Genomic DNA, 144,179 nt, shown 5'->3' with positions numbered 1-144,179 from the left:
GGTAGACTCAGAATAATGCTACACTCACTTTGCTCTGGTAGTACTGCTGGTGATTCGTGTCCGTTAGTGCACTTTGATTACTTGTAAGGATATGTTGACTCCTTGGGTTCTTGCTATCCTTTTATGTATTTTTGCGTGCGCTTATTATTTTTTGGGAGAAGCGTCCTTCTCGTCATTAGGCACAGTACTATTTTTGCAAGCGTTTTCTTTGAGACCCTTTTTGCAAGCGTCTTCGTTGAGACACTTTTTGGCAAACGCCTTCTTTGAGACCCTTTTTGCAAGCGTCTACTTTGAGATCCTTTTTGCGAGCGTCTACGTTGAGACCCTTTTTGCAAGCATCTACTTTGAGACCTTTTTAGCAAGCGTCGACTTTGAGACCCTTTTTGCAAGCGTCTACTTTGAGACCCTTTTACGATTTTTGAGGTGATCTCCCCTCGTGTCGGGACTTTTATGGCTAGATGGTCCTCCTCCAATTTTAAACTTGGTCAGCAACTGTAAAGAACGCCCTAGACTAATACTTACAAAACATTCGCATAACATAATTTATAAAAGAATACCATCCATTATTAAAGTCTCAGGGGGACTTATTTAAAATCATGCAAGTTGGCGCCATAAGTTTAAAATAAAACATAGGTTTTTATGCAAAGTTCAAAGAAAACCAAATAATTTAAATAACAGAGTCCCGCTGATAATTTAGGAAAGTCTCTTAAAAACAAAACATAATTTAAATGGCGTTCTACGTTGATCGTTTTATCGTCCATAGGATTGCCCCACGCCATACACCCCATGATGAAAGAACTCCTCACGTCACCACGCGTGCCATAGAGAAAACCTATTTGCTACCTAGAAGGAAAGTAAGGGGGTGAGCTAAAAGCCCAGTAAGGAAGTACAAGCAAATAAGCAAGTAAGAAAAACAACAAACAACCAAACACTAACGTTCATCTAAAACATCATGGTATATCATAACATAATCGTAACATTTCATCATATCATAACATAAATATGACATTTCATCATATCATAACATAAATGTAACATTTCATCATATCATAACATAAATGTGACATATCATCATACCATAACATAAATGTGACATATCATCATATCATAACATAAATGTGACATATCATCATATCACAAACATACAGCATACATGATGAGCATGGAACGCTAGTTGTCCATGTCACCCTATGAGATAAACAGGAGATCACTGGTCCTTGAATAACCTCGGCGCGTCCGCCCTAGGAGTTACGTCTCAATGCCCTTAGTAACTCGTTCGATGTATCTGACATCGTAATCTGTTTGATGTATCTAACATCGTAATCTGTTTGATGTATCTGACATCGTAACTGGTTTGATGTATCTAACATCCATACACATATCACATTCAACATATCATCACATTAAGGCATTCATAATTCATAACAAATCATTCATACAATAGTCTTACCATTCATAGCATAAAATCATAGAATCTATCTAACTTCCTTACCTCAGGTCCAAGCTAAGAATTTCACAATCTTTCAACGAGCCTATATCATAATCAAAATAACGTTTCTTAGGTTCGTAAAATTACTATTTTGCCCTTCCATACAACTCATGTGTGCATGGGCCATGCACTCATGATAACAGTTACACTAAACATGCAATTATCGCCAAAAAGAATAATGCTCGTTCTACCCATTTTACTAACATGATTGTTTTATAAAAATCACATAGTTGAATAATAATCATGATTTTGGACGTAAAAGTTGATTTGCATGTAACATGCATACGTGGGAGCGTTGCGTAATAAAGACGTTTTCAAAAACGATAATTCTACATTTCTTTTATTATTTTAAAATCAATAGACATATTACACGCTTTATTTTTCTTAAAATTTCTAAGTTGATTAAATTTCTCAAAACAATATTTTATTTTATAAAGTTATTTTATTTTAGCTTAAAAATAAAATATGTGACAATTTCATCCATTAATTTCTAATTAACAAGAATTAACCAAAAAGCTTGGATTTAATTAAAATGCCTATTTTTAATATGTCCCTTTAGAAAAGAAAAAAAAAATTTATCATTGTGTTACTTAAATGAGGTGAGAAAATATATTTTAAGTGTGGAAAAATACATTTTGATTTAATTTATTTAAGACTTAGTTTTTAAGTAGCAAAAATCCATATGTGACAATTTAATAACAATTTTTAACCTTTTTAAAACAAACTTTCAGCCACCATTTATTTTATTCAAAAATCACAAATAAATAGAGTCCAAATATTTTTCTCAATCAAAATAAATGAAAAATCATTACTTATCAAAATATGCATTCATACCATTAAAAATATCATTTTTCAATATTACCATAACTTAGGAAAAATAATTTATTCCAAAAACTCACCAAATTCATTTTAGTGAAACTTACTTCAATATTTTATTACAAAAATTCCAGCAACTATTTTTATCATTAAAATCACCATATTCAATTTTATAAACTCATATTTTCTCAAAATTCAATAAAAATTCTGTAGGTAATTATTTGAGTAAAATATCATAACATGAGACTTAAAATCCTCTTTTTAATTTCATAAAAATTAACATATTCATCAAGAACATTATTTATGCATGCAACTCATCTTCTTATCAACTTTTACCCAATTATTTACAAAAAAAACAGCAAGCTTAATTCCTCATAAAACTCAACTTTTGTCTCAAAATTACATAAAATCATACATGTTTAAAATCTCATTATACTCTTATAATATGCATGATTCTAATATTACTAACATATTCACATGAATCCTTTTAAAAACCATTTGTTGCAATTCCATGAAAACCAACAAAACACTATCAATAACAATAACATATAGTAATTTATAAGCACCATATTCACATATGCCTTATATTAACCTAACATGTTTCTATCATTATTTTCATGCATCTTATAATTTAATCATTCAAAATATAACATGCATCTATCAAAATTTCATGGATCAAAATATCAAGATTGCCAATTATCCTCTTACCCATATAACATAGGTCCTAAAACATGGATTTAATATATTGTAAATCACACAACATCACACAAAATATCAAGAACACCCTTGGGTAAGCCTAGGCCGAAATCACCATACATGCACTCATAGATTATCACAACTTTTATGCATAGCAAAATCAACATCACAACCCTTTTTAACACAAATCATACTCTCACAATATACAAATCCTATACACCAATCCTACCAAAATCAACCATAACATCATTAACAAAACCTCATAGACAACCCACCAAAAACAATATAAGGGCTAAGAAAAGACCATTACCTCTCTTGATTGTAAAATCAAGAACACAAAAGATCAATACCCAAACTCCACACCCTTGTTCAAGCCTAGGGTTTTTATTGGAAAACCACCATGAGGAGATGAAAGAACCCAAACACACACAAGAAAATAAAACAAGTCAATGACATATATCAATAAAAAGAGATTATACAAATGAGAATAACAAGAGGACATACTCTAAGAGGGGTTCCTCTTCACCTTCTTCTTCCTTCTTCCTTTCTTTCTTTCTTCCTCTCTCTCTCTCTCTCTCTACACGCCACTCTCTCTCTCTCTCTCTCTAGGTCACGGCAGCCACCCAAGAGCAATGGCTCTTCTCTCCTTTCTTATCCCCTTTATCAAAATCCTCCCATAAAGTCTCCCCTAACACAATAAGGTAAGTTTCCATTTCTCCTTTATTTTCTCTTAATTTCTCTTTATTTAAAAAGATATAAAGGAATAAAAATGATCATGCCTATCCCCAAAATAATTATTATCTTCAATTTTTGATTTTTATCACTTTAAGGAAATCATTCCTTTCCCACTAGGTCACACGCCCAAGCCCTCTTCTTCCCTTTCTTTTTTCTTTTTTTTTTTAAAATAAATTAACTCAAATAAAATCTAAAATAAGGAAACATAAAATGTGTAGAAAATCTACACATGTGCACCATGCTACCATGCACTAGCACACACTAAATCACTAGGGTGCATTACTATCTATCATGCACCTTAGTGCATTCCACCATAGCTCACATAATCACATCAATTGTCACACTTAATTAAAATGTAACACTAATAGTAAAATAACATGTTACACAATTATTCACTTATTAAATTAATTAACCAAACAATTCTAACAATTAAATAAAATAATAAACAATCAAATAAAACAAATAATCAACCCAATAAAATAACAACACTTAAATAAAACAATTCATCACACTTAACATTTAAATCAAGTAAATCACAAAAAAATTTAAATAATCTAAAAAAAAAATTGGTGCACTACAGCAACCCCTCTAGCATGACATCCCCTTCTATATGGACTCTTCAGACGTATTGGTAGTAGGGCGACTGGAGATCACCAGCAGATAGGAATAAGGCGAGGACACTTCAAAGACAATGGCTCGGTTTATTTTGGTCAATAGAATCTTGTATAGATGAGGATACTCAACGCCTTTACTACAGTGTGTCTCCAAGGAAAAATCTAAGAACTTGATGCAAGAAGTACATGAAGGTTTCTGCGGAGATCACGCTGGGGGAAAAGTTTGTCAAAGAAGATTCTACGACAAGGATATTTCTGGCCTACCATGATTGAAGACTCTATGGAATTTGTTAAAAAGTGTGATAAGTGCCAAAGATTTTCCAAGATACCATGAATAGCCCCAAATGAGCTTAAACATATGCAAAGCCCACGACCTTTCGCAGTCTGCGGAATTGACCTGATTGGGTCTTTGCCTATGGGAAAAGGGAATGTCAAGTATGCAGTAGTTGTTATTGACTACTTTACTAAGTGGGCCGAAGCTGAGCGACTCGCAACAATCATGACCAAGAAAGTATTGGATTTCGTCATCAAAAACATTATATGTCGATATGGGTTGCCAAGAAAAATTGTCTCAGATAATGGAACACAATTTGACAACGATCTATTCATTGATTTCTATGAGCGGCATGGTATTACAAAGAGTTTTTTCGTTAGTTGCTCATCCACAAGCCAACGGACAAGTTGAAGCCATTAACGAAACTCTGAAGGACACACTGAGGAAAAGGCACGAAGAAGCAAAATGAGCATGACCAGAACAATTTCCAGAAGTACTCTGGTCCTATAGGACATCTCACCGAACAGCAACAGGCCATATGCCATTTTCTTTGGCCTATGGGTATGAAGCTATGCTAACCGTTGAACTAAACCCACCATCGCATAGAAGGCTAACATACAACCAAAGCACGAATAACCAAATATTAATGGAGTCTTTGGACTTGGTCAACAAAAGACGCAAGTAGGCTCAACTTTGAGTTGCATCTTACCAACAAAACATTGCTTGATATTTTAACTCTAAAGTACGCGAAAGAAATTTTGACGTGGGAGATTTGGTACTTAGAAGAGTTTTTCTCAACACTCATGACCAGAATGTTGGAGTACTCGGTCTGAATTGGGAAGGTCCATATCAAATTGAAGAAATCCTTCAATCAGGAACATATAAACTTGCTCTCTTAAATGGAGATCTCGCTCCTCGCTATTGGAATGGAGAACACCTGGGCAATTATCATCAATAAATAATTCTTTTTAATGAGTTGGCTTGTATTAATTTTACTTTTTACAAGTTTGTGAACAAGGGCTGGTCAGTTAATGATTGGTCGCTTATAAGTGTTAGAACAATTTTGATCACTAGTACAGACACGATTTTGTCCATTCTATTATGAGAAATAAGAGGAACTGTGCGCAACCTGTTATTCTTGCCAATTAGTGTATTTATTACAAGTATTTGCTCATTACGTGTGTTGTTTCGCTATATTATAATTAATTGTTTATAAAGTACGCAAGCGGTAATGTTTGAACAAGACTTGGTCATGGCAAGTGACCGAGAACCTTGAGCTCCTCGATCACTTGGGGGCATATATGATACTAAGTGAGCAAAGCATATCAACAGAGATATGTATACACACGAACAAAATAAAGGAAAGCAAACTACGCCACTTAGAGTATTTTTCAAAAAATTTAGTTAATTTTGTGAAATCTTAACAAAGTGTTATGCTAAGTTTGGTCATATGAGCAGATGTTATAATAGCAATTAGTATATTATAATATCACAATGAAATGTCTTTACATCGCGAGCAATTGCTGCTCGGATGTAATTAAAATAATTAAAAGGAAAAAGCTGCCTTAGGCAATTGTCTTAACATTATGAAATGTTGTTCGTATGTTTTAATTACATGAATAAAAAAGTCACTGTGCAGCTGGAGGAGGGTCCTGCTAAGACTGCTGATCGGCTGATGTTCCAGCATCTTCTTCAACACCATCAATGCCTTTCACCAGAGAGATTTCAGGAGAATTCGAGGCATTCTGAGCATTCCTTTCCTCCTCTTGGCGAGCAGCACACTTTGCGAGTTCAACTTGTCTTATTTACTCAGGAAGATAGTCAAAATTTGCCTCCGGATTGTTCTTCGAAAACAAGTAGGAGGAGTTAAATGTAGCTCCTCAGAACCTCTCCATGTTTTGGGAATTTTTCTCCTCAAGCAGCTTAACTTGTTCCTCCAGACAAGTGGCCTCCTTCATCTTGGCCTCCAAATCTTCTTGAAGCTTAGCTACTTCCTTATAGTTAGTCTCCAAGCTTCTTTAAACTTCTCCTTGGTAGCAACAGCTTTGGCCAGCTCTTCTTGGCTCTTCTTCAGCTCATCGGTTAAACTAGTAACTTTGTCTTCAAGCGCCTTAACCTTCTTCTCACAGGCTTTGATCTCCTCGGCATGTTTTGCATCGACCTTCTCGACGCAACGCCAACCATTGTTCATGGTTAGGATACCCTGCGAGCAATAGAAGAAAGAATTTTTTAGAGCTAATCAAAGGAAATGTTGTTCAACTAGAACAAAATACAGAAGAAACTTACACTGAGCAGTTCGTTGAATCCATGAGCAAGGACCTAGCTGGGTTTCAATGCAGGAAGACAAGAAAAGGCCTCTTGGCTGCAACGGTGCTTAGACAATCTCTACAGGTTTTCATTTGTTGAGCTATAAGCATTGCTCAATAAATCTAGAGCTAGAGACCTTTCTGCCTGGTTGGTGGAAGGAACAGTGCAAGGAGGAGGAGGAGGAGGTGTAGTTGATTTAGACGGAGCTGAAGCTACAGGGTCCTCTGGTCGAGCTCTTTCTCTGGAGGGCTCTCCACTACCTTCTCTAGGGTGTTGTTTAGTTCAATTTCTTCCTACTCAGAGGAGCGTCTGCAGAGGTGTACATGTGGAAAGCATCGTCAGATGGCATGACTGCAAAACAAAAACAAACGAGCAGATATGTTAAGAAATCACTACTACAAAAAAGGTCTTTCTCTGCGGTTTTTTTACTTAATACACTGCGGTTTTCGAGAGTATTGAAAAGCGCAGTGTATTCGACCGCAGAGAAAAGTGGTACGAAAACCGCGGAGAAAAGCCACACTTTTCTCTACGGTTGTGTTGAAAAAAACCACGGAGAAAGGTACCCTTTTCTCTGCGGTTTATTCAACACAACCGCAGAGAAAAGGGTACCTTTCTCCGCGGTTTTGTTAATACAACCGCAGAGAAAGCCATTTTAATAAAAAAAATTATTTTTCAATTTCGATTATATATAATTATTTTCAATTCCGATTATATATATTTTTTCAATATTATAACCTAATTTGATAACTAATTTTCAATATTATATATATATCATAAAAAATATAAAAAATTATGTCAAATACAATACATTTTAAGGAGTAAACATAATTGATATTAACATTATCAAAATACATATAAACTAGATAAATAATATAAAAATAACAAAAAAAAAAGTTAAGTTTTAGTGATCAATACCTGATTTGAACAATAAAAATGTCTTTTAATCCTTCACAAACGTTAAAAAACGTTGGAAAAAAACTTGAAAATCACCCTATAAACATACATTCAAAACACATTATACTCAATTAATATATCTTCATTTTTTCCCTAAAACTTCAAAACAAATCAATATATATATATATGTATATTTACATGAGTTGTAGCCTAAATATGGAAGAAAGTGAAAAAAAACAAAAAAAACAAAAAGGTGAAAAGAGCACTAATCGTGGCTGGGGAAGAAGGGTTGCGTCGTTCCTCTCGGGTCTGCCAAAGTGGAAGAAATTAGAAGAATGAGTAAGGCTGTGAGTCAAGGGTTTTATGTAGGGTAAAGGTTTTCTCCGCAATTCCATAAAGAAAACTGCAGAGAAAAGTTTCTCCGCGGTTCCATAAACAAAACCGCAGAGAAAGGTACCCTTTTCTCTGGGGTTTTGTATAGAAAACTGCGGAGAAAAGTGGTACACTTTTCTCTGTGGTTTTCTTTATGGAACCGCGGAGAAAAGTCTATTTTTTCCCACTTCGTGTTTCAGACTCATTTTAACCTTTTCTCTGCGTTTTTAATTTAATGCTAGTAAAAAAGTGCAGAGAAATCTATACCATTCTTATCTAAGGATTCGAGTATAAGGCCGATGTATTCAGGTAGATTTTGTTTTCCCCTCCCATGTTAGGTAGGGGTATTAGCAGCTCTAGTGCTAGGAGTTGGCTCTCGGATGGTCACTCCCGTTGGTTGCCGCCTCTGGGTTTGTGACACATCTTGCTGCTGCTCGAGGATATTTGTTCCCTCACATCCTGGTGAGGTGCTAAAAGGCTGACCAACCTTAAATTGCTCTCCGTGACCAGCTCCTTGACGTTTTTTTCTATATTGGTCATCCTGGCCAAGGCTACGGCTCTTATCCCCATCTCTGCAATGGGGTTTGGTCGGTACCATGGACCTAGATGCAGCACAAGACAACTAAGGACAAGGAAAGACGAAAAAATGACTAGTTAAAGGTCGATCAGAGGTTAAAAGTTTACCTACTTGTGTGAATGCCAGGTTGTCAGCAACTATGTCGGTTGTAAGGAAGTACTCTTAGAAGTACCATCCTACATTAGACTTGTAGGCAATATCACTCAAGAATGTGCGAGCAGATTTCTAGTGGCAAAATTGGAAGAGCTCCGTGTTGATCTGGTTGGGGTTGGATTTGAGATCGAACAGATAGTTGATCTCATGTGGAGTATGCACAGGCCATTTTTTGTGGTTATATAGGATATAGAGTGCTGAAAGTACTCTATATCCGTTGGGTGTTATTTGGAAAGGGGCAACCTCGAAATAATTGGCCACCCCTCGGAAAAAGTCATGCAAGGGTAAGACTGCCCCTCCTTCAATGTGATACCTCGACCAGGCCTTGTAGGCACCTCCGAGTACGTTTGCCCTCCGGTCAGGTGTTGGTTTGTATAGGGTAATCCCATAAATCCCATACTTCTTGGGGTATTTTTCCACCATCCTGGTCGATATGATGCTAGGAGGGTCAATGTACCAGTCTACCTCTGCTCGAGGGCCATCACGAGGATGAGGGTTGTTTGAAGGACCCTCGGCGTTTGTTGCCGGCTAGATAGAAGGTGAATCTATTGTTTTCTTTCTCCTACAAGCAATATATTTGACACGACCTATGTTCGATTGGTTGTGTGGAGGACTGGTCGGAGGGTTTTATTGTAAAGCCAAAGGCTCAGGATAAGGCAAAGAAGGTTGTTCTTGATCCTCGAACAACAAAGCAATAAGATTGTCATCTATTGGTCTCTCACCTCCCCAGGGGTCATGCATGAATATCTGAGAAGAGCAAAGGGGAAGTTAGAATCTACGACCAATAGAAAGAAGAAAGAGAAAAGCAAGGATAATGTTGCTCGTGTATAAAAGTTAAGCTTTTATACGACCAGCAACATCCTGATAAAAACACAATAAACATGCTAATAGTTTGAAAAAACAGATCAAAAAGTGAATGTGAAAAGTTTTTTCGGAAAAACTTTTCAACTCCGAAAACAGGTAGGAAAAACCAAGTTTTTCCGAAATACTCAAAATTGAATTTTCGCTTCGATTTTGGACCCGGAATCAATATTCCTATACCCCACATTATTTTTTTAACATTGTCTAGTATTTTATTCTTCCTAAACTCCTTATTCTAGCATACTTATTCTATGTATGTTTGCTTAAACCCGATTACCCAAAAATTTCTCAGGAACAACAGATTACGAAAATCCATGAAACAAGACAAGAATACATAAAAAAATACTACAAAAATGAGAGGGTGGATTCAAAAAATTACTTAGAGTACGGATTGTAAAAGAAATCATGAAGGTTTTGCTCGGAGTTTCTCGAAGACGTCTCGAGTCAAAATGTATGAGTTCTTGAAGAGAGAGAAGGTTCGGGTAAAAAATGAAAAAGATGAAAAGGATTATATTTATACTGCGCGGGGCGTTAGTAAAAGGTAATGATGGGAATGGGATTTTGATGTACGGGGAATTGCAATAACCGTGAAAAAATTTATGGGAAACTGTAAAGGTCATAATTACTTGATTTTTTAAAAAAGTACTGACAGATGTGACGGGTCAGATTGATTGCTAGTCGAGTAAGTTTATTAAACGTTGATCGCATTAAAATAAACTTGGGGGGGAAATGTTTACCCTAAAACATAATTAATTGCTGACATGGCAAGATTAGTGTGCACGTGGGTTGCACGTGATTACTTAGGGAATATATCCAGGTCGACCAGCAACAAGAAGAGAAGTTGCTTGATGGATTTAAGAAAGATGTTGAAGAATACGGCAGAAAATGTGCTGACATATGCGACAAGGTCTGGTCCTGGTAACGAAGCCAGAGTTGTCAAATATTTCTAAGATATTTGACCCTTTTTTTATGTAAAGATTATGATTTATGTTATTATTTTAATATGCTTGTAACAAGTTACACAGCCCATTGGCCCATATGTATGTCCTTGAGTCTATAAATAGGACTGAAGGGACTCATTGAAAAAGGACGAGAATATTTAATTTAGAGAGAATCAGTGTTTTCTATACACAAACTTTTGTATCCTTTTTTGGGGCTTGTGAAACTCAGTAAACCCTAGTTTGATGATCGCATGTTTCATAATACATCAATAAAAACACTATGTGGAAATAGGTTATTACCAATATCTGGGGCCGAACCACTATAATTCCTAGTGTCGTTTAGTTCTTGCATTCAGCTTACAAATCTTTATCGTTTTGGTGACTCCATGTTGTTGACTAAATCATCAGTCAACAACAAACAAAAACCAAACTAAAACCCTAAAACAACCAACACAAATGAATCAAGCCAACGACAACAATTTAAGCCTCAAAATATTATGAATAACATGCTTATATAATATTCAGGAAAATCAACTTATAATCCAGAATTTCAATCAAAACATTCTTCCAATTCGAATCAACTTAAGTCGGAAAAAGATAATAAATGCTCTCAAAATCATGATTAATAAATAAAATGTATTCGAATCATTTCATTCTCACAATTTTTTTTTCATTACAATCAATTAATATCATTATCCCATAAGCTTGCAATACTTACTAATCTCCACTAATGAAGAAAACACATGCTAAAAAATCAATAGGATTTTCATGCCTTATAATTGAACGACTTAGGTAAAAGTAGATGAACATGTCATTTAGGCTCAAATATACCATAAGCATACAAACCAAACAAACCAATCTTATGACAAACTCATGAACCCAAAACAATCCCAAATTTCTCAATCTTTCTTGCTTTGAGAGAGAATTCATACACATGTTTTTTTTTCTCCTTTTTTTTCATTTCATTTTTTTTCTAATGATACTACACTCTCCCAAACTTATTTCTTTATATTTTCAATTGGATTGTAGTTTATTTTCAATTTTTGTTTCTTTCTCTCTGAATTTTTCTTCTTCTATTGACACAAATTTCCAAATATAAACCCCATTACAAACTATCCCCAATCACTTTTCATATGCTCATGGTATACATCAAAGGGAAGAAAAAAAATAATAACAAAGTTTCAAATAGGCTCGAAATAAGTGTCAAACAAAAAAAATCAAATTAGGCTCAAAATGGGGTAACTAGTGATTTAATAAATCAAGGTTGGCTTGAAAGGCTCAAACGGTCCAAAGAATTGCCTAAATCATCTTCCTAAACACGCATCATCTAGGATTTCATCTCAAAAAGAAAGCGAACAAGTTCTAGAATAATAACATTTCAATCTTATTTTTATTTTAAAAATTCAGCAAGCATAAATAAAATTCAATCACCCAAAATTGATCAAAAATCATGATTAAGCTCTTAATTATTTATGTGGACAAAGTAAAAATGAAAAGAACTATTCAACCAAGAACACAGATTTTTATAGTTTTATTCCCATTAAATTTATACAACACATCATTCAATCATATTATCATTGGCTAATCATTGTCAACTTGATTCAACTAACACTCTAAACAAAAACTAAACAAAACATAAAAATAAATATAAACCTAACAAAACTTAAACAAACTAAGATGTCTACAATGAGCAAAGCAATAAAAACCAAATCCCTTCCCCTAAACTTAATCTAAACATTGTCCCTAGTGTATATAAAAGAAAAGGAAAAGAAAAATGTAATGCCCCGACTAATTCTAGACCTCGGACCATTAAAAACTACTAAACATAACTACTATTTTGGAATACATTCAAGAAATAATAGAACTTTATTAAAAATAAAAAAATATGTCACGGAATACAAAATATTGTATGGGATCCCATTGTTAAAAAAAACATAAACATAAACTTTAATTAATTGTTCAAAAACTAAGTGCGGAAAGACATAAGAACATAAATTAAAAGACTTGAAACAACTTCATCCTCGATCTTTCAGCAGTCCATTCAATCAATCCATCCCCAATACACATGCCAAACTACCACAAATCCATCCCGCCTTCCAAGTTTATTTTCTTGCACCATATAAAATAAAAGGATTAGCCTAAAGCCCAGCATGGAAAATCTACTAAAAGCATATATCATAAATCATAAAACTATATCAAAAAACATATACTATAAACATATGACGTAAAAACGTATATTATATAGGACTACAATATTAATGGTCATTAACTCATTACTGTGGCGTGTGATAAACCATCTAGGTCCTCAGTCTACTAATCAAGGTAAGTTAGATCACAAAATAGTATATGATAATCCATCTAGGTCCTCAGTCTACTAATCGAAGTGGGGTAAATCATAACTCTTAACAACGATAATGATAAAAATCTTGGGGTTTGCTATCTAAGCAACTATAAGCCCCAAGTGACTACAAAACATAGTCATACATATATACATAGCACATAACATATCATAGCATATAAACATATCATAACACATATAATATAACCTATTTTCCTTACCAAAACTGGGATAATGAAGACAAGAACAAGATTGGAAAACTCCTAAAACCAACAATAAGAATCATGAGTTCTAAAGAAATGGAGATGGAAAAGAGATCTAAACCATCAAGATAGAAACTTACCAAAGAACCATACGTTTCAAGAACATAAACACCTAACCAAAAGCCATAATAATGAGTTAGAATCTGAAAGAAAATAAAAGAACTATGATGAACTAAATCTGAGGATAAGAATATCTTGATATACTAGAACTTCGATCTACACCTCTCTAGAGTAAACTTAGCAACTTGGAGGCTCTGAAGAATGCTTGAATGATGAATGAAATGGCTGAGTACTAGGTCCTATTTATAGAGTTCAAGGAGAGAAACTAATCCCTTTTAAAATGAATAAATAAATTAATATAAATTGAATAAATTTGAATTTTCGGTACAACAGATGCCCAGAACTCGGTCAAAAACGTTCAAGAGCAAGTCCAAGTGGTTAAGGGTTGTTTCTAGCTCGGATTCCACAAAGTTTCAAAAACCAACCCAAGGGTCGATATATCGCCCTACCCTAGGTGATATATCGCCTATGCCTATGCCCTGAACCTCCGTTGTTTCATTTGTGCGAAGTTGACATGTTATCCGTATCTTCCGTAGGTGATGTAACGACCATATAGCTGCGATATATCGTCATACGATGATATTTTAAACACGTTTTTGCACACTTTCAGCATATTTAAAGTTTGTTAAAACAACTTTGACTGAGTAAAACATGATCCTAATAGCTGCTGGAAGGTTCTAGAGCATCTAGATTCATCCATTATTAATTAATTCATCTAAAATCCTTAAATCCTTAAATAAACAAGCATGTGACAAGTGTCATACTCTTAATAATTCTATCTAAAACTTAGGTTATAATAAATAATATTTCTAGAACCAGCTGTATTAATCAAACCTTATGTTATAATTAATATTTCTAAACTATAGGTTAAACTTATAAAATCCATAATTATTTCTATGAGTTTCGAAATAAATCCCGGCTCAAACCAATATCCACGAAAAGTAAAATACTACAAGCTACAACTGCTACTACTATCTAGCTAAGTAAAATTTCAAAATGCTACAAAAACTTCCGTGTAATCCAATACATTGCTCCATTGTAGTGACTCTCATTGCTATCCTCCTTAGGTTGCAAATATAAAGTTATTCGTCGACGCGTCAATAAGTGGTTGACGCCCACAATATGCGTTATACAAGATAACTTGAAGGTTGTCATTTTGAATGCCCTCAAGCATGGCAAGAAATGAATCTAATTTGTACATCAATCCAACAACACAAGACTTTGAGTGATGAGCTTGGGGAGAAAACTTTGGTAGCCCATAAAGGATGTAGATTAGTGAAGGCGTCATCAATTTAAAATATGGATCCCTTGGAGGTATATATGATTGTACCATTGATGAACTCAAATCAATGATTGTAGGTGCTTCCTCATCCTCCAAAGTTATATTTTCCTCATCTTCATTTATGAATTCCTCATATAACCCTTCTGACTGTTTTTCACTCTTCACTCAGCTATCCATAAACATGTTTGTGATTTTCTCTTCAACAACTTCATGATCATGGATGGAATTTACTTCATTCACCACACCATAGTCATTATCTACAAAGCAAGTATCGAACTTAGTAAAGTTTTGAGTGAGTATAAGTTTAAGGGTGTCTTGTTCATCAACTTTACACTCAATCTCTTCTAATGACTCAACCATTGTTACTTCTATAGTATTCGAATAACTCTCACAACTTTGATTGTTTGAGTAATTATCCTTAAACCACTCCATATTCTACACCATTAAATTTAAAGTGTTCTTCAATTGAGCTTGTGCTTCTTCAATTTCTGGTTTATGCTCTTCATGCTCAAATGGTTGGGGTATAATATTATGATCTTGGAATGATGGAGGATATTGGTGACTCCAACCTTGCAGTGAAGGATCCCAATGCCAATGGTAATCAAAATCTGTCATATCATTCAGCAACACCATTATATTATCATGACATCTTCTTAATAAAGGTTCCCCAGTTACCTCTGCTCCATAGTTTACCCAACATCTTGTTGCATCATCTAATCCATTGTAAATGAAAAGTGTAAGACACCCCCTTGAGAAATTGTGATAACATCTCTCCACCAATTCATTAAATCTTGCCCAACCAGAGTAAAATGGCTCATTGTGTTGTTGGGAAATACCCACGATGTAATCTTGATGGAGCATTTTTTTTATTTACCTCCCAAATCAAACACAGAAAAAGAAACATAAATTAAATAATAAATAAATAAAAAAACCAAGTTAAAATAAAAAATCAATTATGTTGATATTAATAATATAAAATATAAAAACCAAATTAGAACAAAAAATAATTAATTTTGATATTGGAAATTTAGTCCCCAACAACAACGCAAAAAACTTGATCATGAAAATATGATACGCAAGTGCATGCAATCGATTCAAGTAATATAGATAGTAAAAAGAATATCGTTCCCACAAAGACTATTAACCAATTACCAATAATTGTTCTTTAATTTCTATTTGGCAAACAAACTTTAGATGAATAAATCTAATTATACAATTTTAAATAACTGTAAACCAAATAACTAATCAAAAGATGAAAATCAATAATAAAAACAAACTAAGGTATTAATTTCATCAACTTTTGATTCTACTAATTTTATTAATCAGTTCTAAATTTCCTTCTTCCTATTCTAATAGCAGGTTAACAAAAATCGATTCCTATTCTTTTTCAGGATATAAGATCTCAACCTATATCCAGGTTTTCTACATCTCTGTCATAAACTTAAACATATAGTAGGCATTAAGCATAGAAAACTATTTACTACACAAGTCATACAGGTACTTTCATCCAATATGTAACCTATGTCTATATAACGATAGCATATTCAATTCTCACCTTTCGAATTTTGAATCAAAATCATAAATCAAGCAAATATTGATCAGGTATTTACTAGCATTAAGCAAACATTATATATATTAGAATAAAGCTGAAGAATCAATAGAACGTCATAATAACATTAAATAGAAATCAAAGTGACTACATTAAACCCTAGATAAGAAAATTAGTTCATGGAAAAGAATAGAAAAAGAAGTAAGAGAAGAAAGAGAGGAAATAAAGAGAGGTCAAGAAGAAAAAGAGAGAGATAGGTCTAAAATAATCTAAAACATTCTTTTTATAGTGATAAGGCTGTGAAAAGAGTTTTCTAGTTGTTTCCATTTGTTACTTGATAATGCTCCAAAATATCTTTATTTGAATTTCAAATCCGGTAACTCTAGCTTGTGTAATCTTGTCGATCGAATATCATCATGTAAACGTCCGAATTTGACTTTTCTTGGGAAACGGGTTTTCGTAGGTCTTTGAATAATATTTCCAACACCACTAAGAACATGTAAATCGGATAAGTGAGACGGGAGATATGGTCAAAATACCGACACTGTCTCAGATTCAAAATATCTCAGATTTTTCCAACAATTTAAGTTTAAATTCTCCTTTACTTCTCCAAGCAATTCAAATAAATATATTTTTATTGTTTTTCTCTTGATTGAAGATAATATTTAAAATAAATTTTGAAATATTTCTCAAATATCAATTTAACAAATGACAACTTGAAAAATACAACAACCACACATAAAAAGAACTAAAAATATAAAATAATAATAAAAAAACTAAGACTAAAAACTATTAAAAATCTATCATATCACTTGTACATCCTTTTTGTTCATGGGAGGACTCATCTCTATCAAGGTCCTAATTTACTCGGGGTTGGTCGATACCCCTTGAAATAACCATGAAGCGTTGAAATTTTCTAGAAGAAAACCCAAATGTTCGTTTGAGCGGGTTTAGCTTAACCCTATACTATTGGAGTATGTCCAACATTTCTCCAAGATCCCAGATGACTTCCTGGGCTTTCCTGGTCTTCACCGACATATCATCTATATATACTTCCATATTTCTTCCGATTTGGTTAGCAAACAACCTATTCACCAACCTTTGTTAGGTGGCACCATCATTGTTTAACGTGAAGAGCATCACCTTATAGCAGTATAGCAAATTGTCTTTTATGAAGTAAGTGTGCTCTTAATCAGCCTGATTTATGGGTATTAAGTAACTCATGGCTGACTGTTGCATCAACCAACTGGTCTTTCTTCATGAGTAGGAAGCTGTCCTTTAGACATGCCTTGTTGAGGTTAGTGAAATCAATGCATGTTCTCCACTTCCCATTCGGTTTTCGGACAAACACGGGTTTCGAGACGCAGACTAGGTAGAATGTGCCACGGATTAATCCACTCATTTTCGATTTATCTACCTCTTCCTTCAAGGCTGCAGATCTTTCTAGATCACACCTGCTCTTGGATCTCGGATGTTGGGGAGGACCTTCCTCAATACCAAGTCTCCTCCCTAAATGTTCACTCTCGCACTCCGGATTTGTAGTATTCGGCGACTCGCTATTGGTATGTCATCAATCTCAGTTGTGCTCTCTCTCTCCTTTCCTGCAGCAGGTCAAAATTTTTGGCTATTGCTACTTGGTTAGCCTCGTCCTCATAGGCTTGTACTCTGAAGGAGTTGATCTTCTATCCACTGGAACCACCGCTGTGCATCCATAAGCTAGGGAGAAAGGTGTTTCTCCATTGGCAAAGAATGGCATGATCCTATAAGCCCAAAGTACATTAGCTAGTTAATCAACCAAAGCCCAGGCGAACAGCACAACACCCATTTGCAGTAAGCTGCCTACTAACATTATGGGAATAGGTATCTGATTGTGTAAAGATACAATGCATGTTTGTCCACGTTGTCGATTGTCAAGGGTACGAACTCGATACCACTAATCAAGGCTCACCAAAAGTTGTCAGATGATCTAGTAGGCCACAGCTGCTGCAACTGACACCTGGCAGCTACTCCAAGTCCCAGGACAAGAATCCTAAACTTAGTAGATTGGTGAATGAAGAGAGAGAGGATCTGTAACGACCCAAATTCGCTAATAAGGCTTAAGGGCCTTGATTAGCGTGCCAGGAGGGCATGATGGGACTTTTGTGTGATTTTATGAGTTAAATGCATGATTATGATTTAAAGCGTGTTATATGACTATTTGATTATTTGAGATGCATGACTATGTACATTAGTATGCATGTAGGCCTGGATTGTGTTAGAAGGGCATAATTGTAATTTTGGCCATGTTGGGCATAACTGTATTGATATGTGATGACTGTTGAGAACACACTGTGATGTTGATGTATCTGTGATTTGTGACTCGAGACGATCCCAGAGAGCGGATTAGCGGAAAGTCAAGGAGGAATATTTATACCCGGCTTGGGTTAAGCCTGGGGGTATAAGCACGGATTTAGAGAATATATTGAGGTTAATGTTGATATCGAGGAGTATTATTTGGTGACTTTCAGGTATTGGGGAGCAAGCAGGAAAATGTTAGAGACACTTGAGGATTAGCGGGAATTGGGTAAAATGACTAAAATGGCCCTACTTGGACAAAAGGGTTTAGAATTAATAGGGAGGGCATTTTGGTCATTTGGAAATTTTAGAGATTGATTTATGAGGCTTTACACTTAGTGGGATTTATAGAGAAAGTGTGTTGGCTGTGGAGAGAAAGAAAGAAAAGAAAGAAAAAGGAAAGAAAGAAAAGAGAGAAAACAGAGGGGTTTTTCTCAAGGATCGGTTTGTGCATTCTTGCACCATTTCTCTCCATTTTTCTTGGGGCAAAGCTCAGTGGAGAGCTAGGATAGGCTGAGCATCAAGGATCTTAAAGTTGGACATGAAGATTTGGCAAGGATTAGCAAGAACACATCAACTTTTGAGGTAAGTTTTTAGAGATTTCAGTTTTAAGGGTTTTGCTGGTTTGAGCTGTGTTTTGAGCCGAGTTGATGGGAACTTTAGGGAATTTCTGGGCAAGCTTTGAGGGAGAGAAAGCTAAGGAGGCCTAGGGTTGAATCAAGGTCGAAATTGCATCAATGGTATGATTTCTAAGTCCTTAACTTTGTTGTTTGACTGAATTTCTAGGTTTAGGGTTCATCTATGGTGAATCTTGAGATTTGGGATGTGTGTGCTTGGGTTTTGAGATTTAGGGATGCTTGGGATGAATGGAGAGTGTTCATATGCTTGGTTTTGAGTTTGGTAATGATTTGGACAAGTTTGGGGTTGAAATGGTAGAAGGAAATCGCAGGAGGCAATTTTGGGTAGTGCTGGTCTGCAACTAGCGCTACAGCGCTAGTCAGTGGGCACTGTAGCGCTAGCCCCTGTTCCTGGGGGTGTGGTTCTGCTTGTAGCGCTACAGCTCCCTCTTTAGAGCGCTGTAGCGCTGCACTGTTCATAGATGGGGTTTTTGGGCTATTTGAGAGGGATTTTGACCTAGGGTTCGGAGCTCGATTCCGCCACTTTGTTTTGGGGATCTAGGACTTCCTGGGGGCTCGGGAGTGGTCTCGAGGCTAGGTATTCGGACTTGGGGTTTGGTGTTGACTTTGACCTATGTTTGTGCCTAGGTGTGCGCTAAGGCTCGAGTGGGATCGTGCTCAAGGAGTCAAGTGTTGAAAGCTATCGAATTGACAGGTAAGAAAACTATAGCACCCGTAGGATAGGGCATGGGCCCATAGTGTGATTGTGGGGCACGGCCCTATATTGCATTACGTGTTAGGGTGCAGACTTAAATGAATTGATATTTGTTTGAATGATTTTTTGAGCTATGCTATATGTGATTATAGTGGAATGAAACGGCAACGGAGACGAGAACGGCAATGGAGCCGAGAACGGCGAAAGGCCGAGAACAGCAGTGGGGCCGGAAGTAACACTTAGCACATGGGGATGCTTATAGTTAGGGTAGGACCCAGTGGATACATGTGATATCCTTACGGTGGGGACCGAGACCCCAGGCTTTGGTAAGGCTTCTGGGGCGGCATGGCCGTGTTTGCTTAGTCTAATGGTTGACCTGTTTATCTGTGGACCATCTGATATGATTAACTGTATAATTTGCATATGTTATGTACTGCATGAGTTTTCTTGCTGGGCTTCGGCTCACGGGTGCTCTGTGTTGCAGGTAAGGGCATAGATTGAGTCAACCAACCATGAGTACGGAGAGTGTGAGGCGACGCGTACATGTTTGGCCTGCCCGACTGCTTTGGTTGGGGGTTTATTCGAGAAATGGCTGTAATAATCTATGATTTTTATAACTAATCAACTGTAAACTGATTTTAAGATGTAAATAGTTTTCAAACCTTATTTTGGGATCCCAAATGTTTAATACTAGAAGTTTTAATGAAACAACGCATTTTCAAAGATTACAGCCTTAAACTTTTGATTAGTCACACTTTCGTTTTAAAAACCTCGGTTAGCAAGTTCTTTGCACACTATTTTGTCTTAAAACTCACTTGGTAACGGCTCTAAGGAAGTAGGGCGTTACAGGATCATTTGAATGGTCTAGGGGTGTGCCTTCATTGGGATACATCCACACCTTAGAGATGACCCACGTAACGTGGCCTCGCCTTGAGACATCTGCGCCTCGAGGACAGACCTCGGGGCGTGGCCTAAATTGGAGACATTTGTCCTGGCCAGAACATAGTACGAAACCTCACTAGCCCCCAAGGAGCTTAATTACTCCTCTAATGAATGCCGCTTGTCCTCTGGTTGAAAACACGGACAACAATTACGATATATTTTCTTTCTCTTTTTCATATTCTTTAAATATTACACATCTCTTGTAAAACTAGATTTTTGATAGATTTATAAAAGAATTACTTAAATTCAAACTATAAATATATTATTAAATATATAAATAAAAGAAAAATATCAAGATCCGATCTTGATATTGTTATTATTGTACACGCCAACTATAGTCCCTAAATTTTGGATGGCGTGTAGCATCCTTATTTTTAGAGATGCGCTACAACCACTTTTCTTTTAAATATATTTAATAATTTATTTATTCAAAAATTTCTAAACTTGAAAACTTATATTATCATATTAACTAAAGAATAAATATTGATTCAAATTCAAAAATAATTTGAATTATCATAAATATATTTTCACAATATTTATATAATAAAACTAATTGATTCAAAATTAATTATGATAGATTATTTAAATGTTATTTTCTAATATACCATTTTATTTAAAAAATAATTTTCGAAAATTGCCTTGATTAAAAATGCCAATTGAAAAAATTGCCACGTTAATTAAATAATTTTTCTCAATTGCATATTTGACCTAGAAGAACAAATTTCTTCCAAATATGTCATTTTCTTGATTTTTCCCAATTTATTTCTTACCTTGAATAGTGTTGATAGAGTCATCTTGGGGACCTATGGACCTATAATTGAAGCTCCAATAAATTTAGATTATTAATTAAAATTCTTTAAATTAATAACCTTAATTTATTAATCTCAATATTATTCCACTAAAAACATGAGAGTACACTATTGTAATTATAGACATTTATTTATTGAGTACTTCTAAATATATAAAAAGTTTCAATCGATTTAATCACTACATATAATTCAATCCTCTATTAATGGTTCACAATTAAAGTGGGAATTAATCACCATTTAACCTCATTAATTATATGTTGTTTCCTTAAGTACCATTAACTTTACTAGTGAATGTTAATTCACAAACTGATTTATGAATTTTAGCTCAATAACCTTTTAGTTCAAAATCTCAACCCTTAACAGAACCATTATTCAATTCCTCTCAGAAAGGTATAGATTTCATATATGTATATTATGTCCCCAGCCATCTACATCAATGAGTTCCCAAAACAAAAGTTTTCAGACTGATCATTTTGACAAACCATAACGAGTGAATTAAATAACTCGTATGACATAAACAGAAGTTCATAATAACTTCAGGATTAAGATGAATTTGTATATGATCATCGTACTGATATGTTCAATTAATACTTTCAAAGTAAACGATAATATTAAGTATTAATAACATATATGGTCATGTTCATGAATAGCCACTTTATGCAAAATACCAGCACTAAGATGTCCTACTACAAGAGTAATCCAGATCTAGATTACATGTATTCATAATACTAGTAAATCGTACTTACAGTATTTATTCCAAAGATTCCATATAAAATTATTTTACTGCGAACTGCTTAAAGTCATTCCATACAATCTTAACCCTCTCGTACCAATACAAGAATGTTATCACAATATCAAATTTGGGAATTTTCTAATATTCATAAAATATTATTCTGATAATAATAAGAAACAAACAATATAGGCAAAAATTAATTTCAAAACATATGCTTTAAAGGGCACTAATCCCAACAACTCTGTACCTGCATATGATAGACTTCTTGCCAAAAGAGACTTATTGGGCAGTGATGTTGGTCATAGGCTCCCCTTCAACCCATTTCATGAAATAATCCACTGCTACTACTGCATACTTTGCACCACCTCTTCCCGTGGGTAGTTCACCAATTGGATCTATCCCCCATACCGCAACAGGCTAGGGGCAAGTCATGCTAACCAATTCACTTTGAAGATGCCTGGGATAGTTTGCATGACTTTGCCATTTGTCACATATTCGTGCAAAAGTCAGTAGCATCATTTTCCATGGTGGGCCAATAATACCCTTGTCTCATAGCCTTCCTGGCTGTCAGATGTGTGGTTCACACATTCTCTTTTTTGTATCTCATAGATAACATGTGTTGCTTCCTGTTCATTAACACGTCACAAGAGTGAGCCAGAGAATCCTTTCTTCTCCATCAACTTGGGTGTATTGAGAGGCTCTGTATGCTAGCCTCCGAACATCTTTTTCGTCAACGGGTAAACTCCCATCCTTCAGGTAAGCCATGATGGTTTTGATCCTTGAGTCTTCTAAGGTTTTGACTGTGTGACGCTCTTCTTCAGTAATACTAGGTTTAGGCATGTACTCTATAGGAATGGACTCAAGCACGTCTCTGTCTTTGGTGGCTGAAAGTTTCGCGACGGTGTCAACATTGATATTTTTCTCTTTGAAATTTTCTATATAGTATATCCCTTTAAGAAATCCAAGTAACCTTTAACCCTTGCTAGGTAGGCCGCCATCATGGGTCCCCTAGCTTGGTACTCGCCTTTCACTTGAAACACCACTAGTTGTGAGTTGCTAAAAAAATTTCAAGTGTGTCACCTTCAATTCCTTGGCTAAATGCAGGCCGGTTAGAAGTGCCTCATATTCTGACTCGTTGTTTGATGCTTCGAATCCGATCCATATTCCACAATACATCTTGTGCCCCATAGGTCTAGTCATCACTATCCCAGCTCTTGCACCACCCTCATTGGAAGCCCCGTCTACATGTAAGCTCCATTCCTTGAGTTCTTTGTCTTACTCTTTTTGAGCAGGCTCACTGCGTCCGTCCTCATTCTTTTCACTGGGCAGTAAGTGAACTCAACTTTAAAAATCGCAAGCACTTGGCCATTTATTGAATCCCTTTGATATAGATAATGTCAAAGTGATGTAACTTAATCGATCATTGTAAGAACCTTCCTGAAGTTTCAGGCTTGTGCAAGACATGCCTCAATGGGATATTGGTAAGTACCTCAATGACATGGGCATGGAAGTAGGGTCTCTGTTTCCTCGATGCCACAACTAGTACGTATGCAAATTCTATCTCCGAGTACCGAGCTTCAGCTCTGTCTAGAGTGGCGCTTATAGCATGTTGAGATATGGTCGGGTATAAATATAGCCTTTCACCATTTTCTTGCTTGGCCAGTTAGGGTGGTTGTCCGAGGTGCTCCTTCAGCTTGGTGAAGGCCTCTTCAAATTCTTTGTCCCAAGTGAACTTTTTGTTAGTTATCAGTGGACCTCAAGATTAACCTGTTGAGCGCCGCTACCCTTCCCATCAAGCCTTGTACATCCTTTATATTCTTGGGAGGACTCATCTCTATCAAGGCCCTAATTTTTTTGGGGTTCACCGTTGCCCCTGGAATTGACCATGAAGCATTGAAATTTTCCTGAAGAAAACCCAAAGGTGCATTTGAGCGCATTCAGCTTAACCATATACTTTTGGAGTGTGTCAAACATTTCTCCAAAATCCCAGGTGACTTCCTCATCTTTCTTGGTCTTCACCAACATATCATCTACATATACTTCCATATTTCATTCGATTTGGTTAGCAAACAACCTATTCACCAACCTTTGTTAGGGCATCACCTTATAACAGTATAGCCAATTGTCTGTTATGAAGGAAGTGTGCTCTTCATCACCCCAATTTATGGTTATTAAGTAACTCAAGGTTGGTTGTTGCATCAACCAACTGGTCTATCTTTAGGAGGGGGGAGCTGTCCTTTGGACATGCCTTGTTGAGGCTAGTGAAATCAATGCTTGTTATCCCCTTCTCGTTTGATTTTAGGACCAACAAGGGGTTCGAGACCCATGATGGGTAGAATGCGTCATGGATGAATCCACCCATTTTCAATTTATCTACTTGCTCCTTCAAAGCTGCGTATCTTTCTACATCAAGCGCTCTCCTTTGTTGCCTCACAGGCTTGGCCTTGGGGTCAATGTTCAAGTGGTTACACATGACAGATGGGTCTATCCCTATCATGTCATGTCTTCATGATTCCAAGCGAATACGTTGAGGTTCTCCCTTAAAAACTTCACTAACTTTCCTTTGACACTTTGTTGAAGATTCTTCCCAACCTTCAACTTTCTCAGTGGTTCTTCAGCCACATTGATCTCTTCTAATTCCTCCATAGGTTCAGCCTTGATCCCCATGTACCACCATTTCCATGGGCTTCCGTGGTTTGACACCTATCCTACGGAGGTGTTGTAGAACTCCCTTGCCTATTTTTGTTCCCCTTTCAAACTCGACACTCCTCCTGGCATAGGAAATTTAATTGACAAGTGATAAAATGAGGATATTGATTTAAATTCTCCCAAGGAAGATCTCCCTAATACCTTATTGAAAGACAAGGCATAATGAACTACAAAGAAATTTGACCTAACGATGGTTTGCCTGGGTTTCTCTCCTATGGTAAGGGCTAGCTCGATTGTCCCTAAAGGGTTTACTAAGTCCTTAGTAAACTCATACAGGGAGATGTTACATGGTCTCAGGTTCCTGGTGCCCTGGCCCATCTTTTCTAAAGGGAGGCGATACAAGATATTTATAAAGCTTCCATTGTCTACCAGGACCTGATGTACTCTCATGTCGTCGAGTTGGATTGTCAATACCAGGGGGTCACTTTAAGGGAAGTGCATGACCCTTGCATCTTCTTCCATGAAAGTTATCAAGTAATTTTCCACTTTAAAGCTCTTCAAGGGTTGCTGCTCTAGGCTCATTGTGCAAGGCGGTGGGCTTCGTCTGACTTCTTGGGCGTATCAGTCTCTTCTCTTCTTGCAATCTCCTCAGAAACCAAGGCTCCCGAATATTGTCCTCACTTTACCTTGAAATTTTGGGGCTCTTTCTGGGGCTCGTGGTGAGGCTCGTGGGTTCTCCCTCCTAATGTACCGACCAAGGTGCCCCCTGTGTATGTCTTCCTCGATTTCTACTTTTAAATGGGGGCACTCTACTTTGGTATGACCTATATCCTCATGGTATTTGTAATATTTGTTGGGGTCCCTTTTGGGTCAATCCTTCCTCATTAGTGGAGGTCTTTTGAATGGGACCTGGTTTTCATTAGTGTAGAAGGTATAAGGCATGTGCTTGGAGCCACCATCTCATTTAGGCTTCTTTCGTTGGTCATCTGTTTACCCTTCGTCTGCCTTTTTCGTCTTGTCCTCGCTATGGTCGTCATGGGCGGAGGTTTTGGACGGAGGTTCATTGTCCCTGCATTGATGTTTTCATGACCATCTTCAACTCTGATATTTATTGTGTGCCCTTTTGTAGAAGTCATCTTAATTCAAGACCTCTCTTTTGATCATGTTGTCCAACAAATTGCTTCCTGAACGCACTCTAACCATGATTGCGATTTTGTGTTCTCCCTTATTCAGGCTCCCTACCTTCGCTGCTTCCATGTTGAATTTATGGATGTAACTCTTTAGGCTCTCATATTCGCCTTATTTTTATGTTGGTGAGCCTGGTACCTAGCATAGCATAGTCGCAAACAACATGGTGTTGCTGAAGAAACTCATCCAAGAACTACTATCATGACATGATGGACCCTGAACTTAGCCTTTTAAACCATTAGTAGGTGGCCCTTTTAGGGTAACGATGAAACATTGGCACACTTCCCTATTGTTGACCCTTCTTAGTTTTATCATTTCGTTGAATGCTTCTAAATGGAACTTAGGGTCTATAGTACCCTTGTACGGGGTTATGTGAGTTTCTTCAACTTGAATTTTTCTTGTGAAAGGTGACTCGTAGTTGAACTCGTCATCGACAATGTGACCCGCAGACGCAGTGACTATTTGCTCAATGGCTTCTAATCTCAGTGTCCAACTCCTTTCTCCTTCTATTTAAGGAATGCCCTAAGTCAGAAGGGTTGGCCTTCCCTTTCCTCGTGTCCTTCGGAGGATCCATAGAGGTTGTTGCCCTTAAATATGATCTTCTCCTATAGATCTTTTCTCTTAGGTCAGATGGCACTTCCTTAGAGGTGACTCCAACATTGTTTCTATGACCAGCGTCGTCCCTCCGTCTTTTCTTCTGGGGGTACCTCGCTGGTCCAGGGTCTTCATTATGCTTTTTTCGGGGAGTGTTGCTAGTGGATAGTCGAATCCTCACATCGTCTATTGGGATGGTGGTTTCCCCTCACTCATGCTTCTTCTCCCTATGCTTGGGAAGGGGCATGCTTGACTTCCCTTGCAGCAGACCATTCAGCACCTCTTGCATGTGTTTCAAGCGTAGTCTCCAGCCTTTGATTCCTCTTGTGCACTCGATATCTCATCCTGATAAAATGGTTTGGGAGCTGGAGCTGGAGCTCAAGGAATGTCTTGAGGACTCTTGTCGGGCTGCACGTAGAGGAACATGGATCCTGGTGGCCAGAACACAATGTAGTTGGTGGTCGAGGAGGAGGGTGCATTGCCAGGCCACTCACAGGGGTGACTGATGGTACTGATGGATCTCCATTGGGCTGGACAGCTAGGGATGATGCCTCCCTTTCCTCGCCAGGGGCTGAATGTTCCTCCGACGCACCTCCATTCTTCAGCGGTGGAGGGTTCCTTCTGAAGGGTTTTAGTTGGTCTCCATCCAGGTGGATCTCGACATCTTGTCATTCCGTAGGCATCTTGAGAACCTTGGCATTTTCCTTTGTCGGAATTGATGGAAGAATAGTGGATTGATACTTTTTCTTCCCACAGACGTCGCCAAACTGTTGACTGTAAGAACTCGTCAATGGTGTTAAATTAGAAAATTTGTAAGTTTCCATTAAGATTAATAACTTAAGAAAAAATCTTAAAGTAAAGTGTAGAAGAAGAATATCAAAAAACATTTGTATTGCTCTGCAATCTCAGTTTACAAGTGAATTTTCAAACCCCGCTCAATCATAAGAGGATGCCCTATTTATAGGAGAGTTCTAATGGCTCTTTGTACAAAAATGGTCTCAACAGGACAAATAAGTGGTGGTACTATGAAGCACCTCTGAGGATCATGGATTAGGTGTTAGTGGTTTCAGGTTTCAAGCCTGTCAGGCCTGAAAGTAGTCAGAGGCGTGGGAGGAGGTGTTCCTCCTCCTAGTACATTGTACGACACTAATCTTTTGATGTAGCACGACCACTACTCTTCTGATGGTCTTGTCTAGTTCATACTCCATACTACTCAGGCCTTTTGCAGACCTCTATTTTGTCTATATCTTAACAAGCCCTCTACTATGCCTTCAGGTTATAAGGACTTTTTGAGCTTATTCCCTCTTAAGCTCAATGGTAGTCCTAATCTGGTATTCCAAGGTTGTTTTTGAATCATCACCTTAGCATCTAGGGAGTCTAACATGCGTCCCATGGTCTTGGGTAGGATCAAACTGACGTTTGGGGTTCATGGGGGGCTTGAGCTCGCCCCCATGGTGAGTTCACCCCCACTTCGCCCCTAGCAGAGCTCACCCCCGAGGTCGCCCCTGGGGTCATGATGGGTGTGGGCTTGGTCATCATATCTTCCTATCTTCTAAAAGCACCTCTTGGACACTTGCTTCTTGTTTGGCTTCTCTTGTCATTTTTCAAGGCTTACAAAATCCTTTATTATACTTAGAATATTTTTATTGCAAATAATAATTTATTCTTAATCTATGTCTGAAATTTCATTTTTAAACTCCAATTGTATCTCATGTTATGAATTCTCGAGCTAGTAGCCCAAATCTCGCGTTCCTAGCCCAATTCGCAAGCCCTTACGTAAAATCGATTTCCAAACATAAATATCTTCATAGCTTAATCATTATAGTATAATCTAGTCATTTAAAATACTTTCTAAGTCCTCGATTTGAAAACCCAAACCTTAATTATCATTTCTCCAGCTTCGAGCCAAATTCCCAACCCGCATCTTAAATCTTGTGCCTTAGACTCCTCTTGGGTATTATTCTTAACTTTAATTATTTTCTATCCATTGATAATATTATCTCGAACCTCAATTTCTAAATGTCGAGCTTGATAATAAACTCCCAAGTTCTTGACCACTTCGAACCTTGAACCAAAAACCTACTTTCATGTTCATGGCCCATGCATGTGCACGGCAGCAAGGCCATTCCTATGACACGCCATTTACATCATCACCTACAGTCGTTGCCGCTTGAATTTGGGATTCTCAACAACTGCCACCATCTTTGTGGCTCACGGCCCCTCCATCATCCTTGCCACTCACGGTAACCACCACATTCTTTATAACCATAACCACCACTGACGGTAGCAGTTTCCCCATTACATGAGCCTACATCATGCCCAAAAAGGGTTGATGTCCCCTACCCATTACCATGCACAGACCTGAAACCGAAACCATAACAACACCACTGTTAGCCACCCTCCATTAATGTTGGCGATGTGGTTTCCAAATTTTGGTAACCACCGCTATAATATCCGCTTCCATGAGTTTGGTGTATATTGGTAATCGGGCTTAGGTCCAGTGTATTATTTTAAATTGTATGTTTTTATGTGCTAAATAATATGAGTTATGATATGCATGATTGTTATGTTTGTGTTATTTCATGAATTTGTCAGTTCGATAAAACATGTGTGCTTTCAAGTATTAGGGGGCTAAAAGTTAGGATAGTTGAGTTTGGGGGGTCAAATTATAATTATAAACTTTATGGTAGAAAGTGTAAATAGGGAAATTCAAAACTATTAGTTTAAGGAAAAGTACAAAAATGGGTTCAAGTGAATATGTTAGAAATTAGAGATTTAAGGATATTACAGTAATTAGGCTTTACAGAATTATTATGAGAATTAAATAAAGACATTGAGAATAAAGTTAGGTTTCACGATTGTTAGATGACTCATTTCATGATAACTCACTCGGTAATAGATGTTACATGTCTCGCTCTTGATCCAAAATATTTTGAGGCTTAAGAATTGGAGCAAAAACTTTGGTTTATAGGATTTCATGATCTAGTAATTAGCAAAAGGAGCAGAGACTTGGGGATTTGTTGCTTAGTTATTGTTAGGGATCTCTTCAAATTTTGTTATTTAAATTTGATGTTAGATTTTGGTTTTGATGATGTAAGGGGTTTTTTATTGTGCTTTTGATTAATGGATGTTTATTAGATTTTATTTGTTATAGAACTTTTAGAAACATGTTAGGTTGTTTGATTGAGGGATATGTGTAACACCCCAAGTTGCTAATAAGGTTTAGGACCTTGATTAGCATGCCTGGAGGGCAATAAGTGAATTAACATGGTAATATATGAATTTGAATGAATATGTGATTAGAATGCATGTTTAGGTGGTATAAATATTCATGTGGGCCCTGTTTGCATGTTAGGGGTAAATTGGTAATTTTAGCCCGTTGAGGGCATAAATGTGATAATTGTATTATGTGATTGGTACCACGTGAGAGTGGTGATATTAATGTGATGCAAGTGCCAAGACAGTCCTAGAGAGCTAGTCAACTTAAGAGTCACAACGGGATTTTATACCCGGCTTGGGAGGAGCCTAGGGGTACTTTGGGGAATTTCGTAAGTTGAATTGAGAATTAGTGGTTAATGGTTATTGGTGATTGAGTAACCTGAGTAACCATTAGTAACTGCTGAGAGTAACAAGTTGTGATGGGAAAGTGGTAGAATAGTAATAGAAATGAAATGACAAAAAGGGCCTTGAGGTTTAGTTAGGAAAGGATTTCTATGAGGGGTAAAATGGGCTTTCGGCAAAGGTTTAGATAAACTTCAGCTGTGGGAAAAGGGGATTCACGTATAACACTTAGCTAGAAATTGGTTTATGTTGAAATTGGGGGAAAAGCTAGAGGAAAAGAGGACAAGAAGAGGGGAACTGAATTCTTGAAACCTAGGAGAGAATTAAGGGAGTTTGAGGCAACCAAATTCGAATTTGAGCAAGGATTGATCAAAGGTAAGAATTTGTGCTCTGTTTTTGTTGAAATTGAGCTTGAATTTACAGAGATTAAGTGTGGGAACCTAAAGGAAATATGGCTGGTTTACTTGGAAATTCAGTTAGGATAATTAAAAGGAAAGAGGCTTGAAGCTAGAGTTGAGAAGAGTTCAAGCTGAGTTTTGATTGAGGTATGAATTCTTAGCATGTTTAAATTTCATACCTAGTGTGGCTTAAGATTTTAGAAGTTTGGTTTGCAGTTTTTAGGCTTTGGATTATGTTTTAAAAGCCATGGTTTGAACTTCTGAAATTTGAAACTCAAGAGTGGATTTTGAGTGTGATTGTGTAATTGAGTTTGTTTTTTATGTTCAAAGGTTGTTAGATGGTTTATTTGGGGTTTTAAATTGGTTTTGGGGTTTAGGTATGTGTTTGGGTTGAGTTGGAGGTGTTTTGGTTCGGGAAAAACGCAGGGGAAAACCCATATTTCTGGGTTCGCGAAGGGGAGTCGTGGCCCTATTCTTTGGCGCCGCGGCACGAGGTTGCTTCAGGGTTGGGGGATACTCTTTGATTTGCTGGGCGCCGCGGCGCTAGGCTATTTTTAGGATAGGAAATTTTGCATTTTTTGGCATTTGCTTTGGGGGCTCGAGGGATGTTTCTGATACATTGTTTTAGGAATTTGGGGATTCCAAGAGTATGAGATTAGCCCCGAGGGGTGGTTTTGGATTGGTTAGTACTAAAGAGTACTTCCTATATGTTGTGACTAGGTTTTCGGAGAGGCTCGGGATAGAGGACCGTGCTTGTGACCTTGGTGCATTGTGAAGCTCAGGATACAGGTAAGAAACCTGTAACACCCGTAGAGCAGGGCATGGGCCCATAGTGTTGTTGCAGGGCACGGCCCTAAATTGTATTATTGTTCGGGTGTAGCCTTAAATGAATTATTATATGTTTGATTGTTGTTTGAGAATGCTATATGTGGTTATAGCAGAATGAACAGCAAAGGAGCCGGGAACGGCGAAGGGCCGAGAACGGCAATGGGGCCGGGAATATCATTTAGCACATGGAGTGCTTATGGTTAGGGTGAGACCCCAATGGATACATGGGATATCCTTACGGTGTGGACCGAGAACCCAGGCTTTGGTAACGCTTCTGGGATGGCATGGCCGTATATGTGCTTAAGTCTTATGGACTATCTGTTTGTTTGTGGATTATCTGACATAATGGTTATATGTTATGCGTATGTTATTTGATGTATGAGTTTTCTTGCTGGGCTTTGGCTCACGGGTGCTCTGTGTTGCAGGTAAGGGCAAGGAGAAAGTCAACCAGCCATGAGTACAAAGAGCGTGGGGGCGGCGCGTACATGTTTGGCCTACCCGACCACTTTAGTTGGGGGTATTTTTGAGAAATGGCTGTATAAACCCTAATTTTGATGGTTAATTACTTATAAACTTGTTTTGAGTTGTAAATATTTTATAAACCAAGTTCTGGGATCCCAAATGTAAGACACTGGATATTTTCAATGAATTAAGGGATTTTCAAAGATTACAGCCTAGATTTCTATTTAATCACACTTTTATTACCAAAACCTCATTTAGCGAGCTAATTGCACATTTTAAACTCACTTAGTAACGGCTCTAAGGTAGTAGGGCGTTACAATATGTGTAGAAAATTTGTGATTCGAAGTTGAAATTTATGGTTGGCATTGCACTTGTGATTGAAGAAATCTTGATGATCTCGACTGCACCCATGCCCTAGATTGACCACGCTGCATATTTGGAAAGTGAGAACTCACTGTGGGCACAAACGCGCTAGATGCCTAGAAATGGGAATTTTTGGTTTTTGTTTCCTTTTATTTTTCAATTGATACCGTTTGTTAGGGTTTTTGTGTAATAGGGATTTAGGACTTTCTTAAGGATGTATTTGGTATTAATTAACCTTAGAAACAACATTTGTATATTTTAATATGGTTTTGGTTGGGCTTGTGTTTAATTCCTTTGACATTGTATAACATGTTTAGGCTCGCTAAGGATACTTGAAGGAACAGGTTAGTGTGTGTGGATCGCTACTGCTATTGAGAAAGTGGCCACCTGCACGCAGGTTGTATGCAAAACATACTCACTTATGGTAGAATTTATCTATTTTATGTACTATTACTTCTCAATTATGAATAGATTAATTGCATGACTATGTTTTAAGTAGCTTGTGTTTCAACGTTTGTTTGTGTATGTTATAAATATGTATGTGTGGTATGTTTGCATGACATGATTACATTATTAAATGCATGCCTATGTTCCGAAATTGCATACTTACAATAGGTTGGAAATTGCATGCTCACATTATTTTTGTGTTCATTACACTTTTGTTCAATTTAACTTGGACTACAATGTTTTGCTGATGAATATGTCTATGATTTAGTATTTTACAGTTATGCTTTAATGTTATTATATGTGTTACCCAGTTAAGATTAAGGGGTTGGGTCCTACACAACTCTTCTTGTAGGGCTTTGGCTCACGAGTACTTTGTGCTGCAGGTAAAGACAAGGATGTGATTACAATGCAATGAGTTGGCGAGCTTTGGCGGAGGGTGTACATGTCCATGACTCAATGACCGTTAAGGATCAGGCCAATCTGGGAATTTATTTACAATTTAATTTTTATTTAAAAATGTGTTTCAGTTCGATTCTATGAGGTTAAGCTATGGTTTAAGTTGTATTATTCAGATAAATATGTTTTCTTTTATTTATTTCTAAACACGAAACTCCATAGTTTCTTTTCTTTTAACCATAAAGGTTGTCAATCACTTTTATTTCCTTTTTTTCAAATGGTGTTTTATTTCAAATTTATTTGTTATATGAGTCAGTTAATGCCTCATGGAATTAGGGCATTACAGCCGCCTAAGTGGGAACTATCACCATCATGTTCTAGACCTACTCCCCTAAAACCGTAGATTACCAAACTCTTAAACATAAACAAGATCACGACTTAATTCCCAACACCACAAGCATAAAAATTCATAAGAATCATTTTGGAAGTCAAAAATCACAATCTTACCTTTATGGCCGACATTATCACTTCTCTTGCCCAAGTGTCTAAGACACACTCTATAACCAAACTTAAGTGAAATAACATTGTAAAAACTCACCCTTATCTAAACCTTGCCCATGTGGAAACTTTGGAGCCTCCCTTTGCTTGTTTCTAGTTGTTACTCTACAAAAATTACATAGGGTGTCTAAGAATCCAACCATAAGAATTAAAATCATGAGAAGAACCAAAGGAAATTCACCCTTAATGTTAAATCCACCAAGTTGAAGCCTTATGGTACCCTATGTTCTCTTATCTCAAGTTCTCTGTTTCACTATAGCCTTCTGTTTACCCAAAAAAGATTCACCTAATGACATGGCAAGACTAACGTGCACGTGGGATGCGCGTGACTATTTAAGCAGTTACGTTCTGGTCGACCATCGACCAGAAGAGAATTCACTCGGCAGAAAACATATGTCGTAGTCGACTAGGGCTAGTCGTAGTATATCAGATATTTTCTAAAGATATTTAATCTTGCATTTATGTAATAATTGTAATTTCAATTATGATTGAGATACACTTGTATTAATTGTAATCAAGGCCCATCAACCCATAAGGAGATCCTTGAGCCTATAAATAAGACTCAAAGGGTTCATGAGAAGGATCTTTTGGATCTTTGGAGAGAGAATTATTGTTTTTACGCAATACTTTGTATCTTTTGTTGAGCTTGTGAAACTCGGTAAACCCTAGTTTACTGATCGCTGGTTTTCATTACATTAATAAGAACACTAGGTGGACGTAGGTCATTACCATCACTCGGGGCCGAACCATTATAAATCTTTGTGTCATTTATCTTTTTGGCTTGAATTCATCTTACTTTTCTCATTTTACTTGACTCCGTGTTGTTGACCCAATCGAGGGTCAACATTTTGGTACTTTCGTTGAGTGCTTGAACTCAAGACCTCCATGAAGAGAAAATGGTGAAAACAACTAGGAAAACGGGGCAAACCTCTAGTAATGTGCAAACCCAACCTTGACCACAAGGTGTGGCTGAGGATGAGCCATAAGTGGAATTGGAAGAGGAGGAGATGGTCAAAATATGCCAAAAGGAAGGAGAAACCCTAAAGGGGTATGTTCAACGATTCATGCAAGCAGCTGTTGTGGCCAAGGCAGTTGGGGAGGAAGGAAAGATGATGGCTCTTACTGCTGGGGTACGACGCCACTCATCCCTTTGGAACAGTTTGCGGAAGAATGGAGTCAAGAGTACTCAAGAATTTTCGGATCGAGCAAACAAGTATATCAAGCTCGAGGAGGCCATTGCCAATGAAGGAAAGTCTCCCACAGACAACCAGGGCCTGAAAGAATCTCCCACCAAAGCCGCCAATGGATCTGGGAAAACCAATGGCAACAGCAGAAATAATGGGAAGAATGGGGGAAAAGGGGGAACCACGAGCCGACGACATCTGATAACAAGCGCCCAAAACAAAATAGATATGAGCCAATGGTCACCAATTATACGACCCTAGTCGATAGCAGAGCAGAGGTGTACCAAGCCACTCACACTACTGTTCCCTTTAGGCTACCAGCCCCAATCAGGCACGTGATCATGAAGTTCCCAACCGACGCAGAAGTGGGATGCATGTTGGGAAACCAACGAGAAGCGCGGGAATGTTATAATTCCTCAATCACCAAGCCAAAAAGAGGTGGATCGGGGGAAAAAGCTGAGAAAAGGTTGTTGTTGGCTATTGAAGTACAAGCCCAATCAGGTGAACAGGTCACCAAATAAGGTGTTGCCCAAAGTGAGGATAGAGACTTAGATCCTCGCTTTGGGGATTTTGAAGAAAATGTTGGACCCATGGAGGACCTCGAGGAGGTCCAATTAGAAGAATCAAATCCGACCGGGGTTGTGAAAGTAGGTAAAACATAGAGACAACAACAAAAAACAAGCTGGTGGAATTTTTGAAGAAGAACCAGGAGGTGTTTGCCTTGTCGCATAAAGATATGTTTGGGATAGACCCAGCGGTGATTAGCCATGTCTTAAATATAGAAAAAAAATTTCCACTTGTACAACAAAAGAGAAGGCTGCTCGATAAAGACGGATCAAAGGCCCTAAAAGATGAAGTCGAGAAGCTGAAGGAATCAAATTTCTCTAGGTAGCATTTTATCCATCTTGGGTCTCCAATCTTGTACTAGTTCCCAAGCCGAATGGCAAGTGGAGGACGTGCGTGGATTTCACAGACCTTAATAAAGCCTGCCTGAAGGATTGTTTCCCACTTCCAAGGATCGACCAGTTGGTCGATGCTACTTTAGGGAATGAAATTTTATCATTCATGGACGCATACTCTGGCCTGATGAAGAACACACTAACTTTTGAACAGATATAGGACTTTTTAGTTATAAAGTAATGCCCTTCAGTTTGAAAAATGCTGGTGCAACTTACCAGTGACTGTTCAACCATATGTTCAAAGAGTTGATCGGCGTTAGCATGGAAGTATATGTCGATGACATGTTGGTTAAGTCAAAGAAAGTTGAAGAACACATCAAGGACCTGCGAGAATGCTTCAACATCTTGAACAAATATCAGATGAAGCTAAACCCCCTCAAGTGTTCCTTTGGCGTTGGATCAGGAAATTTTTTGGGATTCATAGTAAACTCACAAGGAATCGAAGCTAATCCCAAAAAGATTCAGGCACTGATCGAGATGCAGTCTCCTGCCGAGATTAAAGATGTTCAAAGCCTAACTAGGAGGATCGTCGCCCTGAGTAGATTCATATCCAAGTCAACGGACAAGTGTGTTCCATTTTTTAATCTACTCAGGGGCAACAAGAAGTTTGAATGGACAGAAGAGTGTGAGCAAGCTTTTCAGGCGCTAAAGTCCCACATGTCACAACCACCAATCTTGTCAAAACCAGTTGAAAAGGGAACTCTGTTCATCTATTTGGCAGTCACGGAGTATGCTGCTAGTGCTGTTTTAATCAGAGAAGAAGACCACATACAAAAACCAATGTATTATGTGAGCAAGAGGTTAGTGGGAGCAGAGTTGCGGTATCCACCCATTGAAAAGTTGGCCTATTGCTTGATTCTGGCCTCTAGAAAGTTACGACTCTACTTTCAACTGACCCCATCATGGCACTCACCGACCATTACGGGAAATCTTGCAGAAACCAGAAGCCACTGGTCGGTTATTAAAATGGGCAGTCGAACTTGGGCAGTTTGACATTTCTTTTTCTCCACGAGCAGCTGTGAAAGGTCAACCTCTAGCAGACTTTGTCGTCGAATTCACCGGGATCCCAATTAGCACACTGATGGAAGAAGCGGAAAGTCGAAATCAAACTCCTTCCTGGAAATTGTACGTAGATGGCTCATCCTACGAGCACAATGCAGGAGCATGTTTGATCTTAATCACACCCGAAGGACATCGGTTCCATTGTGCAGTCAGATTTGACTCTACAACGTCCAACAATGAAGCCGAGTACGAAGCCCTGCTCGTAGGATTAAGACTAGCTAAGGGCATGGATATAAAGTCACTAGAAATTTATAGAGATTCCCAACTAGGAGTTAATCAAATTATGGGAGAGTATCAGGCTAGGGGTCTCAAGATGGTTGCTTATTTGAATAAAGCAAAGGACTTATTGGTACAGTTTGAAAAGTATACTCTCCAACAAGTGCCTCAAAATCAGAATTCAAATGTTGATGCCTTGGGCAAGTTAGCAAGCACAAAAGATGTTGACGCCTTGAACATAGTACCAGTTGAATGTTTGTCGGCACCGAGCATTCAAATGGAAGAGTCTTCACTAGTGATTCAAGCGACAGACATATGGATGACGCCATGGTTGAATATCTCGAACAAGGGTTGCTACCAGTGGAAAGAAACAAAGCGAGGATGCTTTAGAGACAATCGACTCGATTTATTCTGGTCGACAGAATTTTGTATAGAAAAGGATACACGATGCCTTTGTTACGGTGTGTTTCTCAGGAGAAAGCTAAGGAACTAATGCAAGAGGTCAACGAAGGCTTTTGTGGAGATCACGCTGGGGGGCAGAGTTTGTTGAAAAAGATCTTAAGGCAAGGGTATTTCTGGCCTACCATGAATGAGGAGTCAATGGATTTCATTCGAAAATGTGACAAGTGTCAAAGATTCTCCAAGATACCGTGAGCAACCCCAAATGAGCTCAGACAGATGCAAAGCCCATGGCCATTCCCAGTATGGGGGATTGATTTGATCAGGTCTTTACCCGCAGGAAAAGGTAATGTCAAGTATGCAGTAGTCGTTGTTGACTACTTTACTAAGTGGGCCAAAGCTGAGCCACTTGCAACAATATCGACCAAGAAAGTATTGGACTTTGTTGTCAAAAATATCATATGCTGGTATGGGTTGCCCAGGAAAATTGTCTCAGATAATGGGACACAATTTGACAGCGATCTTTTCACTGATTTTTGCGAAAGGCATGGAATTATAAAGAGTTTTTCAACGGTAGCTCATCCACAAGAAAATGGACAAGTTGAGGCTGTCAACAAGACTCTAAAGGACACACTGAAGAAAATGCTCGAAGAAGCAAAAGGGGCATGGCCATAACAGTTACCAGAAGTACTTTGGTCGTATAGAACATCCCATCGAACAACAATAGGCCACACACCATTTTTCTTGGCCTATGGGTATGAAGCCATGTTGCCTGTTGAGCTCAACCGACCATCACATAGAAGGTTGACATACGATCAAAGCACTAATGATCAATTATTGATGGAGTCCTTGGACTTGGTCGATGAAAGGCGCGAGCAAGCTCAACTTCTAATAGATGCTTACTAGAAAAAGATTGCTCGATATTTTAACTCTAAAGTATGTGAAAGAAAGTTTATCGTGTGAGATTTGGTAATTAGAAGAGTTTTTCTCAACACTCATGATCAGGCTGCCGGAGTGCTCGACCAAACTGGGAGGGTCCGTATAAGATTGAAGAAATTCTTCAACCAGGTACATATAAACTTGCTCGGTTAAATGGAGATCTCATTCCTCGTTATTGGAATGCAGAACACTTGCACAAGTATTATCAATAAACAGTTCTTCACATTTTATAAGTTTATGAATAAGGGCTAGTCAATTATATGACTGGTCGCTTACAAGTGTAAGATCAATTTTTGATCACTCGTACATACATGATTTTGTCCATTTATTACGATAAATAAAAGGAACTGTGCATAGCCAGTTATTCTTTCCAATTATTTTATTTATTACAAGTATTTGCTCATTACGTGTGTTGTTTTGCTATATTATCAATAATTGTTTATAAGTGCACGACCAATAATGTTCGAACATGATTTGGTCATGGCAAGTGACTGAGAACCTTAAGCTCCTCAATCACTTGGGGGGCATATAAGATACAAAGAAGGCAAAGCATATCAACAGATATATGTAAACACACGAGCAAAATAAAGGAAAGCATACTACGGCACTTAGAGTATTTTTCAAAATTTTAATTTTTGGTTTAAATTTTGTCAAATCAAAACAAAGTGTTATGCTAAGTTCGGTCATTCGAACAAATGTTATAGTAATAAGCAAATATTATAATATCATAAAGAAATGTTTTTACACCACGAGCAGTTACTACTCGGATGTAAATTAATAAATTAATAGAAAATCTGCATTACGTAGCAAAATTGTCTCAACATTACAAACCGTAGTTCGTATGTTACAGTTACATATATATATAAGAAAATTTGAAATCACTAAGCAACAAGAGGATCTTCTGTGATTGTTGGTCGACTGTGGTCCCCGCATCCTCTTCAACGCCATCAGTGCAAGTCGCCAAGAGATTTCAGGAGATTCCTGAGCTTTCTTCTTCTCTTCTAGGCGAGCGGCACACTTCGCCAGTTCAGCTTGCCTCATCTACTCGGGAAGATAGTCAAAGTTCAACCCAGGGTTATTCTTCTAGAAGAGGTAGAAGCAATTGAAAGTTGCCCCTCTGAACTTCTCTAGTTTCCGAGCATTGGTTTCCTAGAGCAGTTTAACTCGCCCCTCTTGCTCAGTGGTTTCCTTCTGGCTGGCCACCAGGTCATCTTGAAGTTTGGGTGCTTCTTTGAAGTTAATCTCTGAAGCCTCCTTAAACTTTTCTTTGATGGCAGTAACTTTGGCCACCGTCTCATGGCACTTCTTCAACTCCTAACTCAAGTTAGCAACTTTAGTCTCGACCGCCTTAATCTCCTCGGCATGTTTGGTCTCAGTCTCCTCAGCACGACGCCAGCTATTTCCAATGGTCAGGATACCCTGCGAACTGAAAAAGAAAAGTAAACCAGCCAGGGGTACATTGAGAAAATGTTGCTCGATTAAAGAAAAAAGAAGAAACACACTTACACTGAGAACTTCAGACAGCCCACGGCTTATAACCTGGTTGTTCATTTGCGGAGGGAGATGGGACAAGGCTTCCTGGCTACAACGGTGCATGGATAGCCTTTGCAGCTTCTCGTGAGTAACGTTGTAGGCGCTACTCAGTAGGTCGATGGCCAGGGGTCTCCCCGCCTGCTTGGGGGGAGGGCAATTGCGAGGAGGAGGAGGAGGTGTCGTGGTCCTGGATTGAGTGGACGCTGGAGGGTCCTTTGTTGGAGCCCTTTTCTTGGAGGGATCACTACTGCTCTCCCCCAGGGCTCCTTTTGCTTGCTTTCTTTTTGCTCGCGGGAGCTTCGACGTTTGCGTACATATCGAAAGCGTCTTCGGAAGGCATGACTGCAAAACAAAAACAAACAATCAGACAATGTAATTTAAAGGAGTAATTGGATAATGAAAATGCAAATTCTAAGTAATATACCCAAGCTATTATTAGTGGTCGATATATTATCTATAGAACTACAACTATACTCACTCTCTGCCTCGAAGTTATACCTACAACGTGTAACGTCCTACGTTTTTGGGTACCTTTAAACGACTCGGGTCGGGATTTTTCCCCCGGGTTAAGAATATTATTTTAAATAATATTATATTTTGTTTGTAAGTATTCCATGAGTTATTGCTAGCCAAAATAGGAATTTTGTGATTTTAAAAGTCAAGATAAGACTTTCGGTCCTAGACCGACACAAAAACCCTGATCGGGTAAAAATCTCGGAAAATAAAATGAAAAATCATGGCAATTATATTTTGGGCATAAAATACATTCATAAAAGTTAAAGTTTGGTCAAAAATAATAAACCTAAAAGAAAATGGAAATTTTAAGGCATTTTGTGGTAAATGCCTAATTTTGCCGAAATGGGGAATTTTATTCCATGAATGGACCTTAGGTTAAATTTTATTTTGTGGTTAATTAAATTAAATATGAGAGACATTTAATTTAATTAATTAATAGTAAGTTTGGTGATTAAAACTTAATGAGAGTGAAAAAGGTGTAAGAAGTCAAGTGGGCAAGTGGGTAGAAAAGCACTCAAGTGTTTTGTGATATTTTGAAGAGTTGTGTGAGCCATTCTAACCCCCAAATCCGACCACTCTCCCTCCCTCATTCACTCTCATCTGATTTTTGAAGACTCTCTCAAGTGTTCTCTCCATTTGCAACCCCAAGAACACCAAAGAAACTTGGAAGCTAAGTCTTGGTCTAGGAAGGGTTTTCCCTAAGGTAAAGTTTCATTAATCTAGACTTTTGTAAAGTTTTAAGCATAGAGTTTCAAATAGCTAATTGACTATGTTGTTGGGGGAAGTTTGTTAGGGTTTTTGAAAGGTTTTGAAGGAGTCAAAGCTTATAGGAAGGTCCAAACCTTAAGCAAGAACACCAAAGAGGTAAAAAGTTTACTTTTGATGATTTTGTTGTAGGGTTTTTAGTTTTAAGCATTATTTTGTATATCTAATGCTTAGAGTTTCTTGTTGATGATGTAATAAGGTTATGGTAGTTGTTTAATAATTTTTATGATGCATGAGTATTGATTTTTGAAAATGGGAACCAAAACCCCCAAGGGTTTTGTAGGATACCCTAAAACAAAACATGTTTTGAGCTGTGACTTCCAAGGGGTCAAGCAGCCACTGTATATTGTTTTTGTAAAATTAAATTGTACTGTGATGTTTTTGAGATTGAGTACATAAAATTGAGCTTTTGAAACACAAAAAAATGTTTAGAAATGAGTAAGTTATGCTATTTCAAAGATTAGGTAAAAAACTGTTTTTTCGTATTCTTATTTTTGGAACCAAGTTTGGACAGCCACTGTATAGGTCAAATGAACCCAGTTTTTTCTAAAATTTTGTGGACATATTACTTGCATAACCTATTATTCCACTGTAAAATTTGGTAAGAAAATATTGAATGGTTTGAAATTTATTAACTGTCAAAGTTTGGAAAAAATAAGGTCTTGAAAATAATGTCATTTTTACCTCATTGTTGGAAAATGATTTCACCAATCAAAAATGCTCATTTTGACCTAAGATTTTTCAAAGACCTAAATGGCATAACAAAAATGGAATTGGGAAATTTTGGTAACAATTGGGTAAGTAAATTTCAAGTTATGAACTAACGAAGTATGTAGTTAAAAATGTGAAAAATAAGTTTTTCACACTTAGTGTAAAAATGAGATTTTGGAACATAAGGTAAAAAGTAAAATTTTGTTTATTTCAAGATATAAAATGGTAAGTCTTGAAATCATATTTTCACTAAAATTTACCCTTTGAGTTTAAATGAATTATTTTTATTAAAGAGTTTTTATTCTTTCTAAAAATAAGAGATTTAATTTATTAATAGTTAATAAATTAAAAGAGGGATTAAAACCCTATATTTTGAGAAAAATAATTAAATAAATTATTTTCCTAGTAAGTAAAATTGATTAATTGCTTTTGGAAAATTAATTAGTCAAGATGAGAAATTTATAACGGTTTTCCTAATTAAGACAAATTAGGCAATTTTCTTAAAACGGTTTTTAGATATTAAAACCTTAAGAAAAATAAAAGGAAAATTTAAAGAGTTTATTTTCTTTAAAAATAATTAAGGAATTTATTTGTATTTTCTGGATATAATAACGGCTAAAATCTTACATATTTTAACCGACTAGTCGAAAGTGCGGATTAATAGCGATACCTGGAAAGAATAAGATTTTTAGCGGATTGTGGGAAATACCATTGTGATACCCGAGCCTAGGTATCGAGACCTTAGGATAGGTCTCCCCGAGACTTAAGGTTTAGTCTCGAATATTTTGTATAACTTTCCTTAATAAGTTTAAAACCAAATAAGGATTGTAAATCCTTACAAATGACTTTTATTAAAATGACCAAACTGCCCAAAATAATAATAATGAATTATGAGTGCCATAATTAATCCGAGTATACTGTATGGATAACTACAGTATTGGCTAAGCGTAACTGGACTGAACGTTGGAGGGTGAAAACTTGCTGAGCGCTAAGGACTCCAAGTAAGTCAACTTATATTGTATGGCTGCAACATGAAATGATTATTGTCTTGTATGTTAGTATAGGGATACATGCATATACATAGGCTGTCATAGAAAGTTGCTTAGAGACGTTAGTCTAGTGAGTGCTGATTTAGAAAATATGAACGGTAGAAGTCCGTCATATCCTAGACGGTTGATCCCCGTCACACTGCTTGATTTTATTTATGTCCGGTTCATTACCGAGACGAGTGGCCATGAGATGAGGATAAGCTGGTTAAACCTAGGGGCGCCAAGATAAATGGGACCTAGGGGCCCTCATGCTTACTTAATCATTGGACGGTTAGAATCCGAGCAAGTGCTCTGATAAGTTATTACCGGATAGCAGCCGTGAATATTGGCCATTCCGTGAGAGTGCCTAGAGATACTAGGGGTTGCCAAGATAGAGTGAGGTTGAACACCCTAGGGGCAGCTGCTCACCAGCACCACTGATTAACATAGAAGTCTCCATAAAACCGTGTAAATTGGATTACACTCTTGAATATGTAGCGATGCCCTAAGTAACACGATAGTTACCCTTGATGAGAATATTTATTGGCTAGATCTTAGTGTGGGGACTCAGTTCTCTTTTACAGATTAGCAATTATGTTGGAGGGCGCGTTACGCATGAATTGTTGGAAATTGTCGAGCGTTGGTCTCGAATTATTTGGTGATATAATATATCTGCTTGCTCTGGGATTTTCTGAGTGCAGGGATATAATTGTTGATAAGATATAGTTGTGATATAATATATCTGCTTGCTCTGGGATTTTCTGAGTGCAGGGATATAATTGTTGATAAGATATAGTTGTGATATAATATATCTGCTTGTTCTGGGATTTTTCTGAGTGCAGGATTTTTATCTAGTTACGAATTAATTTATCATTGGTTATCAGGCATGACCATAAGTTTGCCAGGACGCTTTAGCGTTCTTGAAATTGATTGTTTAGGGTCCGGATGGGTCCGGAACCCTAATTCTCTACATGCTTTGTTTGAAAGTTGATCTTACTAAGCGTTTTCGCTTACCTAGTTGTTTCATGTTGTAGGTAAGAGCACGGGCAAGGCAGAGCAGTGAGCGCTGGAGTCTTCCTTGCAAATGTACATGTGGACCGACCTTTTGGGAAGCCGTTTTATTTTTGGAAATGTTGTGTAATTTTCCTAAACTAGGCTCACTCTACTCTTTATAAAATATGTTGAAACTAAATGTTAAGTATGGCCATACGACTTTTTAAAAAGTTTTTTTTTTATACGGGTTTTTGAGACATTTTGTTAAATGAAAACATTTATATTTCCGCATTATCGAGTCTTGAAAATCCGGGTCGTTACACAACGGATGGGAAAATTATTTAAGAGAAAAAGATCAATACCATTCTCGTCAGAGGTTTTAGACATAGGGCCGGTGTATTCCAGCAGTTTTTGTTTTCCCCTCCCATGGTTGGCAGGGGCAGCAACAGCCTGAGGGTTGCTAGACGGTTCTCGGATGGTCACTCCCATTGCCCGTTGTCTTTGGGGTTGTGGCACATCTTACTGCTGCTAGGGGATTTCTTGTCCGGTACCCTCTCTAGTGCCACTCCCCGCGATGGATTCCCTCACTTCCTGGTGAGGTTCCAAAAGGCCGACCAACCTTAGATTGCTCTCAGTGACCAGCTCCTTGACGCTCTTTTCAATGTTTGTCATGCTGGCGAGGGCTACGACCCTCATCTCCATCTCTGGAGTGGGGACTTGTCAGTACCATGGACCTAGACACAACACTAATTTGCTAAGGACAATGAAGGAAAAACCGACAGAAAATAAATGACCATAGATTGAGAGATTTACCTCCTTGTGTGAAGGCCAAGTTGTTGGCGACCAGGTCCGTCGTAAGGAAATACTCCTGGAAGTACTTTTTTACGTTGGATTTGTAGGTAACATCACTCAAGTATATGCGAGCAGATTCCTGGTGGCAGAAATGGAAAAACCCCGTGTTGTTTTGGTTGGGGTTGGACTTGAGATCGAACAGATAGTTGATCTCATGTGGTGTAGGCACATGCCATTTTTTGTGGTTGTAAAGGATATAGAGTGTTGATAGCACTCTATATCCCACTACAACAATTTTGACTATATATTATGTTAAAAAATGACATATATTAAGAAGTGTTATTAATGGGAAAATTAAGAAAAACACACGGTTTTTTTTTCAGAGATAATTTAGGCGCCAACTATTTCATTTACCGCCTAATGAAAATTCTATCTATCCCATTTGCCTCCTCTGCCCTCTCTTTCACACTCACTCCATCGACTCTCTTCTCCCTCACGGCATCTCTCTTGCTAGAAGTAAGAACCCAAGAGTCTCCTGCCTAGGAAAGAACCCCTTCATTCCATCTGAACCTCTTTCCCCTTTCCCTCTTTCTCTCTTCAATTCCGAATGTGTGCTCCTCTCAGAAATTAGGGTTTTTTCTTTCCCTCTTTCCTCTTCAAAACCTCACAACCGAAACTAAAGATGTTATATTCCCTAAAAATTTCCCACATGCTGCTGCTCCGTAAACCCCCATGCACTAGCACCAACTTTCGACATCTTCTTTGGATGGGTAAGTTTCTACACTTTTAGTTTCAGATTTTTGGCGATTTCTCCCTTACGTTGTTATGTATCTATATCATATATATATATAAACTGACTCCGTAGCCTCCACCACTTCGACAACGGCGACAACAGAACCCCTAGAAGAGGCCGAAGAGACACCGCAGACAAAGATTGAGTCCGAGAAGCCTGCTCTGATTTCTTCCAGGGTATCTTTTTTCTTCGTTATCTATTATCTATATTCAGCAGTATTTTTGTAAGTATCTATTTCAAGAATTTTGTTTTTTTTGTGTTGCTTGAATGGAATTATGGACTTAGCAAAACCAATTTCTCTCGTCACTCTCTTCCGTTGAGTCACTGAAGCATTATTGACGATGCCCCTGCTGAAGCAAGAACCCAAGCAACCCAGCTGCTCAAGAAGCCGTACTTCTCTGTGAGTTTTCTTTTCCTTTTACTTTTTTAGATTTTAGTTTAATATCAAGAAAACATTTGAATATATCAATACATATATTTGTTTGTGTTGGAATTGTCTACCTCTTTTATTGTTTGAATCTTATAATCGATCCCTATGTGTCAGAGCAACTTAACATTTTGATTTTGGGATTGGGGTCGTGAGTTATTCTCTCTGCTGTCTGTTGTTGTTTTCTGGTTTGCTGGTGTAGTTTTCCTTTTAACAGGGGTATGCATTGTTGTAGGCATTGTGAACACCAATATAGAAAATTATTGAGATGGGGTCTTCTTAATGTTTGTTTTCCAATTGAACAGTTCAATCTTCATATGTTTAATTTTGTTTGAGTTATGTGATTGTTGAAAAAAAAAAGTTTTGAGTTATGTGTTGCATATTTAGAGTGCTTTTCTAGTAAAATGAACTGTACTGAACTTAGAGACAAAACATTTGGTATAGGTGCTACTTAGAGATCCATTCGATGACAATGTAATCCCCATTGTAGAGGAACTTCAAAGATGTTTACCTTTAACAAGCACCAGTCCTAATGGCCATGGTGAAGAAGAAGAGAAAGCCTCAGGGGTACGAGATGAAACTGAAACTAGCGAAGAAAATGGTATGCCAATCCCTAACGAAATTATGGTTTTATGCTTAGTTTCCTTGTCTAGTTCTTGTGCTTACATTGAACCTTGAATGTGGCATTGCTAGAACAAATGTTAGAATACTTATATAGTGCTTTCTTTTTATATTAAGCTATTTGTGCTTTCTTGTTATCATTTTAGATTATCGCTTGAGCTTAATATTTCTGATGGTTTTGGATACCTTGAGTCATGCAATGCAGTTAAATATAAGTGACCATAATTTATGTGCCATTTTGAAAGGTTTTTAGCCTAAGCTCTTTCTGTCCTATTAGTGTATTCCATTGCCAGAGCCAAACCGATTGTTTTATTAAGTTATGAACAATAGAGTTGTCTAAGATGATAGTGCGAGTTGTAAAAAATTGTAATCCATGATTCTGATTTCATAGCATGATTATAATATAAACTGCAAAGATGCTCTGTTTGTTCAAATAGATTTGAATGATTAATCTTAAAGAAATTTTATTTGCTTAATTGGTTGACCATTAGACTTGTTCAACACAACTGTAGGCCATCTTTTTCATGATTTTTGTTGAAGTATCTAATTTGCTATATGGTTTGAGCAATTCTTATAAAAAATAAGCATAAACATATCTGGAGACAAATCGAACATTACAAGAAGCACAACATCAGTATTTTTAGGTATTAACATAAAAAAACATAAAAGAATGAATAAAATAATCATTTCTGAATGATAAATTAGAAGGAAACAAGTTGGGTATTAACAAGAAAACAATTGAAAAAAAGTAAGGGCTTGAATTCTGGCCATGACCTATAAAAATGCAAATGCCTCCATTAGATCTTATTTGAAGTACACTCATAATGCTTGAAAATGTCTCATGAAAGACCATAACTCACCTTGTGCTCAAGAAGATTTTCAGTGACAGAGAAGTTTTCATCCATTTTTTCAACCTCGTTCTTGAGCTGGAAAGGAAATAACAACACAAAAAAACTAACTTCAGACACAATTTAAGTGTTATAATACTGAATTTATTGTATGTGAAACTCAAGTGAATATAGTAGACTGGCAGAAATTTCTTCGGTACCTCTTCTACTGCCTTATCTTTAAGAGTTTCAGTTGCTCTCAGCTAGAGAGTTGGTTTGTACGGTCGGTTGTCTGTTAAAGTTAGCTTATAGTTTGACATATCTATTTATTTCAGGCTCTAATATCTTCTTGGGTTTGTTATATTTACATGATTTTGTCTTCCTAATGTGTAAATTTGCAGGTTTAATGGTGCATTATCACTTGATCTCTCAAATGATCATCCAAATATGCGTATCATCCATCAGAAAGTCACAATTATATTGGGACAATGGGTTTCTGAGGTGATATATTTATTTAGTTTGAGATTGAGTTTGAAGAAAAATAATACAGTTTTGGTTTTTTCTTCTGTTTATCTGGATTTATGGCTTGATAGAGATGATAATGGGTTTTAAGTCTCAAATACAGTAGTTTTAAGGAAAAACTGAAGTTTAGGTTTATATTTTTGCATTGAATAGTATTTTTATTTTTTTTCTATGAAGTTTCAGGAAAGATAAATACAACATTTAAATTTGTGATTAACTTATTTAGTTCTAGTTGGCCAAATTCTTAGACAATTCGCAGTTAATGTAATAGGGTGTTCATGTAAGATGTTAATGATGTTGGGTATTATGGTCTTGCAGCTAAGCTTCTATGGAGGGGTGCTGAGTGTTGGAATGAGTGTTTAAAGCTTTTGGGCGTTGCTGAAGCAGCAGAAGCATAAATGGATTCTGACCAGTTAAGCTCTGGAATTTCAGATTTTGATACTCACTTTCAAGGCCTCATAGTTCAGAAAAGGTCTCTTTCTCTCTCTCTATATATATTTATATAACTGCAGCTGTCTCAACTTATTTCTATATTCTATTCCATATTTGTCATTTGTGAAATGTTATGTATTAACTAGTGTGAAGTATATGGTTGTTGTTGATGAATGGAATGCACTAGTACATAATGGAAAACTAGGCGAATAATGCATTTACAATAATGAAAAATATTAATTTAATATATTTTAAATTCTTTTGAAGTTTTATAAGGTGTTTATATCATTGAGCTGAATAATGAACAAATTATAGACAGATTATGTGTGCATAAATATATTCTATGCAGTGATTATCATTTCTGTTGAGCTTTGATCCTGGTGGTTTTTAAATTTTAATGCTCTGTAGGGCTACTATTTTTCCATTATCATTATTTTTAGTTTCTCGACCCCAAGTTTTTATCTTTCTGTTTTCATTCTGTGTTTTAGAACTACCACAAAAAACAATATTTTATTAAGTTTGAAATATTTTTGTTTTATTCCTAGGGCAGGACCTTTTTGGAAAGATAAGTTATATTTTTGAGTATTGGACAATCCATAATTTTTTCTATAACTTACTTTGTTTCATTCATTTGCCTTGAGACTGTTTGATTAATTTACTACAAGAAATTTTTTGGGTGATATTTCTACTAAAGACCATAAGAATGCCCAATCGTAGTGTGAACAGAATTGAAATGTCCTTGAAGTAACCATAAGTATGCATCATTTAGAAATAGTTTTAAAGGTGTTTTGTGTCTGTATTTTGAGATATTCTTGTCATTTTTTTTTGTGTTAATGCCTCCCATCTTTTGTCTTTAATAACGAGTTTTTTTTTCTTCTAATTAACTTACAAATTTTTCTGGTTTGGGTATTTTATTTTTCTATTTCTTTTTTATTTCCTTAGGATACTACATATTTTAGTAGTCATGACTTAAGAGTTTATCATGATATTGGTCTCTTCATTTGATGTTTTCTTTGTTGATGTGGTCATATTTATGCTTTGATATATCTTTTTCCTAGTAATTCTTTATGTTTTCATATAATTACTATTTCCACTTGCAACTTTATGCTTTGATATTTCATTATAAGTCTGTAAAAATTATAGTATCGCATTCATTTATTGCCTTGTGAAAGTAGATGCCACAGGATCTCAACTTGTCTCATATTATAATCTGTAAAAATTATAAGTCTTTATGTTTTCATATTATAAGTCTTTATGTTTCCTTAAGGACAGAAAAAAAATTGTTGTTTATAAGCTTCTCATTGCGACATAGTAGCAAACTTGCTCGCTTATTTAAATCTACTGAGTTTCATTATTTGAGATTGCTACTTTTAAAAGAACTCTCACATATCTTCTACTAATGGAGGATTGAATTTTGATTGCTGACTGTTGATGGGTTGATAATGCTAGTCCACTTAAAACTTTAGATGATCATATTTTTCCTGAATTTAGCTGTAGTTTTTTGTTTATGCTTCTACGCCATGTTGTTGTTTCGGCTGTTGTGGTATTGTTCTTGACAGTCAATTTTAGTTGGTAGTGAAAGTCATTTCAATATTTTCATTTATGGTCAATAAATTAGTTGAAGAGGTATATATATGTGGTTCTTATATATTTTTCTAGAAGTCCTTTTTTTGTCCCAGTTTCCTTGATTTCTTGAGTCATTGGTGTTTAGTGTGACACTGTTGCTTTTGTTACTCCTTATTTAGGATTTATTTATTTTTTAAATGTTAAGGAACCTACACCAATATGTGTCCGGTGTTACATTTTCAATATCACACAAATACTTTCTATAATTTTTCACGTCTTAAGGGCATAGCTGAAAGTGCATTACAGAAATATATTTTTACTGCTGCTATAAACAGAATGAATACACATTTACTGGTAGATAACTTATGTTGTAAGCTTATAACTAATCTAACTCATGAAACTCAGAAAGTAGAAGTTGGTATGGAGATTAAGAAAGTGTTCTTTACAGAATAACTGCTCTTGGCTCTCATATTTTTGTGTGTATGTGTGTGTGTGCATATAATTTAAATAAATGAAGAAAAAAAGAGGAAGATAAAACTGTATCTTGTAAGGTATATGCTGTAACAGGGCTGTGTTATCTATTTGGAGAAATATAACTAGGAAATTTCTCTAACTTGGGCTAAATACATGTTAGTTTGGATTCCAAGTGGGTTAATGAAATCTTTTACAGATCTTTGATAATTTTTAAGCATCTCTATTTTTTTTTTGTCTTTAGCACATATAATCATTAAGCTGTGCAAAATAGCTAGTGGTATGAGGTTCATCTCATCTGATGTTCATGAATATCTATGTAATAATCTATTTGGTTTTAAGGGAAATTTAATTTAAAATTTTTACAACCAAAATAGCTTATAAATGAATGATTGTTTGTCTTTTGGTTTAAAAATCAAATCCTAGGCTACATAAGAAATGTCTTCCAAGGTTCAGTAAAAAAAGAACATGATTATTGATCAAGTAGAGAGAAAAAGGGAGGAATTATAGATTTGTCTTGTTATAACTTATCAATGAGAAGTGGAAAAGAAACATGAAGAGGGTAGGAAAAGTTGATTTTGGTTGCTATTTGGTAACTAGAAACTAGTATTTTTGTTTGGGATTTTCTTGCAGCATTCTTATAGAGTTTAATTGTTTAAGTATATTAAGCTTTAGTTTATCTTGAAAGGGGGTTTCTACTGGTGTGAAAAAGTTATTGAGGGAATCGTCTGGCCAGTACAGCGACTTCAATATTCTTTCCTCTTTAAATTCTCAGGTAAATCATGTAAATTACTGTTTGTTTAGTAGGATATATGTTTTTATATATATATATATCTATAATATTTTAGGTGAAAATTTAAGATCTTTAAGAAAGTGTTAGATGGCACTAGATGCATTAGATCAATCCATATGTGTTGTTTTAGGTTCAGATCACTTCCAGGACTTGTCAACCAGACCCAAAGTGATATCATAGAATGTGAGAACTCTGTCTTCCTAAGAGTTTGTGGCTGTTTAACTAGTGAAATCAGAATTGAAATTTCTTATCATTGATACATTCTATCTCTAGATGGAAACCAATCAAACCACACTTGCATAAATGAGATCACTTGAATGTGTGTCATTTCTCCGTCGAGGGTTCTATATTTCTCTACTGAGAGTGTGGATGCATGTGTTGGGTCTTTAAAGATTATTTTGCATGTTTTAGAGGTAAACTTATATTACTAACTTTTTAAAGTTAGCCTTTTATTAGCCTATAAATGTAATGTCTGCTTTTATTAGCCTTTTCATTCTTCCTTTTTATACACATTACTGTATTGAAGTCATAGGTTGTCTATGATTTTTCATGCTTACGTTTGACACTTCTATAAGATAATAGTACATATTCTTTGATTGCTTGATTGATGCTTTTGAAAGTATAATACAGATATATTTAATAAGAGCTAATAATTTCATTAATGCAACATGGATGACTATAGCTGCCACTTTAATAAGTTCTAATCTTCCAGTTTTATCAGATACTATATTGTGCAGTGACATAATATATCAAGTGACCGATTACACATATGCATAGGCACACACTGACACCTATACTTGGATTGACTGATAAAATCTTATAATTTCATTACTTCCAACATAGAAACCTAGAATTACAACTTTCATGCATTTTTAATTAATACAAGGCAATTCGGTTCTGTTTTTTTTATAAAAGCCCTAGAATTACCACTTTAAGTAATTGCTGGTGTGATTCCATTATTACACTCGAATATTACAGGTGTGTAGATGTGACTGGAGCTTACAGTGCTCTAAAGACGGAGCTTAACATAAGCTTGACAGCAATAGGCCTTTTGTGGACTACAACTGACTTTATTGCAAAGGGGATTACACATGGACCTGTGGAAGAAAGGGAAACAGGTATATGACAAGTGCACAACAAATGGACTCACAACAAAGACAAGTGCACAAAGGATGATGAATTGAAGGATGGAGCAAGTTTCATGCATGGTTTACTTTTGTGTATCTTGTAATTTTTTGTTTTTCATTTTTGAAGTAAAAAATGTTCAAGATTATAAAACTTTATTATGTTATGCTTTCAAACTTAAGTTAGAACTAAGATCTCATGAAATAGACACATTCATAGTTTGAATTAGTTATTGTTTAATGTAATTCTTATGGTTTATCAATCTATTGAGAATTACATTTCATGATAAATTTTTGTTTTTTTTATCAAAATACAATAATGAAAATCTTTTAATTAAAAAAAAAAACTTATAAGTACCCTTATCATAATAAAAAACCTTAATATGTTATGATTTAGAAACATATTATAAGCGTAATAAATTGTTATGATTTATATAATATAACAAACTAAAAATGCTATCAAAATAATCAAATGTAACAGTTGAAAAGTGTTATGCAAAAAGTATAAGATTAAACTTCAAATTTATAACCAAATACTCTAACTAAATGTTATTATTTGAATATTATAGCAACTAAAAATGTGTTATTGAATAGTTTAAGATAACATCGAACATAACATTCGAATACTGTTATAAAAAAGACAGGACTTTTAATAACAGGGGCTATGTTAGCGTTTTCAGAAGCGTTATCAATACTACCGGTTAGCAGTTTTTAAGTGTTATGAATACTGTTTTTTCTTGTAGTGTCCATTGGGTGTTATTTGAAAATGGGCGACATTGAAGTAATTGGCCACCCCTTGAAAAAATTCGTGCAAGGGCAAGATTGCCCCTGCCTAAATGTGAAACCTCGACCAGGCACTGAAGGCGACTCGAGGCACGTTTGCCCTTTGGTTGGATGTAGGTTTGACTAAGGTAATCCCAGGAAGACCGTACTTCTTGGGATATTTTGCCACAATCCTAGCCAATATGACATTAGGAGGCACGACGTACCTGTCAACTTCTGCTCGAGGGCCATCGTGAGGCCGGGCTTTGGGTTGAATATCTGGTGGTGCAAAGTTTATAGGTTTAGGATCATTTGAAAGACCCTCGGTACGAGAAGCAGGGTGGTTAGAAGGAGAATCGATGGTTTTCTTTTTCTTATGAGCTGTGTATTTAACACGACCCATGTGTGGCTGATTGTCTGAAGGACTGGTCGTGGGATTTTGGCGCAAAAATGAAGGCTTAGAGAAAGGAAATGACAATTGTTCTTGATCCTCGAACAGCAACGCGAGAAGAACGTCGTCTATTGGCCACTCACCTCCCCATGGATCGTGCATGAAAATTTGAGAAGAGTATAGGGGAAGTGAGAATCTACGACCAATAGATAGAAGAAGAAGAAATATAAGGATAACATTGCTCATGTATAAAAGTTAAGCTTTTATACGACCAGCAGCATCCTAATATAAACACTACAAATATGCGAGCAGTTTGAAAAAACAGTTCGACTCCAAAACACAGGCGGGAAAAACCTAGTTTTTGCGAAAATGGTAAAATCGAATTTTCACTTCAATTTCAGGCCTTAAAACAGTGCTCCTATGCCCCACAATTAATTTCTAAACCTCACCTATTATTTTTTACAACCTAAAATCCCTATTCTAACATGTTTTTGTACATCTTTGTGTGAATCCGATTACCTGAGAAACTTTTTATCAAGAACATTGGAGGCTCAAATAAGAAAATCTATGAAATTTATTCTAGATTGCATAAAAGAGATGGTGGGTTCAAAACCTACTTGAATTACGATTTGCAGAAGAGACATGAAGGTTGTTGCTTGAAGCTAGTCGAACGTGTCTCGGATCACCAAAGTTTTCTGGGTTTTTCTTGAGAATTTTCTTCTGAGGTCTTGAGGAGAGAGAAGGATTCGGTAAAAAGTGAAAAGTGGCAAAGGTAATATATTTATAATGATTGTGGTGCAGTTGAAAAGGTAATGATGGGAGTAAGATTTTGAAGTATGGGAAACCGCAATAGCCGTCGAAATAGTTTTGGGAAACTGTAAAGGTCATGATTACATACTTTTTAAAAAATGTGCTGACAGATGTGATGGGTCAGATGAATCTCTGGTCGAGTAAGTTTATTAAATGCTGGTTGCATTAAAATTAACTTGGGGGCAAATGTTTACCCAAAAAAGATTCACCTGATGATGTGGCAAGACTAGTGTGCACGTGGGATGCGCGTGACTATTTAAGCAGTTACGTTCTGGTCGACCATTAACCAGAAGAGAATTCACTCAGCAGAAAGCATATTTTGTAGTCGACCAGGGCTGCTCGTAGTATATCAGATATTTTCTAACGATATTTGATCTTGCATTTATGTAATAATTGTAATATCCATTATGATTGAGATACGCTTGTATTAAATGTAATCAAGGCCCATCGGCCCATAAGGAGATCACTGAGCCTATAAATAAGACTCAAATGGTTAATGAGAAGGATCTTTTGGATCTTTGGAGAGAGAATTATTGTTTTTACGCAATACTTTGTATCTTTTGTTGAACTTGTAAAACTTGGTAAACATTTGTTTACTGATCGCATGTTTTCATTACATTAATAAGAACACTAAGTGGACGTAGGTCATTACCATCATTTCAGGCGGAACCACTATGAATCTTTGTGTCATTTATCTTTTTGGTTTGAATTCATCTTACTTTTGTCGCTTTACTTGACTCCGTGTCGTTGACCAAATCGAGAGTCAACACCTTCTTTCTAACTCTTCTCTATAAATTAAAAAAATTATTGGCATATTACGTGTAGTACTTGCCCTTAGACAGCTTAAAACACTTGGTAACCACCCATTTATTTTTTTTAAAACAAATAAATAAATAATTCATTTCCCTCCAATATTAGTATTGGCAGAACACTCTATATCATTCTTTGGAATTTTGTGTGCAAAATGTACTCTTGATCCATTTACACACTTAAACACTTCAACTAATCTTCAAATTTCATTTCATGCATTTTGGCCACAACATGGCCTATAGTGAAAAATAACTTATGTGGTCTATGTGTATCTCCAATACATAAAATCATAAGCTAAGGTTAAATAATTCTAGGGTAGCCCAAAAATTATTCCATGGCTATAGAAATAATTCTCATCATGATCATTTTCTTATAAAAATAAATATTCTCCTTAATATTTATTTTTAGACTAAAGTCTCCAAAGACTCCAACCAAGTGATCCACTTGTCTTATCATACAATTAAAATAGTTTTGATCATAATTATTTTAATTACAATGTATAGCATATAAAATAATTCTAAACCTAATTAAAATAATAAAAAAATTTACACCAGCTATTACAATTGATCACTTTATTACTTTTTTATGATTGCGTGCATTTGCGTACATAATCATTACTAGGGGCGGAGGCATTAACTTCGCATTTTAGGCCTGATAGACATCAATTTTTACACCAATTTAATCTAAAGTCTATCCATGCAATGTTAAAAGTCACAAAAAAGTGAAGTTAAAAGGGAACATTTAACTTCGGTTATTTGAAAAAAAGAAAGAAAGTTAATAATGGACTTTTAACTGTGGTTATTTTGACAGACTAAAGTTATTTGAAAACTTCTCCCAAAAATTAAAATATACTATTTCCTGTGATATATTTCAAGTTTTTTCATAAGAAATCTAGATGAAAATGATGAAAAAAATGAAAAAATGGTAGAAAATGGGGAAACACTCATCCCGCATACAGTGGAAATGGAAGATGGGAAAATCCTCATCTTATGCACTTTATCCTTCAAAGTAAACTTCACTTCTTATAACCTATCATAGCAACTTCTATTACAATAGTTCTCAAATTTTACTAGATTTGGTTAAAGACTATGAAACATATCTTTAATTGCCTTTGCAAACCTCTAATATCGATCATACGCATAGGCCGTGTCAAACGTATGATTTGTCGCTACAACCGTTAGTTGTAGTGCTACTTTTGGGTAATTTCTATCACTATGGATGGTTAGCATTATGATCGTAAATGGTCTCATGAGCTTCGGATCAAAACTCATATTTTGATATGTGTCCCAAAATAAGATCTCACCTCCACTTCCTCTGTCTATAGGAACTTGTCCAAGCTAGCAATTGGCAAGAATATACAATCAGAGGGGTAGGAAAGAATCTATCAGCGGGAAAGATAAAGTTCACTTTGTACTACATTGATTGGTACCTATCACTCCTACAAAACTGGGTTTTCCCGACAGTTAAAAACTGTAGGCATAGAAACAAACGCCGACTATTAATAACTGTCACCGTTGCTTTTGACTGTCGCTATTGACCCCAATGTCGACAGTTAATTCGAGACCAATGTCGACAGTTAAAAACTTTTGTAGTTGACCCCCACGCCGACAGTTAATTCGAGACCAATGCCAACAGTTAATTCGAGACCAATACCGACAGTTTGTGTAAAGCCAATTCCAACAGTTATAAACTGTGGTCAAAATCCAAATAAAACAAACCTAAAAAATATATTTATAAAAATATAATTAATCAAATATATTTTAAAATTAAACTAAATTATGCAAATATATTTTATAAAAATATGTATTAATCCATTTTTAAAATTAGATTTTTTTTCCCTAAATTCTCTCTCAATCTCTTTCAGAATCACTCTCTCATTTCTAATAATTATTTAAGAACTCTATAAGTTTAATAGTGTAATTTTTTATTATATTGTAATTTTTAAATTAAATGTATTTCAAATAGTAAAAAAACTTTTAAAAAATAAACTTATAATAATATATTTTTTCATAGTTAATTAAGATATTATACTGCTTGTAAAAAAATACTATAATAAACTAATTTTTAAATATTTCATTCGAGACTTATAATAAAAAAGCACAGCTTTGTAAAATAAAAATAAAAAAACAAAGCACTACTGAATTTTAAAAGGGAAATTTCATATTTTATGCATAATAACTTTGTAAATTTTTTTAATATGTCACCATAATTTGCTATTCCAAACATATGACAATTTCAAATTTTTAGACAAAAATACCCCTAATATCGAAATGCATCGAAATTGCATCGAAAAAGCATCGTTTGGGATAATAATCAAGTTTTCATGATTGCATCGAAATAGCATCGATGTAGCATCGATTTGGCATCGATGTAGCATCGAAACACCATCGGCATCGATGTAGTATCGATGTAGCATCGAAATGGCATCGAAAAAGCATCGTTTGGAATAATAATCAAGTTTTCATGATTGCATCGAAATAGCATCGATATAACATCGATTTGGCATCGAAACACCATCGGCATCGATGTAGCATCGAAATGGCATCGAAAAAGTATGGTTTGGGATAATAATCAAGTTTTCATTATTGAATCGAAATAGCATCGATGTGTCATCGATTTTGAATCGAAATTGCATCAAAAAAACATCGTTTGAGATAATAATCAAGTTTTCATGATAGCATCGATGTAGCATCGATTTGGCATCGAAACACCATCGGCATCGATGCCAAATCGATGCTACATCGATGCCGATGGTGTTTTGATGCCAAATCAATGCTACATCGATGCTATTTCGATGCAATCATGAAAACTTGATTATTATCCCAAACGATGCTTTTTCGATGCTATTTCGATGCTACATCGATGCTACATCGATGCCGATGGTGCTTCGATGCCAAATCAATGCTACATCGATGCAATCATGAAAACTTGATTATTATCCCAAACGATGCTTTTTCGATGCCATTTCGATGCTACATCGATACTACATCGATGCCGATGGTGTTTCGATGCTACATCGATGCCAAATCGATGCTACATCGATGCTATTTCGATACAATCATGAAAACTTGATTATTATCTCAAACGATACTTTTTCGATGCAATTGCGATGCAATTTCGATGTTAGGGGTATTTTTGTCTAAAAAATTGAAATTGTCATATATTTGGGATAGTAAGTTATGGTGGCATTTAAAAAAAATTAAGTATGTTATTACACATACTGTCTAAAATTTCCCTTTTAAAAGGGCCACCCGACTCCTTCAAAAAGAAAAAAAAAAAAAACACCCGACAAAAAAAAAAAAGAATTTTAAAAGCCCGAAAACCCTAATTACAACATATTCTCACCCACTCTCTCTCTCTCTTTCTCCCATATACCAGCCGCATATCCCCCCTCCCTTCTCTTCTCACCATTGCCCTCTCTTTTCTCGTCTCTCTGCCTATTCTTCTCCTTCTATGTGCACGGAGGTGCTTCTCCTCGGTGCACAACAGAGGCACTCGGCCTCTTCTCCTCGGCGCACAGGTAGCTTCGACGGCGTCCAACAGAAGCGCTCGGCACACAAACACACCCAGTTTCTCCTCTGTCACAAATGGTAGATATACTTTAGATCTTTGGGTGGGAGTCTTCTCCACTTTTAGTTCAGATATATATATATATATATATATTTATATATGTGTGTATGTCTACCCTGAAATCTTGTTGGCTTGTTCTCAATGCTTTTTGACTCTAAATTTTACAGATCTTATGCTAGGCAGAGTTTTCGTTCGTAGGTCTCGATGGAGACGGGGGTGCTCGATAAAGATGTCGTCTGTGGGGTTCAACAGTGGGGTGGTGGCCATGGGGTTCAAAGGTGAGGCTGGTGGTTGTGGGATTCTTGTTTAAAATTAATTCATTTGACTTTGTTTTTCTGTTTTAGGTTACTTAATTTTTATGTTCACAAATGCAACTTTTGGATATATTTGTATTTTATATCATGTGAGTATATGTATATATATATATATAAATACATGTATATCTGGTCAAGAAAGTATGTGTGTATATATATATATATAAATATATGTATTTATTCATAAGGTTCAGGACCACTGCTCTTGGAGTAATTTTACAGAATATTGAAACCGTTATAAATGTTTCGTATGTGTCTCAGTTTACAAGTTAGTTTATTTCTTTATTATACAATGTGATGTTAGTTATCCCCTGTCCTGTGGTCTGTATATTTATTATGTTTTTACACACACTTTCTATTTATATATTATATATTATATATCTATATTGAGACATATCACAATATTTTAGTCTGTAATATCATCTATAATCTCGGCATATACATATTTTTATACAGATATGAGATTTGAAAGATTTACCGTTTAATTCATAAATTTGGCTATATTTATCTAGGTGTTTTTGGAATTGGTAGAGCATTATATATAATTTGTTTCTCTATATGTTGTACTCTTATTTTTCTGTAGTGTTTCATTATATTTCTCATGGAGTATATCGCTGACTAAAACTTAAGTTCTAGATTCTGGGCAATGAGCTTACAAACCAATAATGACTATTCTCAAACAATATATTCAGCTCATTAGGCACACAAGACTCATTCCTTGTTCTGTTAATGAGTTTTTTTAATTATTAGTTTGTTTATATATATATATTTATAATTGAATTGTTGTTAATATGCGGCTAGATTCTGTTCATTAATATGCTCTGCCACCAATGAGATATTTGATTTTGCACTAGCAAAATGGTTGCTATCTCAATGCACTCATCATATAATTGTTCCTATAGATGCAATAGCTCCAAGCATGGTTTCTTTGCCAATAGTTCTGTAAAAAAAATGCAGTTTTAATCTCCAAACCATTTTTTTCATTGCCTAACTTGTATTCCATGCCCTGTTGTTGCTGCTGCCTGTTAAAAAAATGTTGCATGATTGTGTGCATTGATTGTGTGCAAATATATTATCTGATTGTTGAAGTATGTTGCACGATCCAAGCATTGGGAAGCCTAGTATCTCGTCATTTGCTTAATTTAGAGGCCTAATGTATGGTCAATAAGAGAATCCGCGAATCATCTCTTTAATTTAGACTTTGTTATTTATTTAGTTTTTGTAATTATTAGTTTAAAATTCGCTAGACTTATGTTTAGGGGCTTAGTTATTATTCAAATGTAATGCAAGTGAGGTTCACTTCATATGTTTTTTCAAGAGACCAAAAGGCTGTCAAAGTTCAAAGAGAAAACTCAGTAGATCTATCTACAATTATTTGACATAAAAAAGGTCTCACTTTTGTAAAAGTATGAAAAATGACTTGTGCTCATTTCTTATTAGTTATTTTGGAATATAGTACTGAATTCATGTAGAATGTTCAATTTTTGCAAGAGTTGGCGAGTGATGTTGCACACTAAGTTCATGATGCTAAATTTCCACAAGAACTTGTGTATTTGAGATCTTTTGTGAAGTTGTACTATTTTTTTTCATACTTGTTACACTTTTATTTTAGGGGATGCATTCATTATCTTTTACTCATGATATATGATTAAGTATTTCTATGTTTACACAATTTGTTTTTTAATATAAGTGGTTGAGTATAAGGATTGCCTTTGTTGTATTGTTTTTTTGCATTTCTGCTATGCTATTGAAGCTTAAGGATTACTGAATGGTGTGGAGGCTTTTTAAGCAATTTTTTATTTATTTTTGGTATGATTCTTGACGGTTAAAAACTGTAGCCATAGAGAGCCAACCACGACAGTTATTAATTGTTTGCATTGCCAGCAATGGTGATAGTTAAAAACTGTCGGTGTTGCCAGAAATGGTGACAATTAATAACTGTTGGCGTTGTCAGTAACGGCGACAACTAATAACTGTCGACGTTGCTAGCAATAGCGACAGTTTTTAACTGTCGGCGTTGCCAGCAGCAGCGACAATTTTTAACCGTCGGAGTTGCTACACCTACGCAAGCATAGGAAAATACGACAGTTAGTCGATTGTTGTCGTTGCTCAATACTGATAGTTAAAATCTGTTGAAAAAGCCCATTTTTGTGGTAGTGTATTCACTAGCTCTATCAAACACGTTTCTTCAGAAATAGTTGCATCTGGTTATCCATTAATCATGCCAACTAATTTTGAAGTTGATCATACTTCCCTTGATCCATCTTTTTTAGGCATCTAGCTCTTCTTAGCATAATTCATTACATCCACCACCATATCTACCATTAATTTATTACACATGTTGGCATAATACCTTATTGAACTTTTCATTTTCCTTCCTTAATATTCTTCATTTAAGTGCCTCCAATATATATGTAGTGCTTCATTTTACCTTGAACTTTGATATCTTTCTAAACATATATTTCATCTTGTGCCGAATCAGAATCATATAACCATTAGAATTTGGTAACTCGTCCTCCCACATATAGTGCACCGTTGCATCCTCTCTTTCCCTTTGCTCATCCAATTCTTCTTCCATCACATTAGCACATCCCCTCGTTTGCTCGTATCATTTTTCCTTTGAACTTTTCATCTAAAAAGACAATGAAAACTACAAAGAAAAGGGACTAAGTCTTTGTAACCTCCCAAAAATAGTAACACAACATTTTTGTAAATTTAAACGATTTTCATATATTAGAAGTCTCAAAAATCCGTATAATTTTTTTTTTAAAAGAAATGCGTGTACACACTAAAAATATTTACACCTATGCTTTAAAGTCTTGAAGTGAGCTAAAAGAGTTTAAGACATAATTTAAAAAGTATTTCAAAAGTACAATTCTCCAAAAGCTGGGGCCACATATACATGAATGCAAGAAGACTTCGATGCTAACAGAATAATAATCATTCAAACTAACTCAGAAGGCGCCAAAGATATCCCCTTATAATACTTTTTAAACAACAGTAAATCCAAACAATAAGCATTGTTATCTCAACAATAAATCCCTCTCGAGGGTAACCAACGGTTACAAAGGGCATTAATACGGGGTAGGTGAATTCACACTAGCCCATTGAGACTCCTAAGTTTATCAATTATACTTATCTCATGGTCAAATGTCACGATAACTAACCGTGCCAATAATAAATAGTATCACAGAATTGAACTGTACTAAATAACATATCGGAATGAAGCATAACCACCCCTAGGATTGTTAAGACTCCTAAGAGTATACTTATCTCCTTGCAAATTGTCACGGTCGCAAATTGAACCTCGTATCTCTCACGTGGAGCATAAGCACACCTAGTCATTGTCTCTAAATGAGCCTTCTTTCACTAGTGTATAAATCCTTCTTCTAGTTAACACTGCAATTGTTATTTAATGTTGTAGATACGTAAATCACTGATTGACTTACAAGTCATCTGTTGTTGAGTGGGGGCAATCCTCCCATGGAAAGTCCCGTCTCGTTAGCTAGTAGTGTAGTCAACATATAGCATACTCGGATTAAATGTCATTTATAGTAGATTAAACTACCTTGGGCATTAAGGTAATAATTGAATACTTAGTGTAATAACGTCATCACATGATTTAAATCGTAAAACGATACTCAAGGTTCCTAGAAAAATTCCCACAACAGGTCTAGTTATCTAAAAGTCAGATTTTATGCAATTTTTATGCTCCACTTTCTTTATCAGAACTAGCCGAAAAAAGAATTTTGGAAGCTGTTGACTTGGTTTTTTGCCAACAGTAGATTAAGAAATCCAATAAGAAAGATATTAATGCTATTTTCTAAACCGTAGTGAACTATATGAACAACTTCTCACACTCACAATTTTACATGGTTCAGTGGTTAAAATTCACTTAGTCCACGAAACAATATTATAACCTCATAATTTCTGCAGAGTTTATTTATTACAAAAGGCGGTCCTCTTTCCTATCCATTATCCCTGATATTTATAGTTGAAATTTTGGGACAAGTTTGGGTAACCGTGTCCATAAATATGGTAAACAATCAACCAAGATAATTCCCATTTACATAGTGCTACGATTTCCTATGGAAATTACTCCCGTTATCTCAGGAAATAAATGTATACTACAACCTGGGCATTAATGAGCGTATAAAGAGCCTCCAAGTCTTTCGGGATCCTTCACTGTGCGTCATGACTAGGTTTCCACGAGGTGAACATCCTCATCAAGCTGGTGATTGAAAAATGTCCGAACTTTAGTTTTGGATTAAGTTAAGAGCATCCTAAAGGCGATCTAACCATTACATGTCTCGAACTAGATTATTGGCCTACGAGGTGATCTGCCAAGTCCTAACTCGAGTCGCTCACATCAATGTTAGCTAGATGTTCTACTTTCTTGCTTTTTCCATGTGATTGAACCCACACTTATTTTTAGGGTACAACATTTGCCCCTTAGCTCTTGCTCGTGCATGACGTCATTTTGTGACACACACAATATGGGCTTTTAGGCATCCGTCGTGCGAAGTCGTTCCCATACACTACTCAATTCTTAAACACGTGGCCATCTATAACTGCCATTTGTTTGGATTTCGAGGACTGCGACATCTGTCCTGCAAACTTTTTGCCGCCGCATGGGTTATTTAATCTTGGCCTTTAGATCTCGAGCCGACCCGAACAAATGGCCCAGATTGATTCTCGAAACTTATGTACAAATAGGAAGACCATGCCTAAACTTCACCACCTTTGCATTCAAAAAATTTCCTTTTAGAACAAAACTTCCCTTTTTCTTTGACAAACTTCAGAACCCTTCGCTCTCCTTCCACTCTTTAGAAGTTCTCAGGCGACTCTCATCGGAGCTATCACTATTTCCCTCAACCATTGGAATTGTAAGTAGTTCTATACTTGGTTTAGATTTCTCACTCTTATTTTCACTAAGTTCCTTTTACTTCGTAAATTTTTTCAGTACAATCTCTTACTTTGGGTATGTTTGAATTTAGTAGAGTTTAGTGTTAGGCCAAGAACACAATATTAGGCGTGGTTAGGCATAATGTACGTAAGAAATGGGTAGATTGTTTGGTTTTGAAAGGGCATGGCATATGATTTAGCATCTGCGTTGCTTATTTATGCGTAGTAAGTTTAAGGGTTTTTAGTTTCAAAACTGGGGAGCATAAGGGCTACGTGTCCTTGAGTAGTTTTACATTAAACCGCCTTCGAAAAAAAAGTAGTTAGTCTGACACGCGAATCTCGAATTATCAGAGAATTTCTCGAGTTTATAGCCCGTGGCCTAGGACTGTGCGTGGAAACATGCGTGGGTGCTAGGACATAGCTTAGCTCACGTAGAATTTGGATTAAATAATCCGCACTCAAATCCTTGGGTCACCGTAACTTTATCGCCATATCTAGGCATTATTTAGGTCGACACGAATAGGAAACTTTGTCTTCAAACAGGCTAGATCATGGCCTAACAAAAGAAAAACATCTGAATCTCCTAATCTTCACTTCATCCCAGTGGTGGAAAGGGAGATTGTTGTTGACCTTGATGCCTTTTTTGAGGCCGAGCACATTGTGTCCCGAATAACAACTCAAGGGAAGGTGAACAAGACACTTCTTAGCCATGGGATCGAGATGGAGACTGAGGGTCTTATCGCCCGTCCTCTATTGGAAGGAGAGCATAGATGCGTGCCACATTAAGGTGAATTTACGACCTAGAGTGATGAGCACCTGAAAGGAGGTGCTTTTCTTCCCCTAGACCAGTTCTTCGTAGATTTCTTAAACTACGTCGAATTGGCTCCATTCCAGCTCCCCCAAACTTGTATTGACTTTTGGCGGGGTTAAAATATTTATTTTTGAGGCACGATTGGGAGGTCCCCACCCCGACTGATATAATGTACTTCTTCTTCCTGAAAGCCAGCCCTAATCAGAAAGGATGAGGTGACAACTTCTACTAGCTTACTCGTTTCCCCAACACAGCCTCCGTCATTCACCTCCCCAACCACCCAAAAGACTATAAAGATCAGTTCTTTATGTTGAATGGGTTCAAGAACTGCACTCACTGATACTTCAACCGCCCTTGTAAGTTTTCTAACTTTCTGAACTACAAATGTGAATACCATTATTTTTTATTAAGTTTTATCCTCCTAACAGAGTTCGTTCTTTGTGCAGCTATATTCAAGAGGAAAGGGAAATCTAAGACCCTTGAAGGAGTTCAGAAATGTAGTGAACGATGCTACCATGGTGGCCTGTAATATGATCCGTAAAGATCAGACTTTGGCTATCAGAACCCGAGGTCCACCTCTCGTGTTTCCCGAGCTTCCCCCTCCTTAAGAAGTCATGTCTGTCGTTGAAGATGTCGAGGAGGAAGAACAGGCGGTGCTGCTGGTGTGCAAGAGAAGAGCTCCTAAGGATGGGCAGCATCTTGACCCAGACTGAGATGAGTTTGAGGCAGCAGCTAGTACTTCTGGCCAAGGTAACCCTTATAGAGAATTAGATTGGGCTGCTTCCAGTTTTAGGCTAATCCAGTCCAACCAACATCAACTCGTGTGTCAACATCCTATTGACCTGGACCTGGACACAACCCTCCTCCAATGTGTGGATCATCTCATGGTACACTATGACAATAGCTACCCTAGATGCACTATTGTCGTCGACAATACCCTCCATTTTAGGCCTACCGTTTTTTAGGAATATGGTACGAATCATAGGACATTGCCTTCCTTACGTCAGGGTGTATTCTCCCATGGTTTTATGCAATCCGAAGATGATTCTAGCCCAGAAGAAGAGCCTGAACCTCCTAGGACAAAGGGTGTAATAATTCTAGAGTCCCCCACCTCTAGTAGTCCAGGAGTTAGAGGTTTCATCCAATCAAGTTCATAACCCCGAACCGATCGTAATTGATTCCTCCTCTAGCTCAGAGGGTAGGGTTCTTGCTCTGTTATTTTCTTTGCATTACTTTGACTAATTGTTTCTTGTATCTGAGTCCTCTGCGCATTCCTTTGCAGGCGAAGATATGGATTTGCCGAATGCCTCAGGTTTTGTAACGCCCTGAATAACCAAGACCGTTACACTGTGTAGTAAAAATAGTGCAGGACTTGCTAATAAAGTCATTTTATTAAAAATGTGATCCTAAGGTCAATAAATTCATTAGAGTTAAAAGATTTTGAGGAGGGTCAACTTGGTTCTCCGATCCATCTGATTCCTAGGCTGACCAATCAAAGTTTCTTGTTCTAGACGAGAATTCTGCTTAGCTGATTGATTGGGAGCGACTCGATTTCAGGCATATTGGGCTAACGGTCCAGCCCGAATGAGAGTTTTGATTTCGTCCTTCAATTGTTGGCAGTCATTAGTGTTATGGCCGATGTCATTGTGATATCGACAAACCTTATTGGGATCCTTCTTCACCCTCTGGTGCCTTAATGGCTCTGGTTTCTTCCACGGAAAGCGATTAGAATTCGCTAGGAAAATATACTCCCGTGTATTCATCAAGTTAGTGTAGGTGGCATAAATTGGCTTGAATTTTTCCCCAGGCTTGTTCTTCTTTGTGTCATTCTGGTCGCCCTCACCATTCCCTTTGGGTAATAGAATGAGCCGAAGTTGCAACATCTGTCACCGCTCCAGTTGGATGAATAGAGACCTGGCTAGTTCCTGCGACAGAAAATTGCGCCTCCTCCAAATTTATCAATTCCTAAGCCTGGGACAAGAACTTATCTACACTTTTAACTCCTTTTCGTTGGAGCTCTTGCCATAAATCATCTCCTATCGTGATTCCTGTCCTCATTTCCATGAGCTTGGAGATATCATCAGCATCTCTAGCTCATGCTGGAACGTTGGTGAACCTGCTCAGATATGCTTTCAAGGACTCACCAGGTTGTTGTTTTATGTTGTCCTATGAGTCGACCTCTATGTGAGTTTCCTTTGAAGCTCGAAACACTCTCTTAAACTTGGAAGACAATTTCTTCCATGAGTTGATCGAATGTTTTTTGTGTTTTTTGAACCACTGTTTGGCAAGTCCGATCAGAGTTGTGGGGAACAAAATACATCTTAGCTCAAACCCAACATTGTGGGCCATCATCAGCGTATTGAACATCCTGAAGTAGTCGGATGGATATGAATTTCCATCAAACATAGGCATGGTCGGCATCCTGAAGCCTATAAGATACGAAGTTGTTGCAATGTTTGGGGCGAATGGCTCGAGCTCCTCATCAGAATCACAAACATCAATTCATTTTCCAAATAAAAGCTTCTTCATCTACTCCTCCATCAAGGCCAGTTGCTCGAGGGTTGGATCTTTGACCTCAAGGTTAGGTGGGGGCTATTCGCCAGCCCCCATCTAATTGTACGTGTTTGATGGGTTATTTTCCCTCCAAGTTCAAGCTTGGTTAGGTGGGAAATTTCCATTGTCACGCACGATAGACGAACCTCCCCCATGTTGAATATAACTCTGTCATCATTGCAAGCTGGATACCTCCTTTGTGAATTTAGATGGTACCACAGGTTAGGATGTGGATTGGAATGAGGACTTTGTGCGGAACACAGATGATTCCTCAGGTCGCTTTTAGACCTACCTCCACGCTGGCTCCCCAACCAGTAACTTCCATTAGCAAAATTTACGACCCGTGGCTGAGATCGAGGACCTAGATTATCAGCGTGAGCTCATGGGATGTAGGTGTCTACAAACGGGAGAGGATTTTTCCTACTATTTCAATGAACTGGAGCATCCCTCTGTGGGTGTGGTGGTGTTGGATGTCTAACCGGTGATGGCGGGTGTCTTATTGGAAAGGCTATCCTCGTCCCGTCAGGTCAGACTAAACAAGCCCATCTCAGTTCTACCCCGATCTCCTGAGTCATCTGTGCCTGTGGTTCTGATCGCCGGGCAGGTGGATTCACTAGGGCATTTTGTCTCCATGAACTTGTCCCAGCTTGCCATGTTGGGTTGTTGTGATAATTCCTTGGAATCTGTGCGGAAGGCACGGAGCTAGGGGTCGCAATGTTGACCTATTGACTAACATGGGGATGATGGTTCCTGTGATGATTAGCAGGCTGAGCAGTCTGCTGACTTTTCTCTATAGATATAGAACTTGAAGTTGCAATTCTGACACAACGACTTGGATTGGGTAAGTTATTCCTGTGGGACTTATGGGACCCACTTTGCCTTTTTTCGACGTTAGCATCGATTGCAAGAGCGGGTAACCGAGCCAGGACCTCCTTGATTTGCCTGTTATCCCGAGCGAGATGACTTCTTAATTGGGCATTCTACATCTCGATGTTTGTTAGATAATCTCAATTAGGATTTGGTGGGAGTGACACTGAACTCGAAACATCGTCTTGGCCCACCTGTTGCTTTCCAGAACATTGCTAAAAGTTTGGGCCATTTTCAATTGGAACGGTCGTATGATGCGCCTCTTGCCCACCAGACTGCTTCATTTCGTTGTCATGCATTGATCGAGTAACCACCATAGTAAATGTTTGAATGATAAATGTAAAGGATTAACCACTAATGAACTATCAATGAAAGCACCAAACTGTTGACGGTGTATTTCGCCAATAGTAGATTAAGAAATCTAATAAGAAAAATATTAGTGCTATTTTCTAAGCCGTAATGAACTATATGAACAACTTCTCACAATCACAATTTTATGTGGTTCAGTGATTAAAATCCACCTAGTCAACGAGACAATATTATTCTCTCACAATATTTGAAAAGTTTCTATATTACAAAAAGTGTTCCCTTTTCCTGTTCATTATCCCTCATATTTATAGTGGACATTCCGGGATAGATTTGGGTAACCGTGTTCATAAATATGGTAAAAATCAACCAAGATAATTCCCATTTACATAGGGATACGATTGCCTATGGAAATTTCCCCCATTATCTCGGCCAATAAATGTATAATACAACATGGGCATTAATGAGCATATAAAGAGCTTCCAAGTCTTTCGTGATCCTTCACTATGCATCATGACTAGGTTTCCACGAGCTGAACATCTTCATCGAGTTTGTGATCAAAGAGTGTCCAAACTTTAGTTCAAATAAATTCAGAGCATCCTAAAGGCGATCTGACCATTACATGTCTCAAACTGGATTATTGTCCTTCAAGGCAATCTGCCAAGTCCTAACTCCAGCTACTCACATCAATGTTTGCTAGATGGTCTACTTTCCTGCTTTTTCCATGTGTTTTTCTAACAGCTATACTTGTAGTTGAGTGATTTAATCCATGCTTATTTTTAGGGAAGCACTTTAGCTTTCCTAAATTTACTCTTTCTTTAATAAATTATTAAAATCCTATATTTTTTTTGTAATATCATTAAATTATAAACTTTTGATAAACTAAGTTAATTTTATTTTATTAAGAAAATATATTATGAAGATGGTGATAAAAATTTAGTTTTTTTGAGAAAAATCTATGAGAAAGCTAATTGATTTTAGAAGGTAATTAATCCTATTTTCTTAAAAGTTAGCTCCTTGGACCATTTTTATTTTCTTTAAAAAAATTGATTAATTTATAAAATTATTAATTCTAATATCCCAATTAACCCAAATAATTATTTGGTGTACTAAACTTAAGTCCATAACTATTAAGATCAAAGTAGATTAAAAATCTAATCTTTCTAGAAAAATTCCCATTTTTCTACTAAGTGTAAAAGTGGTCAGTTTCATTTGTAAATTGCTAACTTTAGAAAATTATATTTTAAGAACCTTGACACAAAATATTCTCAAATTTTGTAGAATCAATATCGTCGATACTGAAAAGTCCCTTGTCCATTTTAAGGGATCATAACATCCAATTGATTCATTATTTAGGAATAAATTTTCTTAGCTCTATAATAAGGTATGTGAACAATATCCATACGAAAATTTAGGTCAAAAGGATAATTTTTACTTGCTGAAAAAAACTTTCACAAATGCGACTGTCTAGAGAGCATATTTTGAAAATTCTAAATTTTTACACAATTTTGAAAAATTATTACTCCTAGCATTTTAAGTATTTTTCTTTAAAACTTTACCAGTTTTATTATCAATATCTCAAGCGTGTTCAGTCCAAAAATCAACAAAAAATACAGTAATTTACTTATGAAATTTGTTGTACAAATTTGGCTGTGTACAAATTTTAACCATCATTTTCTCCAAACAACACATCAATTTTGTAAAACTCATTACTTTGTCAATACAAAACATTTTTTAACGTTTCCACACATTATGAATATCTACTCTTCCTAAACTATACAATAAAACCAAGAAAATCCATAAACAATTGTATTTAGGATTCGCTTGACCCTTTGGAAATCAAGAATTAAACATTTTGGATATAAAATCATACAAACATATTGGAATGTTGGATTCTTCTTCTATCCATTCAACCAAAAATCCATGCATGCATGATCAGCCATTAAATATACCATTTACAGTCCCAATAATGTATTTCAACACATAAAAAATACACATTCAAGGCAGATTACATAAAATTTGAACATAAACACTACAAGTGTAACCATACACCTCTTAAAGACTCTTGGTTGATGGTTTTGGTTGGATCTAACCTCTTGAACTCTTGCTCAAGTCTCCAACCAAATAATAAGATTTACACAAACTAGCAAGTGGAAAACTAAAGACACAAAGCTGACAAAACAAACAAAACAAGAATTAGAACTTTACCTCTGGTTTTCTCTTTTTGTGTCTTCTTCTGGCATATAAAACTTACAAGGGAATAGGTGACTGTTTAGAGGTAAGATGGGAGATAAGAGTTTAGGAGAGATTTGTGTGAATTTTTTAAAGAAAATCAGAGAGAGAAAGGAAGTGGGTATCGACGAAGGGTAGAGAGAAGGAGGACATAATTATAATGAGAGAAAAATTTCAAGACACAAATGAATCTTGATGCCCAAGTTTTGATCTTTTACCCTTTTTCCTTCCCTTGGCTGCTCACTAAAGTTCCTTAATCCCCTACTTAACTTCTTAATTAAACACTTAATTAGATACTTAATCTTTTCTTAATCATTTACCTAAAAAATAATTACCAAGTGGTATTATTTTCTTACCTCACCAAATTGAATTCTTAAATTAGAATGATCAAATTAAATATGTCTTGCCATTTAATTTAAGTGGTCACACTCCTATGTTTATAACTCATGAAATTTAATTATCAAAAATTCATTTTTGGCTAAATAAGCATTTTTCACAAAAATTCATTTTTTTTTTGGCTAAATAAGCATTTTTCACAAAAATGCATTTTTAAAGATTTTACACACAAAAATCACACTTTTTAGACCTTATAATAATACCAATCTATAATTTTATGCCCATTATTATTTTTCCATAATTATACATTTCCAATAATATTTTGTCTTAGAATTTACCTGGTTAGGGTTTTCATTTCTGTCCGAGAATGAAATGCTCGGTTTGCCACAAAACCGCACATTTCACACATTCATGAAATTCGCTTCTCAAGCATATAATATTATTCAAAATAATTTTCATACATATCTCACCACCCCGTTTTAGATAATAGTTGTTCCCGAAATGCGAGGCTTTACAATACCTACAATTTATAGAAGTTTTGTCTCAAAACATAAAGTTGTTGGGATATAACTCTTTCATTTTGGCCTCTTTCTCCCAAGTGGTGTCCTGAATGTTGTGATTACACCTCTAAAATTTAACTACTGGTACTGACTTTTTCCTCAACACTTTGTCTTTTTGGTTTAGAATCGCCAATGGAATTCTTCGAAATGTAATTGAGGATCAACACTTATCTGCTCATAACTGATCACATGTGCGGGTTCATTGACATATTTTCTCCGCATCGATACGTGAAACAAAATGTGAACCCGAGATAACTATGGCAGAGGGGCTAACCAGAATCCAACATAACACTGCCAATGACATCCCCCTATAATACAGTTCAAGCCACAATAGAGACCACTGTCTCAGCACTAGTATCCAATCCATAAATCCCTCTCAAGGGTAGCAATCAAGTTACCATAGACATTAATACTAACACAACTGTAGCTAACTTCACACCGGCTCATTGAGACTCTTAGGTTTACCCAGTGTACTAATCTCCTAGCCAAATGTCACAATAGCTAACTAGACCAATAATAAATAGTGTCACTGAATTGAGCTAGACGAAATAGCATATGACAATGGAGTATAAGCACCCCTAGGATCATTAAAACACCTAAGTTTAGCCAGTATACTTATCTCCTAGCCAATTGTCACAGTCGCGAATCAGACTACATACCTCTTACATGGAGCATAGGCACCCTAGTTATTTTCTCGAACCCTTTCTGACTAGTTTCTAGGTCCTGCTTCTATCTAACAATACAGTAGTTATTTCCTATAGTAGACACGTAAATCAAAGATTGACTTACAAGTCGTCATTTGCTGCAACTGGGCAATCCTCCCATGTAGAGTCCTGTCTTGTTAGCCAATACTGTAGTCAACATACAGTATACACAGATTAATTATGGCATTTATAGTAGATTAAACTACATTGGGAATTAAGGTCATACTTGAATACATACTAATGGTATTAATGTCCTCACACGATTTGAACCGTAAAACGATACTCAAGGTTTCTGGAAAAATTCCCACATCGGGTGTAGTCCTTTAAAAGTCTTCTTTTATGAATTTTTCCCTCTGATTTTTCTATCGGACCTAGCAAAAAAATAATTATTTATGAACTTTAGCTTTGCCTAATTTACTCTTTCCTTGATAAATTATTATGAATCTATAATGTTTTGGTAAAATCATTAAATTTTAAACTTTTGATATAATAAGATAACTTTATTTGATTAAGAAAATAATTATAAAGATTGTGATAAAAATTAAGTTTGTTTTCAAGAAAAATCTAAGAGAAGGCTAATTTAATATGAAAATGTAATTAATCCCATTTTATTGAAAATTAAGGCTTTGGACCTTTTTTATTATCTTTAAACGAAATTCATTAATTTATAAAACTATTAATTCTAATATCCAAATTACCCCTAATAATTATTTAGAGTACTAAACTTAAGTCCATAGCTATAAAGATTAAAGTAAATTAAAAATTTAATCTTTCTAGAAAAATTCCCATTTTTCTTATTAGTGTAAAACCTCAACACTAATTTCCTGCTTTCGAAGTTCTAATGGACAAATCATGATAAGACTTCCTTAAACTCTAACAGTCTATTTTGTTTATAAATAACATTTCATGGGACCAGAAATGGGATATTCGACTCAATTCACACTTACATACGTTTTTCTTATGAGATAGAAAAGGAATGTTCGTTGACTTCATCGTAGAGTGCGTTTGTGCAGGTATCCATAGGAGATTTCTTTTTTAAATGTTGCAATACTTAGGGGATTTTCCAAGGAGAAATTACTTGATCTATCCATGTCTTGGTTCTATAATCAACCCTTATTTGAAAACACACACCTGGATCACTTTCCATTATTATGATCTCACAATTGGCGCCATAAGTTAGAGTACTTAGTAATTTTTCTTTGTTGTTTTCTTGATCTTTGTGCAGGAAGATTTCATAAAAAAAGTGTTATATTATTTTATAATATAATATTATATTATATTATTTTATAATATAATATTTTATTATTTTATAATATAATATTTTAGATTAAATAAATATGACATAGAGTGTCACACATTGTAACATATAATAGAGAGTTACATTATTTGAATATATGTGAAATATCCAAACATGTAACATATTTGGTGTTAGAAATTCATCACAAATTTGTAACTCTTAAATATCACCCATTATTGTGTAGATTTGTTGTTACACAATATTGAGATGAATTTCTTAAAGCCATATGAGAAATGACTGATAGAGAATGTGATTTTAACTCTCATATTGTGTATGAAAGTTACAAAATCAAGTGGGAATAAATTGGAATGTTTTGGAAAAAAACTTAAAAAATTGGTTGCTGAAACTGACCAAGGGCCGCGGCGCTTGAAACAAGCTCCGCGGCGCTAGTGGCTTTGTTAATCTTATGTATATGCTATAAGTGAGATAGTAGTACATACATTTGACATGAAAATTATGTTTTGAGAATTTATAAAGCATGATAATTAGGTTGTTTTTGACATGCCTATATATTGATTTTGTGAATCAATAGATATGTGAATTATTGTATGATATTTGTGATATACTTACAATATAATTATGAGATTCAAAATGCATGCTAATATGATTGATATATGTTGACAAATTATGTGAAATTTCTTTGAGACATAATTATGTTAATATATAAAAGTATATTGATATATACATGAGAATTGTCATGATTATTATGGTGTGCCATATAATATGATTATTAAGGTGATAATAATATAAATATGTTTTATCCTATATTATTGCAATGTGATGAGTTACCATTTATTTGGTAAATAAAGAGAATTATTTGAGAAATTAAAATTTCTCATTTAAGTGTTGACCATCTCAACTTATGAGATAAGAAAAGATGAGCCTAAAAAGGTTACATCTTTTGACCAAGGGCCGCGGCGCTTGAAACAAGCGCCGCGGCGCTAGTGGCTGACAGATTCATACTAATTCGGTTTTTATCCAATTTTGAACGTTTCCAACAGCCAAGTAACTCCCAAATCTCTATTTTAATTCCATAAAACACCCAATTAATCATTGGTAACAATCATGGGGGTTGGTGGAATTTGAAATTCAAAGGGTGTCTCTAAACTCTATAAATAGGAGCCTAATGCTCACTTGTAAGACACACCATTTTCTATCCACTAGAGCACTTGGCTAGAAACACCTTGAGGCTTGATTATTCCAGAAAGCATTTCCAAAATCTGTGAGAGATCCCTTAGTGCTTGAGTTAGGGGGAAATAAGCTTTTGGACAAAGGTTTCAAACCTTATTCAAGTTGGTGATCCGCAATACTCTTCACTTTAGTTGTGTGAGTGAGAGTTCTTTGTTCATTGTTCTTATTCTTGTTCTTTTATTCTATTGCTTTTCTTTTCTTCTATTATTCACTATTTTACATGTATCTTTTGTTTTAGAGTTGTAATCTCATCTATATCTTTTCATTATACTACTTCTAGTTTATTTGTATATTTTGTCTTAGAGTTGTATTTTCTATTTCTATCATCTTCTACCTCTTTCTTTATATTTACATGTATCTTTTGTCATAGAGTTGTAACACTTTTTAATCAATCTATATTTACTTGTAATATTATTGCATAGAGTTGTAATATTATAATCATTTCCATTGAGGCAAAACAATATTTTCCTAACATTCAAAAGCTTATTTCCATTGCTTGTTTCAATGGAAGGTGAGACTATCAAAATCATGAACCAATACCTAGTAGGGTGGAATAGGTTTCATGGATTCAATTGAACTTGGTGGTAAGACAAGGTAAGTGTAAATTTTAGATAATAGTGATGAAATTTTATTTTATGTATTAGCATGTTTTCCATATGTTGATATATGAATAAATTGTGTAAATGTTAACATGTTAATATAATATGAGATACATTGTAACATAGGTTACATATCTATTTGTGAAAGTTAAATCCTTAGAAGTGAACTTTTGAGAAGCTCTACATAATCTAGTAGATAATATCAACGTGGGTGGGGAATGGGATTGAGGCAGAAGAAATACATAATATCAACGTGGGTGGGGACCTCCCACTCATGCTTCAAGAATAAATACTTCAACCCCCCAGAAGTCAATACAAGTTAGTTTAAAAAGTCCACAAAGTACTAGTCTAGGGGAACGAAGGCACCTGCCTTCAGGTGCCCATTACTCAAAGCCCCTAAGTCGTCCGGAGAAGGGTGCAGCTCTGCACTCCATCAAACAAAGGACTGGCAACGAGTACTTTAGAACATATCTCTATCCCGTGACTCAGTAAGATTTTGTTCACCTTGCCATGAGTCTTTATCCGAGACTCAATGTGCTCGGCCTCGAAGAAGGCGTCAGGGCCAACCTCGACTTGCCTGTCCACAACTAGGCAAAGTGGGGAATGGGTGTCTCGGATGCGAGCTACTTATCTCTATTTTTATTTTGAGTGGAGAAGCTCACTACTGATTTCTTCTTCTGACTAGTCATATTTTAATTTGTCTGGTGACAAAGAGGCCTGTTAGATGTGACTTAAGATATAACCTGGCCTTGATAATAGAAGTGAGGACAACCTAGGGTTTTGGATTCGGTCTACTTGACCTAAGTTATCCACGACCTAAGCTCCCACTTGATGTTATTACATGAGTGCACGTGCGGTCAAAGATCACGTGCCATAACCTCGGGAGACCTCGATACTTCAGGATTTGCGCATTAGACTCAGTACCTCTCTGGAAAGCGGTTTATTGCAAAACCACTCTAAGATACTGTGAGCCTTAAGCTACCTAGAGCTGAACTTCAAAGCCCTCAAATCTTCCAGTTCAAATATTCAAATATTCCTCTGTCAACATCAGAATACCCAGACACTAACCCATTAAGCTACCTAGTCGTTCCTAATGCTATTAGTTATGGCCATATATAAATTCGAAAATAAAATTGTACCAGACCGAAACAGGTAAACAAAATACTGGAAAATTTCCTTAAACTTATTGAAAAAAAAAAGAAAATGAAATTTAAACTAGGTATACAAATACTTATAGATTGGTTTCTTGGTCGAGGAAATGATTGTAGAATTAGAAGTGATAGTCTGAAAATTCCTGGAGAACAAGGGAATGAAGTGAGACTTGAGTGTTTTGAAAAAGAAGAAAGAGGAGAGGAAAATTCTGTATGCAAAGGTGGTAAGGCTCAGGCTTGGTTCTTCTATTTATTGGAAAACTTCAGGAATCAATCTACGCCACACAATTAGTTCAATTCGAGATCCCAGGGCATGAATTAAGTAAACCAAACAGCGAAAAAATGTTGACAAGACAACTATCACAGTACTCGAAACCCAAACATGCACCTATAAAAGAAAGACACGTGTCCCATACTCGAGTTAGTGGGAGGGCGTGTTTTCTAATAACAAAAGTAAAAAATCCCCTACTTTTCATGTCAGAAGTAACGTCATGCACGAGCAGGAGATTGGGGGGGGGGGGGGGGGGCAAATGTTATACCCAAAACTACGAGTTGAATTACTCAGCACGGGGTACAACTAGTAGACAAAAATATGAAGAAAAACATACATAGAGTAACTTGTTAATTCAATAGTGAGCAACTCAAGTCAACTTGACATCATATGACAACCAGATAATCTCAAGATCACCTCTTATGACAGCAATTTAGTTCGAGGTACGCATCGCCCAGATCATCTTTTTGAAACTATGAGCGTTACCCTTGTGAGTTTGGATTAGTACTACAACACCCAACTCAAATAATGTGTTCAAATCGCGGTATCCTAGCCATGATGCACAGTGAAGGATCTCAAAAAACTCGGAGATTCTTTATACGCCTCATAAAGGAACATATTTCATTATGTATTTATTACTCGATATAATGAATATCAAATTGATAGGCAATCATGTATTAGTAAGTAGGAAGTTACCCAAATTTTTAAGCTACCATATTAACATACGGTTACCCAAAATTGTCCATGGTAATCTCATATAAATAAAAGGGGAATGGACAGAAAAAGGGATCGACTCTCTATATGCAAAAACTCTGTTGAAATGACTAGGTGGATTTTAACCATTGAACCACGTAAAATCGTGTGAGTTCTTTGTGTTGTTACTTTTTTTTTATTTCTTATCTATGTAGTTTACAAAAAGCATAATCTATCTATTGTCGTATTTCTAAATCCCTTGTTGCTAGAAAACCACGTCAACACAAGCTCATTATATTGGGAAGATGCTTAAAAAGTTTGGTCATCTTAATATCAAAGGAAAACACACCGTTCAATTCAAGTCTAAATCTTTAAAAGAATGAAGATAGAGTGGTGGCTCAACTAGAGTATGCAAGTGAAATTGGAAGTTTGACGTATGTCGTACATTGTACTAGAACGGATATTGCATTTGCGGTTAGTAAACTAAGTAGATTTACTAGAAATCCAAGTATCAAACATTGGAATGTAGTAGAAAGTGTTTTTGGATACCTTAAAAGGACCAAAGAATGGTGCCCCCAATATTCTATGTTTCCTAAGACACTTGAAGGATATTCGACGCAAGTTGGATATTTGGTGTAGGAGATAATCTCTCCATAATCGATTGGGTGCTCACCCTTGCTAGTGGTGCCATTTCTTGGGGATGCGACAACCGATAAAGTGGTCGAAGGGCTAAGAGATCTCATGATGAAGATACCAAAAGCCACAGTTGATGTATCAACGATCTCGATTCTTTGTTAATCAAGCCACTTTGATTAGAGTTTACCAAATGATATATAATGGGATGCCTAGACATATAACTCTAAGACATGACTACATGAGAGAAATGATTCATAAGAGTATCATATCAATTTTGTATGTCATATCACCTGAGAACTTAGCGCATCCATTTACCAAACCTTTAGGGAGAGATTTGGCGAGTTCTACAAATAGATGGATGAGACTAAAACTCATTGACCAATAGATTCCCCAATGATGGCGGTGTCTCCTTTTAAGAGTGTAGGAGTTTTCTCTTTGGATGGTTCATGAATGGATAAATGCATGGCCATATAAGTCCTAAGAGAAAAAAGTGGAAAATACACGAGTAATTAGGTACAGGTGTGTGAGACATTACCGGTTTTTTTTCACTACGAATGTTGTTTTCAATCGTTTATGAATACCTTTGCATTTCGAAAGAAGTTTTGTAGTGTTTTCACTAAGATAAAGTTCATATTCAAAAGGTATTTTATTTTATGCACTAAAGTATTTAGGATGTAATTAACCATGTGGGGATTGTTATGATTGGTTAAATACATAGTGAAATTGGTTATGCACAAAGAGGTGCAAAAACCATAATGGTTTCACTAAAGTCAACATGTGAGAGTTGATCTTTTGTATATGCATCTATAATCATCTTTTTGTGTCCAAAGTTTTTCTCTGGAGTATATAAGCATACCCAAAATGTAAGAGAGACCTATGTTGCATCGCCTCTAAGAGGCGACATGTGCTGGTCCCTACAAACACAACACAGGGGACGCATCGCATGCATGGTGGTGATGTGTCGGCTAGATGCAGGCGACGTGTCTCTTGGGTGGTATGTATAAGACCGTTGAGTGACGTTTTTTTGGTTCCAAAATTAAAATTAAATGTTGTACTCTCAATTGTTGAGACTAATGAGGGTTCCTATACTATTTATAGGGTCATTTGAGATTGTTGGAGTACTAATCACTCTGCTCTCTCTCTCTAAAACCTCTCTCTAGCTCTCAAGATTACTAGTTTTTCTCCAAGATCTTCATCAAGAAAGCTTGACTTGCATGAAGATTCAAAGCTTGTAAATCCCAATCTCATTCCAAAGTAGTAGATTTAAGTAATCGCAAGGAGGTGGCTGAGAATAGAGATTTTTGGATAACAAATCTCAATTCATGTGAAGCCTTTGTTGTATTTTTCTTATTTACATAAAATCATAGCCTTGTGATTTTATGTAACCAAAGTTCGACAATTCAAAGGTCCATTCTACCACTATTTTTATTTGATTTATATTATTTGCATTATTCTTCCATTATAGATTATATTATCCTAGGTTTATTCTTTTGAATTGTAATATACAAAGCTTTGTGTATGGCCTTATCCCCATATGACTTTTCGTCAATGCTTTTTGTTAGGAAAATATTGTTTTTCCTCAATGGAAATGATTATAATATTACATCTCTATGCAATAATATTACAAGTAAATATAGATTGATTAAAAAGTGTTACAACTCTATGACAAAAGATACATGTAAATATAAAGAAAGAGGTAGAAGATGATAGAAATAGAAAATACAACTCTAAGACAAAATATACAAATAAACTAGAAGTAGTATAATGAAAAGATATAGATGAGATTACAACTAAAAAAAAAGATACATGTAAAAGAGTGAATAATAGAAGAAAAGAAAAGCAATAGAATAAAAGAACAAGAATAAGAACAATGAACAAAGAACTCTCACTCACACAACTAAAGTGAAGAGTATTGCGGATCACCAACTTGAACAAGGTTTGAAACCTTTGTCCAAAAGCTTATTTCCACCTAACTCAAGCACTAAGGGATCTCTCACAGATTTTGGAAATGCTTTCTGGAATAATCAAGCCTCAAGGTGTTTCTAGCCAAGTGCTCTAGTGGATAGAAAATGGTGTGTCTTACAAGTGAGCATTAGACTCCTATTTATAGAGTTTAGAGACACCCTTTGAATTTCAAATTCCACCAACCCCCATGGCTGTTAACAATGATTAATTGGGTGTTTTATGGAATTAAAATAGAGATTTGGGAGTTACTTGGCTATTGGAAACATTCAAAATTGGATAAAAACTGAATTAGTATGAATCTGTCAGCCACTAGCGCCGCGGCTCTTGTTTCAAGCGCCGCGGCCCTTGGTCAGTTTCAGCAACCAATTTTTTAAGTTTTTTTCCAAAACGTTCCAATTTATTCCCACTTGATTTTGTAACTTCCATACACAATATGGGAGTTAAAATCACATCTCTATCAGCCATTTCTCATATGGCTTTAAGAAATTCATCTCAATATTGTGTAACAACAAATCTACACAATAATGGGTGATATTTAGGAGTTACAAATTTGTGATGAATTTGTAACACCAAATATGTTACATGTTTGGATATTTCACATATATCCAAATAATGTAACTCTCTATTATATGTTACAATGTGTGACACTCTATGTCACATTTATTTAATCTAAAACATTATATTATAAAATAATATAACATTCCCCCACTAGATTAAATAGTCATCTATTGTAACACTTATTTAATCAATCATTATATTTAAAATATAACATATCCCCCACTTGATTAAATAAGAACTCTCTCTTATAGGAGTCATTGCATTGATGCATAAAGTAAAGTGTTTTTCAACTTAAACTTTACTATAGTGTAATTATCACAAAATTTGTCAAAAATTTGGTTGCACTAGGCATTGAACCATCTTTTCATGATGAAAAATCGGTGATAACACACACACCTTTGCGATGTTCACTTGAGACCTCTATGTCTCGCTTTGCACCGTTAATGGCCATGTGCACTTTCCATTCATGGACGTTCTTGAGAATACTCCCAATTCTCATGAGAGGCGGCACCACCCCTAGGTCCATATAGGTAGAATTCTTATAGTATTTTGTTACCAAAAATACTTGTCTTTACAAGACTGAACTCTATTAAAAACCTTTCAGTTTTTACCCTCCACTTGGTAACACACAAGTACTCAATATCTCAGATGGGACTTGTTTTGAGTACAACTAATATTCACTTGATTGACTTGTTATTACCTATTGAACCTAACACTAGTTGAATAACTAGTGTTAAGATAGGTTACCATCAATCGTGAATCTCTTTAGGGAGTTTAAGTCCCACCCCTCGAGATGATGCGGCCACTAAATCCCTCGTTAGTGGCTTAGTGAAAGGATCCGCCATATTTTCACTTGTTCTCACATAGGATATTGAGATGACTCATCTTTGAATCAATTCTCTTACATATCCATGTCTTAGACTAATGTGTCTAGACTTCCCATTATACACTCCGCTGTATGCTCTAGCCAATGTCGCTTGGCTATCACAATGTATCGATATAGTACATACATTCTCTTTGATTAGGGAAATCTCTATCAACAGATCCCTTAACCATCCGGCCTCTTTGCCGGTAGCAGCTAGAGCTATGAACTCTGATTCCATAGTGGAATGAGATATACAGGTTTGTTTCTTGGAACCCCAAGAAATTGCACCTCCACCAAGTGTAAATACCCAACCAGTTGTGGACAAGTTGTCCCCAAGATTGGATATCCAACTTGCATCTGTATATCCTTCTAATATAGAAGGAAATTTGGAGTAGTGAAGGCTTAGTCCTTTGGTTTTCTTGAGATAACCTAGGACTCTTCCAATTGCCTTCCAGTGATCCACACTTGGATTACTTGTAAACCTACTAAGTTTACTTACCGCAGATGCTATATCAGGTCTAGTACACTGGGCAGCGTACATTAGACTCCCTATAGCATTAGCGTACTCTAATTGAGCCACCGCTCTTCCTTCATTCTTCTCTAGTTTTACACTATGATCGAATGGAGTATTGGCATCTTTAACCTTGAGATGGTTAAATTTTTTCAATACTTTCTCAACGTAGTGGGCTTGCCCTAGCGCAAAACCCCCACTATATTTCTTTACTTTGATACCGAGTATGGTATCAACTTCTCCAAGATCTTTCATCATGAAGGTTGATGATAGAAACCTCTTCATTTCTTCTATCCATTTCATGCTATTACTTAGAATAAGCATGTCATCCACATATAAGCAAACAATGATCACATATCCCTTACAAGTTTTGGAATACAAACACTTGTCTCCATTGTTTTGTCTAAACCCATTAGACATGATGGCTTGATCAAATTTCTCATGCCATTGCTTAGGAGCTTGTTTCAATCCATATAAGGATTTTACAAGTCTACAAACTTTATGTTCATATTTTGGTAGGACAAACCCTTCGGGTTGTTCCATATAGACCTCCTCATTGAGGTCACCATTAAGGAATGCCGTTTTGACATCCATTTGATGAACATACAAGTTGTGTATAGAAGCTAAAGCGAACAAAATTCTTATAGAAGTTGTTCTTGCAAGAGGCGCATAGGTATCGAAATAATCGATACCCTCTTTTTGCCTAAACCCTTTAGCTACTAATCTAGCTTTAAAGGTTTGGATAGTGCCGTCAGTGTGGTATTTTCTCCTAAATACCCACTTACACCCAATTAGATTAGACCCCGGTGGGAGGTCTACCAATTCCCAAGTGTTATTGGAAAGAATGGAATCCATCTCATCATTGATGGCTTCTTTCCAAAATGCACTGTCTCTCGATTGCATAGCTTCTCTATAAGTCTTAGGATCATCCTCAACGAGAAGTACAATAGGAATTTTTCTAATGACTTCCTCTCTATTTCCTTCTACCATGTAGAATGAAATTCGTTGAGAATCTATCTCATCCACTACTAGACTTTTATGATTTTTAAGCCTTTGACTTCTTCTAGGTTCAAAGGGTTGCTTTACATCCTTTTGAGAATTCTCCTCTTGAGAATCAACTTTGGATGTAGAAGCTTGAGAATTGTTCTCATATAACAAATTCTCCTTTAGAGATGTTGAAGCTTGAGAATTGTTGTCACATAACATATTCTCAAAGAATTCAACTTCTCTAGATTAAATCACAATATTAGACTCTTAAGTCTAATAGCCTATAAGCTTTACTATTGTTGGCATAACCAACAAAAGCACACTTTATGGCTCTTGAACCTAACTTTGTTCTATTAGGTTCGTTTTTCTTGCAATATGCAAGACACCCCCACACTTTGAAGTACCCTATGTATGGTTTTCTTCCTTTCCATAACTCATATGGAGATATCTCATTTTTCTTCATCGGTATTCGATTAAGAATGTGACAAGCGGTTAAAAGCGCTTCACCCCATAAGTTGAAGTTCAACTTAGAAAACACCAACATAGAATTTATCATCTCTAGATAAGTCCTATTTTTCCTTTCGGCAACACCATTGTGTTGTGGTGTATAAGGTGCAGTGCACTCATGAATTATACCATTTTCTTCACAAAATGTATTGAATTCATTAGAGAAGTACTCTTCTCCTCTATCACTTCTTAGCACATTAATCTTTTTATTTAGTTGACTAAATAATCTCAAAGTCACTTAACCAACTTTTGTGCGTTTTCTAAGAGTCTCTTTGAGATTCTTTTGAAAACATCATTTTGACATCCATTGATTTTCTCGTCAAAATCAATTTGAAGATGTCAATTTTAAACACTTAAATCAAAGAAAATAAACCCTCAATGATTTATTTAAACACTTTGATTTCTAATGCTTTGGTTTAACATTATCTCCTCATTGGGATTAATTTTAAACATATCACCATTTTTAACAAGAATGAATAAAATTCTCTTCAACCTTATTCATTATTGGTATAAAGATTCAAAATTGCTTCTCCAATTTTGTAATGTCACCTCATCAAGACATTGAATATTTGAGAATTATTGTCACTAAATAATTCTCAAATATTTTCTCTTTTGACCACACTTTAGACTCCAAGCCTATAGGTCAATATGTCATCCCATAATTTGGATCCACCTTGATCAATTTTTCTTGCAATAGCAAGATACTTATCAAAAGATGTAACCTTTTTAGGCTCATCTTTTCTTATCTCATAAGTTGAGATGGTCAACACTTAAATGAGAAATTTTAATTTCTCAAATAATTCTCTTTATTTACCACGTTGATATTATGTATTTCTTCTGCCTCAATCCCAATCAAGAGTCAAAGGGCCAAGGTGATGGTTTTGACTACCTCACCAGATTCCCCACACACAACCTCCATCATCGACCTCCCCAACCACTCGAATGACTATAAGAACCAATTCTTTATGTCAAATGGGTTCAAGAACTGCACCCATCGATTCTTTATCTTAACAAAGTGAAAAATTATTCTAATCAAGTTGTTACCTTGTGCCTCTTTGCCTGCTCCTCGCAACCCATCTTTGATACCTCAAGTTGTGCAAAGTGAGGCCCCATCTGTGCAGCTTCCAGCTATGCCGCTCAAGGTTGGAAGGGTTCTAGAGGCAATTCATGGGTCCCTCCATGAGATGACAAATCACCTGGTGGGCCATGCCAATTAGATTAACATCAATGACCTGAGAGCCATAAAGGGGCATTCTGAAGGGAACGTCCTGGAGTCGGCCTTGGGAATGACTCTGACTTTAAGTTATGCCCCTTATTTTTTGCACACTTTTTTTTCTCTCTCCTTTTCTCGAGCTAAACCTGTTATATATATTTTTTGTCTTGTTTAGCCTGAATCTGCGGCATTGCCAGAATTCGTGCAAAAAGGGATGAGGCTTGGGCCGCCTTGGTGGCACCCCAGAACAACGAGAAAATCGCCAAGAGACAGGTCATCGAGGTGAGCCAGCGTCGAGATCAGATGCAGGTCGAGTTCAACAACCTCGACAAGAAACTTGAGGAAGTCGATGTGCCTAAAAATAGGATGTTCGGGGTCAAGGAGGGAGCCAAACGGGACGTTGAGAAGGAGAAACAGGAGCTTGGAGAGGCAACAAGCTCTCTGGAGGAAATGATTTATTGGTGTTGGGCATACAACCAGGAAGGAGACTTCTTATTCATAGACACAACACTCTAGGAGCGATATCTTGCCAAGTTCCATAATTGATTATTGGAAGAGCCCTCTAAGATTGTAGAGGCTTCTTAGGCTGCTGAACGGGGTGATTAAGAGGTGACGTCACATGGGAAAGATGTCAGAGCTCATTGATGTCTAGGGCATCCTCTTCTTTTTTCTATGTTTCATGTTGGGTTCTCTGAACCCTCTGTAATTTTGCTTTCAAAAGCCAAGACACTTGCCTTGGGGCTCAGTTCGAGGTTATTTTTCCTCGTGTTATTTGCATACCAACATTTGTACATGAATATTAATTTCTGATCTATTTTTTGTTCCTCTTATTTTATTATCTAGCAATGTTTATGAACTTTAGAAAGAGTCCTTGTACATTTGGATAGTCATCGGGTTAATTTTAGATCGAGATAAATGCATGATGGCTTGACCAAAGTATTCAGATCGATGACCTAGTTATATCTAGGAGTTAATTCACCTATTATAGTTACACCTGTTAAGAATCAGGCCTTTGACTTGGTTATACTTCAAAGACTATTTGAGGGTTATATGCCCCCAAGCGATCATAATTTACTGAATATTCTAGATAGCTTTTACAAAATGAGCTTGTGATACATTATAAGAAAAAGATAAAATATTGGTTATACGTTAAAATTATGTAGCAATCATGTGTTTAAAATATTGGTTCCACATGAATAAAATGACTTTTATAAAAAGCCTTACATGGAAGAAAGAATGCTTAAAATATTAAAATCTAACAAAGTCGTCCTATTACTGATAGAACTTTTGAGATGTGCTGCATTCCAGGTCCGCGAAACAAATTCTCAATTCAATCGAGCTAGTTTGGAGGTTCCTTCACGCAAGATTTCCACAATCTGGTAAGCTTATTCCCAGTTTGGTCCCAATACACCATCTTTAGGATCTTTGTTCGCCATACCTTTCGGAGAACTAAATCACCCAGTTCGATTCTACGTCCTTTGAATTTTGAGTTAAAGTACCGAGTAACCCTTGGCTGGTAATGTGTGAACTGTAATTGAGACTCCTCTGGCCTCTCTTCAATGAAATCCAAGGATGCATTAAGCAGGTCGCGATTTCGATCTTGGTTGTAGGTTCTTTGCCTATGTGATGTCACTAGAGCCTTTATTGGGAGCATAGCCTTGCTTCTAAAGGTAAGAGAGACGGGTATATGCCCAGTAGATGTGCGTTGTGAGGTCTTGTAGGGCCAAGTCTCTTGCAGGAAGTGTTTTGGCCATAGCCCTTTAGCAACTTCTAGTCGCCTCTTTAAGCTCACCTTTAGGGTTTTTTTTTACTACCTCAACCTTCCCATTATCACGAGGGTATCCTACTGAGGAGAAACTCTTCATTATGTTGTATTTCTCACAAAAGGTTGTGAATTGGTCGTTGTCAATTGAGTCTCGTTATTAGACACAATCTTCTTTGGGAGTCCAAATTGCCTATGATGTTTTTCAAAACAAAATTGAAGACTCTCTTCGAGGTTATAGTCGACAGGGGCTCGACCACAACTCACTTAGTAAAGTAGTCGATGGCAACAACCACATAGAAAACTCCTCCCTTTCCAGTTGCCAAGGAGCCGATTAAGTCAATCTACCATATAGCAAATTGCCAGCGTGACAAAATCATGGTCATCTCCAAGGGTGCTGCTCAAGCAACGAATGCAAAACATCGACACTTGTCACACTTTAAGACATACAAGGCCGAGTCCTTATTCAAAGTAGGCTAGAAGTATCCTTGCCTTAATACCTTTAGAGCCAAGTTTCACCCCCATGCATGGTCTCCACAAAACCCTTTATTTATTTCTTGAAGGATGGTTTGTGCTTACTTGGGTAGAGCACAATTAAGAGGGGCAATGAATGGCCTCATCTATAGAGAATTCCTTCGACCATAACGTACCATGGGACTTGATACAATAATTTTCTCGCAACCTTTAGATCTTCTGCCAATTTACCGATCATAAAGTACTCGACAATAGGAGTCATCCAAGTCGGTTCAGTGAAAATTACTCTGACTTCCACTGACTCTTTCTTGATACTTGGTTGTTCCAAGAACTCTATAGGGACCACATTTAATGTGTCCACTTCCTTGGTGGTGGCAAGTTGATCTAGAGAATCTACATTAGTGTTCTGTTTGTGGGGAACCTGCTTGACAGAATAGAACAAAAATTTCGGCAGTTCACCTTTGACCTTAGCTAGATATGCTGCCATTTTGATTCCTCAAGCTTGGAACTCCCATAATACTTAATTAAGCACGAGCTGAGAATCACGAAAGCATTGAATGGCTCTTGCTTTCAGTTCCTTTGGTATCTGAACTGCAGTCAATAATGCCTCGTACTCTGCTTCATTGTTGGAGCGTCGAAACCAATTCTGAGAGCCGTATGGCTTAGGCTCAGGAATGTATAAATCTTGAGGAGGTGCGATCTATTGTCATAGGAACAAGCCAGACCCCTGTTCAACCTGCTAGAGCAGTTGCAGATGTTGCAGCTATAGCTCAACCCGCTAACCAGAATAACCAAGCGACGAACATTATGCGTAAGGGGATTGGTGAGGGCGACCAGAATGGAACCAAAAAGAACAAGTCCGGAGAAAATTTCAAGCCCATCTACACTACCTACATCAACCTGATCGAGGCGCGATAGCATATTTTCCTAGAAAACTCTAATCACCTTCCATGGAAGATGTCGGAGCCTTTGAGGCACATGAGGAAGAAGAGAGACCCTGCTAAGTTCTGTTGATATCACAACCACATCTCCCATAATACTGATGATTGCCGTAAGCTAAAGGAAGAGATCAAAACTCTCATCCGAGTAGGACCATTAGCCAAGTATGACAAAAACCAAGTAGTTCCCAATCAGCTAGCCAGGAAAAATACTCATCCATTTCAAGAAAATCCGATCGGTCAACCCCGGTCTCAAACAGATTAGGGGAACCAAATTGTCCCCCTCCCATAGTAGAAGGGGATATAACCACTATCGCCAGTGGACTCTATTTGGCGAGCATGAGTAAAGGGGCCCAAAAAAGGTACATAAAGAAGCTAAGAACCCACAACGGTACTGAATTTATTTCAGAACAAAGATTATCAAAACAACAACGGTTGGAGAAACCACCAATCACTTTCACTGAAGAGGACACTAGCCACGTCTAGTTCCTGCATAATAATTCATTGGTGATAACCCTTCAGCTCGCAATTCAAAGAGTACGGAGGATATTGGTTGATAATGGGAGCTCGTCAAGTGTGTTATTCAAGTCCACCCCAGAAAAGATGGGGTTGTCTATAACTGATCTTAAGGGGCCCTCGATGATCCTATATGGATTCTCAAGAGAAGGAACAACTGCCATAGGGACGATTGGACATATAGTTATGCTGGGGGAAGAAACGCAAACTATTTCTAAAATACTTGAGTTCGTCGTAATCGATTGTCCAGCCGCATACAACGTAATTTTGGGACTACTCGCGCTGATGACTTTTGAGGCTATCACCTCGATTCGACATCTAGCGACGAAGTTCTCCTCGACCTCAAGAATATGAATTGTAAGAGGAGATCAACTCTCGGCCAGAGAATTATACATCATTTCCATGAAGGAAAAATTACAACCTGGACAGCAAGCAATGGTCATCATTGAGGGAGGAGAGGAGCCTCGGATAATGAAAATTTCCCACGGGGAGGAAGAGCCTCAGGGAGGTAATGAGGCCGCCCACGAAGAAGAAATTGTTCCAACAATAGGTGAAGACAGTTCTGAGCTCCAAGCATTGGGAGAGCTTAAGGAAATTAGTATCAACCTAGAAGTACCTCCAAGTGTAGTAAAAGTTGGCAAAATTCTTAAAATCGAAAGGAAGGAGGTGGTCGACTTTTTTAGAAATAACCTGGACGTCTTCGTCTGGTCACATGAAGATATGGTGGGAACCAGTCCAAATGTAATATTGCATAGTTTGAATCTGGACAGGAATGTGCCTGCAAAGGTACAGAAACAAAGGCTTTTGGGGAAAGAGCGATCAGAAGCTTTAGAAGAAGAAGTAGCTCGCCTACTTTAGTGTGGACTCATCAAGGATGAAAAATATTCAACCTGGGTTGCTAACCCTATTTTGGTCCCAAAACCCAATGGAATGTGGAGAACTTGCATTGACTTCTTCGACCTCAATAGGGTTTGTCCTAAGGATTCTTTTCCACTACCTTGAATCGATCAGTTGGTAGATGGAACAGCCAGTCACAAGCTCATGTATTTCATGGACACATATTCTGGATATAACCATATCCTAATAAATCCTCAAGACCTAGAGCACACTAGCTTCATGACCGAGCAAAGCCTATACTGTTACAACGCTATTCTATTCGGGATGAAGAATGCTAGTGCAACGTACGAACGACTAGTCAACAAAATGTTAGTTAACTAGATCAGAAATAACATGGAAGTGTACATCGATGATATTCTCGTTAAATCAAAGACTGCTGGTAACCATGTATCTAACCTAGAACTTAGCAAGATCACATCCCCAAAGCTCCACATTGAGAAAGGATAAATCTCTTCCTGGTTGTATCCCAGCACTGGTAAAGCATCTCCTCCAGGGCATTCGTTCCTTCAACAACATCCAAATTTGCCTACTTAGCATCTTGCCTCGCATTCTCGGCATCCTCCTTGGCTTTGACTTCAACCTCGGACAACTTATTTTTTACCACATCGACTTCGTCAAGTTTCTTGTTGAGGCTGTCGAACTCGAATTGCACCTAGTCTCGTCATTGGCTCACCTCAATAACCTGCTCCTCATCTGAACTAGAATCATGCGCGGCCTGCCTAATACCACAGGAGAAAGCACCATGACAGAGGGAAGGCCACGACAAAAGGTTTGTATCGTACTCCTCAAAACTGGTGGATCTAAAGTGAAGGGTGTTCTCTACCACTACGGTACACTGGGGGTAGCTATGGTTGTAGCGTACACCTAAGTGATCCACACGCTGAAGGAGGGTCACGTTTAGGTCTAGATCAACCGGATATAAACTCATGATTTGTCATGGGTTGAATCAAACTAGCGTAAAACTTTCAACAGCTCAGTTTAATTCTCTCTATGGGTTACCTTAGCTAGAGGTGCCGGTTGCTCCCCCCGATTAAGCTCGACCTTGGCCAGGATGTTGTCCATCATCAGAGACCTTTCTTTTGCACTAGTTGTGCGACCTCCTCATCTTCTTCAACATCTTCAATGACACAGATGGCTTCTTGAGAAGGAGGGAGCTCGGAGGGAGGACCTCGTGCTCTGATGGCTAGTGTCTAATCTTTCTGGATTAGTTTATAGGCAACCATGGTAGCGTCATTAACTACCATCCGGAACTCCTTCTCCTTGGTAGAAATACAAGAAAGCATCTCATATTGATCTCCGAGGGTCTTTGTCCACCCCGTTCACTTATATATAGTTGCACAAAGTAATAACTCAATCAGAATATGTTTAAACTTGATTAAAAACTAATTCAAGTAAGAAGTTCAAGGAGATAAGAAACTTACGAGGACGTTTGAAATACTGATGGGTGCAGTTCTTGACAGAGCCTAAGAAACTTACGAGGACGGTTGAACTACCGATTGATCCTTGTAGTCATTCTGGTGGTTGGGGAAGTTGACAGAGTTGTATTGGGGAATCTGGTGAGGCAGTAGAATCCATCACTTCACCCCTTTTGTTTGTGGTTGGCTTTGAGACAAAATAAGTATACAATGTCAGCGGGGGTGGGAACCTCTCACTCGTGCTTCAAGAAAAGATATTTCAGCCCCGAAAAAAGCCGATATGAATTAGGGGGAAGCTGGAATGGTGTTAATTTGACGTAGTTAAAAAAATCTACGAAGTATTGGTCCAAAGGGAGAAAGGCACATGCCTTCAAATGCTCGTCACTCTAGGCCCCAAAGTCATCTTGAAATGGAGTACAGCTCCGCTCTCCTTCCAGCGGAGGTCGGGCAACAAGGCCCTGAGATCCCAATTTGATCACTTGACTAAGAAAAATTTTATTCACCTTGCCCTGAATCTTTATCTGGGATTCGATGCGCTCATCATCAAAGAAGGTGATGGGGTCAACTATGATCTCTCTATCCACTACTGGGCCAAAGTGGGGAATAAGGTTCTTTGATGCAATATGCTTACCATTATAGCTGCTTTGGGAAGAAGAGCTCGCAACTAACTTCTTCTTGTGGACCATGATTTAGCTCACCAGCGACAAAGCAGCCTGTTAGATGTGATCTAAGATAAAACCTTGCTACGACAATAAAGGTATGGTGAGCGGAGGGTTTGAATTCAATCTATTTGACCTATGTTATACACAAGCTAAGATATCACCTAACAACAACGCGTGTGTTCACGCGCGTTAAGTAGCCATGCATTGTAAACTCAGGAAATCCTTGATAACTCGGGATCCGTGTATTAGACCCAATACCTTTTTGTAAAGCAGTTTAATGCAAAACCGCTCAAAGAAATTGTAACCCTTAAGATACCCAGAATGGATGCTAAAAACCGTCAATTTTTTACACACATACTCAAATGATCCTCTTTCTAAACCCAAAAAATTACCTATTTCTTTATGCACTTTATTTCTAATCAAATCTAGTACTATTATTTTAGGTCTAACAAAAAGCCATATTAAACTCGAATAAGACCAAAAAATAAGAAGATGAAATTTAAATTGGATATAGAAATACTTACATATTGGATGTTAGTCGAGGGAAGTGATGAAAGCCTCAAAGATAGTAGCCTGGAGCCTTCTGAGAATGAGGGAATGTCGAAGGTTTTGAAGGTATTTTGAGAAGGAAAAGGGAAATTTATATGTAAACTTCAGGAACCAATCTAGGCAAATTGATTAGGTCAGTTCGAGATCCAAGGGCCTAGACTAAATAACCCCTAGAGTGGCAAAAAGTTGACAGGATAGTTGTCACATTACTCAAAACCCGAACAGGAATCTAATACAGACTGACACGTAATTTGCACTCGAGTAGTGGGCTGGCACAATTTCACATAACAGAAGCCTAAAAGCCCCTACTGTGCGTGTCAGAGGTAACGCCATGCACGAGAAGGAGCTTGGGGGGCAAATGTTGTTCGCCAAAATAAATACAAACTAAAGTACTCAGCACGGGGTACAGCTGGCAGACAAGCATATGAAGAAAGCATACAAATAGAATATCTAGCTAACTCTGGACTGAGCAGCTCAAGTCAAACTTGATAGCGTATGATAGCGAGATAGTTTCCAGATCGCCTCTTGTGTCAATGGCTTAGTTTGAGATATGCGATGGCTAGATCACCTTCGTGAAACTGAGCTTCGCCTGTGTCAGGATAGGTTAGTTCTAAGGTATTTAGCTCAAAGGAAGTTACCAGCTCGTGGAATCTTGCTCATGACACATGAGGAAGGATCCCAAACGACTCAGAGATTCCTTATACACTCATTAATGCCTAGATTTTATTACACATTTATTACCCTAGAAAACGGATGTAAATACCATAGGCAATCATATCCCTATGTAAATAGGAGGTTATTCAAATTAATTTTTTTACCATATTTATGTAAGCGGTTACCCAAAGCTGTCCAAGAAAACCCTCTATAAATAATAGGGTAATGGAAAGAAAAAGGGACCGATTCTTGATATACAGAAACACTAATGAAATTGTTATGAAAAATTTCACCCAGAGCCCTAAAAAGATTTATAAGATTGTCTCTTGGACTAGGTGTATTTTAATCACTGAACCATGTTAAAGTGTGAGTGTTTGTGATATCTTTCATTTATTTTATCATGGTTTAGTAAAAAAGCCTAATATCCCTATGGTTGGATTTCTTAATCCACTGTTAGCGAAAAACAGCGTCAACACCTATCAATTTGATATTTGTTATATCGGGTAATAAATGTTAGGAAAAATAATATTGCCTCAATGGAAATGGTAAGATAATGTTACAACTCTATGCAAAATATTACAATGGACAAGATTGATTAAATAAAGTGTTACAACTCTATAACTGAAAATACAAATAAAACAAAGGAAATGAAGAAGATGATGAAGAAGAAGAGAATAGTAAAGTACAACTCAAAACAAAAGTTACAAATAAAATAAAGTGTTTGGACCAAATGAAGAGATTACAACTCTTAAACAAAATATACAAGTAAATAAAACAAGAGAATAAGAAGAAAAACAATAGAATAAAAGGAAGAACATAAACCACAAACAAACTCTCACTTACATAACCTAAGTGAAGAGGATTGGGGATCACCAACTTGAACAAGGTTTAAAACCTTTGTCCAAAAGCTTATTTCCCCCTAACTCAAGCACTAAGGGATCTCTCTCAGATTTTGGAAATGCTTTCTGGAATAATCAAGCCTCAAGGTGTTTCTAGCCAAGTGCTCTAGTGGATAGAAATGGTGTGTCTTACAAGTGAGCATTAGGCTCCTATTTATAGAGTTTAGAGACACCCTTTGAATTTCAAATTCCACCAACCCCCATGGCTGTTACCAATGATTAATTGGGTGTTTTATGGAATTAAAATAGAGAATTGGGAGTTACTAAGCTGTTGGAATCGTTCAAAGTTGGATAAAAAAAAAACTGAAATTATAGAAGCTGTCAGCCATTAGGGCCGCGGCGCTAGTTCCAGGCGCCGCGGCCCTCAGTCAATTTCAGCAACACATTTTTCAGTTTTTTCCAAAACGTTCCAATTTATTCCCACTTGATTTTGTATCTTCCATACACAATATGGGAGTTAAAATCACATCTCTATCAGCCATTTCTCATGTGGCTTTAAGAAATTCATCTCAATATTGTGTAACAACAAATCTACACAATAATGGGTGATATTTAGGAGTTACAAATTTGTGATGAATTTGTAACACCAAATATGTTACATGTTTGGATATTTCACATATATCCAAATAATGTAACTCTCTATTATATGTTACAATATGTGGCACTCTATGTCACATTTATTTAATCTAAAACATTATATTATAAAATAATATAATATTACATTATATTATAAAATAATATAACAATAAATACATAATAAAATATGGGCCTTTGTGAGGCGTATACATAATCTCCGAGTTTTTTGGGATCCTTTACTATGCATCAGGGCTAGGATTCCGAGAGCTGAACACATTCTTTGAGCTAGGTGTTGTAGGACTAATCCGAAATGACATTGGTCACATTGAGAGTTTCATGAAGGTGATCTAGGCGATGCGTACCTCTAACTAAATTGTTGGCATAAGAGGCGATCCAGAGACTATATGGTTGTCGTATGATGTCAAGTTGACTTGAGTTGCTCACTCTAGAGTTAACAAGATAATCTATGTATGCTTTTCTTCATATGCTTGCATGCCAGCTCAGCCGCATGATGAGTAATTCAACTCATATTTTTGGGGTACAACTTGACCTAAGAAATATTCATCCACATCTCTGCTAATCTTGATACCTAGTATGGTATCGACCTTTCCAAGTTCTGTTATTTTGATAGTGGAAGATAGAAACATCTTAATTTCTAATATGCCTTTGATGTCATTACTTAATATCAATGTATCATAAACATATAGACACACCATGATGACATAGTCATCACATGTCTTAGAATATAAGCACTTGTCCGCATTATTGTGTCAAAAAAATGGCTTCATCAAACTTCTCATGCCATTATTGAAGTGCTTGTTTTAAACCATATAATGATTTAAAAAGCTTACAGACCTTATGTTCATCTCCCCTTCGAACAAACCCTACCAGTTGTTCCATGTAAACCTCCTCATCGAGGTTACCATTTAGGAATGTAAATTTGACATCCATTTGATGAACATATAGATTGTGTATTGATGATAAGGCAAACAACAATCTTATATATGTTGTCCTTGCCACCGGTGCATAGGTATCAAAATAATCTATAACTTCCTTTTGTGAAAACCCTTTGGAAACAATCCTTGCCATATAGGCTTCAATGGTTCCATTATTGTTGTACTTTCAATGAAATACCCACTTGCAACTTATTGGATTTGATCCATGTGGTAGATCAACAATCTCCCAAGTATGGTTAGAAATAATTGAATCCATCTAATCATTTATTCCCTCCTTCCAAAATGTTGACTACATTCAGCACATGCCATCTTGGAATGTCTTAGGATCACCCTCCACTTGAATTACCATTGGATACTTCAAAGTGTCTCCCTTGTGATTTCTCTCTACTAGGTAAAAGGTCTCCACTTGATCCACTCTCTTTAAGCATTTGGCTTCTTCTAAGCAAATTCGGTTGCTATACAACCCTTGAAGGTAACTCCTCTTAAGTTCCTTCTAATGAGATCACTTCTTGAGCCTTATTGTCACTATACAGCAAACTCTCAATGCACACACCTTCTCTTGATTCAATTATCACATTAGAATTCAAGTCAAATAGCCCATAGGCCTTGCTATTTGAGGCATAGCCTACAAATACACATTTGATGGCCCTTGGACCCAACTTGGCCCTTTAAGGGTCCATGCTCCTGTAATAGGCAAGACACCCCCACACTTTGAGATACCCTAGGTTTGGCCTCTTTCCTCTCCATATCTCCTATGGTGAAATTTAATTTTTCTTCAGTTGAATCTGATTTAGAATATGACAAGCAGATTGCAGGGCTTTTTCCCGAAACTCAAATTTGCATGCAATAGCATAACATTTATCATTACAACATATGTTCTATTCTTTCATTCTTGTATACAATTTTATTGGGGTGTATAAGGGGTTGTACATTCATGTATTATACCATGTTTCTCACAAAACACATTGAATTCATTAGAAAAGTATTCACCGCTCCTATCACTTATAATTACTTAAATTTTCTTTTCCAATTGATTTTCAACTTCGAGTTTATTGATTTTAAAAATGCTAAAGGATTCATCCTTATTCTTGACCAAGCACATATGTGAATCATCAATAAAGGTAGTAAAGTACCTATGTCCACCACTAATGATTATTCCATTCAATTCAGATAAATAACTATGTATCAAATAACAAGTTAGTTTCTCCTTCAACACTTGGAGAAGGATTCTTTACCATCTTACATTTAATAAATAATTCACATTTATTATGATTAACATCATTGCATACAATTAAACCACATTTTATAACTCTTTTAATTGTACTATAACCTATATGAGCAAGTCTGTTAAACCACAAAGTAATTTAATCAAAGCCAAGCATATAAGAGGAAGATGTTCATGCATTATTATTAATAGTTGAGTTATTGGTACACAATTTAATCATCCCATCACACACACACACCCTTTCCCCACAAAGTAGTTTCCCTTTGACAAAATTAGCTTACCAGACTCAAACACCACTTTGATGCTTGGTTTCCTGAACAAGTTCCCACTAACAAGATTCCTAGTCATATTTGGAACATACAACAAATTAGTCAAAAGAACGTTATTTTCGTTGGTGAGTGTCCTTTGTTGATTGGGGTTTCTAGTGGTCCTTCTGTTTGGATTGATAGGGTTTCTCTATGGTGTTAGCCTTGGATGTTCCATGATTTCACTCTTCCATACATTTTTCTCTAGAACGAGACTCCTCATCAATCCTTAGGTGCTTTAGGATTTCCTCCAAAGATAACTCCTCATTCTGATGGAGAATCTCTTTTCTATAGCTGCTCAAAGATGTAGGCAACTTGGCTATGATCCTACCCACAATGAGAGTCTCTGATAATGTTATCTTAAAAGTATATAACTTATACACAACAAGTTGTAGCTCATGTACTTGGGGGAATAAGGGTTTTCCATCAAAGAATTTAAATTCCATATATTGAGTTATGAGGAATTTCTTGGTACATTCCTCTTCGGTTTTGTACTTCTTTTTATGTGCATCCCATATCTCCTTTTCCAATATTGTATTGGTGTAGAGAACATAGGGACGTTCTGAAACGCCATTGAGTATGTGGCCTCTACATATCAGTTCATCATCCTTTGGAGCATCGAAAGACTTAATTTCTTTGTCAAGAATGTAGTGAACCTTCAATTTTGTGAGAAGAAACATGATCTTGTCTTGCCAACGCACAACGTTTGAGACATCGAATTGATCTAGTCTCACTAGAACATGAGACATGAAATTGAGGGCGGAGATATATGAGCTTTCTTCCATAGCGTTGGCTAGTAGATAAACCTTAGAGATAGACAATCTTTGATACAAAACATATATTTGGGAATAGAGATTTTTGATTGTTGTGGATAAGGCTATACACAATGCTTTGTGTATTACAATTCAAAAGAATAAACCAAAGATAATTTATTCTCTAATGGAAGAATAATACAAAGAGCATAACACAAATAAAACAAGTGGTAGAATGGACATTTTATTTCAAAAGTATATGATTTTATGTTAATCAACAAAATTTAACAAAGGCTTGACACAAATTGAGATTTCTTGTCCAAAAATCTCTATTCCTTGTCTCCTCCTTTACGGACCGCCCATGCAACGCGTCCCCTACACCCAAGTGATGCATCGCCACCATGCAGGTGATGCGCCACCTGTGTTATGTTTTTAGGGACCAGCGACGCATCGCCTCCCAGAGGTGATGCAACACATGTCTCTCTTACTTGGCCCTCCAAAACATGTCTCAAAACATGCCCAAATGTCTCCAAACTTTTTTGGTATTCTTATATACTCCAAAGAAACACGTTAAACCCAAAATTATGATTTATAGATGCATATACAAAAACTCAACTTCCACATGTTGACTTTAGTGAAACTGCTTCGTGCCGAACAAATTTGAATATGTATTTAACCAATCATAAAAAAAAGAATACTACTGGTAGGACAAAAAGAAGAAACACCAGAGTAATCTCATGAGCACTCGATGATGTGTGATCACCAAAGACTCCTATCAAGAGTTCAATGATAGAGGAAAAAATTGAATGGATGAGAGAACACTTTGAATATGAGCAACAACGCTAGGTTGATTGTTGGGAATTGTGCCATTTAACGCATATGTGTTGAACAATGTTTTATGAAATAAATAATTAAAATAAAGTTTTTCATATATATATATTGTTTATTATTATTATTATTATTAGAATAATATTATATGAATATCAGAAAATTTCCAAATTCCTCATTGTGAGTACAATCTTTAATTGGTACAAGAGGATTAAGATTGTAGGGAAAAATTTAAATAGTTCACAATAAAACAAAGTTATATGGATTCATTGGATTAAATACTATAAGTACGGTTCACTAGTATTATGAGTACATGTAATCTAGATCTGGACTACTGATTTAGTAGGACATCTTAGTGGAGGTAATTTGTATAAAGCGGTTATACATGAACATGACTCGATATGTTATTAATACTTAACTTAACACCATTTTTTATAAGTATTAATTAAACATATCAAAAAGATGATCATATACAAATTGATCTTAATTCTGAAGTTATTATGAACTATTGTTTATGTCATATGGGTTCTTTGCTTCATTCGTTACGGTTTGTCAAAATGATCAGGTTGAAAACTTTTGTTTTGGGAACTCATTAATGAAATGGTTGGGGACATAATATTCAGATATGGAATCTACACCTTTTCGAGAGGAATTGAATAATGGTTCTCTTAAGGGTTGGATTTTGGAACTAAAATGTTATTAATCTACATTTCATAAAATTAACCTTCACTAGTAAATGGATTGGTACTTAAGGAAACAAGATATAATTAAAGAGGTAGAACGACATCTTATCCCTTCATTAATTATGAACCATTAATAGAGGATTAAATTGTATGTAATGATTAAATCAATGTACGCTTTTTATATTTAAAATGTACTCAATAAATAAATGTTTATAATTAAAAGAGTGCAGTCTCATATTTTTAGTGGAATAATATTGAGATTAATAAATTAAGGTTATTATATTATAGAACTTTAAGTAACAATCTAAATTTATTGGAGCTTGAAATTTCAGTACCGTAGGTCCCTGAGGTGCCTCTATCAAAACTATTCAAAGTAAGAGTTGAAACTGGATAAAATCAAGGAAAAGACATATTTGGAAGAAATTTGTTCTTCGAGGGAAAATATGTAAACAGACAAATTAATTACTTAATTAAATTTTAGAAAATGATTTTTTAATTAAAATGGTATTTTCGAAATTGGCATTTAAATATTTAAGATAATAAATTTATTTAGATAATGTGAAAAGATAATTCAAATGATTCAAAATTAGTTCAACTTAATTTGATGTTTATTCATTAATTAATTTGATAAGATAAGTTAACAAGTTTTGATATTTTTAAATAAATAATTATTAGATAACAATTCAATAAAAGTGGTTGAAACCTATCCCTCAAAATAAGGATATGTTACACGCCAACTATAGTGCTTACATTGTGATTGGTGTGTAACAAGGTCAAAGATTGGATCTTGAATATTTCTTTTATTTATTTACCTATTCAATTAATAATTAGTTTATAATTTGAATTTTTAATTTTTAATTTAATTAATTCTTTTATATATATATCTGATAAAAAATTAGTTTCTACAAGATTCTAGAGAATTCTATGTCTTTAAAATAAAGAGAGAAAAATATATCGTAACATTTTCCTATCCCTGAAAATTGTCTCAGACCTGAAAAATTCCAAGATCTTATGTGTTGAGAATATCTTATAAATTACAAAATTCTTACCATAACTCTACATGCCCACACACGTCTTGAGGTGTAGAAATACATCTTGGATGATCTTGGTCTGAGTATTTTGAAAGCTTGATTGGATTGGATGTTCATAGGAGTTACAAAAAGATACCAAGGATTCTTGATAATTATACAACTAGAAATTCTTTATCTTTTTCTATGTCAGTGATTAATGTTTGCATATTAATGGATCCAGTTATTTAAAGTTTGTTTAAATAATTTTTTTTGAAATCTTTGGGCCCACCACCTCGTGCATTCCACTACACACATGGTAAACCAGTTACTTACCATTAGTACCAGAGCAATCATTAATCTTTGCATACATTAATTTTTGTGTGGGTAAAATATGCATTCTCATATTATTGTAATATATGATGAATGAATGGTCATATGTTTTATTAATGTTTGCTCTTAAGAGTCATTAATTATATGGTGTTTTGAGTTTATGAAATGTTCCTAAATTTTTCTAGATCTGAAAAATGTAAGTGGTTTGGGGCCTAAGATTTTTCTAATTTATTTTTCTGCAATTTTAAATTATGTTAAAAATTTCCTCCCCAGTCTGAAAGCCAAATGGCTCCAAGAGCCTTGCGACCCACTAGCCATCTCCAGCGTGCCCTGCACATGCTGCCTGCAGCTCCCGAGAGCCCTACGTGCATCCCTTGTCACTCCCGATCTCCTATACGCGACACCTGCTTTCCAACCATGCCATGCGTGTGCCTAAGGCTCCCTAAGCCTTCTCCATACGCATGCCTCCCTATGGGCTGCCAAACCCTAATTGCTATAATATTAGGGTTTAACCAAAAAACCCTAATTGGCAACATTTTATCTGTTACGACTTTTCATAGACATGTTGGGGGAGTCCTTACTATGTACCATTCTTATACGCCCACTAATTGTCTTGCGTGGATGTTGTCCCTAACTTATACTCCTCTTGATTGGAAAATATATTTCGTACATACACGTGTACCACGTACTTGATAGACGCTCTAATCTTCCTTAGCTACGCTTATGCCTTAAGCCTCTTTATATTATGCTAAGTATTAGACGACTTTTGGCCTTGATGGTGACATGTATGGGAGGCATGCCTCACGTCTGACACCTTCCTTAGAAAATAGGGCAGGGCCTCGCAGGTTGGATTATAGGTGCGAGATGTGAGAGGTGCTGCGGGGTGCATTGGTGCGATACCGTTTATGAATTAACATTCACTAGTAAAGTTAATGGTACTTAAGGAAACAAGATATAATTAAAAAGGTCAAACCGTATCTTATCCCTACTTTAATTATGAACCATTAATAGTGGATTAAATTTTATATATTGATTAAATTGATGGATTCTATTTATATTTAAAAAGTACTCAATAAATAAATGTCTCTAATTACAAGAGTGCATTCTCATATTTTTAGTGGAATAATATTAAAATTAATAAATTACAGTTATTATATTAAGGAGTTTTAATAAATAATCTAAATTTCTTGGAGCTTGAATTTATAGGTCCATAGGTCCCTGAGGTGGCTCTATCAACACTATTAAAGGTTAGAGTTGAAAATGGAAAAAATAGTGAAAGGACATATTTGACAGAAATTTGTTCTTCGGGGTAAAATTTCCAAATGTAACAAATTATTTAGTTAATATAATAATTTTATAAATTAATTAATTAAATTATTGAAAAATTGATTTTTTAATTAAAATGGTATTTTCCAAATTGGCCTTTAAATAATTAAGATAGTTATTTTAAATTAAATAATTTTTTTTATTTAAATAATGTTATAAGATAATTTAGATGATTCAAATTTGGTTTGACATAATTTGATATTTATTCATTGATATATGATGAGATAAGATATCAAGTTTCGATATTTTTGAATAAATAATTATTAGATACCAATTAAATAAAAGAGGTTGAAACTTATCCCTATAACATGCCAACTACAGTGCTTGCACTATGATTGTCTTGTAACAAGGTCCAAGATTGGATCTTTGATATTTCTTTTATTTATTTAATTATTCATTTAGTAATTGGTTTATATTTTGAATTTAATTAATTATTTTATTAATATATCTGACGAAAAATTAGTTTCTTCTAGATTCTAGAGAATTCTAAGTTTTTCACACACAAAAAGAAAAATATATTGTAATATTTTGCTTTCCTCGAAAATTGTCTCGAACCTAAAAAATTCCTAGATCCCATGTGTTGAGAATATCTTGTGAATCACAAAATTTCCACCATATCTCTACCTGCCCACATGCGTCTTGAGGTGTAGAGATTCATTTTGAAAGATATTTGTGTGAGTATATTTTGCAGGCTGCATTGGATTTGATGTTCGTAGGAGCTACATAAAGATAGCAAGGATTTTTAATAGTTCTAAAACTAGTAATTTCTTATCTTTTTCTATCCCAATGAATAGTTTTTGATTATTAATGCATACGGTCACATGCCAAGACATGGAGCTCACTTCCTCGTCAAAATTCATCAATTACGGCAGAAACCCTGTGACATGTCATGTGATTGTTGAAGCATGTCAGTTGGTATATGCGACATGTCAGCTGAGGTACTTTCAACAAAGTGCTCAGCGACATGTCCCATCTAGCCTTCCACTGCCTCATAGTCCATTTGGAGATCAAAAAATCTCCAAATGTTCCCAAACTTTTTTAGAATGCTTAGAAACCTCATTTTATCAATTTACACACAAAAACAAAATTATATGATTAAAAGAAATACTCAAATTTTACATCTTCATTATATGAAATCATTAAGTTGTTTTGCACTACATTGTGCAAACAACTTAACTATTATATTTAACCAATCTTAATATTCTCTCACTCGGTTACATATAATCCTCCATCTCTAATTCAAAATAGTATTTGTGTATAAAGTAAAGTATCTTTAGATTTGAACTTTACCTCAGTGAAAGGATTACAAAGCCTAAAAAAATCCTTGGTTGCATTGAGGCATCGAACCAATTACTCCTATTGATAAGATCAGTAACACCTTACAAACCTCCACATCTCAATTGTGCTTGATGAGTGCTCGATATGAGCTCGATGGCTATACTTGTTAGGTTCAAGTTCGGTAAAATATTTGTTGCTCAATGTAGGTTCGATGTAGGTTTCATGCAGGTTCAATCTAGGTTCTTGGATATGCTCGAGGGCCTCTTTCACGCCGAGTAACGTGGGCGGCCTTAGGCGGCGGCACCAAGGCAGGGGTGCCTTCTACACCTGGCCTTGCATATTAAGGCCCTTAGTAAAAGGTACCTTAAGGGTGTCTCGACACTCTTTCATGGGGAAGTCACGGGAGAGGCTTGCGTGTGTCTCAGCATCTAGGCACACAAGTGTGCTAGGCCTCGCACCCTTCCTCGCCTAGCGAGGCCCTTGGTGATGGGAGCCATGTGCACTTGGTTCGAGGTCCGTGAATCCTCTATGACACGTATGTAGGGGTGCTCTGTGCACCTTATCTCGCATCGGGGTGCCTTATGCTTATGTCTTCGCACGGCGAAGCCCTTAGGCGTAGTGAGGCCAAACTTCGTGGCTTAGAGAGTGATGTTTTTTGGGATAATTTTTCCATATTCACATGTAGTAAATAATTATCAGGGTTAATTTTGATATAAGAAATAAATAATTTTATTAATTAATGAATTTTTGTTTAAAGAAAATGAAGAGGAACTAAAGCCCTAATTTCTTAAAGAAAATGGGATCAATTGCTTTTTCAAATCAAATTAACTTTCTCCTAATTTTTTTTCTTAAAAATAAGTTTTTATCACCATCTTAAATAAAATAAAATTAGCTTAGTTAATCAAAGTTTAAAATTTAATGATTTTACCAAAAATTATAGATTCTTTTTAATCTATAAAAGAAAGGTTAAAATTTGTAAAGCTAAAGCGCTTCCAAGCTATATCTTTCCAGCTAGATCCGATAGAGGAAACAGAGCGAAAAATTTGTATAAAAGCTGACTTTGAAAGAGAAATTTCACTTTCAATGCCTAATAGGTTCTCTTAATTAAAAAAAAATGTTCCACCACTATTCCCTTTTTAAATTCGATGCTAATCACTCCACATCTACACCTCTCCTCTCTTTCTATCTCTATCTCTCTCATGAAACCCTCCCCCAAAAGACACGGTTTTCACTTTGTTGAGAATCATAGCCCTATTTCGTTCTCAAATCTTTGAAATCCATCTTCACTGTTGATGTAAAGATCTCAATATCTAAGGCAACATCCTTTTTGAGTTATTTTGGAGAATAAAAACAATCGGTAAGAGGATGGTTCATTTTTTTGTGTTTATTATTCTTTGTTGAATTTTTTGGCTATTTCGAACGAATTTGATTGTAGGTTGCTGTGTTTTTTTGGTTTGTTTGAGAGATTTCTTGATCTGCAATTTTTTTGGGTTTTCTGCATTTTCTACAACTTTTCTGCTCAATAAGGGCTCGATAACAGGTAAATGATAGGTTTTTATGAGTTCGATGATGCTCGATTGTGACTCGAAGATGGATCGATTACTATACCAATTAGTTCTCGATGTGTGCTTGATAGGGTTCGATTAGTACTTTATCGATTGTGCTCGATGAGTGCTCGATATGAGCTCGATGGCTATACTTGTTTACGGTCGAGTTTGGAGAAAATATTTCTTGCTCGGTGTAGGTTCGATCTAGGTGTCTGGAGATGCTGCAAGGGCCTCTTTCACGTCGAGTTATACGAGCGGCCTTAGGAAGTGAAACTTAGGCGAGGGTGCCTTCTGCACCTGGCCTCGCATATCGAGGCCCTTATTAAAAGGTGCCTTGTGCGCGTCTTGGCACTCCTTCATGGGGAACTCGCGGGAAAGGCTTGTGTGTGTCTTGGCATCTAGGCACACAAGTGTGCCATACCTCAAACCGCGCCTCTGTAAGAACACCCTAAACTATTTACTTTGTAAAAATGTCGCTCAATTCATATTTATTAGAAAATACCATTTTAGAGAAAAGATTCAGTGGGGCCTTGTCAAGACATGAAATTTGGGCCCAATAGTTTAAAATAAAAATATAGTGTCTTTATGCAATATTGAATATATATATAATGTCCCACTATGACGTAATGAAAACATAAACCGTAACAAAAAAGTTCATAAACTTTGTTAGGGTTCAGCTAGATTGTTAATCGCTCATGGACACCCCGCGTCATACATGCCTAGACATCGGAACTCCCCACATCACAGTGTATGCCAAGAAGAAACTTTATTGCCTAGCTGAAATGGGGAAAATAAGGGGGGTGAGATAAAAGTCCATTAAGAAAGTACAAACAAAATACAACAATTTATAAGAAACACAAAGCAATCTATGTACATATCATAAAATCATGGTACATCATAATAAATCATAATCATATCATAATTATAAGACTTCATAAACGTAAGCATAATCATATAACATGTGATCATGGCACCCCTATTATCCATGTCACATCATGAAGTAACCAAAAAAAGCATAAACTGGTAAAACCTCCTCTATGTGGTGAACAAGTACTCTAGTCCTCGAATATCCTCGGCGCATCCACCCTATGAGTTATGTCATATCCTTAGTAACTCCTTTGTTGTGTCGCGTTCAACACGCTGACAACCTATCGGTTTTCATACAACATATAAGCACATATACAACAACTGGTATTATAACATAGTAGCTCATACTTTTCATAACAAAATAGCTTACCATAGCTCATACTTTTCATAACACAACATATCTTGAAATATATTAGCTCATACTTTTCATAACATAATTCATAGAAAATTCTAGCTAACTTCCTCACTTCAAGTCCAAGCAAAAATAAAGTGCGGGGTACTTCACAACGAGCCTAGAATAACAATCAAAGTTTCATCTTAATATCATGTAAGATAACACATGCCCAACAATCATACCCCACGTGTGCATGTGCCATGCACATGTGCCACATGTTGCACCACACTTTAAACATCCAATAATTTAACATAAAATCATAAAAGAATAATCTCAAGTCTACTCGTGAATTCTTAATGATTGCAAAAAAGAATCATGCACTTAATCAAATGGCGTGTATTTTAACATAAGACTAAATTTTCATGCGACATGCCTACGTGGGAAAAGTTTTAAACATGCATGGAAGTTGGTATATTTTAGCCTTTTTAATTCTTAGAAATCGCGTAAGATTTATCAAACAAATATCTTACCAACTTGATGTATATCGCAAGGCTATACTAAAATCGTACTTTAAAATATAATAAAAGAATCATTTTATTTTTAGTTGTCATTTTCCAAATATTAATCCCATTTACTATAACCAAATAGATAATTTAACATAATTATTTACGTTAAAAAAATTGGTTCTCACTCCCGTTTCCAAATAGATAAGTAAAATAATTACATTTTTAACTTTGTAGAAAAAGAAAAATGATTTCTCAAGGTCACCATATTTTTCATATAAGTCATAATTTTAATAATAGTACTACAAAAAAGGCTTTTGAGAGCTCGCTTTGTGAGCTTTAAAAAAGTTTTTAATACTCGCGGGATGCGAGTCCTTTATTTGAGAGCCTTAAAAAGTGAGGTTTCTTAGGACTCACATTGCGAGCCCGGAAAGGATATTTTTACGGCACGTTTTGCGAGTCCTAAAAGAATGTTTTTAGGGCTTGCATTACGAATCCTCAAAATTTTTATTTTTAATTATCAAAAAAATTAATTGGTAGCCAAAGTTCCCGCCGGAGCTCCGACGATGGCGGCGGAGCCACAACCCCACGGTGGTGGTTCAAGAAAATGATGTTTGGGCTTCAAGGCATAAGTCTCGGGGAGCATGGTGGTGGTGGCTGTTCTTCTTAAAAAGGCCTAGAATGGCCGGATTTGCACTATGATTTGTCAAACCTCCATGGAATTCAGCGAACGTGGAATTCAAATTGCAGTGGTTGTTGAATTCGATCATTTAGTGGGTTTTGATGCCCAAAGCACAAGGAATGCAGTGGTGGTGGTCATTTGGGTCGGGGTGGCTCAAGGCGGTCACAAAACACTCAGAAATGTTTTGGAAAATTAGCACCACTGCGACTTCTAATGGCTCCAGATGGCGGAGGGCGGGGTGTGTGGGTCGAAGGTTGATGACCTTTTGCATTGAGTGGTCTGGTGCATGTCGACGGTGGTTGACAGTAGGGCGACAGTCGGGCCTCGTATTGATGCAGGCGGGAGAGAGAGGGAAAGAGGCGGCTGCTCCTTGTTTTCTTATTCCTTTGTGTGCTGATGAGAAATGATGCCCTTATGTAACCCTAATTCAAAAATGATAAGACATTTTTGTCATTTTTTACTTAAAAGTTTTTAGGACACGCTTTGGGAGCCCTTAATACTCTTTTAGGACACTCAAAGTGAGCCCTTAAAAGTCACCACTCATATTATCACTTAAATTATCTATTTAGGTTATTTAGGACCCACATATGTTTTTAGAACACTCATTGCGAGTCCTAAAATGTGATTTCTAAGCACTCCCAATGAGTGTCCTAAAAAGTCCATGAACTTTTGTTTAAAAAAAATCAAAGTTGTACTAAATAATTAATTTTTAATTAAAGAAAATAAGAAGGGTCCAAAGCCCTAATTTTTAAAGAAGATGGGATTAATTAGTTTTCCAAAATAATTATGCTTCATTATGATATGTTACTTTTGTCTTGTTCGCGACTATGATTGTAACGCCCTACTACCTTAGAGCCGTTACTTAGTGAGTTTAAAATAGAAATCGTGCTTTTGACTGACTCTAAGTGGTTTCTAAAACCAAAAGTGTGAGTAAAACAGAGTTTAAGGCTGTACTCTTTGAAAATGTTTAGTTTCATTGAAAACGTTAAGTATCAAACATCTGGGATCCCAAAATAAGGTTTACAAAATATTTACAACTCAAAAATAGATTTACACCAGGTCAGCTATCAAAAGAATGGATTAATACAGCCATTTACAAAATGCCCCCAACCAAAGCAGTCGGGCAGGCCGAACATGTACGCGCCGCTCCCACGCTCTCCATACTCATGGCCGGTTGACTGACTCCTTGCTTTTACCTGCCACACGGAGCACCCGTGAGCCGAAGCCCAGCAAGAAAACCCAAATAGCACATAACGTATGCAAATAATATTACTGGCATAATTTACTGATAAATAGGAAATCATTAATTAAACAACCACGGCCATGCCGCCCCAGAGGCCTTACCAAAGCTTAGGGTCTCGGTCATTACCGTAGGATAACCCATGTATCCCTTGGGTCCCACCCTGGCTATAGCATCCCATGTGCTGAGCGTTACTTCCGGTCCCGCTGCCGTACCCGGCCTACGCCGCTCTCGGCCTTAGCCGTTCATTCCATTACAATCACACATATAACACATTCAGAAATAACCATTCAAACATGCAATAATTTATCTAAGATTACACATTCGCACACAACACAATCTAGGGCCGCGCCCTGCAATCACACAGTGGGCCTATGCCCTATTCTCAGGTGTTATGGTTTTCTTACCTGTATCCCGAGCTTTCTGATGCACCACGGTCACGAGCACGGTCCTCTAGCACGAGCCTCACCGAAATCCTAGTCACAACACACATAAAACACTTTTAATACTAACCAAGCCCAAGACCACTTCCAGGGACCAATCCCGCACTCCCGGGACCTCTAAATCCATAAAGCAAAGTATCGGAACCATCCCCCGAGTCCCCCGGCAAAAGCCCTAAAAACTCAACTTTTGGGCTGCCAAAATGGCCTAGGGCCGCGGCACACCCATCAAGGGCCGCGGCGCCCAGCGACCTGGCCCCCATCCTGAAGCCTCCTCGCGCCGCGGCGCCCAAGAACAGGGCCGCGACGCTCCTTCGCGAACCCAGATTTTCTGGGTTTTTCCTGCATTTTTCCCGAGCTTTAACCTCTCCAAATCACCCCAAAACTCAAATCCAAACCTCAAACGAACAATCTAACACCCTATAAACACTAGAATCAAGACCAAAACATCAACACACCCAAGATCCACACCTTTGATCTCAAATTTCAGCAACTAACCCAAAACCCATGAAAATCTTAACTCAAGCATTAAATTCCTCAAATCAACACAGAAAACAAACTTAAACAAGCATAAGATCCTTACCTCAAGAGTAGAATCCACCCTAAAAGTTTCCTTGATCTCTCCTAGACTCCCACTTCTCCTTCTCTTCTTCTTCTTTTCTTTTTGCTTGCCCTAGCCTTTCTCTCCTCTTCTTTTCCTTCTCTTCTAATTTTATCAAAACACTAAATGATTCAATGCCCAAACCGTATACCCCAAATACCCAGCTGAAACTTGCCTATTTGCCTTGCCAAATGACCAAATTACCCCTTCCTACTAATCCTTCTTAGCTAAACCTTCAAGGGCACTTAAGTCTTTTACACTTTCATTTCAATTCTACCACTTTCTATCTTAAAACTTGTTACCCACAGCAGTTACAAATGGTTACCCAGGTTACCCAATTACCAATAACTAACCACTCATTCTCAACTCAACTTATAAGATTCCCGAAGTACCCCTAGGCTCCTCCCGAGCCGGGTACAACATCCCGTTGTGACTTTTAGACTAAATGGCTCACTAGGACCGTCTCGATGCGTGCATCCTGATAAAAACACCACCTCACATGGCACAATTCACATAGTACAATTATCACAGTTATGCCCTATCATGGCCAGATTACAATCATGCTCATTCTAAGACAATCAGGTCTACATGCATACTAATTCACATAGTCATGCATCACAAATAATCAATTAGTCATATAACGTGCATTAAATGATAATCATGCATAAAACTCAATAGAAACACACACCAAATCCCACCATGCCCTCCAGGCACACTACTCCAGGCCCTTAAGCCTTAATACTGAATTTGGGGTCGTTACAATGATAATTGGCCAGGAGATAAGTATACCAGGTAGATTTAGGAGTCTGAACGATCATGGGTGCTTATGCTCCATTGTGATATGTTGTTTAGTCCAGTTCAATTATTTAAGGACCCAAAAAATTTACAAGACTAATAATGCTGAATAATAATAGTTTTAACCTTAAAATGACTTAAAAATCCATATTAAAAAACTAATGCTTTACTTTTGAAGTATGCGCATACATAAAAAGTAATTACAACATTATAAAGGTGTAAAAATTCATGAGGTCCACCCTTCCATACCCAAGGATTCATCTTTGCACGTTCAAAGGTCTACCTTCGCATATCCAAGGATTCATCTTTGCACATCCCAAGGTCCGCCCTCGCATATCGAAGGATTAATATTTGGACATCCAAAGGTCCACCCTCGCATATCGAAGTATTGTTCTTCGCACGTCCAAATCCCGCCCTAGAATATCCAAGGACCCAATTACGCACATCTAGGTATGCTTTTCATTGCTGATGACCCATGTGTGCTTTTCTTTGCTTTCATATGAGGGTATACATTGTAGGTTCGTATTTATCTTTTCCTTAAGAATTCCCTATGCCCAAGGTGTGCTAGGCTTACATGCGTAGGGTCTTATTTTACCTTAATTGCACCTTTTTTGTTTTGTAGATATAGGGTTGTTTTCACGCACACATGTGCGTCGCGTTTTTGTTTGCCGATTGCGTTTGGAGGGTCCTTTAAAGTCCCTCCTGGTCTTGAACCTATCAAACTGTCATCCTTCGATTCCGAATCCGATACGCAGAAACCCTCCGCAAATGCGGGTGTGAAAATGCGCTACATACAGCGGCTATCCACCCCTACGTTCTCAGAGGAGCCTCGCGACATGCCTCAAAGGATGAGGCCATGGATCCCCAAGCCTACTAAAGGTAATGGTAGATGCATGAGGCGATGGCCTCGCAAGGTACATCTTGTGCCCAGGCATCCCGCGGCTCAAGGACCTCACAAGAGGACGTTAAGTCTCGTGGCTTGATGATCCTTAGAGAGGAGGTCCTAATGACACGACAAACCTTTATGGGTGCTAGGCGCCTTGGTCCTTGCCTCTTTTGTCAAGTATTTTAAAGAGAAACATCCCATAGATTGTGAGTGACATTTATCCCTTTTTTTCTTACATTAATGAGTTATGATTAAATGAAGTATTTTGATATGTCTCGTGTGTGGCATCTACCCCAAAGGCCAAGGTAGTGCTTCATCAATGAAACGCTTGTAATATTCATCAGATGGTCTCGCAAGTGGCATGGATTTGGCAAGGCCAGAGAGCCTCGTAAGATGATGCCCAAGGACCTCACTTGAGGTACAAAGCTCGTGGGCTAGAGAAGCTTTGCCTTGTGAGATGAGGTGTGTGGGGGAGCTTGGGAATGAGACTTGCACGATATGTGACTGGCCTCGTCGTAAGCCGTCTTGTGAATAGGATCCAACTTGCGGAGAGGAAGCGCATCGTGTAGAGGGTGTACCTCGTGATGATGAAGCGCCTAGTGAGGGGTGTCTAGGTAAAGGTCCCTGTCTTGCATGTGACGTGAGGAACCGATCCTTTTTCCACGCAACAAGATTCCCTTTCAAGCGAGGTCGAGGGTACTGTTTGGCCTTGTGTGCAAAGTGTGTTGTAGCGCCCTACCTCCTTAGAGTCATTACTAAGTGAGTTTAAAACGTGCAATTAACTCGCTAATCATGGTTTTAGATTAAAAGTGTAGCTAAACCGTAATAAAAGCCATACAATTTGAAAATATAATCATCCATTGAAAATTATAAAGGGATATACATTTGGGATCCCAAAAATTTGTTTAGAAATATTTACAACTCAAAAATATAATTAAATTCGACTAAACGACAAAATTAGGTTTAATACAAACATCTCCAAAAAATACCCCTGGCCGTGGCAGCCAGGCAGGCCAAACATGTACACGTCGCTTCACGCTCTCCATACTCATGGTTGGTCAATCCTCCCCTTGCCCTTACCTGCACCACAGAGCACCCGTGAGCCGAAGCCCAGCAAGAAAACTCCACACAAGCAATCAACATATGCATATTATCAATTAGCATATAATAAAACCGCCAACAGGCTAAACATATAACGGCCATGCCGTCCCAGGCGCTTTCCAGGCCCTGGGTTTGCGGTCTACACCGTGAGGGTATCCCAGGTATCATATAGGGTCTCACCCTAGCAACTCGCACTCCGCGTGCTTAATGCTGCTCCCAGCCCCTTGCCATACTCGGCCTTTGCCGTTCCCGGCTCTACCATTCATTCACATACATGCACACATAGCATAGTTAAAAAAATACTTAAACACACATAAACAAAATCAATGGGGCTACTCCTTGCAACACAATCATATAGGGACATGCCCTGCAACACAAACTATAGGGCCTAGCCCTGCTCTACGGGTACAACAGTTTTCTCACCTGTGTCCCAAGCTTCCTGAGCTCTGATATCCCGAGCAGAGTCCCCTAGTTCGATCCTCACTGAAAACCTAGTCACAACACATCAACAACATCCATCCATCAAGTTCTAAACCATTAAATAAATTTGGGTTACAATTCTAGTCTCCGGGCCCTTGAATTCTATCAATCTGGGTGATAAAATTCATCTCGAGCCTTAACTTTTTGATTCCCGGGCCTAAAACCTCCTAGGGGGCCGAAAGCTCTTAAGCGCCGCGGCCCAAAGACCCAATACTGCGGCCTGCCCTCAACCAGAGGCTCAACCTCAAAATTTGCCTATGCGCGCCGTGGCCCAGACTGTAGGGCGCCGTGGCTATGGCTCAGCAAGAACAATGCCGCGGCCGACCCTTCGAACCCAGAAAAATCCTCTATTTTCACTACCAAAACCAAGCCAATTTACCCCAAAACCAACCTAACAATCCAATTCAATTACCAAAGAAGCTCTACTATAGTTTCAGCAACAAAACCTAATAAGAAGCTAACTTTAAACCTCATCATATCTCAATTCCAATCTCCCACTTCAAAGCTTCAAGAAAACTAGAAACCCAGCTAGTAACCACAGAATTAAATAGCTAAAATTCATAGTTTAAAGCTTACCTTAGCCTCTGCTTGAATCCACAAACTGAAACTGAGCTAATACCCAAGTTTAGAGCTCCAATTCCTAGCTTGATCTTCAAAGTTCCCCTTGATATGGCTTAGAGAAAGAAAAAAAAAGAGAGAGAAGAGGTTTGGGTTGGTTTCCCTTAGTTTCTAAATGCTTCCCTTGGTTTTTTTTTCCTAACTTATGTCTCTAAGGTTACCTCAAAGGCTCGAGGTACCAAAAATGTCCCTGAGGGCAAAATGGTAAATTTCCTCGACATTCCCTCCTAAACACTTTAACTTCAAATGTACTCCAAATATTTTTTTTCATAACTCGATAACCCCATAAAACATCTAATGCTCGACATACCCCTCGACTTGCCTCGAGTCGAGTATTCGACCCCGTTGTGACTTTCTTGCTAAACAGCTCCCTAGGACTGTCTCAGATCATTCAACATAGATATATCATAAATATATCACAATATTCACAATTATTACATTTATGCCCTCAACGGGCTAAAGTTACAAACATGCCCCTAATAACCATACGGGGCCCATATGCATATTTAACTCACCTAAACATGCATCTCTAATCACGTACTCATCAAAATTCACATATTATAATAACAAATCACTTATTTCCCTCCAGGCACGCTAATCAAGGCCCTAAGCCTTATTAGCAAATTTGGGACGCTATAACTATCCCCATCTTACAGAAATTTCATCCTCGAAATTACCTGAATAACTTGGGATACCGCTCCCGCATATTTGATTCACGTTCCCATGTCGCCTCCTCAATCTTTGTGTTCCTCCACAGCACTTTCACCAAGGTGATGGTCTTGCTCCGCAAAACTTTATCCTTCTAGTCAAGAATCTGAACTGGCTTCTCCTCATATGACAAATCCTAGTCTAACTCCAAGTTCTTATAACTTAATACATGTGTCGAATCTGATACATACTTCCAGAGCATGGATACGTGAAGAACATCATGAACCCCTGATAAGGCTGGAGGCATCGCCAGTTTGTAAGCAACCTCTCCAACCCGTTCCAAAATCTCAAAGGGGCCAACAAACCTAGAGCTTAGCTTGCCTAGAACACCAAATCGTTTCACTCCCCTCAAAGGTGAAACCCTAAGAAACACATCGTCACCGACCTGAAACTCTACACTCCTACATTTCAAGTCCGAGTAACTCTTCTGGCGACTCTAGGAGGCGAGCATTCGAGCTCTAATCTTTTCAGTTGCCTCATCGGTCCTCTGAACCATCTCAGGACCCAGGTATCTCCTTTCACTCGTCTCATCCCAATGGATAGGTGATCTGCAGTTCCTCCCATATAGCATCTCATATGGAGCCACTTCGATGGTCTCCTAATAACTATTGTTGTATGAAAACTCAATCAAAGGGAAATACTTACTCCAAGATCCCCCAAAATCTAGCACACAGGATCATAGCATATCTTCCAGTATCTGAATCGTCCTCTCAGACTGTCCATCTGTCTGAGGATGATAAGCGATACTAAAATGCAACTGCGTGCCCATAGCCTTCTGCAGACTCTCCCAAAACTTGGAGGAGAAGGTAAGGACCCTGTCGGATACTATCGACCTTGGAACCCCATGAAGTCGAACAATTTCCTTCACATACAACTCAGCATACTGCTCCATAGTATAAGTAGTCCTGACAGGTAAAAAGTGGGTGGACATAGTATACCTATCCACAATTACCCATACTAAATCATGCAATCCCACGGTCTTCGACAACCCAACCACGAAGTCCATGGTGATATCCTCCCACTTCCACTCTGGAATCCCTAGAGGCTTCAATAACCCTGTTGGTCTCTGATGTCTACCTTTACCTGCGGACAAGTTAGGCACTTAGCCACATAATCCACCACGTCCCTCTTCATTCCCTACCACCATTACAATGCTCTCAAATCTTTGTACATCTTCATAATACATGGATGTAAAGAATAGGGAGTGGTATGCGATTCATCCAAGATCTCTCGCCGGATATCAGAATCCATCAGAACACAGATCCGACCCTTGTACTTCAGTAATCCCATCTCTGAGATAGAAAAGTCCTTAGCCGTACTGACTAAGACACTCTCTTTGTGCCCTCTCAATTTGGAATCCTTCCCCTGCACCTCCTTTATCCTCTCAAGGAGTGTATACTGAAGAGTGATGTTGGCTAGTCGATCAACCACCAACTCTATACCTGCTCTTGTCATCTCCTTAGTTAATTTATCAGATATCTGTCCCGAACTGAACAAATGTCCTGGGCCCTTCCGACTCAATGCATTAGCCACTACATTAGCCTTCCCAGGATGGTATAGGATATCAATCATAATCCTTTACCAGTTCTAGCCACCATCTCTAGTGCATATTCAGATCCTTCTGAGTAAAGAAGTACTTCAATCTCTTATGGTTGGTGTATATCTCACACTTCTCACCATACAAATAATGCCTCCAAACCTTAAGTGCAAATACCACCGCTGCCAACTCCAAATCATGCGTGGGATATCTATGTTCATACTCCTTTAATTGTCTTGATGCATAGGCTATCACCTTTCCAGCTTGCATCAGCACACACCCTTAACCCTGTCTGGAAGCATCATAGTAAACCACAAACTTCTCATTGTCTGTCGGCATACTCAATACCGGGGCGGTGATCAGTCGCCACTTCAATTCCTTGAAACTATTCTCACACCTGTCTGTCCACACATACTTAGTCTTCTTTCTCATCAATTCAGTCAACGGTGTGACTATCCTAGAGAACCCTTCAAAGAACCGCCGATAATATCCTGCCCATCCCAGTAAACTACTAACTTCAGGAACACTGCTCGGTCTAGGCCAATCTCTCACTGCCTCAATCTTACTTAGATAAACTAGAATCCCCTCCTTACTAACTATATGGCCCAGAAACGTGACTTGCAGTAGCCAAAACTTGCACTTGCTGAACTTAGCATATAACCTATGCTCTCTTAACCGCTGCAATACCAAACATAGATGCTGCCCATGCTCTGTCTCTGACTGAGAGTACACCAAAATATAATCAATAAACACAATCACAAACTTTTCCAAGTAGTCCTTGAAGACCCTATTCATCATGTCCATAAAAGTTGCTGGGTTGTTGGTTAATCCAAAGGACATAACTAGGAATTCATATTGTCCATACCTCGTGCAGAAAGCGGTCTTTGGTATGTCCTCTTCTTTTATCCTTAACTGATGATAACCTGACCGGAGATCAATCTTGGAAAACACTATCTTTCCCTGTAGCTGGTCAAATAAATAATCAATCCTAGGCAGTGGATACTTATTATTAATGGTCAACTTTTTCAGTTCCCTGTAGTCAATACACATCCTAAGAGATCCATCCTTCTTCTTGACAAACAACACTTGAGCACCCCATCGCAAGAAACTCGGTCTAATGAACCCCAAGTCCAGTAACTCCAGCAACTAAATCTTCAACTCCTTCAACTCTGCTAGAGTCATCCTGTAAGGTGTCCAAGATACTGGCTCTGCCCCTTGCGCCAACTCTATAACAAACTCGATCTCTCGCTACAGCGGCAACCCTGGCATGTATGCAGGAAATAAATCTGGAAACTCACATATCAATCTGGTCTCACCTAGTCCAACCGACACAACCCTAGAGGTATCCACAATGTTCGCTAGGAATCCTATGCAACCTTCTTGCATCAGGTCTCTATCCTTTAGTGCTGAAATCATAGGTATCCGCAGTCCACTAACTGTCCCCAAAAACACAAAGGGCACCTCCCCTTCTGGTTCAAAAGTCACCATCCTGCGCTTGCAGTCAATCGTCGCCCCATACTTCGATAACCAATCCATTCCTAGGATCATATCGTAGTCATCCATCTCTAGCTAAATCAGATCCACAGAAAATTCCCTAACGTCTGTCTCTCTTGGCAATGCTCTAATCCATCTCTTAGAGACTACCAGTTCCTCAGTCGGCAACAAAGTGTGAAAACCTCTAGCATACAAAACACTAGGTCTACATAGCTGATCTATCACTCTTGTAGACACAAATGAATGGGTAGCTCCCGAACCAATCAACGTAGTATAAGAAGAACCAGCACTAGAAATCTAACCTGTAACGACCGAGGGCCTAGCCTCTGCCTCAATCCGAGTCAAGGTGAACACTCTAGCAGGAGGGAGACTGTCGCCCTGCTTTGGCTCCTCTTTTTTGGCTTGTGGGCAGTCTTTCTTCAGATGATTAGCACTCCAACAGATAAAGCAGGCCCTAATCCTGCACTCCCCCTGATGTCGTCGTCTGCACCGAGGACACACTGGAAAATTCCTCAAGTTGTCACCTCCGCCCTGATGGCCGCCAAAAGCACCCCATGCCCTCATATCCAAGCTAGGAGGAACAAAAGAATTTGGGGCCTTTCTCTTTTGCTCACTAGAGCCACTACCCCGAATGGATAAAATAAAAGGAGGCACCGTCCTCCTAGCATCGCGCTAATAACATGCTCTCTCTATATCTGATCCTCGACCCCCTCAACTGTAAAGGCCTTGTCCACCACCTGGGCATAAGTAGTATTCTATGGATCCAAAGTCATCTTCACATCACGGGCGTTCATAACATTCAACCCCCATAAAAATCTATCCCTTCTTGTTGCATTAGTCACCACCAAATATGGCGCAAACTTTGCCAACCGGTCAAATCTCAAAGCATACTCAGTAACTGTCAACCGGTTCTGAGTCAGGTTGACGAACTCGTCAACCTTCGCAGCTTAGACTGCCACACTGTAATATTTCTCATTGAAGATGTTTCTGAACTCTTCCCTAGTCATAACTGCAACATTCCTTCTCTGAGTCACTACATCCCACAAGATGCAGGCATTATCTCTGAACATGTAGCTGGCACAAGCTACCCTCTCGTTCCCTACTACCCTCATAAAATCCAAAATGGAGGTAATCATATTCATCCACTGCTCTGCCCTCAGTGGGTCTGGTCCACCCTCAAAGGTGGGAGGATGTTGCTTCCTGAACCTCTCATACAAAGGTTCGAACCTATTCTCCATAACAGGCTGAACTGGCAACCCAATGGCCGGAGGAGGGGCTTGTTGCCTCAACTGTCGAAGTTCTTCCTCTGTTCATTGCAGTCTCGCTTCCATTTCGGCAAACATCTGTTGCCAATTCTATGGGTCAAGTGGAGGGTCCTGACCCTGGTTGTCATCCTCAGCCCTGCTACCGCAGAGTCTCGATGATTGTCGAGGCATCTCAATAATATGCCTGCAATCAACGACGCTGCTCATCAGGCATGATAACAACATCCAAAACCACCTCCCAATTTACATCAGCAAACCATAAATAACATTCCACACAACATACAAATAGCATATAACACCCAACGGGCCATGCCCTGGCATCATGTTTATGTTAACTCATTCATCATGCTCTATATAAGATAAGCAGGAAAACAGGGCATTTAAGCACATATTCAAGCATATAAGTCAATCATTACCAACCAACCCTAAGTCGATCTTGTCATTGAAAGTGAGCGTACATGTTCGGTCAATCTCTAGGAACCATAAACCTTGGCTCGCTCTGATACCAAGTTGTAACGCCCTACCTCCGTAGAGTCATTGCAAAGTGAGTTTAAAACGTGCAATTAACTCGCTAATCAAGGTTTTAGGTTAAAAGTGTAGCTAAATCGTAATAAAAGTCATACAATTTGAAAAATAATTATCCATTGAAAATTATAAAGAGATATACATTAAGGATCCCAAAATATTGTTTAGAAATATTTACAACTCAAAAATATAATTAAAGTCGACTACACGACAAAATTAGGTTTAATACAGACATCTCCCAAAAATACCCCTGGCCGTGGCAGCCAGGCAGGCCAACCATGTACACGTCGCTTCACGCTCTCCATACTCATGGTTGGTCAATCCTCCCCTTGCCCTTACCTGCACCATCGAGCACCCATGAGCCGAAGCCCAGCAAGAAAACTCCACACAAGCAATCAACATATGCATATTATCAATCAGCATATAATAAAACCACCAACAGTCTAAACATATAACGACCATGCCGTCCCAGGCGCTTTACTAGGCCCTGGGTTCGCGGTGTACACCATGAGGATATCCCAAGTATCCTATAGGGTCTCACCCTGTCAACTCGCACTCCGCGTGCTTAACGCTACTCCCAGCCCCTTGCCGTACTCGGCCTTGCCATTCTCGGCCTTCGTCGTTCTTGGCCCTTGCCATTCTCAGCCTTCATTGTTCCCAGCTCTTGCTATTCATTCACATAAATGTACACATATCATAGTTAAAAAAATACTTAAACACATACAAACATAATCAATGGGGCTACGCCCTGCAACACAATCATATAGGGCAGTGCCCTGCAACACAAACTATACGGCATCGCCCTACTCTACGGGTACAACAGTTTTCTTACCTGTGTCACAAGCTTCCTGAGCTTTGATATCCTGAGTACAGTCCCCTAGTCCGAGCCTTGGTAAAAACCTAGTTACAATGCATCAACAACATCCATCCATCAAGTTATAATCCATTAAATAACTTTGGGTTATAATTCTAGTCTCCGGATCCTTGAATTCTATCAATCCGGGTGATAAAATCCATCCCGAGCCTTAACTTTTGGATTCCCGAGCCTAAAACCTCCTGGGAGTCCAAAAGCCCTTAAGTATTGCAGCCCCAGGACCCAATGTCGCGGCCCGCCCTCAACCAGAGGCTCTGCCTCCAATTTTTCCTATGCGCGCCACAGCCAAACCTGTAGGGCGTCGCGGCGCGCCCCTTCTTTCTGGCCTCCCAAATGTTCTAAAGGGCCGCGACTCAGCAAGAACAATGTCACGACTTGACCCTTCGAACCTAGAAAAATCGTCCATTTTTACCCCAAAATCAACCTAACAATCAAATTCAATTACCACGTAAGCTCTACTATAGTTTCAGCTACAAAACCTAATAAGAAGCTAGCTTTAAACCTCATCATATCCCAATTCAAATCTCCCACTTCAAAGCTTCAACAAAACTAGAAACCCAGCTAGTAACCACATAATTAAATAGCTAAAAATCACAGTTTAAAGCTTACCTTAGCCTATGCTTGAATCCACAAATTGAAACGTAGCTAATCCCCAAGTTTAGACCTCCAATTCCTAGATTGATCTTCAAAGTTCCCCTTTGTATGGCTTAGAGAAAGAGAGAGAGAGAGAGAGAGAAGAGGTTTGGGTCGGTTTCCCTTAGTTTCTGAATGCTTCCCTTGGTTTGTTTTTCCTAACTTAAGTCTCTTGGGTTACCTCAAAGGCTCGGGGTACTGAAAAAGTCCCCGAGGGTAAAATGGTAAATTTCCCCCACATTCCCTCCTAAACACTCTAACTTCAAATATAACTCCAAATATCTATTTTCATAACCCGATAACCCCATAAAACATCTAATACCCGAAATACCACTCGCCTCACCCCGAGTCGGGTATTTGACCTCGTTGTGACTTTCTTGCTAAATAGCTCCCTAGGACTGTCTCGGATCATGAACCACAGATATATCACAATATTCACAATTATTACATTTATGCCCTCAACGGACTAAAGTGACAAACATGCCCCTAATAACCAAACGGGGCCCACATGCATATTTAATTCACCTAAACATGCATCTTAAATCACATACTCATCAAAATTCACATATTATAATAATAAATCACTTTTTTCCCTCAAGGCACGCTAATGGAGGCCCTAAGCCTTATTAGCAAATTTGGGATGCTACATGTGCGATCTTTGTGAGAGGCATGTCTCGTTTGGGCCTACGGGATGGCATCTCAACAGTCCCTATGATAATCGCTGGACTAAATCTTGCTATTGGCATTGGGTGTCATGGGAGGCAAAATCAATGTGTCCACGCCTAATTTTTTTTTATACATTTCCCTAATTTATGGTATCCGTACTAACTAATGCATCTCTTTACTTGTTACACATTTAGGTGCTCGGGGAGGAGATATGGAGTGGCCTTCGTGGGTTTTTTGAGGTCCCTTGGAGGCGTCCAGCTCCCATCCATGCTTGTCTCCATTTCTCACATTGAGGTATGCTTCCAAACCTCATTTGTTTTTATTTACACTACATTTTTAGATGTGTTATAGGATAACCGTAGGTCATGAACCCTAGGCTTAGTATATGGCCCTATTTTACACATGCATGTGCATAGAGAAAATTTGGGCTTACATTTTTATGCCTTATAAGGGATTGCACTTCTGTGCCTACACACATGTGGTTGGACCTCATTTGGAGGTCAGTTGGTGACGTAGGCATAAAACATGAATCCTATATAAGCTTTGCTTGGACGTTTCCTTAGTTTTTACACATGCATATGTAGCCGAATTTAAAAATAAAAACTAGGATCCAAACACTACTCAAAATTCTAAAACTAAGCCTAGGCCATATATATTATAAAAAATAATAAAATAATTATAACCAAATCGTGCTTCCCATAAACAATAAAATACATCAATATAACATGCTTATAAAGTTAGAATATACACAATAAAATGGAAGAAAAACTTATGTCTATATCAAGACTTGGCCGAACCCACACAGTACCCTTTTAGTGTCAATTTTGCAATCTTTTATTATTACAACACCAAGAATTGTTTATCTATAAGTCCCCAAATCGAAAAATAATAATAATAATCCCTTTTTCATAAGATCTTTGAATAGTCATATTTTATCATTAAAAAAAACTCATTCAAAACATCTTTAGAACCCATATGAACTATAAACAAAGATACAACATAAAAAAAATATAACACGTTTTCCTTTACCAAAAATAAAATCAACATCTCAACCATGGCATAGAACACCCTACCCGAACCCTATAGGCATTAGGATCCCAAATAAATCTTTCAAAACCCATAATAACGCCTTTAGCATGTTTCTAAATAAAATATTATCATCAAAATACATACAAAATTCTCTTCATCTCAATAAACAACTTCTAAACCAAAAAAAAAAAAAAAAACAACTCATCAAGACTAACAACTCAACACAAACATATATTGTCAAGCCATTAAACAATATGACAAAAATTTTAACGGTGAGAACTCGTCAACTATGTTTGGTCGGAAAACTCAAAGCTTAGAAAGAGAATAACTAAGTAAGAACATAGAATAGACTGGAGGAAAGATAAGTGCAGATCAACAATGGAGTAAAAACTCGTATATTTCTTAATAGCCTAAGTATACAATGAATTTTCCAACGCCTTAGCCTGAGGGGTGAGGATCTATTTATAGGGGAGTTCTAATGGCTCCTTATACATTGTGGTCCCTGGGGTAAAAATAGTACATGGGTAGACTGCTGAGGTAGTGGAGTAGGGCGTTATGGTGCAAAGGTTTCTTGTGGTCGGCCCTGGTACATGTCTGAGGCGTGCAGGTAATGCCACCACTCTTTGTACTAATTTGTACCACCACTATTTAACTGATAGAGATGTCAGGGTCACACCTCTGACCTCCTCAGCTTTGTACATACCTAACCTCACGTACTCCGTATCCATGCTTACACCTTGCACATACCTGATCGAAGGTACCTTGAACGCACTTTTGGCCTCCTTAGAGACTAAAGCATGGCCTCATCAATGAAGTTGATGTTTCCAAAGGGGTTCGTGTAAGGTTGCCTACATGGGCGAGATGTGAGGGCTCTCCCATGGTCTCATCCACATGGGCGAGACATGAAGGGTCTTGTATGGTCTCATGAGGACACGTATGCACGTGAGGTGAAGACCTTGCGGGAAGGAAATGCACCTGGGCTTCACGATAGGGGAGTGCATTTAAGCTTTACGACACAGGAGGAGTGCCTAGGCCCTGCGAGATGGTTGTACGCCTAGGCTTCACGAGACGACTCATCGTGTCATCCTCATGAGACGAGAGGTGTGCCTGGAACTTGTGAGATGGGCGCCGTGAGGGGAGGCTTAGTGAGACCGACCTTTCTGGGTGTCTTTGTGAGGTGGCGTAGATGCACGAGAGGCCTTGGGACATGGGATCACAACTGCATGAGGCATGGGCCTCGTGAGGCAACCTCCTAGGCGCGAGGCACCCTCCTTGCGAAAGGCGGCCTCCCGGCACGAGGCACCGTTCTAGGCGTGAGGCACCCTCCTAGCGCAAGGCTCTTATTTGGTGCAAGGCACCTCTTTGGCATGAGGCAACGTCCTTCGCGAGGTGCTACCATCGGCGCGAGACCAGAACCCCCGGAAGAGGCCACCTCATTTGGTTATACTTTTCCTTTATGTGAGTTGGCTTGTCCATGGAATATGAGACATGGATTAATGTGTCAAGTGACCTCGCGGAGGGTGCGCTTGGTTCCAGATTGTACTCTTTTGTTTCCTATGCTTATCTGATGCCTTGGGGTACATGTAATGGGAATTTTTCGACGTCTACACGTTTCTTGTTGGGTTAATTCTTTCATGTTCAAAGACTCTTACTGATTTAAACATGGGATAATATATAATAAGGTGACTTGGTTGACCTAGACATAGGGATCTCTTTGGGCTCCCCTTTTGTCTTCTGTGACGTGGTCCCTTCGTAGGGTGGGCATGTTTGTGAGGTCACTTTTGTGAGACATTTTGGCTTTCATAGATTCTATAAGGGTAGCTAATCCTTATAGAGTCAAATATATTATAAGTACTTTTTATATATATCTCACAAGGCCAAACACCTGTTTTTCACTTGGCCAGGCACCTACTGAGGCTCACGAGGATAAGCACATATTTTTCACAGGGCTAGGTGCTTAGTGAGGTCGAGTCTAATACATCCTAAGTTGTTGATGGGATCTATCTTGCCAAGCACTTTGTTTTACATTCTCTTCGATATGCTTTGACAATTCTAGCTGACAATGTTAGTAGGTGCATCATATAAGTGTCATCTCTGGAGTCTGCTAGACGACCTCTTTGGCACTTTATGGGGGCCAATTGAGATGACTTCTTTGGTACTTAAGCAACTCAGATAAAGGGTGTCTTATCGAAGGTTATCCTTAGTCCTACTGGCTTCTTCTTGAAGCCTTCTTGTAGACCTCTTCCAATCTTCAACTTGATCAGCGACTCCTCTATCGCAACAATCTCTTCTACACGAAATCTTCAGGCGTATTGGTAGAAGGGTAATTGGAGGAAGGATTGAGTTTCTCAACATGCAAGTTCTTATGGCCCTCTTCCACATGTATATACTTTTTGGGCTCTTTCAAAGAAGTCGTCTAAGTTTGTAACCTCCCTCTTGAGCATGTTATCCCATAACTTGCTTCCTGCATGAACTCCGACTATGATTGCCCTCTTGAGCTTCACTTTAGTTGTACTTCCTAGCTTAGTTGCTTCCATATTGAATCTGTGGATATGGCTCTTCAGGCTTTCACTATGGCATTGTTTTAGATTAGCGACACTGGTGCTCGGCATAGCATAATGACAGACCGCGTGGTGTTGTTAAAGAAATTTACCAGAGAACTGCTGCCATGACTTGATTGTTCCTGGCCTTAACCTCTTGATCCACTTTGTACGCTACTCCTTTGAGTGTAATGATGAAACAATGACACCTTGCCCTGCTGTTGACCCCTCTTAAATTCATCAAGTTATTGAAGGCGTCTAAGTTATACTTTGGGTCCGTAGTGCCCTCGTAGGAGTCATGCTAGGCTCTTTGAAATTGGTGGGGAGTTGTTCAATCTGGATCTCCCTTGCGAAGGGTAACTCATGGTCAAACTCTTCATCATATCTGTGCCCCCCAGGTGCAGTGATAATCTTTCATCGAAGGCTTTGCATTTCAGTGTCAAATTCCCTTATCTTTGTATTTAAGGGGTCTCATGGGTTCTTAGGGTGAACCTTTGCTTTGGATGTGTTTATCAGGGAGCTGCATGGGATGTGGTTTTTACCTTGGACCTTCTCTGGTTAAGTTTATCCCTTAATTCAGGTGAAGTTCATTTGGAGGTTGTCCTGGGTTCGCACCTCCCATAGGTAGGGTTTGCGCTAGGTTGCGCCATTGGTGTAGAATCTTCCTTGCGTCCTAGGCGAGGGGTACGCATAGTGGAGAGTTGCATTTTTCCTCCATCCATGGGTATGGTTGTTTCTCCTTGTACATGCTCTCTCTCTCTCTCTTTATGATTAGGGAGGGGAGCATCAGAGTTTTCGTTTAATAGGCCGTTGAGTGCCTCTTGCATGTTCTCTACGATGGCCTGCAACCTTTGGTTTTTCAAGTGAAGGTCATGTATTTCATCTTCATAATGACGAGATCGGGAACTTGAACTCACTGAGTGTACTCGTGCGTGTTTACCATGTCTTTGTATGAAGGGACCCGGGTATTGATGGTTCAGACATAGGGACAATGGCGGCCTTGGCAGAGGGTGAGTTGTACAACCCTTGGTTGGAGCAATGACATGTGCTACAAGGTCTGGTGTAGGATGAATGGCAGGGCATATCTGGGCATATCCGTCGCACCTCCATTCATCATCAGAGGAGGATCCCTCATGGACGCCCTTAGTTGGGTTCCGTCTAGGTGAACCTTCAATTCTTGGTGGTTTCGAATGCCTTTGCGTGTTTTCTTACTGAAATTAATTCAGGAACTACTATTTGTTAGTTGCTCTTCCCATAGACGGGACCAAACTGTTGATGGTGAGAACTTGTCAACTATGTTAGGTCGGAAAACTCAAAGCTTAGTAAGAGAATAACTAAGTAGGAACTTAAAATAGACTAGACGAAAGATAAGTGCAGATCAACAATGGAGTAAAAACTCGTATATTGCTTAATAACCTTAGTATAAAATGCATTTTCCAACCCCTTAGCCTGAGGGGTTAGGATCTATTTATAGGGGAGCTCTAATGGCTCCTGATACATGGTGGTCCCTAGGGACAAAATAGTACATGAATACGCTACTGAGGTAGTGGAGGAGGGCATTATGGTGAAGTGGGTTGTGGTGATCAACCCTAGTACAAGTCAAAGGTGTGCAGGTAATGCCACCACTCTTTGTACTAATTCGTACCACCACTACTTAACTGATACAGATGTCAGGGTCACGCCTCTAACCACCTCAGCTTCATACATACCTGACCTGACGTACTCCTCATCCAAGCTTACTCCTTGCACATACCTAATCAAAGGTACCTTGAACACACTTTTGGCCTCCTTAGAGAGTAAGGCATGGCCTCGTCAGTGAAGTTGATGTTTTTGAAGGGGTCCTTGGCAGGTGGCATACATGGGTGAGATGTGAGGGCTCTCCCATGGTCTTATCCACATGGGTGAGACATGAAGGGTCTTGCATGCTCTTATGAGGACACGGTTGAACGTGAGGCGCGGATCACGCAGGAAGGCAATGCACCTAGGATTCGCGATATGGGAGTGCATCTAAGCTTCACGACACAGGCGGAGTGCCTAGGCCCCACAAGTTTGTTGTACGCATATGCGTCATGAGACGACTTGGAGCCACATCCTCATGAGACGGGAGGTGGGCCTGGACCTTGCAAGATGGGCATCACGAGGGGAGGCCTAGTGATGGTCTCACAATGTGAGACCGACCCTTCTGGTGTCTTTGTGAGGGGGCATAGACATTCGGGAGGCCTTGCGACATGGGGTCACAGCTGCATGAGGTGTGGGCCTCATGAGGTACCCTCCCAAGCGCGAGGCATGCTCTTGGCTCGATGCTCTTCTTTGGTGCAAGGTGCCTCTTTGGTGTGAGGCAACGTCCTTCACGCGGTGCTACCATTGACGCGAGACCACAACCCCCGTGGGAGGCTACCTCTTTTGGTGCTACTTTTCCTTGATGCGAGTTGGCTTGTCCATGGAGTTTGATACTTGGAGTAAGGTGTTAAGTGACCTCGCACGGGGTGCATTTCATGCTAGATTGTACTATTTTTTTGCCTATGCTTATTAGATGCCTTGGGGAACATGTAATGAAGGTCCTTTAAGAGTGGGAATTTGTTGGCGTCTACACGTTGCTTTTTGGGTCAATTATTTCATCTTCACAGACCCTTATTTATTTCAACACGGGATCATATATTTATCCTTGTGGATTTTTGGCATCCTCAAAAACCACAAACATAGACCCCAATCATCCAATTAAACACAGATTAAGAGAGAGATCAATTACCTTCCTTGAATGTGTTCAAGAACACAAAATCCAAAAAGATCAATCGTGGCACCTAGGGATTTTCAAACACCACCAATGAAAAGGATAAGAGAAAAAAGAAAAAGAAAATGAACACTTAGAATTGAGAAGAAGAACTACTCTTAGAGAATCAAAACCAAGAACAAAAAAACATATACCTATCAAAATCTCGAACCTTAGCCTTCTTCTCCACTTTCTTCCCCATGAGCTAACTATGTCTCTCTTTCTTTCTCTCTATTTTTCCTCTCTCGCTCTCTCTCTAGGAACAGTCGGCCAAACCTCAAATGGATCACGAGGTTTCCATTTATTTCCTCTTATTGCCCTAGCCAAAACCCTAAGAGGCAATTTCCAACAATGGCTTCCCTTGATTCTCTCCTCCAAAAATCAAACCATTGACTCACCAAAAAGTAAACCCATTCCCAAAGATGGCTGACCCCCACCCCCCCGCCCCCACCCCATTTCCCTCACTCTCTCTCTTTACTCGGCTAAGTAAGGGGCAACTCACACTCTCACTCATATCTCTCACTTACCCAAAAATGGCAAGGTCAACTAATGGAAAACCTATCATGAGCATTTACTATTAATCTTGTTCTTTCTCTTTAACTTTCTAATTAATGAAAGATGTCAAAATTAAAAAAGGAAAGTTTTCACTCCATTTTACACTTGTGTGAGAACAAGTCTTCGAGTGCCTTCCTTCTTTATTCTCTTATTTTCCTTTCCTTAATTAAATAAAATAAATAAATATCTAAAAGGACAATAAAATACACTATGCATGTAAACTAATTCATGCTCACCATGCACATGCACACACACAAGTGCTAAAGTACATCTCTTCCATTCATGCTCCTTCTTGCACACAATCCTAACTCATAAATAAATTCACAAAATAAAACAATTAAATTTCAATTCACACAATGACTATCAAACAATTAAAATATAATTCTAACACTTAACAATCACAAATTAAAATAATAAAAACAATTAAATAAAATAAAATAAATAAAAAAATTGGCGCCCCACACCTAGAGTGTACCTTCACTGCGGCTCACTCCGAATGTTTGGAAAGGGGAGTTTTGTTTGTGGACGACCATGTCTCTCCATCATCTATGGGGATGGTTGTTTCCTTTTTTCTCCATTACCTCCATTTGAGAGTGGGGAGAGGGATGTCTGTCCTCCCTTGTAGGAGAGAGTTAAGAACTTCTTGCATGTTTGCCATTGTGTTCTCTAGCCTTTTATTCTTCATACATAGCTCATGTATCTCATCCTCATGTAGGCGGGTTCGAGGGCTTGAGCCTGGTGAGTGTACTCGTGTAGCCTTGTCGGGCCTGTTGCATGTTCACTGTCGGAGGTCTAGGTGGAGGTGTTTCGGTGGCTCTTGCCATAGACTGAGTAGGAAGAGGTTCTGCGGTCCTCTCAAGGCCACAAGTGATACATGAGTGTTTTCGGCAAGGGTCTACATAGAAGGGGTTGCCTCCCTCTCTCGACCCTGACCTGGTGGTCTTGGCGTGTCTACATTCTTTAGTGGCTGGGGTTCTCACCTAGACGAAAAAAGTTGGTCTTCGTTGAGATTGACCTCTATGTCACTAAGGCATTTTGAACACCTTGGTATGTTACTTGGATGGAATGAGATGATGAGGAATTAAATGATCTTTGATCTTCCCATAGATAGTGCCAAGCTGTTGATGGCAAGAACTAGTCAACAATGTTATGTTGGAGAACTTAAAGCATAGAAAGAAAGTAACTTAGAAGGAACATTGAAAGAACTTCAAGAAGAAAAATGTAGAACAACAATAGAGAAAGAATTCGTATAATGGTTAATAGCCTGAGTATAAAATTAATTTTCCAACCCCTTTTTCTGAGGGGTGAGGATCTATTTATAGAGGAGCTTTGATGGCTCCTGGTACATAGTGGTCCTAGGGGACAAGATTGTACATATCTACACCGTGATGGTAGTGGCATAGATCATAATGGTGCTGAAGGGTGTGTTGTTGGCCCTGGTACATGGTCAGAGGTATGTAGGTAGTGTCTCCACTCTGTATACTAATTTGTACCACCACTACTTGCTTGATACGAATGTCAGGCGCACGCCTCTGTCCTTCTCAGGGTCGTACATCCGGTACCCGTACACAAACCTTGTACCTGATTGTTGTGCTCATATTTTGAAGATAAGCATTTGCTCCCAGTTTCTTTATATTTTGCTAAGTGTAGGAAATCTTGTGATTTATCATAAATGACATACTCAGTCCTCTTTATCATTTCTAGTTTTACACCAAATGACTGTTGGGTCTTTTCAAGTTTGGTAGTAAGCATATTTAGGAGGTTTTAGACTATACATGTCTTGAGAAGTCGAGATGTGGGGTCGCCTCGCTGATGGCGCCTACATCAGGGAGACAAGTAGGGCCTATTCAATGAGGCACAAGGTGCATATGATGAGACATGTTCTCTTACACGGAGGCACAAAGCTGAGACATGGTACATTGCAAACTCAACTCTTCTCAACATCTTGGGGTCTCGACACTTCACGACAACTTGGCATTTGGGAGTTCGAGCACACCGGGTTGCGCCCTTAGGCGCTTAACGATGTCGAGGCTCATTATGCAAATCCCTCCTTCATGCCAAGTTATGTAGGAGGCCCCAGGTACCTGGAGATGTTGCGATTGCCTCTTTCACGCCGAGCTACATAGGTATCACCTTGGCGGGGATGCCTTGTGCACCCCGCCTCACATAGTGAGACCCTTAATAAAAGGTGCCTTGTGCACATCTCTACACTTCTTCATGGGGAAATCACAGGAGAGGCTTGCGTGCTTCTCGAAATCTAGGCACACAAGTGAGTTGGGCCTCGCTATGTGAGGCCTTTGTGTGCAACTCGACAGTTAAGTGCATATGTAAGTCTTTCCTTGCCTAGCAAAGCCCTGGGTGGGGGGAGCCATGTGCGCTGGGTACGAGGTCCATGATTCCTAGGCGACTCCTATGCGGGGGTACCGTGCACCTGGCCTCACATAGTGAGGCCCTTATATCGAAGTGCCTTTTGCACGTGGCCTCGCATGGTGAGACCCTTATGCGTAGCGAGGCCAAACATCGTGGCTTAGGGTGTGAAGTTTTTTGGGATAATTTTCCCATATTCACCTACAGTAAATAATTATTATAGTTAATTTGGATATTAAAAATTCATAATTTTAATAATTAATGATTTTTTTCTTAAAGGAATTAAAAAGGGTCCAAGGCCCTAATTTTTAAAGAAAATGGGATTAATATGTTTTTCAAAAATAAAATTAATTTTCTCCTAATTTTTTTGTTCTTAAAAACAATCTTTTTATCACCATATTTACAATTATCTGTTAAATAAAATAAAGTTAGCTTAGTTTTTCAAAGTTTACAATTTGATGATTTTACCATAAATTATAGATTCTTATTAATCTATCCAAGAAATGGTAAAATTGGTAAAGCTAAAGCGCTTCCATGTTATATTTTTCCGGCTAGGTCCCATAAAGAAAATGTAGCGGGAAATTTGTATAAAACATGACTTTGAAATAATTAGACTAGTTGTGGGAATTTTTCTGGGAACCTTGAGTGTCGTTTTACGGCTTATAAAGTTTGAGGACGATAATACCCTTACACTACAACAAAAGCCACTTTTAACAACACACAAACATAACATTAATGAAAAAGTATTCTAATAGACACGAAAAATGCTTCTCGAAATAAAAAGTGGCAAAAGAAAAAAAGCCAAATGAAATATTTTTATAATGTAATTGTTTTGTATTGCTCTCTCTCTCTCTCTCAACATTCTTTTCATTTTCTCTTGCTGCTCATTTTCCTTTACTAAAAGCCCTAGCTGAAAAAATAACATGCTTGTCGACGGATGGGTTGCTGAAGCATAGCCACGGCAAAGAAATCTTCCTCTTGTCCCCTATCTCTCTCCCTCTCTATTTTTCTCTGTTGTTGGCACCAAGCAAGAGCAAGGGTAATGTCTTTCATGGTCATCTTCTTCGTGCATCTCTCACAGTCTCAAGTATAGTTTTATTTTTTATTTGTTTTTCAATTTTCAATTCATATAAATAAATTATTTTGAATATATATATATTTGATGATATACATATATACTTATACATTATTTGTATTATATTAATATATATATTATATATACATACATATGAAATATTTTGAAGAGAGGAAGGCCATTGAGAGGCCTACTTCCATGGGGAAGGAAGGTAAGAGGGCTTGATTTTTGAGAAAACGTTGTTATTGGATAGCTTTATGATTTTTATGGATGAATAAAAAACTCAAACCACTGAGTTTACATGAGACCAAAGAATGCTCCTCCTTCTTCCTAATAGATTCAAGATGGCTATGTATATTTGTTTCAATTCAATGTCTTATGTGTTAGTGCAATAAAGGTTAGTTCTTGATGAAATTAAATTTTGATGGTCATTATAGTTGCTTTATTGCAACGCCCATGGAAGATAATGGTGATATATTAGGACTTAATTGATTTTTTATTTGAAAATAATAAATTGGAAATATTATTATTATAACATTATAGGATTTAAAAATGAAGATTGCAAACTAATATTGTTTTTGGGTTTAGATTTCTGGTTGTCTTCTTAATGTTTTAATATATTGTTCGTTAGGTTTTAAAGGATCTTTGAGAATCTAGGCTCCAATGCTTACATGCGGGTACTATTATTTCTCTCCCAATTTATATTTCTATAGACAACTTTATTTATCCCAGTTTTGCTCTGTTGAGAAAAGTAACTTGTTAAGATTATTAAGGAATGTTGTAGAAAAATTTGTATTATTGATATATTACTATCACTTTTTACACATAACATTATTAATATATCACTTTGATTGTGAATTAAAGCTATGTTATTTTAATGTCCATCATTTCGGGTTGGAGTTGAAATTTTAGTGAAAAAGTAAATAATAAAACTATAAAGAAAAAATAATATAAAAATCATTTTGACATACTTTATTTTGTTTTTTTAATAGAATATATTTATGTGATTAACTTAAGTTCTATATTCTTCTCATCTCTTTTCATTTTCATTAATTATAAGCTTTTTTATGCTTTTTTTGTCTGTATTAAAATATTTATCTATCTCATTTTATGTTTGAGTCCAAAATTCGAGCTTCTCTCCGTCATTTATTTTTTAATTTTTTGGGAAAACTCAACCTTTCTCATGTTTTTTCTCTCTCACATTTGGATCTTAATAGGAGTTGCTGGAGAGTGAATCTTAAAATTTTCTTTTGAATTCTTGGAAAATCTGGCTCTGAGCTACTTTAAATGGTTTCAAGGTTGTCTCTGAATATTATCTAACCCAGGTATGTGTTACTTCTCTTTCTCTTCTGTTGAAATTTTCTGGCTCCTTTGTTTTTAAAGAGAATGTTCTTTCATTCTTAAAGAGTTTTATGTGGGAGAATTATCTGCATTTTATTGCTGTTCTGATTTTTCTATTGAATGAAATTTCTAAATAATTGATTTCTTACTATTAATTAATCAATCTTTGTGTGCATACAGTAGAGAAAAATAGCACTTGTGAAACAATTATTGATTTAAATCATTTAAAAATTAATAGCCTATATGCTCAATTTTATTGGTACATCTACATTTTTATGTTGGAATCAAGCCATGTGTGCTCTTCAAACCAAATCAACAAAGAAAATATGTGAAATTGTAGTTTCAATTATCATTTTTATTTTTGAGAAACAATGGAGCAAACAAAGCATTCTAATGTCCAACTGCATATTTTCTTCTCTTTATAAATATTGCCCCTGTTTTTCCTATAGCATATAAATTCTAAAACATAACAAGTATCATTCTATAATATGAATGTCAATATAATAGTTGATGAATCAGAAAGAGCAATTACACTGCCTTAACAAGTTTAGAAAACCCACATATATCCTTCACTGGATCTACTAAAATATGGACATGAAGATTACTAAAATAGATTTTTAACATTAAACGTAAAGCGAATACAATAGGCAACACTGGTGGTCTAGTATATCATCAATGTTGCATAGTTTATTCTTTATAAAAGGGATTTGATTTATGTGTTCACTTAAATTGGGTCCTTGACTTTTTTGAGTTTGGTAATATATTATAAAGTTTGATAGAAATTTTTCTTTTTCTAGAAAAGAGAAACCAGAGGGAATTTCCATTGCTTTTGTATTCGCATTTGTGGCTGTCCTTGGCTTTGCTGTTGAGAAGTGGGAATTTGGATAGAGTAATTGCAAAATCTGTTAGTGCCTAATTCGCTACTTTGGTTTTCCTGATCATTTGCTACTACACTTGCAGATGTATATTTTTCAATTGTTATATTAGAATTAGGTGTTGTGTCATATTTTGAAAATATACAATTTAGCTTATCCTAACGATGACACATATTTCTTATTTGTTCTAGTTTCACTCCCATAACGAGCAGCCACGAGTTGCTGTGAATGTTCTGACCCCTCATTTGATTTTTCATATATATTCATTTTCAGTAAAAGGAGTTTTGTTTTCTTCTTCACTTTTTGGTGTTTCTCCCAAATTAATTTCCATTTTTCTTAACAAGTGCTTGCTTCTCATGTCCTGATATTTATTTACAAATATTGTGAAACCAAACTAATAAGACAAAACAATCAAACCATATAAAACTTTTGAAGTACAAGTAATAACATGTTTTTTAATATATTTTATTTGTTTTTAATTCTTAACTAGCACTCTAGCTAACTAACATGTTCCGATGTGACTTAGGTTGTGGATCGAATTGGCAAGGAGCATTGCAAAGTTAATTAACTTGATTATTAATCGCAAGAGGTAGGGAAGTATGTTCTCTTAACTCTTTTATTAATATCATACAAATGTTAGAGGAGTTTGAATATCTTAAATATTCATTCATAGAGAAATAGGTTATGAGATTAAAATTGTGTGCTGCGGTGATAACGGAAGGTTGAAAACTTGCATGTCTTAGAGAATTAGGTTCTAGAAAATTTGTTTGTGTGTTGTGGTGATATAAGGAAGAAAACTTATTATGTGTTGTTTGAATTTTTTTACATGGTATTGATAGATGGTTAGGTAACCTTTATATAGGAAATGATGTCATATTTTATCTAGAAGTTGTTTGTTCAACAGTTGCATGGCCTTCTCAAAAGGTTATTCCAAGAGGTATTTATTTGGTTATTTGATTATATAAATGCTTGTTCAACATTAATCGATATGCAATCCAAGATTATGATAGTATTATTTGATTGATTTGATAGGGAAGATGAGAAAGACAAAATGATAATGGGGCCAATTTGAATTAATATTATGCACCATTTAATTAAAGTTCTAAGGTCACTTGAGTATAGATAGTTTTAGTAATGTGTGTAATATAATAACTTGTTTATTATTCAAACTCAATTATTGTAAATTTGGTTATGTGTCACGATATTATTGACTATTTCAGATGAATGATATGACATTTCATGACCTCATTAGTTTTTCTTTTACGTTTTATTTACCAGATTCAACAAGTGAAGTGCAAAAGAAAATCTGATTTGGAAGGCTTTGGTGTGATGACATTTGGAAGATCAAGAATTCCTACCTTTACTTTTGAATATGCAACTGTTTAAGACTATTTTGTTGACTATTGTGAGAATATTTTGTTTATGTTAATTAGGCAGTGTTGAATATCTTAAGACTTTTGGATTTTTTTTAAGATAATCTTGAATGTATTTTGACACTATTATTTGGTTATATGTGTTATGAACCATATAATTGGTACTCAAAAATATATTTGTACAATGTTAAGGGTGTGTTAAGTATATTAAATGAAGCGGGTTTGAATTAAAGTAATAACAAATGATTATAATGTACAGGTTTATATAATGATAATTCAAGTTTATCCAAATATTAAAATAATACAACAAATATGTTATTGCATCTTTTACAATAACACTGGTTTATAAGCGTGAAATTATGTTATGCAAACTATTTTCTATAATGCAGAAAGTGTGTTATTATAAAGTGTATCATAACACTACTTTATAAGTACAAAAAAGTGTTATATAATCTATTTATAAATAGCATAATGAAATACTTATCTAACTATTAAAATAACACAACAAAAGTGTTATCGTAGGCTATACCATAACACATGTCTATAACTATGGAAAAGTGTCATGCAAAGTGCTCTGACCTACTATAACACAACTTTCCTTAACACATCAAAAAGTGTTATGGTATATATTTGATAATACTTTTTTGGTCTTATTGAAAGTATTTTTTCTTGTGGTGTTATTGGGTATTTTTCTTTTGACCTTAATGCCCAAGGTAGATTAATTTACTATAAATTCCATAATTAATCCAAGTATACTTTATGCTAGTTTTTGTATTGTCTAACGAGACGAGATTATTCGTGGGAAGATTTCCTGAATGTAGCAAGGATAACCTGTAGGTCAGACTGTGATTTACATGTCTACAACATGAATTAACTAGTGTATTTCTTTCTAGAAGTAGGGCTTATACTGTAGTGAGAGATCGCTCATTTAGAGACAATGACTGGGGGTGCTTATGCTCCACATGAGATATTATTTATTTGTGGTCTAGATCCCAAAGTGTAGATTTCCCACGGTCGGGCACATGTACATTTCAAAAACCTAGAATCTAGCGTTCACTTCTCTGCCTTGCCTTTCAGCTTATGTATAAGGTGAAACAACTAGGTAAGTGAAAATGCTTAATAAGATCAACCCAACACAAATAACATCAATAAAGACAACAAAGTTTTGGCCATACCAACAACAATCAGAGTCTAACCATAATTATGGTTTCAGTATAACCACGTCCTAAACATAAAATTCAAGAATGCGTAAGTGTCCTGAAAATCTTGCGGTCATGCCCAATAAAAAAAATTCAAAATAAAACCTTCATGTAGAGAATCCCAAAGCAGAACAGATACATAGAACAATTTTTTTAATCCTAGAGTATTCCCAACAAGGACTGAGAATTGTTATCGAAAACAACACCAAAAAATACTATTCTAGAGGCAACTAATAATATCGACCCCAAATAAGTTTTCTACAGCTTAAATTTTGATGCAATTTGGATCATCACATCCTAATATAGTTTATAGATAACATGGATCACATCAATAATCCCTCTATTTTATTCTTGTATTTCATCGGATTAACCAATCCTAACATCAATTGGGGAGAGCATGCATCATATCAATATTCAATTAAGCATTAGTCATATCAATTATCAACTACTGTCACAGGTATGGCAACACCAATTTAATTATGGTCAACGGTTATTGGGCCCTCAGCCTCACTAGCATATTTTATTGTCATTAGTGTCATTAGGTATTCTTACCTCCTCATAGGCATACGGGCTCTGTGGAACAATGCTCTTAGCCATTTCATCAATGTCAGAATTAAACTCGACTCATGTTCGCTAGGATAACACCATTATAGAGTTTCTACAAAATCTATGTATATTTTTTCTCGTGACATAAATCTAGCAAAGAATACACTAGTTATTCATGGTGTGGTCAAAGAAGTCAGAGTTGACTTACCAGTAGTCCTTAGCAATATGTAGAATTTTCCTCTACTAGAACTCCTGTCCTCGATTAGCCAATACTATAGTTAGCCAAACAGTACACTCAGATTAGTTATGGTGATTAATAATTATTAAGTTTTCTTTTGGTATTAAGATCAATATAGAAATTATTGAACTAATACAACAATTTGTTATTGGTTTTTCAATCCTTCCCTCTCAGCCCTTAGGAACCTTAGATTCTTTAGATGGGTTCAATCCTAATTATTTTCCAAAATTTAGAGCCCTAGTGATGAACTAAACTTAATCCTTTAAAAAACTCATGATGAAGTAAGAATTTCCTTTGTTAGTGTTCAATTTGATTACCAATATACAGAGAGTGTTCAGTTTGAAAATCAGCCCAAAATATTTAATTTTACCTACTCAAACATTTTTCCAAAGTGCAAGAGCCAAACTGACCAAAAATGTTTTTCCAGATTTATTGTCAATTTTAACATTTTATAACTCTCAATATATTAATCATATTTCTATGAAAATTTCCAGATCTAAGCTTTGATATACCACAAAAATTTATTTGAAAATACTTTGATTTAACCACTCAACACACTGCCCAAAATTCACGAATCCCTTCTGCAAATATTTTTTCAAATTTGTACTAGTTTCACAGAACATGAATAACTTCTAGCGCAGGAAATATTTTTGAGTTTTTCAAAAGACAAAACTCATGTAATCTTCCTACACAATTCATTCATAGAGTTTGAGAATATGAAATAATTATTTATAGTAATGCTTGACCCTTTGGAAGTCAATTCACAAACTTTGGTAGCAAGTATAGGTAATATCATACAACATAGTGGAACTTTGGATCCGAAGCGAACAAAAAACCCTACTACCATGCATGCATACACCATACACAATACACACAATATTACAGTCCAAAAGTAGAACATAACACAAGACACATTCAATCAAAATAAAAAAATCCTATGCTTGTATAAAACATCAACCAAAGTTCACTATAGTTTTACCTTAGTTGCTCTAGGTTTTAGTTGTGTGTGTCCCTCCAAGGTTTCGTGCCTCTCCACTAATTTTCAATATCGTCAAACCTCTCCCAAAACATCACAAAGTCATATCATAACCCAAATAAGAGAAGGAAACAAGGGAAGAAATAGACATTTCAAAACTAGAGTGTTACCTCATTGATGATAAAAGTTGCATGCAAGCTTCTAAATGAGTTTCAGAGACTTGTGGCTGCCTTGGGCATATAGAACTTAAAACCATGGTGAAAAGTGGTTAGAACTCAGAGATCATGATGCACAAATGGAGTCTTAGGCTCAGCGTAGATAACAGTAAGAAGAAAGGGTGCAAAAACTGATCTTGAAAATTGGTTTCTCAAGTTTGCTCTAAAGCGTCCATGGAGGTTTCCTTGAGGAAATAAGAGAGAGAGAGAGAGAGAGAGAGAGAGAGAGAGAGAGAGAGAGAGCAAAAAAATGGAGAGGGAGAGAGATAAGAGGCCTCTGAATATTTCAGTGCTTGATTTAAAGAAATGAGAGAGAGAGAGGGTAGGGAGGGCGGCTAGGTTATGTAATGATGATTAGTTGATTTGGGTTGGTGTTTAGTGGCTCCTTTGACTCAAAAAGTGTGGCAAGACACTATTGAGAGTTGAATACCACATGTGATTAGCATAATACACTTAGCCACTTCCTAATGATCCCTTAATTTTCCCATTTTGATTTAAATAAGTAACTTAAAAACCTAAAACTATAGTGTATTCTCAGATTTTGACATGAGTGTCTTTTGAAATGTGCCTAAAAGTCCACTTAAGGGGTGGTTGAGCCCAATAATAAAGCCTAAGGGTGGTATAAACCTTAAGCCCATTAAAAAAATGATAAAATTGTAAATATAGCCACCCAAAATGTCATTAAACTCCCCTCATATTATTTGTGGAAACCATTTTCAATTTGTTTACCCTAATGTTGACGCGGTTTTTCACCAACAGTGAATAACACAATTAATGCTTAAGGATAAACTGTAATAAGGATAATAACATTTAAGGATGCATGGAATAAAATATTAAGAACACTCGTCCCTTTTTACATGGTTCGGAGGCTAAAATATACCTAGTCCATGAGTCGATATTATTACTGTATATCTCTCTATATTTTGGCAGAGTATTTGCATTATAGAGAAAAACCGAACCCTTTTTCCTATACAAGGTCTTGGTATTTATAGAAGAACCATCCCAGGAAAGGTGTTGGGGTCATCACGTGAATACACATCCATTATGTGACCTCTCTTGCACAAATGATGAATATTACAATATATATTAAGGCCTGGTCTAATCATTAGGTAAAATTGATCATGGGTCGTCTGGCATAATCAGACATGTGATGTCTGATCATGCACGTTTATGTTACGTGTCTGAGAATTCAGGGATAAACAAACATGTAATGTCTGATCACGCATGTTTATATTACGTATCCGAGTTTATAAAGGCTCCTAGAAATGGTAGATCCTCAGCGTACCCCGACCTGGAAATAACGCCAGCTCGCATCTAGGATGTTGTGCTTTATTTGCGTCTCCAGATCGTGTCCTATTCCTTCGTATTCATCAGCTTGTGTCATTGGCCCGGGGAGTCTCACTGCCCTTGCAGAGGATATATCAACACATGGATCATCTAGTATTGTCCTTGGATTGCCAGCTGTGCTCGAGCTGCCTAAAATATCCGGGCGAAAATATCAGGACATACATTTGCCCCCCAAGTCCCTGTCCGTGTCTTATGATGTCATCCTCTGACTGACACGGCAGGGGCTTTTAAATGTCTGCCGCGATTACCCAGGTTCGGCACTACTTGAGTATGAGACACGTGGAATGCTGTAATTGGCGTTTTTTCGGGTTTCGAGGATTACACTAAATGGCCTGGCCAACTTTTTGCTACCGTTTAATCTTTTGAAACATGATCCTCGTATCTTGCACCAGCCTGATCGGACGATCCACGATGCTTTATTCTTTTTACGTATAAATAGGGTTGGCAATTTTCAGGATTCACCACCTTTCATTCGAAATCTTTCTTCAACTTTTCTCTTCTTCATTTCCAACCTTTCTTCTCTCTCAAAGGAATCCGAAAACCCTCTATGGCAAAAAAAAAAACTCAAAAAAACCTTCTCGCTCAGGAGTCTTCCAGGAACTCTCCCTTGCAAGGTTTACTTCTCTCACCTGAAGAACATACTGTAATTCTTTTGGATTTGCTGGAATTTTTTTTCTCTTTTACTGGTTTTTGGGTTTCCTTCCTTTTCCTCTTTTTTTTTTTATTTTATTTTTTATATATATATATGTCACGCCTATCTACATTTCTTTGTAGTCCATATTAGTCTGTTTCCCGAATATTTTTGGCACATAGGCTTCAACTTAGGTTTATTGAGTAGGCCGTGAAATATCCCTAGAATTGTGATGTTCATGAAATTGGGCAATTCCTGGGTAACTTACGGGGGAATTTAGGAAATACCCACTTAGGATGTGGGGGATGAAAAGTTACTAGTGTTCAAAACTAGGTTGCTTAGGGGCTATGCTTCTTGGATGGTTTTTCTATTCATGAAGAAAAGTGGCCTGATTTTTTGACACAATGATCCCTAAACATCAGGGGTCTGTTGGGAAACCTAGGCGCGTAGCATAGGTAGCGCGTGGCCCCACATCACGGGCTGAGATTGCCTCAGCTCATGTGTTAGGATCCTCAGCTTTTATTTGTTATCTCTTGCCTGTATAAAAATTCTAGGTCGCCTACTAAGAGTTCCATCGTTCTTGTTCGATAGGCGAGCTAATGGCACCCAAGAAAGCCACGTCCAAGAAGAACGTAGCTGGCTCATCGTCTCAACGAGCCAGTAAGGGAAAAGAGATCGCCCCTGAATCCCCCATCCCCTAGTTTGACCCCGTGGTGAAGGAGGAGGTCGTGGTCGGACCTGATGCATTCTTTGAGGCAGAGAGAATCGTCTCCAATATCACGACCCAAGGAAGGGTCAACAAGATCATGTTGTCCCATAACATAGAGGTCGGGACCAGCGTCCTGATTGCCTGACCTCCATTTGAAGGGGAACGAAGTTGCGCACCGCTCCAGGATGACTTTGTGGCCTGGAGTGATGAGAACCTAAAGGCAGGAGCCTTCCTTCCCCTCGATCAATATTTCGCCGACTTCCTCAACTACGTGAAGTTGGCACCGTTTCAGCTCCCCCCGAACTCTTACCGGCTATTGGCGAGGCTGAAATACCTTTTCCTGAAGCATGAGTGGGAGGTCCCCACTCCGGCGGACATTCTCTACTTTTTCTGCCTCAAGGCCAGCCCGGATCAACGGGGGCAAGGTGACAGGTTCTACTACTTGACCTGATTTAAGAACTCAGCCGCAGTCAACGAGCTGCCCATCCATCCCAATGATTTTGAAGATCAGTTCTTTATGTCAAATGAATTTTGCAACTACGAACACTGATATTTCAACCATTCTTGTAAGTCTTCTTAACCTCCTTAGTTTGTGAAATTATTCTTTTCATACTTAGTCCTTTTGCGTGTATACTGACTGGAGTATCTTCGTGCAGCCATTTTTGCGAGGTCTGCCAAATCAGCGACCCTTGGGGGTCAATACGACACTTTGGTGGACTACCGCCAGCTCGTGTCTGATGACATGATGTTGGCAAGTAGGTTAATTGTTGAAGGTCAAACCCTGGCCTTGAGAAGAACGCGGGCTAACGTCCCTATAATCTGCGAGCTCCCACCCGTCCCCGAAGGGAACCTTGCGGCCATTGGAGGTGAGGAGACAGAAGAGGACGAGGTACCCCTCATGTGGAAAAGACGAGCTCCTGAGGCCGCTCAGGACCCCAATGTAGAGCGAGCTTCGTCGAGGGAAGTAGCCGGCCCCTTCGACCAAGGTAACCCATATCTCTTTAGGGATTTAGATAGGGTTGTTGCCGATCTTAGGCTAATTAGGTTTAACCCAAACCAACTCATTCACCGCCACCCTAATGATCTCGACCGTAACCTAACCCTGCTCTAGTGCGTGGATCATTTAGTGCTACGTCATGATATGGGCCATCTTAGAGGCACCGTAGAAGTAGACAACACCCTGTCCTTTAGGTCGGTCTTCTTCGAGGAGTATGAACCCAACCTTAGGTCGTTGCCCTCCCTGCTCCAGAGTATAGTTGCCCCTAGACTTAGGCAATATGTGGAGGAATCCATTCGTGAGGTAGAACCTAATCCAGAACCTCCCCTAATCCCAGAAGTGGTAGACTTAGGCTCCCCTTCTCCTATAGCAGTTCCGAGGTCAGAGGTCGTGGCAATAAACTCCTCCTCTTACTCGGAGGGTAGGACTTTTCATTACGTCGTACATATTTTCCTTGTAAACTGATGATTTTGCATGTACATTAACGTACTTTCCACTCTTTTTCACGCAAGGAGATGGCACAGTCTGGGGCCCCTGACATCTGCGCGATCTTCCAGGAGGGAAAATCCACCTCCGGGCCGCTCGTAAAGAAACCTTGGCCTACACAAAAGAAGACGCCTCCTGCTACGGGACGACTTCCAAATCCCCAGCCAAGGGGAAAGGCCAGAGCTCGGTAGCTGCGGCTGCTGTAGCTCAGGAGAAGAGGGGTCCACCTGCACCTCCTCCCCGATTTCCCTCAGCCCTTGCTCGGGACCAGGTAGCACCAACTGGTCTCTCAGCTCCGATGGTCCCCGCCACCATCGTGCACATCCCGGTCAACGCCCAGGCCCTGGAGAAGATTCCAGAAACCTTTCGAGGGACTATCTATGAGACAGCGAACCACATGGTGGAGCATCTTTACAAGGCTAATCCGAAGGACCTGAGGGAGATCGAGGCGAGGAGCCTAGAGAATGTTATGGAGTCTGCTTTGTGGGATGAAACTTACAGTAAGCTAACTCTCCTTAGTCAAATTTACTCTTTTGTTTTCATCCCAGCACGTGCCTAACTTGCTTCTTTACTTTTTTCAGGTGGTCTTGGCTCATCACCGCAGCATAGCTTGGGCCAGGGCCAGGAATGAAGAGCTTAAAAACCAGCTCTAGACCGCTCAGGCCGCCCTGATTGCTGCCCAAGCTGCCCTCGTAGCTGCTCAACAAAGTGAACTAGGTGCCAAGGCTACCTTATCCGCGACTCAAGAGGGCGAGAAGACTGCAAAGGCTTCTTTGGCTGCCCTCCAAGCTGAGCTCGCTGGGGCCAAGGCCAAACAGCTGGAGGCCGAGCCTGCTACTAAGGAGGAAAAGGCGGCCTCAATATCTTCAATGTAAAGCATGTTGTATCATTGTTGTGCCTTCAACCAGGATGACAACTTCTCCTTCCTGGCCTCCGAAGTGTAGGGGCATTACCTCGAGAAGTTCAAGATTCAGCTTCAACAAGAGCCGCCGTCCGAGATCGGGAAGGCCTCTACCGTTGGCAAGCAGGAAATCGAGGATGTGTCGTCCTCAGTGCGCCCCAGAGGGTCCTAGTTTTCTTTTTTCTTTGTTCATCTTAAATATATATATTTTTTGGGGTTCTTGTAAACATTTTCCATTTTTTTGGCTTGGTATGAGGTTATTCTCCTCGAGACAATTTATTTATAATTCCAGTATGTACTTTTTTATCTATTCCACGATTTTGATTGATTTTTTCTTATGCTCATGACTTGTACATTCAAAATCTTTTAGGAAATGACTCTTAGGTCGAGATAGATATTTTACCTTTGGTTGTGACCAAAATTAATGTTGATTTATATCCTACCTGTTAAGTATCAGGCCTTGAACTCGGTTCTATCCGGGATTTTGAATGTTCCAAACTTAGTTTTCCGTTAGGTTTAATCATCATCCTGAGCTTCTAAGGAAGCCAGTGGATTTCAAATTTTGCTAACTTCTAAGTTTTGGACCTGGTTGTATCCAAGATATTTAATTAAAACCTAGTTCGTGTTAGTTTGTTGACACCTCGTGTTTTTTTTGAAAAACATTGGTTAATCAATTTTACTAACTTCCATGTTTTGGACCTGGTTGTGTCCAGGATATTTAATTAAAACCTAGTTCGTGTTAGTTTTTTGACACCCCGTGTTTTTTAGAAAAAACACTGGTTAATCAATTTTACTAACTTCCAAGTTTTGGACCTTGTTGTGTCCAGAATATTTAATTAAAACCTAGTTCGTGTTAGTTTTTTGACACCCCGTGTTTTTTAGAAAAAACACTGGTTAATCAATTTTACTAACTTCCAAGTTTTAATCCCCTTCTCGGGTTATATGCCCCTCAAGTAAACAGAAAGTGAACTTTTTGGGTTGCTTTGGACCAACACTATCACCCGAACTAACACGTAGTTGAAACTATATGAAGACACAAAAAATACACAATGACTCTTTTATTTCTTAAATTAAACGGATTTTATAACTAAGCCTTACATAAATGGGTGGTACGGTCATTGATAATATTTCTTTAGGTGCATAGCATTCTAGGTTTGTGGGACTGTTTCTCCATTGAGCCGAGCCAATTTGAAGGTTCCCTCATGTATGACCTCCACTATTTGATAGGGCCCTTCCCAGCTCAGACCCAAAGCACCGTCTTTGGGATCCTTGTTTGCCAAAAAGACCCTTCGGAGTACTAGGTCACCTAAAACAA

At 37.5% G+C, this 144,179-nt stretch overlaps 1 long non-coding RNA gene across 1 annotated transcript; it reads left to right on the top strand.

Moving 5' to 3' along the window:
* The first annotated feature begins 58,508 nt into the window (after positions 1 to 58,508).
* On the top strand, positions 58,509 to 59,392 carry LOC133830626 (uncharacterized). The gene is made up of 2 exons (XR_009892151.1): positions 58,509 to 58,851; positions 58,999 to 59,392. It is a non-coding gene; the product is annotated as an uncharacterized LOC133830626 (long non-coding RNA).
* Positions 59,393 to 144,179: the final 84,787 nt, after the last annotated feature.

Source organism: Humulus lupulus, chromosome 4, assembly GCF_963169125.1.
Source record: "Humulus lupulus chromosome 4, drHumLupu1.1, whole genome shotgun sequence".
Taxonomy (NCBI): domain Eukaryota; kingdom Viridiplantae; phylum Streptophyta; class Magnoliopsida; order Rosales; family Cannabaceae; genus Humulus; species Humulus lupulus.
Note: the sequence above shows the minus strand (reverse complement) of the source record. Positions and strands in the feature narration are given on the sequence as shown.